We start from the raw sequence: 144,179 nt of genomic DNA, 5'->3' as shown, positions 1-144,179 counted from the left end.
ACTTGTTCGTGCACATGGGCAACTGAAAGGTGATGATGGTCTGCACAAGAGAGTTGACAGAGCCACTGAGCCAGGATGTGATGGCCAGCCTAGCACAGAGCCCTCCGTGCATGATGACCGGGTATCTCAGGGGGTCGCACACAGCCACATAGCGGTCATAGGCCATCACGGCCAGGAGAACAAACTCAGTCCCCCCCAGGCCCAGGGAGAAGAATAACTGAGCCGCACAGCTCACGTAGGGGATCCCTTTATGTTCCGCAAGGAAGTGCGCCAGCATCTGAGGAACGATGCTCGTGGCGTAGGAGACATCCACGAGGGAGAGGTTGCTGAGGAAGAAATACATGGGAGTGTGGAGTCGGCCGTCCAGTCTGATCAGAAGGACAATGAGGACGTTCCCCAGCAGGGTCAGCAGGTAAGTGACCGAGAATAGGACGAAGAGAGCCACCTGAGTGTCCCAGTCACTGGACAGGCCGAGGAGAATGAATTCTCTCGCCCAAGTCTGGTTATCTGCTCCCATGAAAAAAAAGGTATTAGTCTGCAGAGAGAGTCAGAAATAACAGATGCTGTTGAATTACAGAACCCTAAAAATCACCTTTATCAATACATACTGTATGAATTTGGACACTCCTGGTCAGATGTTTCAGATTGCCCATGGGCCAAGATGACAGGCTTCCTCCTGATGTACATGGTACCCATTCTGCACCAGAGAACAGGCCAGTGCCTTCATAAGGACTCACTGTGGTCCCCGGGAGACCCAGTTAAGGCCTGAAGATGGTGCAGTACGATTTTTGGAGCTCCACATCTTTGCCAGCTTACCTCAGATTCTAGGACATGGGAAGGACAGTAGGTGACAATAACAAGTGAATCTTTAAACAGTGAAGAAAGGCTGGTGGGAAAGTTACAAAACTTACCTTAAATATGTCAACTAGCCCCATCATGATAAAATAATAGATTTATACATTTCTATTATAAAAGGAAATGTTGGAAAGAAGCAGGTGCCTGTGAAAATATCTGAAATCAGAGAATCTAGGTTTGAAAACTGATTTTATTTACCATTTTATTTGTGATTTTTGGCTCAGTGGCAAATTTTGTATATGAGACGCACCAGTACATTTGCTACTTGTAGTAGTACCACAGTAGTGTATTAGTTGTAGCACGATCTCTGCCTTGGGGTAAATAAAGTAGCAAGTATGATTTTCTCATGAACCCACAGCAACCCCCCCCCCCCCAAAATTCAGACACAAATAATACTAGAGGCAACTTTTAATAGCACTGAGGGCTTAGGGCTTAGGAATAGTTTGTCCCTTTGAGAATCTGGGGACCACTTGTCTTCCTGACAGGTTTGTCTGTTTAGCCTCATTGAGATACAATGGGATAGATGATTGTAATTTCTTGTTCTTTTCATTTTTCTCCTTTCAACTTGCAGCGGTTAAAGATCTACCCTCAAAATTAAGGAAATGAGAATACGGATGATTGACTTTTTATTTACAAAAGAGAAAGGGAAGCAAATGCCTAGCAACTTTTCTTCATTGTCAAAGGCAGAGAAGGAGGTATAAATTCGGGTAAATGTACAGAGGAATGAGGTTGACTTTTTGCTTTCCTTCATCCAGAAAGTGCTTTTTTCAGTAGAATTATATGCTATAATATCAACTTTGAATATTAATAAGAAGGTATTAACATTTTTAAGAATATTTTTTATAGGACTGATTCATTCATATTATTTCTCCATGCCTGCCCAATTCACTAACTTTCCTTTTCTCTCAGTGCACAAAATAAAGCAGGAGGTAAGGCAGTAAGAGGGCTTGAGGGCAGAAACAGAGCTGCTTGTGTTATCGGCAAACCCTTAGGGGTTGGGGTAGAGTCTCTGAGCAGAAAACTGAATACTGTCTAAGCTTCAACTCTCTTACCTGTGTGAAAATTAATAAAGGAAAACCCTAACTAAGGAAGGTCAGATAGGAAGTCTCAAGCAGACCAGCAACATAATTTAGAGGATGAATCATCAATTACTAGGCCCCAGAGAAGAATTATCAATAGGAAAGAATCATCCATTGCAAACCTCAACAGGAAAAGATATACAATATACACATCGCATCTCCTATTAGAAACTGACTACCCCAGCAATTCAGCCAGGGAGACACCGTCATCACCCTGAGTTCTCAATTCTCTCCAAAAGACTTTGGTTCAAAACAACCCTTCCCAACACCCTCCTTTTTCTCTATACGCTTCCTCTCCTTTGTTTGTGGTACGTGACGATGGCTTTTGCTACAGCTTGTATGCCCTGAATTCCAATTCCTCTTGCCATTCCCAAATAAACCCATTTTGCTGGTAAAATAACTGATTTGTTTTGAGACTGAAAAGCTGTTAAAGGACAAAATAAAGCAAGTAAGTCTAGAAATGGCCGTATGTTTTACGATTCAGATACATACATTTTCCATAATGTCCACACACCTGATGTCCTCCACTGCTCTATCAAGATACTTCCCGCACCACCCCTCGCTTTGCTTCTCTCCAACATGGTCAGGCGGAAAAGAAACATCTACTTGCCTCAAAAAAGGCTGTCAAATATAATTCTGAAACTGCAAGAAAATACTTAACTTAAAAAAAATTGTTAACTGCTGTTGACTGTATAGCAGATCTTCAGTAGAAAGTAGACATTTCTTTTTCTACTAATTTGGCAAATATCTATAAAGTCTCATCTTGGCTAGATGCTGGTGTTTCAAGACAAATATTACACTTATCTGTGTTAAAGACCTAAGCCATCTCTAGAGAAATTTACACAAAACAGGTCACCCTCACGTCAATTTCCCCACTGGTGTCTGTGCAAGCCGCCTGGAGAACATGCCAGCCGGTGACTCCGTGTTCCTCTTACTCATCCAGCACATCTCTCTACTACAGCCTGTGGCTCCTTACAAACACAAATGAGGGACTGGATCGCCTCTCAGAGCAGGTGTGAGCTTCAGAGCCTAATAGTTTCTGCTTTGAATTCATTCTCTTCCACTTCCTGAAGCAAGCCACTTGCCCTCTCTGAGTCTCATAATTCTCATCTATGCAATGTGGGTAATATTGGCCTACTGAAAGGATCACTGGTGAAATTAAGGAGCCGAAGATCCAGCATTGCTATATTAATGACCAAATAGGACAAATACCCACTATTTGTTTATGATAACTGATATAAGCTTTGATTCCAGGCTTTCTCTCTCGCATGACCTTATTCCATCATTCAGCCTCTCTTTTGATCATTCTGGGGTCTCTCCTACTCCTGATAAACTCCTTTTCCTTCATTATAAAAAATAAACAAATCTCTCAACATGGAGAGAGGAATCTTCGCTATTTTCCATTTTAATTCTTTCTTTCACATCCAGCTTTCACACCGAGTTCTCAAATGATTGGTGTCCACTTGCCAGGTTCATTTCCTCAAAACATTCATCCTTTAAGACTTGGAAATGGAGTTTTCACCTTCATTAATTCATGGAAACACTCATGGCCTTCTAGGCATCAAACCCAGAGACTTTCATTTCTTTTTCATTGCTTACTTTGAAGGACGTTAACTAATTCCTCTTTCTGACTTTTAACTCTGTCATTCACTTCTGATCTGATTTTCCTCCAATCTATTATTTCTCATCTACATTCTTGGGTAAATTTCCTAAATTCTCCTGCCCCAGTACTAGTAAGATCATTTCAAGTTTCTTGCTTACAATTTATACTCTTCTTTCTAGTTTTCCTTTCTGGAAGAGTTCGTGATTTCTAGGGCTTCCCTGGTGACTCAGACATTAAAGAATTTGCCTACAATGCAGGAGACCCGGTCTGATCCCTGTGTTAAGGAGATCCTCTGGAAGAGGGCATGCAACCCACTCCAGTATTCTTGCCTAGAGAATCTCACAGACAGAGGAGCCTAGTGAGCTGCAGTCCATGGAGTTGCAAAGAGTCAGCTGAGTGACTAACACTTTCACTTTCACATGTAGCTCACCCTCAATTCTACATTTATCTCCTAGCCTGTGTGCTCAGTCACTTCAGTTGTGTCCAACTCTTTCTCATGAACTACCATGTCTATCTCATGGACTGTAGCCCACCAGGCTCCTTTGTCCATGGGATTTCCCATGGAATACTGGAGTAGGCTTCATGCCCTCCTCCAGAACATCTTCCTGACCCAGGGATCGAACCTAGGTCTCCTGTATTGCAGGTGGATTCTTCACCACTGAGCCACTGGGGAAGCCCCTTTATCTCCTAGACTTCCCTCCAAAGCTCCAGATGCTTTTCCCAACAGCTTAACAAGTGTTTCACAAATATCTCACCAATGTCTCAATTCATCTCCCCGCATGCTGTATTCACGTCCTTCCTGACTTCACGTCTGACAGTGGAACTAAAGTGCACCCACTCTTCCAACACATCATGATTGATTTTTTTTCTTCCTCCTTACCACTCCATAAAATAAATCCTCATTTATTTAATCCTCAAATGAATAAATCTTTGTTGTTTTTTTTTTTTGGTAAATCTTTGTTTTAATTACACATCTTCTAGCCTTCACTTAGTGCTCATTCACACTTGTTTGCCCTCATCAATCTCACTTTATGAAGTGTTAACAGCTTCTTTGTAAATTTCCCGGATGTAAGCTCTACCCACTCTACACATCCCTACACACTGCCTCCACATCAGTGATGCAAAATACAAATTTATTCGCATCATTTTCATGGACAAACACATCTAAGATGCCTAAATGTGCACAGAATTAAGTTCATCCTGAGTATAATTCCCACACAATCCACAATCTTATCCTGTCTTATTTCTAAATTTCATTATCTTTTGCTTATCATATTTTATTAAAATAGCTGAAATATCTTTCATTGAAATGTTACCTGATTATTTTTAACCCAAGACTACTATTCATTTTTAAACACCATGTCTTATTTCAAACTTATTAATATCAAAATGCACCTTTTATCCACACTCAATGTAGTCCCTTCTGGGACTCATTGTAGATAAAGAAAATAGAAGTAGCATCAGCATTTGGAAAGCCAAATGAAGGAGGAAATGTGTTCACTGGATGCTTTTAACACTCCCTGAAGTTAATACTGTCTTCATATTACTTTGTGGTCAGCTCCAATGGCCTACAGTGGAGAATGAACTAGTGCCTGAGAATGTCCTTCATCCCTCACCACTCCTATCAGGAAGCCAAAGCATGGTCTTCTTAGCCCAAACTAATTTGTGGAATATGTAGCTCTCTAAACACGGTTTTTCATTGAGATCAAATAACTAAGAGAACAATCTGGGAATATTTGTCCATTCGTCTGTGTAAACAGAACAACAAAACTCATAGTGCAGGGCTGGGCATACAGCTGATATTCAAAGCCAGAGTTAAACAATGACCACAGCTAAGAGCCTGATCTATCTGGCTCTTCCTCCTGTAAAAGTCATTTTCTTCTCAGTATTGTTTTAATTTTGGCTCATTCATATCTATTCCAGGTTCATAATGCCCCTTTAATAAAAAAAAAATCCTATTTTACATCTTTTGTGTCATATCATGCTCACACTCAACAAATCTCAAATCCTATCTCTTTGTTTTGAGCTTTGCCATACTTACTAGGGTGAAAAGATTTCTGCATTCATAGTTCATATCTCTGATCCTCTAATCAGATCAGTTCTATTTCTGACCCCGTGGAAGCCTCTGTCTACACGTGACCCACTGTGGATATGTTAGAACTCTCCCTCATTGATTAGTGCCAGACAAAACAGGCACGTCTCCTTCCATCTAGGTTTCCGTTGCTCTCTGAAGAGTACTTTCACCCCACAAGGTGACAGACCAGAGATTGGAGGGGTCCACACTCCTTGGCTCCTGTGCTAAGATCACCTGGGACAAGTTTACTTCATGGGCGAAGCTGCTGGCAAGTTCACAGATGCACCAGAATTGGCTCAGACACAAACCTAATGAGGTATAGCAGTGGCTAAATTAGCAATGTGGGCAGACAGATTCCCCTCAGGAGCCTTATGCTTTTGAGTGTTAATTGCTGCCTCCACTCCAAAACCTCAAGGGCAGGGCCTCGAGGCTGCGCTTCTTCTCCCTGTGCAATCCAGTCCTCCTCCGATTGCAGTCCACTGAAGCCTTAGGTCATCTAAAAACTCACTGAAGCCAGTGTTCTGATATTTTAGGATATTCTGCTACAGCCCAAACCGACTTTCTGCACTCAATCTCCCATCTTAGTGAGCAGTGACTAGGCCTGCGTCCACCTGGTGAAAGGCCATCTACTCCATGATGACCTAACTTCTCCTTCTGGAGATAGGAGAGCTGTTTTCATTCCCCTGAGATATGTGCTGAGGTGGCTAAGCTGTCATGAACACTACATTTTGAGTGGATCTGAGTACACTGCTCATGATAACTGCAAAGTATAGAAAGATTTAAAACTCCAAATAAAATACACAACAATAGTTTTATGGTCTCCACAGGAAAAAAAGGAAAAAGAGTATCCAAGTCCTTAAAACAGAGTTTACTTTAGAAACCTTTTCAAATTTTTGATAATTTATGAAAAGACTCAATGTAATTCTGATGGAATGCAGTCACATTATCATTCTCTGATATATTCTTTAGACATCATACATCTGTTAAGTGAATCATTTATCCATTTATTTATTCATCTATCAAATCATATACCCAGTAATTCTTAACACTACCATTAACATAGCCACTTATTTACTTAGCTGTCTATAACCTGCTCAATATTCACTTGTCCATTTGCTTAACTGCTAGTCCAACCATTTATGCATTCCCTCCCTCACATGCCAATTCATCTCTTTACCTAATATACATTGATTATTTGCCAGATCTTTTACTCACTCAATGTATTATCCTTCTGTTCATCCACATTCCATCATGTTCCCATGGCTTCTCTATTACAGCATCCAGTGACTCTGACAAAGATTATGTGATGTTCCAGGCAATAGAAAGGGATAGGAGAGAGGCTTCTCAGTCCTCACCTGATTGTCTACACTCCAACAGAATTGACAGACTGGTTGCATATTTTTTCTCAGGAAAGTTGGAAACATTCCTTTACAGTGAGGGTTCTGGGCACAGTATCCAGAACTTCACATCACTCCTGCTTTTCTCCCCTCGTACGCAGATAACAGCTTCACTTTCATTTTTCACTTTCATGCACTGGAGAAGGAAATGGCAACTCACTCCAGTGTTCCTGTCTGGAGAATCCCAGTGACAGGGGAGCCTCACGGACTGCCGTCTATGGGGTCACACAGAGTCGGACATGACTGAAGCGACTTAGCAGCAGCAGCATGCAGACAACAGAAGTGAACTCCCAAATGCCAAGCTTCTAACAAGGACTCTCAGCTCTCTCAGCTCATGGGGTCATACACAACTGAGTACAACAACGAAATTGTGATTTAAGGAGCCTCTCAGGTGTTTCTGATAGAGTGAAACACTTCTCAGGTGTTTCTCAGAGATTAAAATTTAAGAACTACTGGACCAGTTCACTCTGTAGACCACTGTCACATTAATCTTTGACTACAGCACTTTATTCTATAACTACTCACCTCACAATATTTGATCTAAAGTTTCCAATGAATTTAATCCCAGATCTCAGTCATCTGAGAGAAAAATTTTTTTAAGTCAAACACAGTCTAAGAGTTTTCATGCTTCTCTTCCATGTGAGCCCCCATGATTCTAAAATTCTTGCTCGTCCCCAAATGGGAAATGCTCTCTCTTCTAAGTAGAAAGTTTATTTCATAGGTCTCTACCTAGAAGTTGAAATAGTTCCTTCAAGAAGCATTTGTGACAGACACACTAATATATTATCAACGTTTAGGCTTGGGTTTGTAAGAAGGGCATGAACATAAATTATTTGCTCCAAACAATTTGGTTAAGGTGCTTTGAGAAAGCTGGTTTGTCTGATTTAAAATTCCTTATTTCAAAAATCATCACTTACCATTGTTATATATTCCTGAGTTGTAAATTATCATCCATCTCCCCCACTTTTTACTTTATCTGTTAAAAACCCTGTTAAAAATTGAAAATATTAATACTCTGTTGCAGGATGTTCATAATAGGAAGGCTGTGTCTGTTGCAGGGAAGAGGGGCAGATATAAAATATGAGAACTGTCAGTACTTTCTAGTCAACTTTGCTGTGCATTTAAAAATGCTCTAAAAAAAGAGTCTACTTAGATAAAGTAATTGAGCTTGTTCTAGCTTCCACTTAGGTTGTAGAAAGCTGGAAAGAACATTGACTGTTTCCTAAAACAAGAGAAGTTTTGATAATCTACAAAATCATATCTTTGAAATCATCAGTAAAATGAGATTGCAGGGCTAACAAATAGCATGAAATCTTGGGAGAGACAGGTCCATCCAGAAAGAGATAGGATGTGAGCTCTTACTTACCTGGATGAGACCATGGAAGGAAAACAGAGCACCGCCCACCCTACCCCCCACCCCCAACTAGCCAGTGAGAATTGCTTTAACAAACTGCTAAAGTTCGTGTGGGGTACTGTGAGTATAGAATGGCTGAGAATCATGGCAAAAAGAGAAGTTCCCACGAATTGTCAGTATTTTCTCCATAGACTTAGAACTGTCCTCACAAGAATAGTTGGGGAAAGTGGAAACCAGAGAAAACTTTCTTCCTGGGGCAGGTGGAGGAGAAGACAGCTGCAGCTTCTACAGCGAGCAGAAAGAACTCTCCAACCACCAAATCATCTCCATTATGGAACAAAAGCCTGAAGCCACCGGGGGAAGGACTACAACCCCTGTTTTCCTCAGAGACAGCTGAAGATTCATTAAAGAGGAAAACAGAAAAACAAATAAATAAATTCCCATGCGGGGGTCCGTGGGATAGGAAGCTGCTCTGTGTTCAGATCATGAGCCATCTACCTTCTTACTCTGTAGAAGTGGCAAGACCACTGATATCTTACAGTGAACGATGTTGGATTTCATGATCTCCAGAAAGAAGATGTAGCTTCGGGACCAGGGACCAGGCTTGATCACTCTAGAGCTTTTGTGTAGCAGAGTTTTATTAAAGTAACAAAATGGACAGAGAAAGCTTCTGACAAAGACATCAGAAGGGGAATGAAGAATGTCCCCCTCACTAGTGTTAGCAAGGGAGTTATATACTTTTTTAAATTGGTTATTACAATTAATCAAAAGAATGTCTCAAGATTGTAAAAATTTTACCAGACCCACTCCCACAATTTATAGTTTAGGATAACAGGATTAGAACTTAACAATAGAAAGATCCTAAAAGACCCACTCCCATAATATCTCTCTTGAATCTTGGAGTTGCTTTGTCTTGTCCAAGTCTTTGCAATTCCATGGACAGTAGCCTATGAGGCTCCTCCATCCGTGGAATTTTCCAGGCAAGAGTACTGGAGTGGGTTGCCATTTCCTTATCCAGAGGATCTTCCCAAACCAGAGACTGAACCCAGGTTTCTCACATTGCAGGCAGATGCTTTACTATCTGAGCCACCAGGGAAGCCTTCCCATAATATACATTCTAAAATAACAGGATTAGTCAGAAGGTTCTTATTAAGGAGAAGCAAGTCCTCGAGCAAGATACACTGTTACATTGACTAAGACAAAGCAATGTAGAAAAGAACGTTTGTCCTTTTCTCCTTGAGAGCCCCAGATCCCTTTCTCCCTCTCAAGGGCTCCGGACCCCTTTCTCCTCCTCCTCTGGAACCCTGGACTTCTTATCAACCTACCTAGGAATTGACTCTAACCACTAAGAAAGCCCCAACCCTGAGACACGGGGACAAAGCATGTGCCTAAGTCTGAGACCGACCCTGGAGAACAGAGAGCTGTCCCTCCATCACCAGACTAGCAAGAACTGAGGAACAAGTAGCAGTTTACCGTGGGTTAGACATGGGAAAGATGTTCTGGACATGCAGTCTCACAAGGTAGCTTAAGACAAAGGGAGGAACAGGGACACTGCGAAAAACCCTCCAATGACTGAATGTTCCACAAGCTTAAAACTCACCATTCAAAAAACTAAGATCATGGCATCTGGTCCATCACTTCACAGCAAATAGATGGAGAAACAATGGAAACAGTGACAGACTTTATCTTCTTGGGCTCCAAAATCACTGTGATGGTGACTGCAGCCATGAAATTAAAGACTCTCGCTCCTTGGAAGAAGAGCTATGACCAACCTAGACAGCATATTAAAAAGCAAAGACACTACTTTGCTGACAAAGTTCCTCTAGTCAAAGCTATGGTTTTTCCAGTAGTCATGTATGGCTGTGAGAATTGGATTATAAAGAAAGCTGAGTGCTGAAGAATTGATGCTTTTGAACTGTGGTGTTGGAGAAGACTCTTGAGAGTCCCTTGGACTGCAAGGAGATCCAAACAGTCCATCCTAAAGGAGATCAGTCCTGGGTATTCATTGGAAGGACTGATGCTGAAGCTTAAGCTGCAATATTTTGGCCACCTGATGTGAAGAACTGACTCACTGGAAAAGACCCTGATGCTGGGAAAGATTGAAGGCAGGAGGAGAAGGGGACAACAGAGGATGAGATGGCTGGATGGCATCACCAACTAGATGGACATGAGTTTTAGCAAGCTGTAGGAGTTGGTGATGGACAGGGAAGCCTGGCTGCAGTCCATGGGGTCACAAAGAGTTGGACATGACTGAGCGACTGAACTGAACTGAATAATAGAAAAAAAATGAATTTGTTGTTGTGCGGTGGATAACCCTAACACAAAACTCAAACTCAGCTCTACCCATGACTACATTGATTCCACAGTCTTCACAAAACAAGACTATAGGATAAACAGTAGAGATGTGTCCATTTCAAAGTATAATACTACCTATCTCATTGTACACACAAAATGTCTGGGTACCAATTAAAATTAAAGGTCAGAGAAAAAGGCAAGGAAAATTATACTGTACTGAACAAAGAAATTAAAAACCAGAATTAGATATACTTGGATTAAAGGAACTACCACACAGGGGGTTAAAGTAACTCTCATAAAGAAGTAAAGGGTCTAGTGGAAAAGATGGATGTTTTCATAAATTCTTGAGTAATTTCAATAGAGAATTGAAAACTATGTGGAGGAATTAAATGGAAATGCTAAACAGAAAGGACACAGTCACAGAAACAAAGATTTCTTATGAGTAGCCTCAATAAAGCCAAGAAACAGTAAGAATAAAGATAAACCAGAAAAATTAGCAAAACTGAAGCACAAAGAGAAAAAATACACAATGATAAAAAAGAGTTAAGAGCCTCCCAGGGCTGTGAGACAACAGAAAACACTCACATATGTGAAACTGGAAAATCCCAACAGAAAACAGACAGAAGTACAAGAAATACTGAAGAGATAATGGCTGGGGGAAAAAATGAATGAAATCAAAGCACAAATCCAAGAAATTCAGCCAAATAGGATAACTAAAAAAATAAAAACATAAACACATGATATTTTAGTTGTATACAAGCCAAAAATAGAGTGAAATCACTGAAGGTAGCCAGAGATAAAAGATACCCCACATAGAGAAGACAAAGATCTAAATTAAAGTGGAATTCTTCTCAGAAACTGTGCAAGGCAGAAGATAAGTGAATGACATCTTCAGAGCCCAGGAAGGGGTGGTGCGGACGATGTCAACAAAGAATCCTATATGCAGAACAAATACATTTTGAATGAAGGAAAAAATACAGGTACTTTAAGACAAACAAAATGAATGAGTACATTTCCAGCAGTCCTAGGTCACGAGGAATGTTGATGGAATTCTTCAGACTTTCTTGAAGAAATTACTCCCATTATAAACCAGGAAATATAAAAAATGGGTTTGTATATTGCATCATATCAGAAAGTGTGGGAGCTATTGAAGATTACTAGTCATGTGGAAAAATTGTGTCCAATCTTAATAGATTCTGTGATAGGCTGAATTATGACCAACCCCCTGAAGATGTCTTTGTCCTGATTCTCAGAATGTGTGAATATGCTGCCTTTTATGTTAAAATTTACACGTGTTTTAAATTAAGGATCTTAAAGTGGAGACTATCCCAGATAATCTTAGTGGTCCCATGTAGTAAGAAGGATCCTTAAGAGAGCACAGTGATGGGGGCAGAGACAGAAGAAAAGACGTAAAAATGGAGGCAGAGGATCAGACTCAGAGAGAGGTTTTCTGGGCTGCTGACCTTGAAGCTGGGAAAAGTGGTGACAAGCAAAGAAGTGGAGGCTGGTGAAGGCAGGGGTCATGGGATGAAGAGTGGAGAAGACTCACAAGTGTATCAATCAGGCACAGAAATGAGAACCAGCATCTTCAGAAATTCTCCTTCTTGGACTGTCATACATATATTTGACATGTGTACACTTGTATTTTTCACTAATTTTTTTCTTTCACCACGTCCCTCTACCATTTTATATAGTGTGTTTTCATGGTGGTAAATTTTGTACTTCACTCCACAATTTACAGAACATTCACACAGGATTATGACATGTTAGAGGAGGTGGTAGATCCACAGAAAACCCTAATCAAAGAAAACAGGAATATTCCTCTGAAATCTCTTTTATCACGTGATTTTACTTTCCTCCTTTTCCATTGCCACAACCTGAGTACAGATTCATTTTATGTCTCAAGAGGGTCACTAGAGCAGGCCCCTAGATGGTCTCCTGGTCTCTCATTTTTTCTCCTTTGACTCTTTTGCAAAAACGATGATTCAGAAATGTAAATTTTATCAGGCCATGCTCCTGCTTAAAAACCTCTACTAGCTGCCATTGCTCTCAGGTAAGGTTGAAAGACAATGTGGCATCAGTGCCCTCCATACTCTGGCCCCTCATGACCTGCCTGCTTCACCCTCACTACGGCTTCAATCTTCTCTGTGCTGCAAGCGAGGGTTTTTGGACACTTCTGAACTTCCATGCTTTCCCAGTTCTGAGATTCTCACCAGTTGTCTGCATCTTTGTATGGATTGTTGTCCTCTGAGTAACTTTTCCTCACTTATCTGGTCTCCACTTGGACCTTTTCTGGTTTTTCATACAGAAGACTCCTGAAATCACCCCTGGAGACTTGCTTTCTCTGTGACACTTACTATATTGTATTTTGTTTCATCATTTGTCATCTTTGCTCTAGGACCATGTTACTGCCAGAAATGCATCATGTTGGATTATTGTGTCTCAAAAACAGTTCATGGTCACACACACAGTATACACTCCATTAACATTCCTTAATTAACAGCAAGAGAACTTTAGCCCACTAATATTGACATGTTTGGGGATGCTTGCCTATAATACAAATTATAGGCCTAAATTACTTTAGGTAAAATTTGATATTAAAAGGGCCTTCAACTCTGCTCAAGCACTGAGATTTGTCCACAAGAGGAAGAACTGCATATCACCTGACTTAAAGAAGAGACAAGGGAAGAAAGCACTTTGAGATGTCTTCAAGCAGATGAGCTGCTACCATATTCTTTCTCCCCTTCCCCTTCTTTACCTCTTATACGGTTACTTCTTCCCCTCCTTTACTTTATTTAGGCTTTCTGTCAGAGGCGAGGTCTACTCCAGGCTATTCCAAAGCCAGCAGATTTATAACTAGGGCCCTGCAGTGTGTGAGGAGGAGGGATGGGAAAAAGAGTTTATATGGAGACTGGAAGCTGACATGGGCACAGTTGACTCAACTATCTTGATTCCCAAACTAAATGTGTCTTATTTTATATTAGTTGTGCTTGAGGAATCTGTCCTTTCATAGGTAACTACATCTTTGGTATCTTACACAATATTTCAAATATTACATGCTAATTTTGTATCTAAACCTAGAGAAAGAATTAGATTCTTTGTTCAGAGATTGGACAGTTTTAAATATATGAATGGCACCCCTTAGGTATGCATTAAAATTCCTCTCAAGGAGAGACTAAAACTTAGCATCTCCTTGGTCAGTAATAGCCATGTGTACAAACGCCTTTAGTTACATCCTTTCTGTGAAAAGACCTTTAGTTGATTCTTCCACTCAGTTACCTCCAGCACTCAGACAAGGCTTTATGTCCACATATCAGAGGCTTTGCATAAAACATTTTAATCAGCCTATCAACATTCACCTCAGAATAGCGATTTCTAGATGCGGACACATACTCCATGTGTTATTTTCAGTAAGTCTAAAATGTGAAAATGCTTTTGTTCCCAATGGAAACATAATAACCTTCTATAAAATTTAGATGAATAAGAACAAGTGGTCCAAAGTAAGATCTAATAATAGATCCATGATTGCAAAAATATATTTCACAATAACAAATTATTTTTTCCATTAATTTTGGGTTAAATGAGTGCAGATTAAGTGCGGGAAGTTCTATCACAGCAGGGCTTAAATTCTCTGAACATCCTGCTGTGACATAACCTCCTACCCAGCATCACCAGTACATGTTCTGTCATCACCTTCCTGGTTGCCAGGGCAATGCAGTTAATTCTTCATATCAGAATTAAGTGAGAGGCAAAGCTCTTTTCTCTAAGTGATGCTCTTATTTCAAGTTGCCAGTTTTGACATTAATCCAGATAATTGTCCTAGAAGCTTCTGCCAGGCCCCCTTCACCTCCTTATTCCTTAGACTGTAAATCATGGGGTTCAGTACAGGCATCAAAACGGCATAGAAGACAGAGATCAGCTTCTCCTGAAGCACAGAAGGGCTGGAACTGGGCTGGATGTAAGTGAAAATGGTCATGCCATAGCACGGGACAACCACTGTGAGGTGAGAGGCGCAGGTGTGGAAGGCTTTCTTTCTCCCCTCTGTGGACTGGATCTTTAGGATGGTGGAGATGATCCTGATGTAGGACAAGAGAACCAGGCAGAAAGGTGTCATCAGCAAGACAATACTAGAAACCATGATGGCCACCTCATTGGAGGAGGTGTCCACACAGGCCAGCCTGACCACAGCTAGGATTTCACAGGATATGTGATCAATATACTTGTTCGTGCACATGGGCAGCTGAAAGGTGATGGCAGTATGGATGAGAGAGTTGACAGAGCCACTGAGCCAGGATGTGACGGCCAGCCTAGCACAGAGCCCTCCGTGCATGATGACCGGGTATCTCAGGGGGTCGCACACAGCCACATAGCGGTCATAGGCCATCACGGCCAGGAGAACAAACTCAGTCCCCCCCAGGCCTAGGGAGAAGAATAACTGAGCCGCACAGCTCACGCAGGGGATCCCTTTATGTTCCGCAAGGAAGTGCGCCAGCATCTGAGGAACGATGCTCGTGGCGTAGGAGACATCCACGAGGGAGAGGTTGCTGAGGAAGAAATACATGGGAGTGTGGAGTCGGCCGTCCAGTCTGATCAGAAGGACAATGAGGACGTTCCCCAGCAGGGTCAGCAGGTAAGTGACCGAGAACAGGATGAAGAGAGCCACCTGAGTGTCCCAGTCACTGGACAGGCCGAGGAGAATGAATTCTCTCACCCAAGTCTGGTTATCTGTTCCCATTTAAAAAATGTGAGGTTATTAATCTGCAGAGAGAGACAAAAATTGTAGAAGCTGTTGAATTAACTGTAAGAATAACTTCTTAAAAGAATGCATACTGTATTCAACCTTCCAGCCTTAGCCAGATGTTTTAGAGTGTTTTCGACCAAGATGGCAGGCCTGATTCTGGTATGCATTCTGTCTATTCCACACAAGTAATGCAAGCCATTGCCTTCTAAAGTATAGAATGGTCTGAGGGAGTTCTTCATAGCCTGGCAATAATGCAGTGCAATTTTATATCCTTCCAATTTACACTAGCTTCCAGGACAAGAGAGGATGGTAGGTGACAATGAGAGGTAAGTTGACAATACTGATAAACATGTTTTGAAGTCAAGGATAACCCTACATAAATCTGCTACACCAAACATGAGGAAATGAATAAAGAACCTACCAAAAAAAAAAAGATTCAGAAGTGGCACATGGATAGTACAAACAAGGTTAGTGTCTCATGGAGAGATCTGAAGTTAGATCTTGTTTTCATGAACTTACCAATGTGTGATTGGGTTAGAGATTTAAACTTTTATGTAGAGAATGTGATCATATTTTATAATTAGTATGTGTATTTAAGGTCAAATGTAAACAATTTATGAGGAAGTTACTTTTTGAACTATTACTGGTGGCAGGACTTTAGCAGAATAGGTACTGGTTGTAACCTAAGCTCCTCCCTTGGAGAGAAACAAACGTATTTCCCTCACTGCATTTCACCTTACACTCATCATTAGCTGGTTGTCCTAAAATACAAATGTAATTATACCTCTTTCACGCACAAACAAATCTCGTGATGTATAAGTGCTTACAGAATTAAGAACATCATGGACAGGGAGTGTCTGAATACTCATTCATTAGGAGCTGCTATATTTTTTTATTAATTTTAGCATTCATTATCATGCATGCTTTTTAGGGCAAAGCATTTTACTAAAATAACCTGTTAATACTTAAATACCTTCCCTTTCATGGATATGTCAGCTAGTTATTTTTAACCCATCAGTGTGTGTATATATATATACATCTATCTATATAGGCAATTTCCTTCATTTTAAAATAATTTAAATTCAAAATAATTGATATCAAAACATTCCTATTTTCTACAGTCATGGAAACCCTTTTAAGACTCCTGGTAGACTAATATAGAAATAACATCTGTAAAAGTATAGCTGAATAAAGGAGGGAAATGGGCTTGTCTGATGGTTTTCACGTACCTGCAATGAACACTGTCTCCAACATTAGTGTTACCTTGGGTCAACTTTCAGCTGAATAGAGCTTGATTCCTAGTAGGTCTCAGGATGCACCATTAAATAACTGATAGATAGTGTGTATATATCTAAACGCTTGATGTCAGAAAGCTAAAGCTTGGTATTTTCAACTCTAGACAGATTCTAGGGATTTGATGCTATGCGTAAATATGTGTTGTTCCTTGATGTCAACAGGTAAAATGGACCTTTGTGGGTATTTATTCCACTTTTCTTAATAGAAACAACAGAGCAAAACCCTCCTCACAAGGAACTAGGAACACAGCTCTTGTTCAAAAGCCAGGTTTGAAGATAAACACAGTTAAGAGTTGGTCTTGTTAATGCTTCCTTCCCAACAAGACAGTCTGTGTTCTTTTTTCAGTACTTGTCCAACTCTAGTTGCTTTATCTTTCTGCAGGTACCTAATGGTCCTTTAGGGCCATTAGCATACACACACGCAATGCTTCTTTAATGACAAGGAGCTATTTTACATGCTTTAGGCCATATCTTCTCATACTCCACAAACTACACCTCTCAAAATGTTTTGAGTTTTCTTTGCCTAGTCAAAAATAAATAATCCAAGCCACTTGCTCAAGACATAGTATTGACAAATGCCGTATCCCTGTGGTTCATCTTCGACATGAGCAACATAAAGGAAGGGTTTTTTCATGCCTGTGCTTTATGATCTGTGGTGGATGTAGGGAAATTATTGCAACACATTAAGTGATATAATATGAAGGTGCCATTGAAATATTCTGTTACAAAGTATCTCCGTCTTGCCCAATCATGAATTCTCGAAACTAAAATATTAGTAATTTATTCCTTTTCTGTTGATATTATCCTGAATTTTTTAGATATAATTAGCATAAAATGGGGGTTTTAAGATGTGAATTACTTGATCTTGTGACTCTTTAAAATAGATGATGCAAGAAGGAAAACTGAGACATTTACAAATGGAGAAGGGATGAGGAATGATACAGAAACTAAAGGAAAATCAGCTATGAGGTTTGGAGAGCAAAGACCAATTATTCATTGTTAAAATATACCCTTTGGTGACCCTAAGTAAAAGTATCTCCATGTGCCTTGTCCCACTAGTCCGGTTATTAATACTGACAGCAAATACTACCAAAATGCCTTCTCTCTATGACAGAGAAATGGAAATAAAAAATTAGTTTTCAGATTCCCGGTGTAACTCATTTTACATGGCTTAACAACAAATTGAAAAGTTCAACTTTACTCAATTGTGATTCACTTAAGTAAAGAATTGTGTTTATTTAAGCTTAAAGCTATTTGGTCTTCAGTGCTGGCATTCTTGACAACCTTGGCTGGGACAAGTAAGAATCCTGAATACAAAAACACATTAAGGTAGCTCTCACAACCTGCAGATGTGTTTCTTTCATGTTGATCAAAATGACTCAGAACCCATACCTCTATAAAGCTGAAGTTTCCACAGACACTTTCATAGACACTGTCCGTACTTTCATTTAGAGAAATTTTCTCTGACTCATGACTGAAGAGTTGCTTGATGTAGACAGCGAGCATATCATACCTGAGAAGGAATATCTGCATCATCTTACTCTGTAGAAACAGAGAAGCCACGGTCTTCAGGGTGGCTGATATCTCAAAGATGGGTTTAACACACTGAAAGAACAATTAATTTACTCCTGTTCAGGTCCTGTGATCTCCTTCCAAGCCTGATTTGACGACCTGACTCCACACAATCTCAGACCAATTATGAGACTCCATTTCTCAAACATGTGCAAGCCTGACATTCACCTTTGGTGATATATTTCATTACAGCCTCAACGGATAAATTCTCACCTTATTTATATCTCTTATCTTTGTCCCTGTTGCTAACACTAAGATTTTCTTTTGCTGGGTAATTCCAGCTGTCTCCAAATCTCCACGGTGCAGTCTCTACAGACAATTCTTGAGGAACCAAGCCTGGGATGAGGTGGGAGACCTAGATCCTAACTCCAGTTCACTGTCTTGAGTTCCTAAGGTCTTTGCATAAGCCATTAATTGTCTTATATCTTAATTTATCTGTTATTAAAAAGGAAAATTATATCTTGGGTACAAAAGCCTTCAGAAAAATTGAAACATGAGGCTTTAAGCAATTGACAGATATTTTTTCTGGAAATATAATATTCCTACTATCTGTTAGTTAATATCAATGCCTAACTAAAAATTTTATACTTTTGGGCATCCCTGACTTCATCTTTATGTCAGTGCTAAACCTTAGAGTTGAGAAGCCTGCAGAAAAAAATTGTACATAAGCCTAAAACTTAAGCAAAGCTGTTATTTTAATACATTTGCAGCAATACTTAGGGTGAACAATTTCACCAGTCATGTTACATATCCTTGACCCAAAGTCTCTAACAAGTCACATCACTTCTGTTTCTATATCTTCTGAACCCACACTCCCACATGCTGCTGATGACTCTCAAACATTAATCAGTGTCTGACAAAATACACATTTATGCTACCATCTGTGTCTAAGTTGATGTGAAGAGTTTTCTCTTCCAACAGAGGGAAGGACCATATAGAATAGATAACACCCAAATTCCTTGGGCTCCAGTAAATCACCTGGGACTAATTGTGACTGTGAGGGACACTACTGGGAGGAAGTCAACAAGAGCTCCAAAAACAGCTCCAGCACAGACCTAACGAGCTTTGGCAGCAGCTCCACTGGCAACATAGGGCCAACGGTGTCCCCTCAGGGGGCCCCGTGCATTAGAGTGGAAATTGCTGCCCCCATTCCCAATTCACAAGGGCAGGGCCTCCATGCTGCCCTCCCCCTGTGGAAGGCTGTTCTCCATCCTTCTCCCACCAACATCTTCATTATAGCCCTGCTGCTGCTGCTGCTGCTAAGTCACTTCAGTCAGGTCCGACTCTATGTGACTCCATAGATGGCAGCCCACCAGGCTCCCCCATCCCTGGGATTCCCCAGGCAAGAACACTGGAGTGAGTCGCCATTTCCTTCTCCAATGCATGAAAGTGAAAAGTGAAAGTGAAGTTGCTCAGTCATGTCCGACTCTTAGCGATCCCATGGACTGCAGCCCACCAGGCTCCTCCATCCATGGGATTTTCCAGGCAAGAGTACTGGAGTGGGGTGCCATTGCCTTCTCCGTCATTATAGCCCTAGGTCATTCTAAAAAGTCAAAGAAGCCAGCTCACTGGGGTTTTAGGATGTTCTCCTGTAACCCAAAACAAACTTTAGCCTTCAGTGTCCCAATCCAGGAAGAACTGACTGGGGCTGCATCTAAATCTAGTGTAAATACCAATTCTCCTCCTTCGGACTCCAGATGCCCTTATTCCTTCTCCTAGAAATGGGAGAGGTGTGCTTCAGTCCCCTGATGTATGTGCAGTCTAATTGGTTCTGTGAGCATGGCCAGTATGATAGACATTCTAACACATGTCTCATGATACTACTTAAGCTCCAAAAGTGATAGCATCACATAGGCAGATTTAAAAATCCAAGATACGGAAGCAATGTGAGTGTCTAATCACAGACAAATGGATAAAGAAGATGTGGTGTATATGTATATATACACAATGGAGTACTACTAAGCCATAAAAAAAACAAAAATTTGCCATTGTGGCAACATGGATGGTCTTGAAGAGAATTATGCTAAGTCGTCAGACAGCAAAAGACAATATTGCATCATGTAACTCATATGTGAAATCTAAAAAATACAACAAACTAGTGAATGTACCAAAAAATAAGTAGACTCATGGATACAGAGAATAGCCCAGTGATTACCAATGGCGAGGGGCAATATAAGGGTGGAAGAAAAGGAGGTACAAATTATTGGGTGTAAGATACGCTTAAGGATATACTGTACAACATGAGGAATATAGCCAATATTTTGTAACAACTGTAAATGGAAAGTAACCTATAAATTGTACAGAAATTAAAATAATCACCTATAAGCCATTAAATTATATTAAATAAAATCTAAATCTACAATAAATTGACAAAGGGAGTTTTAGCAACTAATAAAAAAATGGAAAAACAATACTGTCATCCAAAATTCTTGACAAAGAAGGATGAAACTACTACACTTCTTCAAATTTTATTTTAATTAAAGTTTATATTTATAGATTGTAGATTAATGTGTCATAAGAAATAATACAGAAATACCTCTTATACTGATTTACCAGTTTCTCGCAATAGAAGCATCTTGCAAAGCTACAGTACAATATCATAAGATAGTATGATAAACAAGGTCATTATGTAATTATAGCCATGTGGTATGAATAATGATAATGTGGTAATACAATATCACAACATATTGGCATTGATACAGTCAAGATACAGAACATTTCCATCACCACAAGAATCCTTCATGTTGTCCTCTTATAGTCACATCTATTTCTGTCCAGCCTTTCAGTTCAGTTCAGTTCAGTTGCTCAGTCGTGTCTACCTCTTTCCGACCCCATGAACTGCAGCACACCAGGCCTCCCTGTCCATCACCAACTCCCGGAGTTTACTCAAACCCATGTCCATCGAGTCAGTGATGGCACCCAACCATCTCATCCTCTGTCGTTCCCCTTCTCTTCCTGCCTTCAATCTTTCCCAGCATCAGGGTCTTTTCATCATCTCATCTTTTCAAATGAGTCAACTCTTCACATGAGGTGGCCAAAGTATTGGAGTTTCAGCTTCAGCATCAGTCCTTCCAATGAACACTCAGGACGGATCTCCTTTAGGATGGACTGGTTGGATCTCCTTGCAGTCCAAGGGACTCTCAAGAGTCTTCTCCAACACCACAGTTCAAAAGCATCAATTCTTTGGTGCTCAGCTTTCTTTATAGTTCAGCTCTCACATCCATACATGACTCCTGGAAAAACCATAGCTTTGACCAGACAGACCTTTGTTGGCAAAGTAATGTCTCTGCTTTTTAATATGCTGTCTAGATTGGTCACAGCTTTTCTTCCAAGAAGCAAGAGTCTTTTAATTTCATGGCTGTAGTCACCATCTGCAGTGATTTTGGAGCCCCCCCAAAAATAAAGTCTGCCACTGTTCTGTTTCCATTGTTTCCCCATCTATTTGCCATGAAGTGATGTGACCAGATGCCATGATCTTAGTTTTCTGAATGTTGAGCTTTAGGCCAACTTTTTCACTCTCCTCTTTCACTTTCATCAAGAGGCTCTTTAGTTTCCTCTTCACTTTCTGCCATAAGGGTGGTGTCATCTGCATATCTGAGGTTACTGATATTTCTCCCGGCAATCTTGATTCCAGCTTGTGCTTCCTCCAGCCCAACGTTTCTCATGATGTACTCTGCATATAAGTTAAATAAGCAGGGCGACAATATACAGCCTTGACGTACTCCTTTTCCTATTTGGAACCAGTCTGTTGTTCAATGTCCAGTTCTAACTGTTGCTTCCTGACCTGCATACAGGTTTCTCAAGAGGCAGGTCAGGTGGTCTGGTATGCCCTTCTCTTTCAGAATTTTCCACAGTTTATTGTGATCCACACAGTCAAAGGCTTTGGCATAGTCAATAAAGCAGAAATAAGATGTTTTTCTGGAACTCTCTTGCTTTTTTGATGATCCAGTGGATGTTGGCAATTTGATCTCTGGTTCCTCTGCCTTTTCTAAAACCAGCTTGAACATCTGAGGTTCATGGTTCACATATTGCTGAAGCCTGGCTTGGAGAATTTTAAGCATTACTTTACTAGCATGTCTCCTTTTAACCTCTAGTTATTACCATCTGTTCTCTCGATCTATAATTTTAGCATTTCAAGAATTATATATATGTAAAATCATACAGTATATTCCTTTGGGACTGTCTTCTTCATCCGTAACTTGGTATCACACACTGCCACATAGTGATCACAGGCCATCACTGCCAGAGGAAAAATCCCAAACTTACCCAAACCTAGCAAGGAAAATAACTGGGCTGCACAGCTCCTATGTGGAATTACTTGATGTTCTGCAAGAAAATGTACCAGCATCTGAGGAACAACAATTGTGGCATAGAGACATCAGCAACAGAGAGGTTGCTGAGAAAGAAATACATGAGTATATTAAAAAGAGTCATGTACCATGATCATCTCAGGAATTCAAGGATAGTTTGATACCCATAACTCAATCAAGAAAAAAAATTTAGTAACTACCTATGGTGATGGATGGCAACTTCACTTATTGTGGTGATCATTTTACAATATATACACTAAATCACTACACTGTACAACTGAAATTAATATGATGTTGTATGTCAATTATGCCTCAGTTTTAAAGATACTTTAATCACCAAATTTTTTAGGTAATAAAGTAAAATAAAAATATACCAATCTGATGCAAATTGGTTATTAGTATAACCTTCCTAGTGGAAGGTTGTGTGTGTATTGAGGGGTGGAGGGCATATGTGGGAATTTTTTGTACTTTCTGCCTAACTTCGCTGTGAATTTAAAACTGCTGTAAAAGAAACAAGTTAATTAGTTGAGATTGTTCTAGCTTCCACTTAGGTTGCAGAAAGCTAGAAAGAGCATTGGTTCGATCTTAAAACAAGAAAAGTTTCAGTGAACTACAAAATCATAACTTCCCGTGAAATCATTGGTTAACTGAGATTGCAGGGCAGCCAAATAGCATAAATCTCAAGAAGGATAAGTGCATCCAGAAAAAGATAGGATGGGAGCTCTGACTTATATGCTTACTGTATGGGAAGAAAATAGGTCCCCAAACTAGGGAGTGAAAACTGATTCAACAAATTGCTCAACTTCAAGCGTGGGATGTGGTGAGTATAGAATGGCTGAGAGCTATGGCAAAAAGAGGAGTTCCCACCAATTCTCAATGTTTTCTCCACAGATTTAGGACAACCCTTGCAAGAACGTTTTCAGGAAAGTGAAAAACCAGAGAAAACCTTCTACCTGGTGCAGGTCTAAGAGAAGGCAACCACATCCACCGCAGTGAGCAGAAGGAACTCTCCAACCACCAACCACCACAGAAACACAAAACTCAAACCCAGTTCATCCCATGACTGTGTTGATTCTCATACTATCTACAAAACACGTGTCAAACTGAAGAAATGTGTCCATTTCAAGGCATTATACTGTTTATGTTAGTGTCTATTATACTATGTGAAAAACATAAACTGTAAATCTAAACTAAAGGTCAGAGGAAAAGGCCAAAAAAAGTAAATGTCACTGAATAAAAGGTTAACAGAAGAAAATCAGATATTTTTGGATTACAGGAATTATCACACAGGGGTTTTAAGACTCATAAATAAATTAAAAGGTCTAAAAGAAAAGATAAACATTGTCATAAATTCAATTCTTTCAATATCGAATTGAAAACTACACAGAGAAATTAAGTTGAAATGCTACGTGTGAAGGACATAGTCAAAGAACTAATGATTGCTTATGAGTAGACTCAAGAGAATCAAAAAATGATCAATAAGAAAAAAGATGAACCGATAGAAATTAGCAAAACTGAAGCACAAAGAGGAAGAAATTATAATGGTAAAAAGAGAAAAGACTCTTCCAAGACAATACCAAACAAGCTAACATATGAGAAACTGGAAAATCCCAACAGAAAAACAGAGATAGAAGGAATACAAAAAATACTTGAAGATATAGTGACCAAAAAATAGTGAAAGAAATTGAAAGCACAAAACCAAGAAATTCAGCAAAATAAGGAAAAAACAAAATGTGGACATATGATATTCTATCTAAAAGGTAAAAATAAAGTGAAGATCTAGAAGGGAGCCTGAAATAAAGTTACATCACATACAGAAGTAGAACTGAAAGTAGACTTCTTCTCAGAAACTACGCAAAACAGAAGACAAGGAGGGATAAGGTTAAAGTTTGAGGTAGTGGTGGTGAGTAGGGGAGGCTGTTGTCAAAGAATTCTTTGTGTAGAGAAAATATCTTTTGAGAATGAAGGAGAAACAAAGACATTTTCAAATAAACAAACCTGAATGAATATTTTCCAGCAGACCTAGATTTCAAGAAATGATAATGGCTTCTTGAAGAAATAATTCCCATTATAAAGCAGGAAATCTAAAAGATAGGATTGTATATTGTATCACATCAAAAAGTAAGACAGCTATTGAAGATTAGTGGGGTCAGGGGGAAAAACTAAGTGTCCAACCTGAATAGGTTATGTGATAAGCTAAGTAATGCACGACCTCCTGAAGATGTCTTTGCCCTGATTCTCAGAATGTGTGAATATGCTGCCTTTTATGTTAAAAGTTACTTGCACATGTTTTAAAATAAGGATCTTAACATGGAGGCTATTCTGGATAATCTTAGGGGTCCCATGTAGTAAGATGGATCTTTAAGAGAGCACAGTCATGGGAACAGAGACAGTAGAAAGAGATGTGAAATGGAGGCAGAACCTAGAGGGGTGGGATAGGGTGGGGGTGGGGGTCCATGGGGGAGGGGACATATGTATACCTATGGTTGATTCATGCTGATGTATGGCAGAAACCAACACAATATTGTAAAGCAATTATCCTCCAATTGAAAATAAATAATTAAAAAATAAAGTTTCTAAAATACGTACAAATAAAAATATGGTAAACTGTGTTCGAGCCCTGGGTTGGGAAAATCCCCTGGAAGAGGACATGGCAACCCAGTTCAGTATTCTTGCCTGGAGAATCCCCATGGACGGAGGAGCCTGGCAGGCTATAGCCCTTGCGGTTGCAAAGAGTTGGACATGACTAAGCGACTAAGCACAGCACACAAACTGTGCTTAAGGCATATTGGGGGAAAAAAAAGAAAATGGAGGCAGAGGATAAGACTCAGAGAGGGATTTACTGTGCTGCTGACCTTGAAGCTGGGAGAAGGGGTGACAAGCAAAGTGGAGGCTGGTAAAGGCAAAGGAGTCGTGAGATGAAGACTGCAGAAGAGACAACCAGGCATAGAAATTCCCCTTCTTAAAGCATCGTGTGTATAATTGACATGCGTATACTTGTATTTTTCACTAATTTTCTTCTGCTAGCTCCCCACTGGTCTCAGATGAAGTTGAAAGATAATTTTGCATCAATGCTCTCTGTACCCTGACACTTCCTACCTGCCTGCTTCACCCTCACTACTGCCTCCATCTTCTATCTTCTCTGCGCTGCAAGTGAGGCTTTGGGACATTTCTGAACTTCCATGCTCTCCCAGCTCTGCACCTTTCCCAGGCTGTCTGCACCTTTATTTGGATGGTTGTCATCTGGATAACTTTCCCTTACTATTCTGGTCTCCACTTGGACCCTTTCTCTTTTTAAGGTACAATTAAATATCAACTCTGTTTGAACACTGAGATTGTGTGTTCACAAGTAGAACTACACATCAGCTGACTCAAAGAAGAGACAATGGAAGAAAGAACTTTGAGAAGTCTTCAAGGAAGTATGAAGATGAGCTGCTATCATATTCTTTCTCCCCCTTTCCCTCTATTTCTTGTACAATTACTACTTTCCCCTCTTTTATTTAGGCTTTCTCTCAGAGGTGAGGTCTACTCTAAACTAATTCAGCTCAGCAGATTTACAAAGATGATCTAGGGCCCTGTTGTGTGGAGGAGGAAGGATGGAAGAAGGTGTTTTTATGGAGACTGGAAGCTGACATCTGCACAGCTGACTCAACCATCTTGGTTCATCAAATTAAGTCTGTCTTATTTTACATCAGTATTCGATGAGGAATCTTTCTTAATTAGATTAAATACATCTTAGAAATTTTATACATAGTTTCAAATTTTAAGTGCCTATTTTGTGTCTAAAGTCTAGGAAAAGAGCTAATATATTTTTCAGAGGTTGGAGAGTTTTAACATTTAAATGGTACCCTGTCAAATTCTTCATAAACTGTGAGGTTAAATTACTCTCAGTTCATATTACTATCAGAAAGAGTTTGAAATGTAGCTGTTCCTGGGCCAATCCTAGCCATCTGTATAATCACCTTTAGTCATATTCTATCCAGGTAAAACAAGACCTTTACTTGACTGTTCTTCTAAGTCACCTCTGAGACCCAAAGGTTATCTCCAGATCTCAAAGGTCAAGCTCAAAAACATTTTTAATCAGCACTCTCCTCAGAACAGTAATTCATATAATTACTGGAGATGGATATATATCCCACACATTAGTTTTAGTGAGTCTAAAGGTAAAAATGCTTTTGTTCCCAATGAAAACACAATAAAGCTGTAAAAAAATTTTGGATTAATAAGGACCAGTGATATTATGAGCAAAAATACTATGAACATTTATACACAACTCATTTTGTAGACAATTTTCATTTCTCTTGGGAAGATTCCTAAGAGGAAAATTGCTGGGCCATGTGGTAATCATATGGTTAATTTTATAAAGAATTGCCACTTGATACCCTTAACAGAAATTGCCACTTTATACTCTTAACAGCAATGAGTTCACGCTGCTCCATATCTGTACCAGAACTCAGCACTACCTGTATTCTTAATTTTAGTCATTTGAGTGGGTCACCTAGTTTTTAAAAAAGAGTTATGCATTTGGAAGTCAAAGCACATATTTCTAAATTTTAAAAAAAGAGCAAATAGTCCAAAGTAAGATCCATAAATAGGCTTATAATTACAAACAAAATGATAAAGCAAAACATGGTATTTTTTTCATTATTCTAGGGTCATATGAATTGAGACTGAGCAGTTCTATCACAGTAGTGCTTTATTTCTCTAAACATGCTGCCATGACATAGAGATATGTCCATGTCCCACACTCTAACCCAACTAATTAGTCTCCTACCCAGCATCACCAATTCCTGGTTGCCAGGGCAATGAAGTTGAAGCTTCATATCAGAGTTAAGTGGGAGAACACACAGGCAAAGCTCTTTTGTCTAAGTGATGCTCATGATTTATCAAGTCGCCACTTTTGACGTTAATCCAGATAATTGTCCTAGAAGCTTCTGCCAGGCCCCCTTCACCTCCTTATTCCTTACACTGTAAATCATGGGGTTCAGTACAGGCATCAAAATGGCATAGAAGACAGAGATCAGCTTCTCCTGAAGCACAGAAGGGCTGGAATTGGGCTGGATGTAAGTGAAAATGGTCATGCCATAGCACAGGACAACCACTGTGAGGTGAGAGGCGCAGGTGTGGAAGGCTTTCTTTCTCCCCTCCGTGGACTGGATTTTTAGGATGGTGGAGACGATCCTGATGTAGGACAAGAGAACCAGGCAGAAAGGTGTCATCAGCAAGACAATACTAGAAACCATGATGGCCACCTCATTGGAGGAGGTGTCCACACAGGCCAGCCTGACCACAGCTAGGATTTCACAGGATATGTGATCAATATACTTGTTCGTGCACATGGGCAACTGAAAGGTGATGGTGGTCTGCACAAGAGAGTTGACAGAGCCGCTGAGCCAAGATGTGATGGCCAGCCTAGCACAGAGCCCTCCGTGCATGATGACCGGGTATCTCAGGGGGTCGCACACAGCCACATAGCGGTCATAGGCCATCACGGCCAGGAGAACAAACTCAGTCCCCCCCAGGCCTAGGGAGAAGAATAACTGAGCCGCACAGCTCACGCAGGGGATCCCTTTATGTTCCGCAAGGAAGTGCGCCAGCATCTGAGGAACGATGCTCGTGGCGTAGGAGACATCCACGAGGGAGAGGTTGCTGAGGAAGAAATACATGGGAGTGTGGAGTCGGCCGTCCAGTCTGATCAGAAGGACAATGAGGACGTTCCCCAGCAGGGTCAGCAGGTAAGTGACCGAGAACAGGATGAAGAGAGCCACCTGAGTGTCCCAGTCACTGGACAGGCCGAGGAGAATGAATTCTCTCACCCAAGTCTGGTTATCTGCTCCCATATAAAACAGAGGATTATTAATCTGCAGAGAGAGTCAGAAATAACAGATGCGGTTGAATTAAAGAATCATAAGAATAACTTCTTAGAAGAATACTTAACATAATGATTGGCCAACCTTGACCCGATATTCTAGATCATTTATGGATCAAGAAGACAAGCCTGATTCTACTATGTATTATATCTACTCTACATAAGAGACAGGTTAGCACTTTCCTCTGGACATGATGTGATCTTATAGAGTCAGTTAAAGCCTTGGAATTAATGCCGAGCAATTTTTGGAAGCTCTATATCTTTCTAAGTTATTGCAATTTCCAGAGAGGGGAGAAGTGCAGACGACAACGGGAAGTAAAATGATTAACAATGAAGGTAAACATGGTCTGAAGTTCACAGACTTCCCTCTATGTACCTACTACACAAAATATGGTAAAATGTATAAATAAAATGTTTTTAAAGGATTTGTAAGAGGCAGATATATAACAAGCAAGACTGGCAAATGATAGAAAAATCTGGAATTTGAGAACCTGAATGTAAATCTTTCTTTATGACTTACTAGATGTTTGATTGCGTTAGAAATTTTAACTTTTGCATACAAAATTTGATAATGCTGCAAAACTTAGAAGTGTATGTATGCTCAAGTGTAGACAACATGGGGAAAATATTTTACAAACTGACTTGTCATCATACTTCAGTAGTAGCATACTACCACGTATTACATGAGTGTACCCTGTGAGAGACAGAGAACAAATGTGCTTTCCTCATATTCCCTCCACAGTTCCAGACATTACAATACACGAAGCAACACCTTGAACAGATTTGAAGTCTAAGAAGTTGGCTTGAATGCTCTGAAGCTCCAGGAAATTATGAGTCTCTTTGAGATTTGGTGTCTTCCATCTTTAGAAGGAGAAGAGCGCAATTTTATTTTGTTCTTTTTATTTTTCTGCCCTATTTTTTTTACTCATTCTGACTAGCTCTTTTTATTTTCCTATACACATGCATAGGAACATACATAGCCTGTATATATGATCCAGCGTGTATATATGATCTCAGTAAAACTGATAGTATGAAAATAATCGCTTAAGCTTTCTAGTATTAAAATAGGAAAACAAATCTTAACTTTTGTTGAGTATTTAGCACATCTGCATAATAAGTAGATATTTTGTTTTTGAATGATTTCACAAACATGGATGAAGTGACATCTTCCCTGGATGTTGGAATTTCAATTGTGAATATTACCCTTCCCCTCTGCTCAAATTGTAATGCTAGCGAAGACTCCTGAGCAAGGAAATCAACCCTGAATATTCATTGGAAGAACTGATGTTGAAGCTGAAGCTCCAATACTTTGGTCACCTGATGTGAAGCGCTGATTCACTAAAAAAGACCCTGATGCTGGGAAGGATTTAAGGCAATAGGGGAAGGGGCTGGCAGAGGATGAGATGGTTAGATAGCATCACCGACTCAATGACATGAGTTTGAACAAACTCTGGGAGGTAGCAGACAACAGCGGAGTACATTATCTGTTCCCATTTGCGCTGTACAAGCTGCCTGGAGAGCACGCAGCCCGTCTCCCTGTGCTCCCCTTACTCACCGGCACATCTCTCTACTACAGCCCTCACATGATTACAAATGAAGGGCAGCATCACATCTGAGGGAAAGTGTGACTTTTAAAGCCTAACAGTCCCTGCTTTGAAGCTACAATTGACCCTTGAAGAATGAGGAGGTTAGGGGTGACCAGCCTTGGTGCAGTTCACTATCCAAGTGTAATTTACAGACAGCCCTCTGCATTCCCATTTCCTCCACATCAGCAGACTCAACCAGACTCTCATGGTGCAGTACTGTACCATTTACTGTACTGTAGTATTTATCTGAAAAAGTCTGCATAAAAGGAGACCCACGCAATGCAAAGTTGTGTTGCTCAAGGGTCAACAAACTCCTTTTGAACCTCTCTAATTCAGCCTGTGCCTACTGGAAAGCAGCCAATACTCTTTCACCAGATTGATCATTCTAAATTGCAAATTTAATCATAGCCTTAAATGGCTAACAGATCTTCTGATATGTAATTGCTTACAGAATTAAAACATCCTGAGTAGGAGAATCATCATATTTTACACTAACTGTAGCATTCAATATCCTGTGCATGTTTTAGAGCAAAGCATTCTATTATTAAAACTCTACTAATACTTAAACGATTCATGGGGTCGCAAAGAGTCAGACACGACTGAGCGACTGAACTGAACTGAACTGAACTAAATACTTAAACACTTATGGATAAGTTGGCAAATTACATTTAACCCATCAAAGAGTGTGTTTATTTCTGAAATCCACTGTCCTGTTTTTAAGATTACTTAAATTTTAATACAATGATAACCAAATGTTCCTGGTTCCTATAGTCATAGAGTCCTTCCTAAGACACCCAGTAGATTAAGAAAATAGATAACAGCATCTGTATTTATTCCTTTTATATTGAATGTCTTCTTTGTGAAAAGTTTAGACATAATTATTCTAAATGAGATTTTAAAATATGAATTAATTGAATTTATTGTACTCCTTTAAAAGAGGTCATGAAAGAAAACTGAGACCCTTAGAAGTTGGGGGAGGGATGAGGAATGACACAGAAATTACAGGAAAAATCAGATATGAGGTTTGGAGAGCAAAGACCAATTATTCATTGTTAAAATATAACCTTTGGTGACCATAATTAAAAGTATCTCCATGTACCTTCTCCCATTAGTCCAGTTATTAACACAACAAATAGAACCAAAATGCCTTCACTCTATGACAAAAAATGGAAACAGAAAATGAGTTTTAAGATTCCTAACACAACCTATTTTATGTAACTTAATACAACTAACTAGTTTAATTTAGTCAGTTATGATTTTTTGCTTAAATAAGGAAAAAGTGCCCATTTAAGCTTAAACCTATTTGATTCTAAACAGAATCTATGGGATTCTAAACAATCCTGGACAGGACAGGGAAAGTCCTGAGGATAGAAGCAGAACTCTCAACTGTGGGTCCCACATACTTATATATCTGCAGATGTGTTCCTTTCATGCTGACCAAAAGAAGTCATACCTTTATAAAGCTGAGCTGTCCATAGAAATGGCACCTTCATTTACAGAAAGAGTTTTCTGACTTGTGACTCAAGAGTTGGTTGATGTAGACATTGAGTGTATCCATCTTGAGAAGAAATGTCTGCACCATCTTGACGTATGGAAACAGAGATTCCAGGGCCCTTGGGGTGGTTGATATCTCAAGAATGAGTCTGACACTCTACAAGATCACTTAATTGTTTTTTTCTCTTTAGGCTAACCTCTTAAGCCTGATATAGTTACCCGAGCTTCCACTTAATCAAGTCCAATGTTTTAAATTCAGCTTCTCAAACATGTGCAACCTAACACTGACTTTTGGTGAAATATTTTCTTTATGGTTTCATCACGGGAATTCTCACCTTCTTTATATGTCTTGTCCCCTGTTGCTAAAGACTAGAGTTCTTTTTCAGTAAAGTTCCCTCTGTCAGGCAAGTCACCACACTGCAGTCTCTGCAGTCAATTCTAGAGGAATCAACCCTAGGATGAGGGTTAGGAGACCTAGACCCTAACTCCAATTCACTTCCTAAGTACTGAAGGTCTTTGCATAAACCATTAATTGCCTTACATTTTAATTTATCTGTTTTCAAGAGGAAAAGCATAGTATCATGAGCATCAAACCCTTTGTAAATAATCGAGACAGGAGACTTTAAAGCAATTTATCTTTTCCTATCTAAAAATGTAATGTGCTAACACGCCCACCATCTGTTTGTCAACACTAATACCTAAATAAAGGCTTCATAATTCTGAGTTTCTTCCTTAAGTGTCTTCATCTCTTTGTGTCAGTTCCAAACCTGGGAGAAGTCTGTTGAAAAAATATCATATCTAAGCCTCTTGCTTCTGCAAAGCAGAATTATTTTACTATATACTTTTGCTATGATACTTAGAATAAGAAAAGTTCACCAGTCATGTTTCATATCCCTCGCATCCCTAATCCAAAATCTTTAACAGATCACATAATTCTGTTTCTATATCTTCTAAACCCACACATCCACATGACGTTGATGCCTATCAAATATTAGTCAGTGTCTGACAAAATAGACATCTCTGCTACTGTTTATGTCTAAGTTGATCTAAAGAGTTTTCTTTTCCAGTAAAAGGATGGACCATATAGAATAGATAATACTCAAATTCCTTGGGCTCCAGTAAGTCACCTGGGACTAATTGTGACTGTGAGGGACACTACTGGGAGGAAGTTGACAAGAGCTCCAAAAACAGCTCCAGCACAGACCTAATGAGCCTTGGCAGCAGCTACACTGGCAATGCAGGACCAACGGATTCCCCTCAGGGGCCCCATACATCAGAATGGTAATTGCTATTCCCACTCTCAATTTAAAAGGGCAGGGCCATTTTTAATGGCCATTCTCCCTGTGGAAGGCTGTTCTCCATCCTTCTCCCATCAACATCTACATTGTAGCCCTAGGTCATTCTAAAAAGTCACAGAAGCCAGCTCACCAAGATTTTAGGATGTTCTCCTGTTACCCAAACCAAACTTTAACCTTCAGTGTCCCAATCTAGGAAGAACTGACAGGGGCTGCATCTAAATCTAATGTAAATACCAATTCTCCCCCATTGAGCGCCAGATGCCCTTATTTCTTCTCCTAGAGACAGGAGAGATGTGCTTCAGTCCCCTGATGTATGCACACATGGTCTCGTGGGTTCTGTGAGCATGGCCAGTATGACAGAGATTCTCGTACATGTCTCATGATACTACTTAAGCTCCAAAAGCAACAGCATCACATAGGGAGATTTAAAAATCCAAGACACAGAAGGAATCTAAGTGTCCATCCACAGACGAATGGATAAAGAAGATGTGGTGTATATGTATATATACACAATAGAATACTACTCAGCCACAAAAAAATTTTTTTTGCCATTTGCAGCAACATGGATGGTCTTGAAGAGCACTATGCTAAGTCAAGTCAGACAACAAAGGACAAATATTGCATCATGTCACTTACATGTGAAATCTAAAAACTACAACAAACTAGTGAATATACCAAAAAATATGCAGACTCACAGATATAGAAAACGACCAGTGGTTACCAGTGGGGAGAAGTGGGGAGGGGCAGTATAGGGATATAAGAAAAGGAGGTACAAAATTAGAAAAGGAGGCTTTTCCAATGAGTCGGTTCTTTGCATCAGGTGACCAAAGTATTGGAGTTTCAGCTTCAGCATCAGTCCTTCCAATGAATATTCAGGACTGATTTCCTTTAGGATGGATTGGTTGGATCTCCTTGCAGTCCAAGGGACTCTCAAGAGTCTTCTCCAACACCACAGTTCAAAAGTATCAATTCTTCAGCACTCAGCTTTCTTTATAGTCCAACTCTCACATCCATACATGACTACTGGATAAACCATAGCTTTGACCAGACAGACCTTTGTTGGCAAAGTAATGTCTCTGCTTTTTAATGTGCTGTCTAGGTTGGTCATAGCTTTTTTTCCAAGGAGCAAGAGTCTTTTAATTTCATGGCTGTAGTCACCATCTGCAGTGATTTTGGAGCCCCCTAAAAATAAAGTCTGCCACTGTTCTGTTTCCATTGTTTCCCCCATCTAGTTGCCATGAAGTGATGGGACTGGATGCCATGATCTTAGTTTTCTGAATGTTGAGTTTTAAGCCAACTTTTTCACTCTTCTCTTTCACTTTCATCAAGAGGCTCTTTAGTTTCCTCTTCACTTTCTACCATAAGGGTGGTGTCATCTGCATATCTGAGGTTATTGATATTTCTTCCGGCAATCTTGATTCCAGCTTGTGCTTCCTCCAGCCCAATGTTTCTCATGATGTACTCTGCATATAAGTTAAATAAGCAAGGTGACAATATGTAGCCTTTCCCAATTTGGAACCAGTCTGTTGTTCCATGTCCAGTTTTAACTGCTGCTTCTTGACCTGCATTCAGCAGGCAGGTCAGGAGGTCTGGTATTTCCATTTCTTGAAGAATTTTCCTCAGTTTGTGATCCACACAGTCAAAGGCTTTGGCATAAACAATAAAGCAAAAGTAGATGCTTTTCTGGAACTCTCTTACTTTTTTGATGATCCAGCAGATGTTGGCAATTTGATCTCTGGTTCCTCTGCCTTTTCCAAATCCAGCTTGAACATCTGGAAGTTCTTGGTTCACTTACTATTGAAGCCTGGCTTGGAGAATTTTGGGCATTATTTTGCTAGTGTGTAAGATGAGTGCAATTGTGCAGTAGTTTCAACATTCTTTGGCATTGCCTTTCTTTGGGATTGGAATGAAAACAGTCCTGTGGCCACTGCTGAGTCTTCCAGATTTGCTGGCATTTCACTGATACTGAAGCTGAAACTCCAAAACTTTTGGCCACCTGATGTGAAGAACTGACTCACTGGAAAAGACCCTGATGCTGGGAAAGATTGAAGTGGGAGGAGAAGGGGACAACAGAGGATGAGATGGTTGGATGGCATCACTGATGCGATGGACATGAATTTGAGTAGGCTCCGGGAGTTGGTGATGAACAGGGAAGCCTGACGTGCTGCAGTCCATGAGGTTGCAAAGAGTCGTCTTTGCAAGGACATGACTGAGCGACTGAACTGAACTGAAGATAGGCTTAAGGATATACTGCACAACATGAGGGATATAGCCAATATTTTGTAACAACTGTAAATGGAAAGTAAACTTTAAATTGTATAAAAATTAAGATAATCATCTATTTAAGCCATTAAATTATATTTATATTAAAACCTAAATCTACAAAAAGCTGATAGAGTATCAGCAATTAATTAAAAAAAATGGAAACACAGTAAGGTCACCCAAAATTCTTGACTGAGAGGAATGAAACTTCTATGCCTCTTCAAACTTTATTTTAATTAAAGCTTGTACTTAAGAGTGAATCAATGCATCATATGAAATAATACAGAAGTATCTCTTATACCCTTTGACCAGTTTCCTCCAATGGTAACATCTTGCAGTACAGTACAATATCATAAGATAGTATGATACATAATGTAATTATGTAGTTATAGTCAGGTGACATGATTAATATGATAATGTAATAATACAGTATCACAACATATTGGCACTTATATAGTCAAGATACAGAGCATTTCCATCACCACAGAATCCTTCATGTTGTCCTTTTATAGGCACATCTATTTCTGTCCAGCCTCTACCCTCTACTTAACATCTGGTTATTACCATCTGTTCTATCTATAATTTTAGCATTTCAAGAATTATATATAAATAAAATCATAGAGTATATTCAATGAAGAAAGCTAGTGGAGGTGGTGGAATTCCAGCTGAGCTATTTCAAACCCTAAAAGACGATGTTGTGAAAGTGCTGCACTCAATATGTCAGCAAATTTGGAAAACGCGGCAATGGCCACAGGACTGGAAAAAGTCAGTTTTCATTTCAATCCCAAAGAAGATCAATGCCAAAGAATGTTCAAACTACTGTACAATTGCACTCATTTCAAATGTTAGCAAGATAATGTTCAAAATCCTTCAAGCTAGACTTCAACAGTACGTGAACCAACAACTTCTAGATATGCAAACTGGATTTAGAAAAGTCAGAAGAACTAGAGATCAAACTGGCAACATCCAATGGACCATAGAAAAAGCAAAAGAATTCCAGGAAAATATCTACCTCTGCTTCACTGACTAGGTTAAAGCCTTTGATTGTAGTGGATCATCACAAATTGTGGAAAATTCTTAAAGAGATGGGAATACCAGACCACCTTACCCACCTCCTGAGAAATCTGTATGCAGGTCAAGAAGCAACAGAACCAGATATGGAACAATGGACTGGTTCCAAATTGGAAAAGAAGTATGTCAAGACTAGATATCGTCACCCTGATTGTTTAACTTACATACAGTGTACATCATACAAAATGTCAGGCTGGATGAGTCACAAGCTGAAATTAAGATTGCCAGGAGAAATATTAACAACCTTAGATATGCAGATGACACCACCCTAATGGTAGAAAGTGAAGAGGAACTAAAGAGCCTCTTGATGAAGGTGTAAGAGGAGAGTGAAAAAGCTGGCTTAAAACTCAACTTTCAAAAAACTAAGATCGTGGCATCTGATCCCATCACTTCATGGCAAATAAATGGGAAGGAAAATGAAAATGACAGACATTATTTTCCAGGCTCTAAAATCACTGCGGATGGTGACTGCAGCCATAGAATTAAAAGATGCTCGCTCTGTTGAAGAAAAGCTACGATAAACCTAGACAGCATGTTAAAAAAGCAGAGACATCATTTGCTGATAAAGATCCATCTAGTCAAAGGTATGGTCCAAAACTTCTCTATGGACCATAAAAAAGGCTAAGTGCCGAAGAATTGATGCTTTCAAACTGTGATGTTGGAGAAGACGCTTGAGGGCTCCTTGGACTGCAAGATCAAACCAATTGATCTTAAAGGAAATCAACCCTCAATATTCATTGGAAGGACAAATGCTGAAGCTGAAGCTCCAATACTTTTGGCCACCTGATGGGAAGAGTTGATTTAATGGAAAAGACCCTGACGCTGAAAGATTGAGGGCAGGAGGAGCAGGGGGTGACAGAGAATGAGATGGTTGGATGGCATCACTGACTCAGTGGAAATGAATTTGAGCAAGCTCCAAGAGACAGTGAAGAACAAGGAAACCTGGAGTGCTGTAGTCCATGGGGGTCACAAAGAGTTGGACACACCTTAGGGACTGAACAACAACAAAGGCTGGCACTAGAAGCCGTAGCAAGTCCAGTTTCTAGAATCAGTAGTGATGACACTGCCCTAGGGGTATCTGCAACACACAATACACCGTCAAGGCTCAGGGAAGACTTTGGTGTGGTGTCCTCACCAGACCAGTTCTGCAGAATGAGTTTTGACCCTTCTGCATGACATGGCTCAACTCCAAGCCTGATTCTTAGAGAGTCTATGAGCTATTTTGTATCCCTTAATAGATGCATTTTCAGCTTTAATTAGCTGAAGTTTCCATCTATTGCTTGGCCTCCCCTATGGCTCAGCAGGAAATCATCTGCCTGCAATGCAGGAGGCATGGGAGACGCAAATCAGATCCCTGGGTCAAGAAGATTTCCCTGGAGGAGGAAATGGCACCCCGCTCCCGTATTCTTGCCCAAAAAATCCCATGAACAGAGGAGCCTGGTGGGCTACAGTCCATGGGGTTGCAAAGAGTCAAACACGATTGAGTGACTAAGCACGCACACAATTTCAACTATCAACATTGGATGAGTATGATATATGGAAACTTGGTAAATAACAGGGGTGCTATAATGACTGGTTTTTTTCTTCTTTCCAGTTTTCTGTTAAAATGCTATAAGAGAAGAAAGGAAAAAAAAAAAAAGAATTTCCTTTTCTATTTGATTTTTTCTTTAAAAAGCCTGTGCCCAGGCTATAACCACAGGGAAGAGACCCTCAAAGAATGTCAAAAAGATTAACCCATGGAACTTCAAAGCTTCAGTCTCAGGTCACTGTCCTGCCCTGACCTGAATGCACCAACATGAGCATAACTTTGACCTATAAAAGGATGACTCACACAGATAATCAGGAAAAGTACTTCAAGCTATCTGTCAGCAGTTGCCTCTCTGATGTTTTCAACACCTGCCTTCTGTCCCTACCAGAGTCAATTTCCTAGCTTAAGCACCAACAGCTAAGTGGAACTGGTTTGCTATTTGGTTTGCTTTTCTATCTGCCTTCATTATCTGAAAAAATCTTTAGTATTTCTCACTCTCAATCTCCTTAGTCTTTTTGTCCCATCTGCCTGAAACCCAGAAGATAGCGTCTTAGATTTGTAGAGACATGCCTTTCCTAAAATCACAAAACACCCGTGAGTAGTTCTTTCCAGCTGTTGTTCACTCAGTCATGTCTGACTCTTTGCAATCCCATGAACTGCAGCACACCAGGCTTCCCTGTCCTCTTATTTTTTTTTCTACAGGAATATTTCATTTTACTGAGCCTCCAAGATATGCATTTTTAAAATAAATTTAAGTTCTGTGGCAACCTTGCATCAAGCAAATCTATTGGCACCATTTTTCCAACAGCAGTTGCTCATGTTGTGTCTCTGTGTCACATTTCGCTAGTCTTTGCAATATTTCAAAATTTTCATTATTATTATGTTTATTATGGGAATCTGGGATCAGTGCTCTTTGATGTTACTACTGCAAAAAGATTGAGTCCCTGAAAACTCAGATGGTGGTTAACATCTTTTAAGCAATAAAATATTTTAATCAAGGGCGGGAAAGCCTTTCTTCTTGGTCTTCCCAAGTGATTCAGTGGTAAAGAATCCTCCTGCCAGTACAGGAGACGCAGGTTCAATCCTGGAGTTGGGAAGATCCCCTGGAGTAGGAAATGGAAACCCACTCCAGTATTCCTGCCTGAAAAATTCCATGGACAGAGGAGCCTGGTGGGCTATAGTCTATGGTGTCTCAAAGAATTGGATACAATTGAGCACATGTGCGTGCACACACACACACACACTTTTTTAAGACATAATGCTATTGCACACTTAATAGACCACAGTATAAGGTAAACATAACTTTTATGTGTACTGGGAAACCAAAAAATTCACGTGTTGCTTATTTTTTATTTCAAGATTCACTTTATTGTGGTGGTCTGAAACTGAACATGCAGTATCCCCAAGATACACCTGTATTCATTGTGAAAATTTTTGTATTTTCTCAACAGAGCAGGGATTTTTGCTTGTTCAGTAATATTTTCCTAGGGCCATAACAGTGAAAGGATGCAAAAATTAAAATTGTATGTTGCTAGGGTGTATGTAAAGGGGTAGCATGTGGAAGCTTTGTGGTGATGGAGCAGTTCTGTATCTTGATTGTGGTGGTTACATGAATAAACACCTGTGATAAAAACAGCACAGAATTATATATACATACACACAAATGAGTGAATACAGAACTGGTGAAGTTGGAATAAGCTCTGTGGATTGTACCAATGTCTGTTTCCTGGCTGTGATATTGTACTATAGCTACATAAGATGTTACCATTAGGGAAAACTAGGTGAAGAATACACAGAAACTCTCTGTAAATTTTTTTACAACTTCCTGTGAATCTACAATTATTTCCAAAACTTATTTTTAATAATTGATTAACTAGGTGTGATTTGCAAATATGTTTTTAAAAAGAGGAGAAGAAATAAAAATTTTAATGTTAAGACTAGTTTTCTTTGGATTTCATAATGAGGGAAGATTTCTTTTTATCTTTCTACCTATCTGGTTAAACTCTTAATGGAAATATTTCACTTTGGGCTCTAATTTTGGGTTCATACTGTATTTTTCCTTTAGATAGACTTTGAGTTTCCTGCCACAGAAGGAAGCCTTTAATAATCTTTGAAATTTAAAGATATCAACCCTCCCTCACCCCCAGCCCTAAGCTGAGCCCCAAACTGCACTAACCTGAGAGCCCATCCATGGAACATGGTGAACCATGTGGATAATTAGGGAAACTGCTAATTACAGTCTCTTTAGACAGCCTTTTTCCAACAGCTTTCCTGCCTTCTGCCACTGCAGTCATCAAATTATCTTACTGGCATTTGAAGCTCATTGCAAGAACAGGTTTGATTTTGTGTTAGTATGCCTAAAGGAAATATTTTCTCCTTGCCCCACCCGCTGAAACAGAGTTCTGTGGGCAGGTAGGTGCATGGTGTTCCTAATGCCATTGGGAAGCCCATACCCATGACTAAGTCTTTCCATTCTTAGAAGGCAGCTCAGTTTTTTAATTGTACTTATTTATGTATTTTAGTGCAAAACAACCTCTTCCTTCTCCTGTATGCTCCTCTACCTGAAAGCCCCTTGTGATAATTTTCAAAAGCCTGTTGAAACTCATCACCACAGGTTCAGTAGTTGTGGTGTGTAGGCTTAGTTACTCTGGCATGTGGGATCTTAGTTCCCTGACCAGGGATCGAACCTGCATTCCCTGCAGATTCTTAACCAGTGGACCACCAGGGAAGTCCCTAAAGCCAAGTCCATTTTTCTAAGCACCTGTATCTTGTACCTCTGGGAAAAATCACACTTGAGAATAAAGTTTGTTTCACAGAAAAAAAAAAAAAAAACTCATCACCTCCAACTGTGCAGACTGTCTCTTATAGTACCTCAGTGAGAAAGCTATGTTAGACTTGATACTTTAAAAGAAAAAAAACACATTTTAACAAGACTAAAATGTTTTTTAATAGTTCTGTAATTTCTTTTTACCCAGCTCTGAGTTTTTAAAGCATAAGGGCCTCATGAGCTGCGTCTATAAATCTTCTTGAATCAGAAGTGTCTCCACAGCAAAGTGCCAGCTCCTCAGGCCTCAGTGAAGCCAGGCAGGAATGAAAGAGGTTTCTATGGCAATAATTCTCCTTTTTAACTGTCTTTTCCTACTTCTTAAACCCCATACTTATTATCTGTCTCCTCATTGCTTCTCTGACAATGAATCTCCTTCTAAGCACATTCTGAGCAGGAACAGAGGCATAGACTGAAACCTTTCCTCTAAGAGTTTCAGGAACATAGCAAGTTTAACAGATGTCAAGAATGAGAGGACAGACGGACAGCTCTTTGGTTTGAGGGCAGGAAGGAAGGCAGACAAAGCACTGCTATGGTTGGAATCTCAGATCTTTGTGAAGGCGTGGGACGCAGGAATGTGTGTCCATGGCTTAAAGACTCTGAGCCCAAAGCAGGCAAAAGTTTTCTTGATTATCTGTTTCTGTTTTACTCCCTCTGTGTTACTCTTGTGCCTTATTTCCCATCTCAGAATTTCCCAGTCCTGAAATAGTCCCTTTTTTCTCCACAGCATGAAAACTGAGGTCAAGAAAAGAAAACAGACAGCACCACATAGGTATTAAGAATAGAGCACAGGCAGGAGTTCCCAAGTTCGCTGCCTTCTATCTGCTCTTTCTACTTCACAACCTCTGGATCTGAGTGCTCTCACCCCCTGGTTATACCTGTTGGAGGGACTGGAGATGGTGGTCACCACCCAGCACTCATACCCGTGGCATCCAGACCCAGGCTCAGCCTCCACTCATGATGGCAGATGTGGACACAGCTTGCCCCCCTTGTCTACTTTGGCCATCCCACTTTCTTCCTGCTCTCCCATCAACTTCTTCATCTCTTCTGAGAATTAAAATTGCACTTTATATATGATTTCCCAGCAACCTATTTTAGACAAATAGTTCTAATACATAAATTCTATTTTGCTTTTATAAAGACTAAAAGGATTTTTCTAATTAGTCTTCCCTATAATGGGTTGTGTAAACTTGAAGAAATATACTTTCTGTTCATTAATGTGTATGTTCAAAGTGAGATATTGGAAACCAATGTACAATGTTCCTACATATAAGTTAAAGAGAAGTGATACTGTATACCAAGAAAAAAAGGAGAGAAAAGTGTTCTAAATAATAAAATAAAGAAAGCTAACAGGACCTCAAAACTGTGTAAATACAATTAGAGCTAGGTCAGCAACCTTAGATATGTCATTGCCACCATATAAGGTGCAGTGCACTAAACTAAAATAGCACTGGAAGATGGTATTGTAAGAAAACCAAATGGATTTTTGCTAAAGAAACAACCTCTCAACTGCTTAGCAGACATCACCTTAACAAGTAATGAACATAAACATCATTAGTAAAAGGAAAAATTGAAATCATGGAACATCCAATAGAAGGAAGAATTTTATATATCTTCAGTTTGCTTTTCTCTGCTCTTTCTTTGTGATAGTTTCAGGTGATGCAAGCCAAAATGCATCACCTGAAACTATCACAAAGAAAGAGCAGAGAAAAGCAAACTGAAGATATATAAAATTCTTGGTAAAGTATTCAAAAGTTTCAAGGTCATAATGTGAGAGACTGAAGAATTCTTCTAGACTGAAGAAGACTAAAGGGATAATGACAATTAAAAGCAATGCCTGTTACCATTTTACATATTCCTTTATATTTCTAATAAAATGAGGTGTTTTTTTTTCACAATTTAAAGGATCCAATATCAAAAGAAACTACCATCTTCTAAGCAGAGGAGTGTAAATTTACCCATCTGAAATATAGGCCTTAATCACCTTGACATCTTTGTTGAGTTTTTCACATATATAGTAACATGAGAAGTTGAATTTTAAATTTAATTTAGAAGTCTAATTGTAGTCACATTTTTCTTCAGAGATATTGCCCTGAAATTTAACTTTCAGTAAAAATTGTAATTGAAATTAAGTTTTTGTTTATATAGAATAAAATTTAAGTGACGGTGTGGAAAATAAATTGATCATAAATGAAGCAAGTGTTCATAACAAGAAAAACTCAGAAATCCCATATTTTCTTGTAAAGCAACAACCAAGTGCTTTATAGGACCTAATACAGGTAGATTTACACAGAGAGACAGAGATGCATTTCATTTTGTCATCAAGATGCATGCAAAACCATTTCTAGCCACATATTCCAGGTAATCTCACTTTAAAAAGTAAGTACTGCCAGATCCTTCAGAGGAGATAATGGAATCCCCAAGGGTCAGGAAGGTTGGTTGATCAATAATGAATTGGGCAGGACTCTCATTCAAATGCCCAACCTCTATTTGGGCTTCCCTGGTGGCTCAGACAACAAAGAATCTGCCTGCAATGCAGGAGACTCAGGTTCAATCCCTGAGTTGGGAAGATTCCCTGGAGAAGAGAATGGCTCTTGAGAGTCCCTTGGACAGTAAGGAGATCAAACCAGTAAATCCTAAAGGAAATTAACCCTGAATATTCATTGAAAGGACTGATGCTGAAGCTGAAGCTCCAACACTCTGGCTAACTGAGGCAAAGAGCTGACTCAGTGGAAAAGACCCTGATGCTGGGAAAGATTGAAGGCAGGAGGAGAAGGGAGCAACAGAGGATGAGGTGGTTGGATGGTATCACCGACCCAACAGACATGAGTTTGAGCTAACTCCGGGAGACAGTGAAGGACAGGTACACCTGGTGTGCTACAGTCCAGGGGCTCATAAAGAGTTGGAGAAAACTTAGCAACTGAACAACAACAAACTTTATTTAGCAAAATCATCCAATGGACTATTAAGACCCTTTGTTTAACTTCCTGTGAATTCTGCCCAGGAGAGTAAAGTCTATGATTTCATGCCCATCCAGCCTTCATGAATAATAAAAGTTGAGATGTCCTCTCTACCTGCATCCTCTCCTGGCCCAAGTGGTATGTCTTGCTCTCTCAGTCCTCTCTGCCTTTAGAAGCAAAGAGCCACCATCAGTTCAAGCTGTCAGTCTGTCAGCTTCAGACAGACTGACATCAAACTCTGAAACTTCACCTTGGGTCCAAGATGCAGCCTCAGCCATTCTATCCTGAGTCTCATATTTCTCCCTGGCTTTGGCTTCCTCCTCTTTCACTTCAATTATACATTAGCAAAAAGAACCCCAAATGGCTTCCAGGCTGGTTATGCCAGTAAGTCATTCAGTTGTGTTTGACTCTAAATGCCTCCTGTCTGTGCCTTGGCTGAATCAGGTTACATTTTTATGGCCTTTATGATTGCCTTACAGAAGATTCGGTATAATTTCATTTCATAGTTAGAATTTTTTGCCCATTCACTGATAGTCAGAAGTCTGCATATACATTTTCTCAGTCCTTCTTATTTTAGAGATCTGTATTCTGACTTACATACCATCTCATTTCTTTAGCCTTTCTTATCTCAGAACACTTCGGTGGAGAGTGGGAATGCTGAAATTCTGTTGGATTGTGACTTTGTTTCTGGGAATTCAAAGAGTATTCATAGAATTGTAGATCTTAGTACTGAGGGGCCTTCAGAGACCATGGTCCTGCCCCTGACTTCAGGTAAGATGTCATTATCCCCACGAGAAGCCAAGAGAGCTCAAGAGACCTACCTAGAGTCTCAGAATAAAGTTTCGGGGCAGGGGGGATCAAGGGCAGAAGGAAGTTAGAATTAATTCAATAAAATTAGGACATTGGTCACTTTCATTGCATGTGAGTATCCATGGTTCTTGTCAAACCCTCAACTCCCTGAGAACCAAGGGTATTTCTGTACAGATTAATGCCATTTTCTGATTTTCCTACTCGTTTGCTTTCTAGTTCTGAGATTAGCAAAATGACAGTGAGGGAGGGGATGTATCCTAAACTGGAAAGGTGACAATGGAAGAGGGAGCCAAAAAAACCCTCACCAGGAAAGAAAAGACAAGTAAAGGACTTAGTGTGTTCCCCAGGTAGGGCTAGTGGTCGAGAATCCACATCCCAATGCAGGAGACACAGGAGACATGGTGGGTTCAATCCCTAGGTAGGGACGATCCCCTGGAGGAGGAAATGGCACCCCACTCCAGTATTCTTACCTGAAAAATTCCATGGACAGAGGAGCCTAGAGGGCTATAGTCCATGGGGTGGCAGAATCTGACAGGACTGAGTGACCACACACACACACACACACACACACACACACACACACACACACACACGGCTGAGTAAACTTTGATGCCTCTCTGGACAAATCCCTGCTTTAGGCAGAAGACCAGGCCCACAGGGAGACTGCAGAGAACCCATCCCAAAGGGGCAAGCTGGAGGGCAAGGGAACGAGGAAGAGTGACCTTCATTTTCAACCCAGCTGGAGGGCTGGGAGACACAAAGCCAAGATCTCATGGCAGAACAGAGCAGAAGCAGGAACAGGACACATTAGACACACAAAATATTAATACCAGTGTGTGGTTGCAATCTCCATTCACTTCATTCTCCCACCAGGATCCTGGCAGCAGAGCAAACAAGAGGCAGATCCGCTCCCGGGGACCTGCCCTCGCCACCCTCTCCTCTGAGAAAACTGAGGTCCGAATCCAAAGCCCCGTAAGACGACTTTGCTTCCACAGAGCGTCTCCGGGGAGACAGAGGCGGCGCTGCAGCCCTCCCCACAGCTCACTGCACGGCCTCACAAACACCCCCTTGAAGTATCTGGGCCATTTTTAACCAGGGTTCTGCCCCACAAGGGTCACTGGTGCAGCCCATTAACAATTTTCAGGCAGAAAAACAGAATCTGGTTAATAAGATAGAGCCTAACCTTTTTTTCCCTTTTGTGCTCAGTCCAGTTTCACATGCTCACAGGGGGCCACATGCTAGAGGTCTTATACTCGGTTCTTCAGACCAGAGTTGCTAGTGCGGAATGGCTGCCGCCATTAGCTCAGCTCTGTGGCAGCGTGCAGAAGCACTTCACACGGCACGCAATCCAAGATGGCAGCTGGGGACCGTGTGCAAAGAGGCCGCTCACAGCACTGCAGCCCAAGATGGCGCCGGGGGCCGTGTGCAGGGGCTGCCTTCCCTGGCACTGCCATCTGGAGCCTTGTGCAGCAGGCATTGGGTTGGCCAAAAAGTTCGTTCAGTTAAGGAATACTTGTTCAATAATGGTCTTGGATAAAATGAAAAATGTGTCTTTTATTTCTACTTAAAACCCAGCGAAATTTTTGGCTAACCTAATATATGAAGTGCAAATCTGATTTTAAGCTAGTAAATCTTCATAACCGCCCTGTAACCTGGTTTATGCTAGAAAAATGTGCTTTTCTCTCATTTTAGGCTCTATGTGTGTTGGACTCAGAAGAAAGGAAAGGAAAGCCCATTAGGCCACACATGTTTCTATCTGTACCAAAAGGGGTCTCAGGTAATATGTGGAAAGCTTATATAAGGTTTAGAAAATAAGATAGTGCACTGGAAATCCAGAAGAATACATTTACGCTAGGCTGTTGAGAGTATATTTCTAGAGGATAAATTGGCACTATGTATCAAAAATCTTATAAATGCTATGTCTTTTGGCTCCTTACTTCTACTTCAAGGAATCCATCCTATAATCAGAAATGCAGATCAAGATGTAAGTAAAACAGATGCTTTTAACAAGATTATTTTGACTAGCAAATTTCTGGAGTAACCTAATTTCAAAATGGAAAATAAGTATAATTTCAGTGAGCGGAACTGTTATACAGTTATCAAAAATATATTTAAAGAACATTTAATGTCATGGGGAAATGTCATGGGGAAATCGTGGTGAAAAGAATACAACATAGAACTGCATACAACACACATAATAATTTGTTTCATAAGTATCTGAACATATATAAATCCAAGAAAGATACCAATACAGATATAGATAAATTAAAAGTGATTAGAATGTTAACCACAGTTATCTTTAGTACTGGGAATATATTTAGGTGACTTAAATATTTTTGTTCTCTGATTTTTTATATTTTCCCAATTTTATGTAATGAACAGGATAGTTTTATAATCATGAAACATATGTTAATATAATAAACCAAAATATTGACAAAGTTTTATTCATGTCCAGATTCTAGAAAGTTAACACAGCTCTCGTACTAAACCAGGCAAACTTAAAACAAGAAAAGCAATCCATAGACCAGTTTGTCCTCAATTATTATTCCACAGAACTCTGTCCCACACATTTTAATAGGTATACCAGAAATAAAAGTTTCATTTTTAAATAAATATAAACAGCTTAACAAATGTATAACAGCTTATTGAAAATAGAATTTACTATAACAAAGGACATATATTCCACAAACGTAAGAAGTTAAAATCTGGAAATCTACTGGATCAATTAGAAAAAACAGAAGAAATTGAATAACATGCCTCTCTCATTCCGGATTTTACGTATTTTAGTATTTGTTGTTTCTGTTCAGTCACTAAGTCGTATCTGACTCTGCAACCCCATGAGCTGCAGCACGCTAGGCTCCTCTGTCCTTCACTGTCTCCTGGAGTTTGCTCAAACTCATGTCCGTTGAATCAGTGACGGTATCTAACCATCTCATCCCCTTGCCGCCCCCTCTCCTTTGCTTCAATCTTTCCCAGCATCAGGGTCTTTTCCCAAGAGTCGGCTCTTCGCATCCAGTGGCCAAAGTACTGGAGCTTTAGCTTTAGCATTAGTCCTTGCCAAGGGTTACTTGCCTGAAATCTAGGCCTTGAATCTGAGGGAATCGGTACCTGGCAGAAAGCTAGCTACAAGAGACTGAGTGGATCTGGAGGTTCCCACACTCCCAGCCTCTGGTAGTACCATCATCAATAACTTCTATAAGCCAGGAAATGTCCGAGAGTGGCTCCCCAGGAGTGTCCCAGCCTGAACTTTGATCAAAAGAGTGTCAACTTTTTTTTTTATCCTGCTTTAAAATGGGTCACTTTTCTTCCCTTAGAAGGATGCTAGGTCATTTTTTCTTTCTCCAAACCACTTTACTTGAATTTCCAAATGGGATTTAGAGAGAGAGAGAGACAGCAAGAGAAAAGAGACTGCAGACTATATATTTGAGTGACTAGGAGAAAAATGACTCATAAGACTTTTTAAAGTTAAAGTAAAAAGTGTGATCACTTGAGAATTTTATAAAAGAAAACAGATGTTTTCCAGAAATGTGCTGGTTCACATAAATGCTCACTTCTGTTAGATGGTAACTGGAGGAATTTCCAAGTAAAAATAGTAGAAGCAGGCCAGGTCCCAAAATTCCCTTCCATCAATATCTAATGAAATTAACTTAAGAAAAAGTGTAAGAGCACAAAAGAAATATTTCTTAACATACAGCAAAGAAGGAAAGGAGCACAACCTCATTTCACAAACTTCTGAAAGTGAACATAATTTAATAATAAATGCATGGCCCTTGTTATATACCAGGCTCTCTTCAAGTCACGTCTTACATAAAAATGGGTATTTGAAGCCAGGTTCTAGATCCTGCCTCTACAAAAAATTATATTCTGATTCATTCTGGAATGATGCTTAAACACTGCTTTCACTCACATTCCAACAACCCCATCACTGAGAAATTGTACTAAGGAAAGAAGGTGAGTGTACCAAATGCTAAGTATTCTCACTGATATTATCTAGTTCTGAGTCTGTGGGATGACATGAGAGTAGCCTGGGGAAAAGTCAGAGTACACTCTGAGAGGTGGAAACTTCTCTCTACCTCCACCATGGTCTTGGCAAAGAACAAGGAAACTTGTAGCACTCAAGGCCTTCCAGGGTTCAAACGTGTCATGCTCTGAGGAGAGGACACGCTGAACCCAGGGGAGGAAACCCTGGGCCAGAACACTTAGCGATATTCAGATGTTCTTGTTGTGGTGAAACGTTTACCTGAGCAGTTCTTCAGCTTCTTTGTTGAATTCAGTTTAGCTTAAAAGTAACACCGTTAGGGAATGAATGTTTCTGTCCCCCAGAATTCATATGTTGAAACCTTAAACCCTAATGTGTAGGTATTAGGAGGTGGGGCCTTTGGGAGGGCATTAGGTCATGAGGGTGGAGCCCTCAAGAATGGGATTATTGCCCTAGGAAGGGGATGAAGAAATCTGAGCTTTCTCTGCCATGTGAGGCCATCAAGAAGACACTGTCTATGAACCAGGATGAGGGTTATCACCAGACACCAAACCTACGGGCACCTTGATCTCAGATTGCCCAGCCTCTGGAACTATGAGACATTGTCATTCTGTTGGCAAATCCTGTCCGACTCTTTGCAACCCGGGCTGCAGCACTTCAGGCTTCCCTGTCCTTCAGTGTCTCCCAGACTTTCCTCAGATTCATGTCCATTGCGTTGGTGATGCTATCTAACCACCTCGTCCTCTGCTACCCTCTTCTCCTTTTGCCTTCGGTCTTTCCCAGAAATAAATATCTTGCTTGATTTCACCCAGTCGATCTTTGTTATAGCAGCCCAATCTAAGACCAATACCTTTTATATTAAAAATACAGTGTACAATATGATCCTCTTTATTTTTCCTTTATGCCCATCTCTTTATGCAATGCATTGCTTTCATAAAAATAAGGAAGTCATTATCCTAAAAAAGAGATGGTACTTAATATTTCTTTTTTAAAAAATAATTCTCCAGTTTAATCAGTCATCCTCCAGTTTTCTCCCATCCTCCCACTGTTCCTAATTTAATTACATTTATTTCTCAGTGAAGTTCTTACTTAAGACTGAGAAAACCTGATTTCAAACCACAAAATATCCCGAGCATAAACTTTAACTTTTTTCTTCACTGGTGTTTGTAATAATTCCATTTTAAACATCTATTTCAGTCCCTATGAAAGTTCATAGGGAAGGTCACATGAGCAGATAAGGAAGAAAATGGGGAGAGAAGGAAGCAACCATAAAGACTCTGCAGGAGTCGACTTATTTATGAGTTTTATCCCCGACTAGAGTGAAGAGTTACAATCAGGGTACTGAAATCTCCCCTTTTGCTATACAACACAGATCTCTAAGGGTGGTGAAAGGGAAAACAGCACAAGGAAACACAGCGAGTAAGACCTGTCTTGAGTTCACTCTTACTTATATAAAGAGAAGCCCCTGTGAGGGGCTGCATTCAGGAGTTCCAGCAACAGAGCCATGTGGAGGCTGGAAGCAGCTGAGGAGGGTACATAGTACTGGACAGCAAGTTCCAGATGAGTAACTCAGGGGAGGGTGGGGTCTCCAGAGAAACAGAACCAACAGGATACACAGATGAACGGATGGATAGATGGATAGATAGACACATAGATACATAGATGAAGATTTATTTAACGTTAGGAATTGCTCCCACAATTATGGAGGCTGGCAAGCCTAAAAATCTGCCGGGTGAGTCTGGACGCTGGAGGCCAGGAGAGTTAATGGTTAATTCCAGTTTGAAAGTCAACAGGCACAACACTCAGGAAGAGCCCACGTTTCAACTGGCGTTTACAGGCAGGACAAAAAGCCACACGTCCCAGTTTGAAGGCAGGAAGAATTCCCCTGACTCAGGGCAAGGTCAACCTTTGTGTTTGCATTCACAACCTCTGCTCCCTTCCCCTTTGCTTCTTTTACTGAAAACAGGCAAGACTTTGGCACTTCCCTGCCGAAGTCTGCTCTGGCACTGAAAGGCAGACAAGGGGGGATGACTTCTCAGAGGTTTCCAGAAGTGAGCAACCTGCCACCCAGACCCAAAGAGGTAGTTTCTGACTACAGAGTCCTTTGAGGGTAAAAGGAAAAGCGAATGTCTGGGCAGGTATGTGCAGCTGAGAGGCGGGGCTGCTGGGGGACCTGGTGGATGCAGATGGGTGTTGAGAGATTGCAGACTTGGCCTTGAGTTTTCGCTCTCCTTCTCTGCCAAGACAGCTGCATTTCTCTCTTGCCATATCCCTCCTCCTCTCAAAAATGGACAGCACACAGGCAACATGTCTGCTCACCCGGACTCTCCCCAGACACACCTACAGAGTCCACCACTTTCAGTTGAGGTTGTGTTTGCTGTGCAATTGGTCACAGAGTTTCAGAGCTAAAATATATCATCCAATTTCCACCTTTATTTAAAAAAAAAAAAAAAGGAATACTGAGACATAGGCAGCAGAAAGGGTGAGCACGGGTGGGGACGACGGAGTATGACCACAGGGTTTCAGTACAAAATCCCTGAGGCCAGGATCACTGGCCCTCCAGGCTTTAGGGTGCGTGCGTGCGTGCATGCTTGCCTGCGTGTGTGTGTGTGTGTTTTGGGGGCTAGCAGGAAACAAGGCCAGGGCAGCCTGGGAACCTCCTCCAGCCTGCACTGGCCCTCCAGGCTTCTTTAGGATGTGTGTGTGTGTGTGTGTGTGTGTTTGGGAGGCTGGCAGGAAACCAGGATGTGTGTGTGTGTGTGTGTGTGTGTGTGTGTGTGTGTGTTTGGGGGGCTGGCAGGAAACAAGGCCAGGGCAGCCTGGGAACCTCCTCCAGCCTGCAAACACAAGCAGACTGCACAGACTTCAGCCAGCAAATTCCTGGCCAATGGGGACCCGGCTATTCTGCTCCGCTCCTTTCCTCCCCCTGAGGCTGCCCCTCACCCCGGGCCCCTCACCCCTCCTCCTCTGACGGCACCAGCATGCTCTTTGCTGACTGGCTCTGGGCCTGGGGAGGAAAGGAGGGCAGGGGAGCTCAGGCAGACTGGGATCTTATACTCACTGCCCCTAGGAGTTTAGGACGTCCTTTCTTACAAATGTCACATGTATGTCAACAACTCTGAGCTCCGAGTAGCAGCAGACTTTTGAGTGGAAGCAAGAGAACAAGGCAAGTGTTTTGATAATGTGTTCTAACAACACCACTTCCTACATTAAAAAAAAAAAATTATCTGGAGGACAAAGATGAACAATGCAAAAAGGAGGAGATGAACAGAAAGACCGAAGGGAAATGAGCATAAAAAAGGCAGTAGAATTTAGAACTGAGGGAGGCCTATTGGATCCAGGGCACAAAGGAACTAACAGGTCAAACTTGCTCAGAAATAAATAGAAGAGGAGAAGCAGAGAAGGGGATGTGACGATAGAAACAGAGATCCAAGGGATGAGATTGTTGGCTGATGGAGCAAGGGGCCCCAAGCCAAAGAATTTGGGCAGCCTCTCAAAGCTGGAAAAGGCAAGGAAATGGATAGTCCGCTAGAGGCTCCGGAAGGAACAATGAGCCCTGCCTACAGCTTGATGTACCTAGCGAGACGCTCGCTCACTCTCTGGGCTTCTGACCTACAGAGGTGCAAGATAACAAACGTGTTGTTTCAAGGCACTGAGTTTGTGGTCACTTTTTAAGGCATCCACAGGAATGGAATGCGTGCCCGGCTAGTAGAAGATGAGGCAGGCATTTCAGAGTCCAGGTTTTCAACAACCATGTCTTTCTTTCTCTCCCTCACGCCCAGCATCTGTCAGCTATCCGTTGGTTAGCAAAAATGTTTCATACCTTCCCTTTTATTTGCTTTATAAGACAACACGTGATATTTTAAAACAATTCAGTGGTTATGAAGATAAGTATCAATAGCCAACTTCCTCATTCTTATCCCTTCTCTCCATGAAAACAACGTGAGATTTGATTTCTATTTATGGAACAGTGTAACTATACCCTCCATTTTAATGCAACTTTATTCTTTTAATTAAAAATATGCCTAGGACTCATAGACTTAACTTGTCCTTGGAAATAATTGTGCATTATACTCTATGAAAATACATTATCATTTTCAACCGCTCACTAGTTTATAGTCTAACGGATTTACAGCAAATTGCCCTGCTGCACTCCCAGGGCGGGGCTGGGATCTCCATCCTGGATGTGAGGCTGCGCCTTCCTGCAGAAACTGACACAAAGCCGGACCTCTGCGATTTCAGGCGGCAAGCCAGGCTCCGCCCCCACCACCGCGGCCGCCAATCAGCTCCCGGGACGGCCTCCTTCTCGTCCCGCCCTGTCCGTTCCACGTCCCTGAACTCGGCCAGCCGCCCAGTCCCTTTTCGCCTGAAGCGCTGTTTTCCCCTGGGAAGTGCGGCCGCCCGCTCCTAGCCGGGCCCTCTGCCCCCAACCCGCGCTGCAGGGAGTAGCGGGGCTAAGGGTGAGTGTGGGCCCGCGATGGGTTCTGGACGAGAGAGGCCTGGCGGTGACACGGGCCACAGCGCGGGTGGCCGCGCGGGGAGACGGGGCGACGTGAGGGGATGCCCGGGACGTGCGTTTGTGTGGGGTCCGGGAGGCGTGGGGACCGTCACGGGGCCCCTGCGGTCCCCGAGGGGAGGGCAGCGGACAAGTCCACCGGGGGCTGCTTGCTGTTTACTTCTCGGCCCCTTCCATGGTGAATCCTAAAGGCTCCATCTCAGTTCCCTTCTTGCTGCATTGTTGTTCACCCTTGCTTGTCTGGAGATGAGGGACCCCTGTTTTTCTTGTGCATTTTTGAGCTCCCGCAGGGAGCCATGGAGATCTGAACCGAAAGGAACCTTGGAGGCGATGCATTTCACCTCCTGGGGACTTGCTCTTGAATTTTTTGGGCGTGGGGTGGGGGGAAGCGGGGGGGGGGGTAGCTGGCTTCTGCAGAAACCCAAGGTGAAAGTCCTCTCCTCCCCCAAGTGCTCTAGGCGCCATCCGGCGCTGCGTGTGTCTGCTGCAGAGGAAAGGGCGAGGTGCGAGAGAGTGGGTGCGGGGCACCGGGTGGACAGCTTAGCCTGCAATGCGTTGGGCCTGAGGCAGTCAGTGCTGAATTCAACAGTTCCCAGGTAAACATCCCCCAGCTGGCCACTGAGTTGGCTCATCCTGCAATGGAGAGGCCTTTCGTATGGGAGAAAAAGATTCATGAATCAGATGATATTGGAAACTTCTTGGAAGATGTCCCAGTCCAACTAGACATAAAAGAGCAGAATGAATCTGTCTAGCTGACCATCCACCCATCCATCCTTCCATTCCTCAAAATATTTCTTTGTGAATTGACTTAAATTCCATACTTTGCTTTCTTTTTTTCTTCGGCTTGGTTTTTTTAAACATTAATAAAAGGTGTGCTTGCTTGCTAAGTCTCGCTTCAGTCATGCCCAACTCTTTGCGACCCCATGGACTGTAGACCTTCAAGTTCCTCTGTCCCTGGGATTCTCCAGGCAAGAATACTGGAGTGGGTTGCCATTTCCTTCTCCAAATAAAAAGTATATAAAACATACAAAGTGAATGCCTGACCTTCTCCTAGGTCAAGAAATAGAACTCCTGTATCCTCGGTCATGCCCATCCTTCTCTCCTCCCTGAGATATAATATCTACCCTGACTTTTGTATTAATCATGTCCTTGCTTTCCTTTATTGTTTTTTAGTTGCTTAAGTTGTGTCCGACTCTTTTTCTCATGGACTGTACCCCACCAGGCTCTTTTGTTCATGGGATTTCCCAGGCAAGAAGACTAGAATGGGTTGCCATTTCCTTCTCCATGGGATCTTCCCAACTCAAGGATCAAACCCACATCTCCTGCATTGACAGGCAGATCTTTGCTGCTGAGCCACAAGGGAAGTGTCTAATATATTCCAAAACCATATATATATGTGTGTGTTGGCTTTCCCTATTTTTTACTTTCATATTAATGGCATTATACTATATGTATTCTTGGGTTTTTGAGGTTCACCCCTGGGGATAATTTCTTCATTTTCACTGCTTATAGTTTGAGTAGCATCACCAGCTCAATGGACATGAATTTGAGCAAACTCTGGGAGATAGTGAAGGATAGGGAAGCCTGGCATGCTACAGTCCACGGGGTTGCAAAGACTTGGACACAACTTGGCAAATGAACAACAACATACTTTAATTTATCCATTCTACGTTTATTGGTTGTTGCTCATTTGGGATTTGTATTATTAATACTATCTATTGCTATGTAACAAATTACACCAACACTTAGCAGCTTAAAACAGCAAAACAAATAAATAGATTATGTCTCACAGTTTCAATGGGTCAAGAATTCAGGAGGAGCTTTTCTAGGAGTCTGACTCACTGTCTCTCACTGGCTATAAGCAAGGTATTGGCTGGAGCTATAGTCATCTCAAAGCTGGCTGAAGGAAATCCCTTTCAAGCTCACCTAATATGAGTGTTGGCAGAACTCTTGGCCTCATGGCTTTGGTTAGACACATCAGTCCTTTGCCACATGGGTTTCTGCATAAGACCTAGTCATACCATGGCAGCTTGCTTCCACGAGTGTGAAGGCTTCCAGAGACAAAGACAAAAGACAGAGTCTTTTTGTAATCTAAATTCAAAAGTGACATCTCATCATTTTTGTCAGCTTCTTTTCATTAGAAGTGAGTCACTAGTTCCAGCCCAAACTCAAAATGAGAGGATTACACAAGACCATGAATATCTGGAGCCAGGGATTGTTGGGGCCCATTTTCCATGGTGGCTCAGAGAATAAAGCATCTACTTTCAGTGCAGGAGATTGGGGCTCAATCCCTGGGTCGAGAAGATCCCTAGAGAAGGAAATGGCAACCCATTCTCGTATTCTTACCTGGGAAACCGTGTGGACAGAAGAGCCTGGTGGGCTACTGTCCATGGGGTCGCAAAGAGTTGGGCACAACTGAGCAACTAGCATATACACACTGGAGAAGGCAATGGCACCCCACTCCAGTACTCTTGCCTGGAAAATTCTATGGATGGAGGATTCTGGTAGGCTACAGTCCATGGGGTCGCTAAGAGTCGGACACGACTGAGCGACTTCACTTTCACTTTTCACTTTCATGCATTGGAGAAGGAAATGGCAACCCACTCCAGTGTTCTTGCCTGGAGAATCCCAGGGATGGGAGAGCCTGGTGGGCTGCCGTCTATGGGGTCGCACAGAGTTGGACACGACTGAAGTGACTTAGCAGCAGCAGCAACTATCATGTACGTGCCTTCTGGTTCACTCTCGTTCCCTAGGGTGTACACCTAGGTTATACTACTGGGTTATAAGATTTCTTTATATTCAACTTTATTAGGTGATTGATAAACTGTTTCCAAAGTGTTAGGCCAGCTTGCACTCTCCAGCAACAGATGAGAGTTCCTCTGTTTACGCATACTTGTCACAATTTGGCATTATCAAATTTCATTTTAAGCCAGTCTAGTAGGCATGAAATAGCGTTCTATTTTTATTTTAATGAGCATTTCTCTGATAACTAATGAAACTGACCATATTTTCTTATAATGATGAGCTATTGTGCTTTCTCTCTGGGAAATTCTGCCTCCTGCCTTTTATTCATTTTTATATAGGGTTGCTTGTCTTTTTCTTATTGTCTTATTGGAACGCTTTCTTTATACAATCTGGATGCTAATCAATACCTAGTTAACTGTATATGCTGCAAATATCTGCTTTTAATTGGTGCTTAGCTTTTCTTTCTTTGTGTGTCTTTCTATCTCTGCCAGTGAATTAAGTTTGAATTTTAATTTCAATTTTACTTTGTTTTCCTCTAAAAACTTTTAAAGTTTTGAATTTGGTAATGTTGTAATCCACCTGGAAGTTTCTTGTATTACTATTTACTCCATATGAACAGTCAACTGTCCCAGCAACAGTTATTTATATGAATCACATTTTTCATATATGCATGAGTTTCTTTTAAACTGCCTACTTTCTTTCTTTATCTATTTGTCTAACTCTACCAATACAAAATTGCTTTTAACTGCAGTAGTTTTATAATAAATCTTTAAATCTGGTAGGAAATATTCTCCTACATCTTTCTTCTGGTTCAAGGATTTTTTAAAAATCAGTTATTGGAGCTTTGACCTTCCATATAAAATTTAAACAAGCTTGTCATGTTCTTCAAAACAGGAAACAAGCAAGGAAACAAACTTGTTGGAATTTTTATTCATATTGCATTAATTCTATGTATCAATTTGGGGAGAAATGGCCTCTTCAAGGTAAAGTTTTCCATCTATGAACTTGGTATATAATGCCATTACATACATATATATATAAAATGCCAAACTAGCTTACCACTAGTTTTTTTAGTGTTTTGTAATGTTTTGTAATATTTTTCATTGTTCCCTTTTGCTCACTTCTGTTAACTTTATTTCTAAGTACATTATATTCTCAGTGCTATTATAAATGTTTTGTTTTATAAAGATTATATTTTGTAGCTCATTGTTTGTTACTGGTTTATAGAAATCCAATTGCCTTTTATATAGTGTTTATGTATCAAACATGATAACCTGCATTAATAACTCTAAATTTACCTATAGCATCACATTTGCTACAAAGGCAGTCATATCTTCTGAAAATAACAGTTTTGTTTCTTCTTTTCTAATACTTATATTTTCAGTTTCTTTTTCCTGTCCTATTACATTGGCTAGGACCTCCAGTGTAATGTTAAATAAAAGTAGGGAGGGGCATCTTGTTTTATCCTTAAGATAATAAAGTAAAAGATGTCACTATATCAGCTTTAAATATTGCATTCAGGATGGTTATTTCATAAATGCTTTGTCCAATGATAGGAAAGTTCAATTCTTCTTTTGGTAAGCACTTTTATTGTGAGTAAATGTTTTGTTGAATGCTTCTACTATGGCAATTGATTTTCTCTTATGACTTTTTCTTTAAGTATGTTATTTTAGTGAGGTTCAGTATTCAATTTTTAATATTAAATCAACTTTACATTCCTGCAATAAACTATGATAAGTATGTGATAACTTTTATATACAGATATAATGATAAACATTAGATATTTGCGTCTAAATGTGTGAATTGAGATTAGCCTGTAAATATTCTTTATGGTACTAACCTTACCTGTTGTCAATATCTTTTCATAAAATAAGATGAGTAGTATTCTCACGGTTGCTGTTCTCTGGGAGAATTTGTGCAAGATTGGAATTATCTGGCTAAATATTGCTTCAAATCACCAGCGAAACACTCAAGGTTTGGAATTTAGTTTGTCAGAGGACATTAAACTTGTTGGTCCAATTACTTGAAGGATTTATAAGACTATTTAGGTTTTCTTATGAAGTCAGTTTTCATGAGTTGTATTTTCCAAAATATTTAACCAAAACTAATGCAACAGATTTGTTCACATTTTCTCTCATTATCTACTTAAATATTTTCTCTTTTTATGACTGCCTTTTCATGACTAGTGTTTATATATTTCCTTTCTCTTTTTGGTTTGATTAATTTTGCCAGAACTTGGAGTACTTTGTTCACATACACATACATACACATACATTTGATCACATACACATACAAAAAAAACCCCTGTCTGTTCTCTTCATTATTATTTATTTTATTACTTCTTCCTGCTTTCTTTGAATTTCTCTGTTATTTCTTTTCTGAACTTTTAAGGTGTATGCTTAGCTCATTAATTTTGAGCTGTTGCTCTTACATAAGCTCTTCAGGCTATAAATTTGTGTCACTGCTCTTCAGCTATATCTCACAAGATTTGATATGAATATTTTGCTATCATGCTTTAAATATTTATCATTTCCATTATGGTTTCTTGTTTGACCCATGAATTTTTTAAAATGTGTATTTTAATTTACAGTCTTTTCATAAGGAATATTTTATCATCTTCTAGTAATGTTGTCTAGCTAATTTATAATTAATTCAGAGAATTATGATACCAATTCCTTTGGACTATTGAAGTTAGCTTTATAACCTAGCAAATTGTCAGTTTTATTTGCTTGAAAATAATATGTGATCTCTAATTATATAATGTCCTACATATTCCTTTAAAACAAGTGTGTTAATTATGCAATCCATATGTGCCATACCTTCATCAATTTTTTATCTGCCTGAATTATCAATTACAAAAATAGATACATTAAAATCTTTCACTGCTATGGTGGATTTTAAAATTTCTCATTGTAGATCTGTTTATCAAAAGTTCTTGCATAGCATAGGAAACTATAAATAGAATGAAAAACAAACCCACAGAATGAGAGAAAATATTTGCAAAACATGCTACCAACAAGGGATTACTTTCCGAAATATACAAACAGCTCATTCGGCTTAATACAAAAAAACAATCTAATAAAAAAATGGATAGAAGAGCTAAATAGATGTTTCTCCAAAGAAGATATACAGGTGACCAACAGGCACATGAAAAGAAGCTCAACATCACTAATTATTAGAGAAATGCAAATCAAAGATACAATGATATACCACCTAACACCAGTCAGAATGGCCATAATCAGAAAGTCCACGAACAATAAATGATGGAGAAGGTGTGGAGAAAATGGAACCCTTCTACACTGTTGGTGGGAATGTAAATTGGTATATCCACTATTGAGAACAGTATGGTGGTTCCTTAAAAAAGCTAAAAATAGAGGTACCATAGAATCCAGCAATCACACTCCTGGGCATATATCCAGAGAAAACCATGGTTTGAGACGATAAAGGCACCCCAGTGTTCATTGCAGTGCTTTTTACAATCAAGGAATAGAACCAACCTAAATGTCTATTGACAGATGAATGTATAAAGATGTGATACACATGTACAATGGAATATTACTCAGCCATTAAAAAGAATGAAACGCCACTGGCAGCATCAAGAAGATCTGGTGATTATCATACTAAGTAAGTCAGACAGAAATACTAATATCATATGATATCACTTATATGTGGAATCTAAGAAAAATGATACAAATGAACTTATTTACAAAACAGAAATAGACTCACAGACTTAGAAAACAAACATGGTTACCAAAGGGGAAATGTAAAGAGGAGAGATAAATTGGGAGTTTGGGATTGACATATACACACTACTATATTTAAAATAGATAACCAACAAGGATCTACTGTATAGTACAGGAAACTGTACTCAGTATTTTGTAATATTTCCCAATGGGAAAAGAATTTGAAAAATAATAGATATGTGTATATGTATAACTGAATCACTTTGCTGTAGACCTGAAACTAACATGCCATTGTACACCAACTATAGTCAAATATAAAGTAAAATTTAAACAAGTAGGTAAAAATAAAAAAATAAAAACCATAATGAGATACCAATACATTAAAAAGTATATATATCATAAACATATGTGTATTTTTTAAGCCTAGGTTTTTAAAATGCTTGACAATTTATAATTTAACATTGAATAATTTAACCCAATTATATTTATTGTAATTAGTAATAGCATTAGACTTATTTTTACCATCTTATTATTTTCTCTTAATTTTTTCTGGTTTATCTCTTTCATTTCTTACCATTCTTTCTTTATCCTCCTTTATTTCCCACTATTTTACTCCTTCTCTTATTTTTAAGTTACATGTTCTAAAGTTTTAGGTCAAATGTTTTAGTAGTAACTCTAATTGTATAGCATACTTAACTCATAACGTTTATTGAAGTATAGTTGACAAATAAAGCTTGCATATGTTAAGGTTTTGGGAGGGCTTCCCAGGTAGCACTAGTGGTAAAGAAACTGCCTGCCAATGCAGCAGACACAAGAGACATGGGTTTGATTCGTGGGTTAGGAAGATCTCCTGGGGGAGGACACTGCAGCCCACGCCGGTATTCTAGCCTGGAAAATCCCATGGGCAGAGAAGTCTGAAGGGTTACAGTCCATGCAGTCGCAAAGAGTCAGACACAACTGGAGCGAATTAGCACACACTCATACACACACACATATTAAGGTGTACAGTGTGATGTTTACATGTGAGTATGCATTGTGAAATGATTGCCCCAATCAAGCTAATTAACATATCGACCACCTTGTATAGTTTACCATTTTCTTTTGGTGAGAACAATTAAGATCTACCATCTTAGCAAATTTCAAGTATGTAATACAATATTGTTAACTAATAGTCATTGTGCTATACATTTGATCTCCAGAACTTACTCAACCTGAATATCTGAAATTTTGCAATCTTTAATCAATATTGCCTCATTTCCAACCTCTCTCCAGCTCCTAGTAACCACCATGCTACTCTCTGCTTCTGTAAGTTCAACTGTTTTATATTCCACATATAAATGAAGTTGGTACTGTATTTGTCTTTCTGTGTCTGCATTATTTCAAAATTTAGCATAATGCCTTCAAGGTTCATCCATGTTGTCACAGATAGAAAGATTTCCTTTTTTAAAATAGCTAAATAAATTCCATTGTGTATATATACCACAGTTTCTCTATTCATTAATCCATTTGATAGACACTTATCAGATGGATTAATGAATAAAGTTGTTTCCATATCTTGGCTACTGTGAATAAAGCTGCAATGAATGTGGCAGTGCAGATATTATTTCCAGATACTGGTTTTATTTTCCTTTGAATATACACCCAGAACTAGGATTGTTAGATAATATGGTAGTTCTATTTTTCATTTTTTGACAAGTCTCTATACTGTTTTCCACAATTACTGAACCAATTACATTCACATCAACAATGCACAAGCTTTCCCTTTCCTCCTCATCCACACCGACCCTTGTCATCTCTTGTCTTGTTGATAGTAATGCTTCTAACAGGTGTGAAGTGATATCCTGTGGTTTAGATTTATACCTCCATGATGATTAGTGGATTGAAGTACTTTTCCATTTATCTGCTGGCCATTTGTATATCTTCTTTTGAGAAATGTCTATGCAGGTCCTTCATTTATTTTTAATTGAACTACTTGTTTGCCTGCCATTTAACTGTTTGAATTCCTTATGTGTTTTGGATATTATTAACTCCTTATTGGATATGTGGTTTGTAAATATTTTCTCCTGTTCTGTTGGTTTTCCCTCTACACTGTTGCGTCCTACCCTGTACAGACACTTTTTGGCTTGACATAGTCCCACTTGTTTATTTTTGCTTTTATTGCCTGTGCTTTTGGAGTCATATCCAAAAATTTATTGTGCAGCCCATTGTTAAGCTTTTTCCTATGTTTTTTCCTAGTAACTTTACAGTTTGGGATCCTGTGTTTGAGTCTGTAATGTATTTTGAGTTGCTTTTTGTATTTGGTGTGAGGGAAGCATTCAACTTTGTTTTTCTGCATGTGAATATCCAATTATTCCAACACCATTTATTGCAGAGACTATCTTTTCCACATCATGTGTGCTTTGCACATTTGTTGAAGGTCAGTTGACTGTATGGTTACAGGATACAAAACCAACTTACAAAAATCAGTTGTAACTAACAGCGATTGAGCTCTGTTAGTGCAGAGCTGTCTCTGCACTAACAGCGATTGAGCAATTTCCTAAAAGGGAAATTTTAAAAAGAACCCCATTTATAATAGTATCAAATCAGTAAATATTTGGGAACCAGTTTAACCAAAGGCAAGTAGGTGGCTCAGTGATAAAGAATCTGCCTGCCAATGCAGGCGATGCAGGAGACACAGGTTTGATCCCTGGGTAGGGAAGATCCCCTGGAGTAGGAAATGACAACCCACTTCAGTACTCTTGCTTGGAAAATTCCATGGATAGAGGAGCCTGGTAGGCTACAGTCCATGGGGGTCTCACAGTCAGACATGGTTGAGCACACACCCAGCAACAACAATTTAACCAAGAAGGTGAAAGATCGATACACTGAAAACTATAAAATGCTGATGAAAGTAATTGAAGACACAGATAAAAAGATATTCTGTTTATGGATTGGAAGAATTAATAATGCTGAATTGTCTCTGATTGCAAATTTATATATAGAAAAGCTTAATAAATGAATTTAGTCATCTGCAAACAGGCATATCTATAGACAAAAATAATTTCTTTCCATTTTGGATGGCGTATGTTTTTCTTACCTTGTTGCTCTGGCTAGAACTTTGAGTGCTATATTGGGGAAAAAATGAGGGAGGGACCTCTTATCTTGTCCCTGATCCTGGTGGAGAAACTTTCAATCTTTTACTCTTGAGTATGATAACTATAGGCTTGTTATATATGGCCTTTATTATGTCGATGTATATTCCCTCTATATCCAATTTTTTCACAATTTTTGTCAAGGAGGGCTGTCGCCCTCTGCCTGGGTGACAGAGTCAAGTGCTCTTTCTTCATCTGCTGAGATGATTTTATACTTCATTTTGTTAGCTGAAATGAAGTTGATTTCCAGATGTTGAAACATCTTTGCATCACTGTACTAAATCCCAACTTTTTATGGTGTATGATTTTTTTTAATGTACTGTTGGATTCACTATGGTAATGTTTTATTGAGGATTTTTGCATCTATATTCATCAAGGATGTTGGCCTATAATATTGCTTTCTTGTAGTCTTGTCTGACTTTGGTATCAGGGTATGTGTAAGGCTCAATGCAATAACTTCCAAACAGTTTATCTTGCAGTTGTGCTATTGTTATTATATATTTTTATGCTTTTATATCCCATAAAGTGCTTTTGTCTATTTAAATAGTTAATATTGACTTATATTTGCCCATGTATTTACTCTTTCCAGGATTCTTGATTCCTTCCTATTGTTATGTATTTCCATCTGGGGTCATTTTTCTTAATCTTGCAGAACTACTTTTTATATTGTATTGCTAGCAAATTCTCTCAGCTTTTGTTTATGTAAAATTATCTTTATTTTGCCTTCACTTTTTGAGGGATATTCTTGCTATGCATAGAGTTTTAGGTTGGCAGATCACCTTCTTCTTTTTTTTTTTTTTAAGCAATACCACTGTGTTCTGGTTTCTATCATTTCATTTGAGAAACCATATGCATTATTGTTGCTCTAAATGGAAAACATCCTTTATTTCTCACTAACTTACAGATCTCCTCTCTAAGATTGGTTTTTAGTATTTGATTATAATCTGCCTAGGTGTACTTTTCTTTTTATTTATTCTGCTTATGGAATGAGGAGTTTTTTTAATCTGAGTTTTGATGTTTTTCAGCCCTTTGGGGAACTTTCTGCCATTAATTATCAGTATATTGCTTCTCATTCTTTCTCCTTTTCTTCTGGGAGCCTAATTACACATCATTACCTTTTACTTTGTCTCATAATTCTTATTATATTCTTTCTATATCTTTTCATCTCCTTATGCATCATCTTTTCTTTCTGTGTGTTATTTTTGAATAGTTTCTACTGATTCCTGTTGCAGTCCACCAATTCTTTGGTGTATTTAATATGCCATTACAGCTAACTATTGAATTCCTGATTTCAATGATTATTTTTATTTCTAAATTTTCTATTTTAACATTTTATGAGTTTTAATTCTATACTGGAATTCTCCAGCCTGTTTCTCTTATTTTTGAAGACATTACATTAATCACAGTTATTTTAAAGTCAGTTCCTGTTTAAGAACTCAATGTCTGAACCACTTGTAACTATGTTTCTATGTTTTGTTGTTTCTCTTGAATTCTTCACAATTCATCCTTATTTTTAGCCTGCTTCTAAATTTTGGATTAGACAGAGACATCATGAATGAAAAATCAGGAAGTTGTAGTTGATGTTATTTTTTTCCAAAGAGGATTTTTTTTTTGAGGTGGGAGACAGATAAAGTAACAGAAGATGACTTTGATAGTATCAAAGGTTAGCTTTATGATTTCTTAGAACAGATCCATTTCAGACTTTTCTTCTACCCAAGAGCATAGACCATGGTTTTTCTCATGTCTCAACTGAAAGCAGAGTGTTGGTAAGAATCACTTAACTTTGGTGGGGCTTGACCTACATATTTCCATAAGTCTAGAACTACTGAAATGAACTGCTCAGTTGACTGGCATTTTAGCCTCTATTTTCCGCAAGTTTTTTGGGTCTCTTCCTATGCATGCACAGCTTAGAAATCAGTCAGTGACTTGAGGGAAATTTGTACATAGATTTTTAGATTCACTTCTCTGAGGTTTCTTCTTGTCTGAAATTTCACCCTTTGAGTTCCAGTTCATTTGGTAATCTTGAACCAGTAAGACTGACATTTCCTGCTTGGCCTCAATTATCTTGCATTGTAAACTGGAAAATGCTCTAAAAGAAAAAGCCACAGCGAATGTACAGTTCACATCCTGTGTTTTCCTTCCTTCAGGATTGTAGCTTCTCAAGCTCTGTTTATATTGTTTGCTCTTCAAAGTCTTCCCTTGTTTCCTGTATTTTACCCAACTTTTATTGCTGTTTTTCATGGAAAGGTTGTTCCAAACAAGGAATTTTCTCAATGATAGAACTGAAAGTCTCTCACCATTTTGTCTTACATCTCAGATTATTTATCTAAGATTATTTTATTACTTCTTGAGATATATCCTTTAGAATTTCTTTTAAAGCAGACCTTTTGATGATAAATTCTCAATATTTGTTGGTCTGAAAACATGTTTAAGGCTCTTACAATAGAAGATAGTGACAGAGTTGCGATAGGGATGAGAAAGCAGTGAGGGTAGGTTTTGGGTAGCTTCCTGACTATTAAGGATGGTGCTACTTTGAACATTCTAGTGCATGTCTTTTGGTGACATACGAATGCATTTCTGCTGGGTATATAGGTTAAGGGTGATTTTACTAAACAGTCTTATTTTTTTTACTTCAAAGTATTTTTTTAACGTTTAAAAAATACAAAATTTCTAGAGAAAAGAAACTACCTGTCACTTCCTAAGGTAGCCAAATATATCCTTATTTTTCCTGTTAGAAAAACAGAAACATACAAAAGTAGAATCATTAATGTTTCACTGAAACAGCTGTATTATTTAATATAAAGATCTATCATTATTTATTAGCCAACTCGCTGGCTGGTAAACAGTCTCATGGGTTTCTTTTTTGACAAACTGCCCTGCTTCCCTGCCAGGGCTGGGGCAAGGGTCTCCATCCTGGACCTGCGCGGGCACCTTCGCTCAGACGCTGACACAAAGCGGGGGCCTCTGCGGTTCGGGCGGGGAGGTCGGCCAGGCTCCGCCCCCACCGTTGCGTCCGCCAATCAGCTACCGGGACGGCCTCCTCCTCCCTCCCCATCCCCACCGCGGCCCACCTTCACCCGCAGGTTCCACCACCGTCTCCCCCAGTTATCAAATCCAGACTGGGTGCCGCTTCTCCGTGTCACACCTCTGCAGAGGAGCCCCTTCCCCCTCTGAAGTAGCGGGTGTGGATATTGCTGGACAACGGGTGAGTCTTGTACAGATAAGGCTTCTGGGCACGGAGCACAGACGGAGGTCCCTGCGGCTGGGCTGGGCCGGGGTCGCGGGGGAAGTGAGTCCAGCGGGGCTGAGAAAGCGTTCGGGTTTTCGGCCTGAGACCACTTGGGCCTAAAAAGCCAGACATCTTTCAAAGAGGATTCCCTGAGGTTTCTCCATGTCTGTTTCTGGCTCTGCTTTTTTTTTTTTTTTCCTACCGCTCTGGCTCTTATTTCTTTAGTGCTGTATTTCTCGTCCAGAAAGGTAGCCATCAAGAGTCTAATGCATTCTTGCCCTTTCCAAACATTTTTCATAATAGAATCTTTCAAAATGACAGATAAGCACAGAAAACTACACAACAGATTTATCAGATCACCTTTCCTTCATCTCCCTCTTTCCCTCCCAACGTCACTCCCTCGCTCCCTCCCTGTATCTCTTCTTAAGAAACAATCTGACGTTTAAGCCTTTTCCCCACCAACTGTCACACTGCCATCCTCAGAGGTAAGTTAGGTTGTATCTCTCCCATGTATAGTTTTGTCCTTCTATTATTTATTTGTATGTAAGCAATATATGCATTCTTGTTTTGAATTTTAAATTTTTCATGAAACTCGGTGTTTTGGGGTTTTATCTTGGTGCTGCTAATCTTGGTATTTCAGACCCAAAAGGGTCTTAGCAAACAAGTCAGCCAAACAGCCCTCCCTGTTTAGCTAAGAACCCTGGCCCCTGGAGAAGATAAAAGACTTCCTTGCCATCACTCCTCCACTGAGCAGGAAGGATCCTGAATTTGGGATCCCTTGACTTCTGTCCCTTGTGTTACCGCTATGTAAATCCTGCCAGTGAGCTCACCTACACACATACTCCTATTGAATATTGTTCATACAATTCAAATTAGGGAAAGGGGGTTGAAGGGAGAAGGGGAGAGAAAAAATGACTTGGATTTGGACCAAAATCTTACTCAAGGTTAAAAGGTATGCATTTTCCTGAAACATTGTATGCTATTAAATGTTAGGATGACCAGAATATTTATTTTATTTAACAAGCATACATAGTCTTACTGTTTGCCAGACATTGATCTAAGAATTTTGTAGGTATTCACTCAGAGATTTAAGCCTTGGATTGTGACATAGGTACCAATTTTATCATCCCCATTTTGTAGGTCATGACACTGAGGCACAGAGAATTAAGTAACTTGTGCAAAGTCACCTAGCCCGTAAACTATAGCACTAAGATGGATTCCAGATCATCTGGTGACAGTCTTGAGTTCCTAACCATTGTATAGTAACACCTGAGCTCAGCGAACTCACCACACAAAGTAGGAACTTGCAATTCTGAGAAGGGAAAAGCAACTGTCAGCTGGTCATAGAAAGGACTTCAAGAAAGAAAGAGGATTTAAGAAGTACACAGAATAAATTTCAGCCAATTTTGGTAGCTTGACATATATTCTTATTTTTAATTTACAAAAGTAACACATAACCGTGCATATGATGTAGAAGTATGTAAAAGTTGCCCTTCAATATTCCTCAGATTAAACAATATTAGCAGGGAGAGATGAATCTGTCCTTTCATGCACCATAATACAAATATACGCGATTGCTTTTTATTATAAAAACGAGAGCCTATTCAACAATGTCTACCATTTTTATTTTTCCCTAGGCAATATGTCCAGTACATTCCTCCTATGAACTGGAGATCTAAGCTCTTCATAAGGATTGAATAATAATTCTGTAGACTGTATCCTATGGTTTGTTCAGCCTCTTCCTTTACTAATGAATAGTCAGAGAATTATATGTCTTTATTAAAACCGCCACCCCCACTGTCCGGATGGGGGCCACCGCAATGCCCAGCCCACTGGGCCGGCGACACAAAGAAATGCTGTCCCCTGCCAAGCGTCGCCCCTCGGCTCGCGGCCCCGCCCAGAAGGAAGCGGGGGGCGGGAGGAGACTGGTCGGAAGCCCCTCCCCTCCTCCCCCGCGGGCTCCGCCCAGCTCGCTAGCCTAGAGCTGTTTGCGAGGACGCCCCTTCCCCGCAGAACCCAGGGCCCCTCTGTGCACGCAGCCCTGCTTCCTCCAGCTGCCTCCGTGGAAGCTGCAGGGGCGACCTGGTGAGTGGCCCTCTCCTAACGTCCCGCAGGCCGGACCAGGGGCGAGTGGCCGTGCGCCGAGATCGGGTAGGAGGAGGCAGGCGCCGGAGGCCGAGGGGCGCGGGCAGGGCAGGGGAAGAGGTTGCGGGTGCCTAAAAAGAGGGGCGGAACCCCTCGCTGTTGCGTCCGCCTTCCTGTGAGTGAGTGTTCTCGGCTCTCCGGCTCTGCGTCCCTCCTGCCGCATTGCTTCTCTCCGGGTTCTGACATCTGATGTTTGTTTAATTGCTTTGTGTGGTCGAGTTACGCGCAGGCCTGGCCTTGGAGAAACGGCCTCCTCCGCAGCTTTATCGCTGAGCCTGCCGTAGCCCCTGGGTGGCGGCAGGGCTTGCTCTGGAACACACCGGGAGCTGGGGATGGAACATCACTTCTGTCCTTCTGCCCTTTGATCTTTGCAAACACCGTCTCTGGGTCTGAGATCCCTCGCCCACTCCCATTGCCCCCTCCCCCCCGAGACTGGTTGGGGTGTGTGTCTGTCTGTCTGTTTATCTAACAGGGGCGGATGATCTGTGTCCCTCCCACCCACCCTGAGCTCCCTGCCAGCAGGCCAGGAGAATTCCATGGCAATGCACGCGAGCTTTTCCGCGGTCTCCCCTCCCTTCACCCCTCCGCCTCCTGCTTCCCCCATCTCAGCCCCCTCTCCACTCCTCTGACGTCACCGACATACTCTTTGCAGATTGGCTCCGGGTCTGGGGAAGAAAATCTGGCTGACCTAGAGCCTGGAAGGGGAAGGTGGGAGGGGGATCCCACACTAGAACTTAGCGCCGACAGCCGCAGAGCTGACTGCCCTCTCCCACACTGTCCATGTGATAGACACCCTGGAAAGCAGGCTGGTCAACAGTAGGAAGCGGCTGGTAGATTTAAAAAACAAAAAACTCAGGTCTCATTCCTGGGCCCATACTCCTCCATTACTCGATTTTCCTGGGAATGACCGAGTGAGAAAAGTGAGCAAATATGAATGAGAGAAAGACAGAGAGCCGCCGGAGGGAACTTGGGAATTTAGAAGAGAGTGCATTAAGGTTGAACTGGGGGAACAGAAAAAGTAAAGTCTTTAATGCCCACATCTATGGAGATGGGGAAGGAACTGATTCTGGAAGGCCACAAGAGTGCTTGAAAGATTAGTAATGGTCTGTCTTTTAGGCTAGGTGATTGGTATATGGAAGTTTGTGTATTGTTTTATGTGTATTTTAACATCCATATTCTTCCATGTGCATTAGTGTGTGTGTGTTCAGTGGTGTCAGACTCTTTGCAACCCTTCTAATGGTAGCCCACCAGGCTTCTCTGTCCGTGGGGTTTTCAGGCAAGAATATTGGAATGGGTTGCTATTTCCTTCTCCAGCGGATCTTCCTGACTCAGTGATCAAACCCATGTCTCCTGCATATCCTGCCCTGGCAAGCAGATTCTGTACCACTAATGCCATCTGGGAAGCCCTCTATGTGCATTACATATTCCTTTAAATGTATGGATTAAACCATTTTAAGTGAAAATCAAATCAATAGATTGAGCTGGTAATATCTAAAACAGAATGTGAAAGGTGTTGAACCCACCCTGATTACGGCTACTATTAGCAGAAGATGGTGGACACTGGGAAAGATATTAGACATATAAAGAAAAAGAAACAAGAGTTTGATGGTAAAAATGGACCAAGACCTGTAGAGTTGGTGTCTGTGATATGAATCATTTTTCAAGGCCAGAGTACCTATATGCTGTAGAAGTGATCCCAGGTTTGCCCTTAATAGCCACATCCATCATCAGTCATTCATCCGTGGAGTGCCTGTTCATTCCTGGGGGGAATCCAAATATATAAAATATGTCCCCTGACCTCACATAGTTACTCTGCTTTGGGGATTTGAAATCAAGCTACAATGCAGGTGTGGTACAGTATCCAAAGCAAGCCTTCTACCTTCTCTCCCTTACAGAAACAGCTCTTAAAAGGAGACCCTGTGCAGGTACCCTGGGGCCTCTTTGTGGTAGGGGCAAGGGACTTATAAAGCTCTTTCCGCTGAGTTGCAAGTTGTGCCTGAGGTGCCTTCTGCTTTAGAAGTGCCTTGGGTTTCATTAGCTAGTGGGCCTAGAGAAAGCAGGATCCATAAGGAGAACCAAAGATGAAGAACTTAAGGGGAGAAATAAGGATTCCCCCAGGCTGTGTCCATCTGTGCTCAGCAAGCTAGGAGGGCAAACAGGGATTCAAACACAAGGAAGAAACATTTGGTTTAAAAATTAAGTGTTGGGGTCACTGTTAGCTGGTTAAAGTGGGGATAGAATCAGCTGCAGAGTTCAAGGAACCTCCACAGAGGAGGAAATCAGATTTATTGGTGGACAAATGCATAACTTGTTGGGAGATGAAGAAAGATGTTTTAGGATAAATGAAATAGAATCAGTTGATGAATCTAATCATTTATATATTCAATTGTTTAGTGGGTTTACTTGATTGAATTTATATTATCTGTGCTATTTTGGGGCTTTCCAGCTGGCACTAGTGGTAAAGAACCTGCCTGCCAATGCAGGAAACATAATGAGACTCAGATTTTATCCCTGAGTTTGAAGATCCCCTGGAGGAGCGCATGGCAACCCGCTCCAGTAGTCTTGCCTGGAGAATGCCATGGACGGAGGAGCCTGGTGGGCTGTGGTCCATAGTGTTGCAAAGAGCTGGGCACGACTGAACTGACTTAGCATGCATGTACATTCTATTTTTAATTATATAGTAATATATACAAAAATTCAAAGGAGGTAGATGCTTGCTTCTTGGAAGAAAAGCTATGACAAACCTAGACAGCGTATTAAAAAAGCAGAGACATCACTTTGTTGACAAAGGTCCATATAGTCAAAGCTATCATTTTTCCAGTAATCATGTATGGATGTAAGAACTGGACCGTAAAGAAGGCTGAGTGGTAAAGAATTGATGCTTTCAAATTGTGCTGGAGAGGACTCTTGATAGTTCCTTGCACAGCAAGGAGATCAAACCAGTCAATTCTAAAGGAAATCACTATTCATTGGAAGGACTGATGCTGAAGCTCCAATACTTTGGCCACCTGATGTAAAGAACTGACTCACTGGAAAAGACCCTGATGCTGGGAAAGATTGAAGGCAAAAGAAGGGGGCGGCAGAGGATGAAATGGTTATATGGCATCACTGACTCAATGGACATGAGTCTGAGTAAACTCCAGGAGATACAAAGCTGGTGCTCTAGGACAACCCAGAGGGATGGGGTAGGGAGGGATGTGGGAGAGGGGTTCAGGATTGGGGAAGGACAAGTGTACAGTTAATTAAGAAAAACTCCAGGAGATAGTGGAGGACAGAGGAGCCTGGTGTGCTACAGTCCATGGAGTCGAAAAGAGTCAAGCACAACTTAGTGACTGAACAACAACAGACTTGTATAAGTTGGATGGCATCATTGACTCAATGGACACAAGTTAAGCAACTCAGAATACAGTGAAGGACAGGGAAGCCTGGTGAGCTGCAGTCCATGGGGTCTCAAAGAGTCAGACATGACTGAGCAACTGTGCAACCACAATAAAATCCTAGTAACAGACTTGTGTGTTTCTGGTACTTAAGAACATAGACTGCAGTACTAGACTTCCTGGGTTTCAATGAAAAATCGATCTCTTATCACCTTTGTGACTTAAGCAAGTAACAAATCCTCTGGCCATCAAGTTTTTTGTTTTCTTTGTTGTTTGGTTTTGGCTATTTTAAAAATTAGAATAGTGATAGCACATACCTCAGTGGTTTATTGTCAGAATTAAGTAATGTATATAAAGCATTTATAATGCTGGACCCTGGTAAGCACTATATCGTTACTACTACTAAAATTACTAGTATTACTATTATTAGTATCTTTATCCATTCAAAACTGGGTTTGTGTCCTACATATTGCAGTGATTTGAAATTTTCACTTCATATGTATCTAGGACATTCTTCTAGGTAGATGAAAACTAGATTTAACTCTATTCTTTGTAATAGCTTTGTTTTTTTTTTTTTTTTGTAATAGCTTTGTAATACAGATTATCATACTTTTCTCGAACATTTCTCCCTCTCAAAACTTGTCTTGCCACATTCACAGCATTGCTATCAGATCAGGTCTGATACGATAGCCTCACAAACAGTGCAGGAAAGGGGAAAACTGACAGAGAGGGGGTGCTCCGGTGTTCCTACCCAAACCCCACTCCCCTCAGGCCACCACCCCTCTAGCCCAGAAACCAACTCAGCAGGAAATCACCCCTCTTCTCCCTTGCTCCCTCCTTTTCAAATCTCCAGGCCACCTGTCCATCCCCTTTGTCACTTCTCCACAGATACTTCTTCTCCCATGAGCCAGCTCAGTGAAAGTGAAAGTCGCTCAGTCGTGTCTGGCTCTTTGCGACCCCATGGACTATTGCATGGAATTCTCCAGGCCAGAATACTGGAGTGGGTAGCCTTTCCCTTCTCCAGGGGATCTTCCTAAACAGGGACAGAACCCAGGTCTCCCGCATCGCAGGCGGATTCTTTACCAGCTGAGCCACAAGGGAAGCCAGCTAGAGAGAGAAAAGCCAGCTAGAGTCCCCTGCTCTAGGTGAGTTCGGAGTATCCTCACTACCGACAGTATGGCAGCTGTCGCAGAGTGTGTATGGGGGGGGTGGGGGGCTACACCCCAGGGCCTCACGGTGGGTACCATGGCCTATCTGGGGGATACGGGAAAGTTGGATCAGCGATCCTGCACCCTTGGGAGTCAAAAATGGTTCTGGGAAACCTTCCTTGTCATCTGTCTCCCCGTCTAAGATTTTTATGTATCCATCTCCATTTGTAGTTTTGTGTAGTGGTGAGCAGCCTTGTGCATACGTCTTCAATACTGCTGCTCTCATTTTTGTAAGAAAGGCTATTAGGTTTGCTGGTCTCAGGATGGGCTCACCTTTGAAACTGAGTTGCCCCTATCAGACTGCTTTCAGATTCTCAGGCCTTTCAGAGACAGTGCTAGTGTTTCCAAAGCCTCTGGGACATGGGATGTCAATTATCTTCATCTTCTCCTCCTCCTCTTCCTCCTTCTTCTTTGCCCCCTACCCCACTTCTTTTCATATAAGCTTGTGGAAAACATATATGTTATTTTAATTTCCTGTGGATTGAGCATATTTCCATAGATTAATTGGCTCTTTAAGATTCCTCTTCTGTGACCAGCTTCTCTTAGAAGGGGAGGATTTTGGTGGCTTGAAAGATGTGGGAGCAGGAACAGGAAGAAAGAGAATGGAAAGAGAATCTCAAGTTAAAGCAGGGCAGGCCCAGGAAGGCCAAGTATCCCGGAAGCTGCTGGAGACACGCTGGAAAGTAAGGAGCAACCAGCCCTGGAGGCCTTAAACCCCAGGAGGAAGCTCAGATTTCCCCCTGTGGGCAGAGATGAAGCTCTGGGTCTTCTTTTCTGGGAAATAATACAATCCGTGACTGTAGAAGGATAAAGGTGAGAACAGATACTGATGACATAGAAGCCGGATCCGTTTTGTCCAGGAATGAATTACTGAGGACCTAAACTAGGTTAGTGGCAGTGTGTGTTGGAAACTGCGACGGACAACGTTGTGGCCAGCTGGATGTGGAGCAGGAGGGAGAGGAGACACAACCGTGACTCTTGCTGTTTGCTGTCCCAGCTATTTGTGGACCCCAGGAGGAGCAGGGGCAGGACAAGCCCTTATTAACCAACTGTCTGCTGATTGTATCTTCTCTGTGGGGTGCAGATTATTCTTTAACAACTAGGGACCTTGAGCTTATGGAATTTACCCAAGAGGAGCTAATTTGGAGGGGAAAAAGTTAAGACTTTGTAGTTTTAGAGAAGTTACAAATGGCAGAATGTGCTTTCAGTAGAGGTCTTGCATTTATTAGTTATGTCAGGACCAGGGCCTTTGAATCCGTGGCTTGGGGAAGGCACAGACAAGGGCTATGCCAAGGATTTTTTCAAGAACCCATCGAAATACTTCACTAAATATAATTGTTAGTGTTAGTATTGGCTCTAAAATATGAAACCTGTAAAAATCAGAGTCAATAAACACTTAATCCAGTGTTGGTAAAAATCTGACATTAGATATTTTTCACTTTATAAGAATTCCTTATTATATGCATACTTAAATAGCTTATTCTTAAGTAATTTTAAGCAAAGAATGTATACACACACATATATATGGACTTCCCTGGTGGCTCAGACCGTAAAGAATCTGCCTGCAGTGCAGGAGACGCAGGTTTGATCCCTGGGTTGGGAAGATCCCCTGGAGAAGGGAATGGCTACCCACTCCAGTATTCTGGCCTGGAGAATCTCGTGGACAGAGGAGCTGGGGGAGCTACCATCCATGGGGTCGCAAAGAGTCTGGGTGACTAAGCACACACGTGTGCATTTATATGCATTATATATATATTTATTTATATATATATATATATATATACACACATACATATATATAGTAGTTTGTTATTTAGTTGCTAAGTTACGTCTAACTGTTTTGCAACCCCATGGACTGGAGCCCACACAGTGTGTGTGTGTGTGTGTAAAATTATTCTTAATCTAGTAATTTTAAGCAAAGATATATATACACATATATCTGTATATATATATATATATATACACACACATATATATATATAAAATATACTCTAGATCAACTAATTTTAGGCAATGTATATATATATATAAAATAAATAATGGAAGGGCACTTAACCAATGCTATTCCTTTCATCTTCAAAACAATCCTGTGTGGTAGATGCTATTTTTCCTACTTAATGAATGAGGAACCCAAGTCTGAGAAAGGTTGCCAGATCCCGGTAAACAGCAGAGCTGAGACTCAAACCCAGACAGCCTAACTCAGAGCCTAAGCTTGTATTAATAATTGCTTTGCCATAATACCTTGAGTGAGCATAGTCTCTCACAAGGAAAAAGTGGTAAGGGCCAAAGATAAACACTTAAGGAATCTCTGCATTTTCAGAAGAGGAAGGGGAAGGCCAGGAAGGAAGTGGTTCGAGGTTGCAGACAGTGAGGTTGGCTATAAGGTTAGAGGTGGTCAGAGCCTCGGGGACCAGGGAACGGCATTGTCCAGAGCCACTGAGTGGTCAGTGAGGATGGTGAGGGCTGATTGTCCTGACTGTTAAACACGTCTGCCCATGAGGGAAGTGCTTCAGTAAAGAACACATAGAGGAGGTCAGACTGCAGAGTGACTTTAAGCAGGGGGCTCAAGGTGAAGAAGCAGAGGGTTTTTGTGATTGCACATCCATCGACATATACATCTTTTTCTGCTATGTCCGGGTGCGAGTAATAATCTGCTATAAATTCATAATGTGTTACTTTCTGCTTTTGGTTTTCCGGCCCCACGCTGAGGTTAGTATGATCAGTGCGAGTGCCGAGTGGGATGGAGCAGGGGTGGGGAGACAGCGTGCTGCACCACTGTGTTGGTTTCGTGTGGTTGCTACAATAAAGTACCACAAACTGAGTAGCTTAAAACAACAGGAATGTACTCTGTAGCAGTTCTGGAGGCTCAGATGTTTGACACCCAAGTGTTGACAGGTGTGGTTCTTTCTGGAAGTTCTGAAGGAGAGTCTGTTTTACGTGTCTCGCTTACCTCTGGTGTTCGCCAGAAATCTTTGGCATTCCTTGGCTCATAGAGACACCACAGAGACCCTGATGCCTGCCTTCATGTTCTCATAGCCTGTGTGTCTCTCCCCTGGGCACCTGTGTCCCAATTTCATCTTCTTTTTTTTTTCCAATTTCCTCTTCTTTTAAAGGCTCCAGTCATTAAATTCTCTGCCTAGTCACTCAGTCGTGTCTGACTCTTTGCGACCCTTTGGACTGTAGCCCACCACGGATTTCTCATGAGACTTTTCAGGCACGAATACCAGAGTGGGTCACCATTTCCTTCTCCAGGGTATTTTCATGACTCAGGGATCGAACCAGCATCTCCTATCTCCTGCATTGCATGTGAATTCTTTGCCTGCTGAGACATCAGGGAAGCCCAGTCATTAGATTAGAACCCACTCCAACCCACTGTGGCCACACCGTAACATGGTTACATGTGCAAAGACTCTATTTCCAAATAAGGTCATACAGGTACTGGGAGTTAGTTCTTGAACGTATGTCTTTGGAGACACAGTTCTGCTTTTGTTCTTCACTTCTGTTTGTTTCCTTCTGTGATGGAAAAGCGTGGAGCTTGTTTAGTTTGACAGTAAGAGTGTTAACGGACAGAGCCCAACAAGGTCTCCTGGGTTGGAGACACCGACAACCCCGGCGAGTGCTTGAGTCTGTTCACAGCGTGGGTCTCATCTGCTCAGTGGGAAGCGCTGCCCCAGCTAGGGATGAGTGAGCCGCTTGGCTCGTTTGTCTGTTCACCCATTCTTCAGCAGGCTGAGTCTTTGCTTTCCTCTCTGCAGAAGCCGGTCCAGCCATGGCGACTCCATCCGCTGCCTTCGAGGCCCTTATGAATGGAGTGACGAGCTGGGATGTCCCCGAAGACGCCGTCCCGTGTGAACTGCTCCTTATCGGAGAAGCCTCCTTCCCGGTGATGGTGAATGACATGGGCCAGGTCCTCATCGCGGCCTCCTCCTATGGCCGAGGCCGCCTGGTGGTGGCGTCCCACGAGGACTACTTGGTGGAGGCCCAGCTCACCCCCTTTCTCCTCAACGCAGTGGGTTGGCTTTGCTCTTCCCCCGGGGCGCCCGTGGGTGTACACCCATCCCTGGCACCTCTGGCCAAAATCCTGGAGGGCTCTGGAGTGGAGGCAAAGGTTGAGCCGGAAGTGAAAGACTCCCTGGGGGTTTACTGCATTGATGCCTACAATGAAACCATGACTGAGAAGCTGGTCAAGTTCATGAAACGTGGAGGAGGCTTGCTCATTGGAGGCCAGGCCTGGGATTGGGCCAACCAGGGCGATGATGAGAGGGTTCTGTTCACGTTCCCGGGGAACCTCGTGACCAGCGTGGCCGGTGTGTACTTCACCGACAACAAAGGGGACACGAGTTTCTTTAAAGTCTCTAAGAAGATGCCCAAGATCCCAGTCTTGGTGAGGTGAGTGCATTAGCCCAGTGGGATGCTGGTCCCAGGTTAAAAAGCAGACAATGGCTCCTGTCTTTAGGCTACTCCCAGGCTAACAGAAGAGAATTTGGCATTCAAGCATAGAGTCATCATAAGTCAACCAGAGTGTTACAATACCCTGAGACACAGGAAGGGCAGGGTCCCTTGTTGCTGCTACCTTTTCAGACCAGGTGACTTAGCGCTTGGATGGGAGAAACTTCTTAGTAACCATTCTGTCCCCCGGCATCTAGCTTAGTAAAATGTATAGTGTAGTGTAGTAGTGTTAGTCGCTTAGTTGTGTCTGACTCTCTGCGATCCCACAGGCTGTAGTCTGCCAGGCTCCTCTGTCCATGGGATTCTCCAGGCAAGAATACTGGAGTGGATTGCCATTCCCTTCTCCAGAGGATCTTCCTGACCCTGGGATCGAACCCGGGTCCCCTGTGTTGCAGGCAGATTCTTTACCGTTTGAGCCACCAGGGAAGACCTAATAAAATGTATATATTGCTGAATCTCAGGGTTGGCATGACTGATCCAGGAAGGTCATAGGTCAAGGTTGCTTGCAAATGAAATGTAGGGAAAAGGAAAACAGACAAAGTCTAGAGAGCTGTGGGAAAGGTTTTGAAACATCCAGCCAGATGGGATTAGGATGGAAGTAAGAGCTAGAGAATTCGAAAGCTGAGATACCAGAAAGGTGGCACAAGTCTTAAATCTTGTGATTTAAGATCTTAAATCTTAGAGATGATTTTATCTCTGGGAGTAAAACACATGATGATGGAGAATGAAGGAGGCAGGTGATGGATGCAGGGACAGGCTCCATGAAAAGTTCTTTGAGGGCATCACCCAACCTGTCCCATTCACACTGTCCTCCAGCACCTCATACAGTGTTGAACATGGTTAGCAGGTGCTCAGTAAACATGTGGATGGATGAAGAAAGAGATGAGAAGCTGGAATAATCCTAGCAGTAGAAAAATCACACCAGGCCATGCCCTATATTGTACATGAAAACTCTCAGCATGCTTGGAGCAAAAAGCATAGGTATTTCTGACTGACGGGAGCCGAGCGAGCTGAGGTTGGACTGGGTAAGGCGGGCACACCAGGGTTAGTATAGAGACTTTGGGGAAGAGCTGTGGCCTGTCCTTGGCATGGCACTCCTGGAACACCCCACAGCTCCATACGCACATGTGCAGTGAAGAAAGAGTTGTTCAGAGACACAGGGTTGATCAAACTTCCACTTACAAAGATCTCCATTCTAAGGAACCACAAGGTAAAACCTGAGCCGAATTCTATTAACAGCATAATCCCCTTTAGTTGAGTTCATTTCCTTAAGAGATGTTTTTCTCTATCAAAATCATACCTGTTTTTTCTTTGGTTATGCCTATATCTCTCTGAATCTGAATTTTTTTTCTTTATGGTTAAATCATGCATGTGTGTGCATAGAAGTGGATCCGCACATTTCAAACCTATGTTGTTCAAAGGCCAGCTATATTTTTGAATTATGATTATTCTTCATGGCATACTCTTTTAAACCACTTTTTCAATACTGCTGGATCCCTTGCTTTCTAATTTTTATTTTAAGATTATTAAATCATAACCCCACAATGTAACTCTTTTCATCTCTGTACACTATCTTTCCTATTCATTCATAATTTTACACCCTTGTCGTCTTATTATACAGGCTGTTTTGAATTCTGTTCATATACATTTTTCATTCTGTGTGATCTTTAAAATTATTAAAATTATAAAATAGAAAGATTACATTTTATGTAATCTTTAAAAAATATAAAAATAATTATATATTATTACATTCTGTGTAATCTTTAAAATTGGCATTTATGTGAATGCTAATATATACCTCATTTATTTAATCATTTGCTTTCTATTGAAGATTTGGATCTTTCTTCAGCCATCTTGTAATTATATAATACTGTATTACATATCGTCAGTTCATTTTAGAAGTATCAGACAACACTAGACACCAACATGCTTCTATTAGAATTGAAGAACAGAGGTTATTTCCATCACTGGCAAGTTCAAGTTCACATTGAAAGTCCCTGTGGGTTTAGTTACTCTGCCCAAATGTCCTGTTTTTGTTTTTACACCCACATTTGAACATGCAAGTGTGAATTAAGATAGCTTTGACTTTGTTACTTGCACATTTCTTACTAAATTACATTCTAAATAAGATCTTGGGATAAACTTTCTAAGAGTAAACTGTCCACAGGTCTTATCAAAATGAATCAAATTTTCATCAGAAGAAATGACTACTTTTATGATCATAAAAATAAAACCCTAAGTGACAAAACCAGATGATCCACTTTTAGCCTGGTAAGAACACCCACAGATGTCAGGGCACAAGCCTCAGAGTCACTGCCCTTATTTCCTGCCTGGAAAGCACCGTGGTCTCCTTGTAGAGCACTACCCACCACATGGCAGGAAAAGAAAGGGACAACAGAGGATGAGATGGTTGGATGGCATCACCAGCTCGATGGACATGAGTTTGAGCAAGTTCTGGGAGTTGGTGATGGACAGGGAAGCCTGGGTGCTGCAGTCCGTGGGGTTGCAAAGAGTCGGACACGACTGAGTGACTGAGCTGAGCTGAAGCCACCATGTTGTCTGTGTGACCACACCAGCGGTGCTCTGTTCCCCAAACAATGTCTACTCTTCCTTCCGCTTATCCTCACTGGCCTCCGCTGTACCTCCCGCTCCGAGGGCAATGGCTGTTGTATTTGTGTGCAGAACCACCTTCTTTCTATTAAGTATTCATTTGAACAAATACTGGATCCACTGTCATAAACACAGCCTCATTTCAAGACTCAGGATACTGGGAAAAGCACCATTTTAGTGGAGGCCAACCTTAATAAGTTCCTAAATAATGTCTGTTGCTTGCTCTAAAACCCAGAGCCACAGATAAGCCTCATCTTTAAAGTAGGATTAATAATGACTACCTTTAAGGGTGGTTGTAAGAATTCAGTGAATGAAGAAACAAGTTCAAAGTACCTAAAACACTTTAATTGTTTTGACATCAGCCTTCATGTTATAGCATATAAGCATATGAGGTCATGAATATCATTTCCAACCATTGAGATGTACCTGGCATCCATCGTTACGCTGCTTTGCCCCAAGTCTTGTGTTCTGCTCCAGTTGTATAGCTATTGATATTTTAAGTGATACTTTTCCTATTTCTTCCATCAAACTGAGGCAGCAGCAGCAGGACCAGCTATCTTGTTTTATCCTCTTTATGCATTTAACCAAGCAAGGACTAGACACGGGATTGGCTTTACCAATAACGGGACTTGACACTGATTAAACATATCATTAGGTAATCAGTCTAAGGGAGGTTTCAGGAGACTCAACCACAGTAGTTTGCTCTTTTTTTTTTTTTTAATAAGAAGGTCCTTGTCCCATTTTAACACAAATCTCAGGCTTCTGTTAGAGTTCTTGTTCTGTGTTTGTTCATTCATCCATTCATTTAAGGCAGTGTTTTTGTTGAGTATATGCTATAATCTCAGGCATTATTTCTTATTTCAAGAATATGATTTCCAAAGATCTGAGAATCAGCAGTGCAGAAACATCTCCAATAACCAGGCTTGGAGGAGATACAAAAAAAACAAGTACCTGTTGTAGGAAGAGGGCTGTGATATCTAGGCTCAGTAGAACTCAGAAACCTGAGGTTGCTGCTAGCAACTGCACACCGTGACAGCGTGTGCTTTCCACTCTCTTTCTACCTTTAAATGGAAAGTGCTTGAGTATAGTAGAAGGTCCTTGCCCTCATTTCAGCTGTTACTCCACTGAGGCTGGTTTTCAGTCTTCAGTGATCTGTGTATATTCACAATCATCAGAGATGCAGAGAAAAGAATGTAGAACAACAGTCATGCTTTGAAATGTCCACATGCTCCAGATTCCTTGGCTTAAAAACACTCCTGTGAAACCTGAATTGGCAGACATTAGAAATTGATGTCATACATAGACAGATAGATAATCTCTACTTCATTTTGAAAGATAGTCAAGGGATATTATATATAAAACAGTCTTTTGAATTCTAGATTATGAAGCTTTCAGAATTTTGAAAATGGACTCTCTATGTGAAATAAATAGTACAAATGAAACAAGAAACCTGCCAAATTACTGAAGATAACATGAATATGACTTCCCAGGTAGTTCTGAAAACAACTGAACTCAGGTCTCCTGCATTGCAGGCAGATAAAATATCTGAACAGATAGTAATAAACTTATTTGTAACAAGGATCCACAAGTCCTTGGAAGTCATTGCTAGGATAGATAGAATGCTAACTGCCGATGTTAAGTCAGGGTCATGACCCAGTGAGGTGGGGTGAATGTACATACCTACCAAACCCTGCACTTCTTACTACATTCCTAGCCATATATAATAAAATGGTATTAACTGGTTCTCACAAAATAAACTAGAAGTTTTTAGAGAGTGAATTCAAGCGGGAAGATGTGCCACTTTAGAAGAGAAATTGCTAAATCACAATTCAGTTTTCTTTTCCTTTTTATAAACATTTTCCCTTCTTCAATTTCAAAATATATGCTTACTGGGGAAAAGGGAACTAGTCCCAAAGGATGAGGAGTAAAAAGTGAATGACCTTCGTCCCCCACCTCTGCCTCTTACGAATTCTTCTGCCCAGAGGTAATCACTACCTACAGTTTGCACTGTGTCTTTTTTGATACTAACTCTATATGAATTCTTTCAGAAATAAGAGGATAGGAAAGTTTTTGTAACTTGATTTATTAAACCAGTATTTCTCTGATACTAAAACCAAAGAAAGACATTGCAAGATAAGAAAACTCAAAACAATGTCCCTCATGAACACAGATGCAAAAATTCTTAATAAAATATTGTAAATATGATATGTAAAAAGGACAATATATCATGACAAATAAGGCTTATTCTAGGAATGCTTAGCTGGTTTAACATTCAGATATCAAATTAAGTAACAGTTTAATTATTTTCTTAATACAAAATAAATGAGAAACATATAATTCAATAGATGCACACAGAAAAAAAAACTGACAAAATTCAATATCAGATCATAATAAAATTTCCACAAACCAGAAATAAAAAAGGAACTTCTCAGTGTGATGAGTTCTCTTTGAAAATCCAATAGCCAAGAATATATTTTCTGGTGAAATACCCTAAGATTGAGAACAAGGCCAGGAAGGATATTTTTATTTAACATTGTACTTAAGTTTTTAGCCAGTGCAGTAAGGCAAGTAAGAAGGCATAGAGATTAAAATTAAGAAACACACCTATGTTTGTTTGCAGAAAACATGATTATCTATATAAAATATTCTTAAAACTGCAAAAAAAGTTACTGTAACAATTGGTTTAGCAAGATTTCAGGATACAAAGTCAATATACAAAAATAAATTATATTTTTATATACTAGTAATTGGTCATTGAAATTAAAAATACAGTATCTGTTAAGACAGGGCCCCAAATCATGAAATACTGGCAAATAAATTTAATAAAATGTGTCACACAACATATATGCTGAAAACCACAAAATATCACTGTGAGAAATTAAATAAAACCTAAAGAAATAGTGAAATACACTATGTTGATGGATCAGGACACTCAATATTTTTAAGATGTCAGTTTTTCCCCAGATTATCTATACATTCAGTGCAATCCCAACCAAAGTTCAAACTGGTTTAAATTTAGATGCAAATGAAACTAACGAAATTTCCAAACTTACAAGAAAGCTAAAGTGATCAAGACACTGTATAAGAGTTGTCAGTCTTTTCTATTATCACCTCTGATTCGACGTCATAATTAGAATGTTTTCATCACACCTAGATAGTAAAAGGACAGGGAAGCCCGGTGTGCTGTAGTCCATGGGGTTGCAAAGAGTTGGACACGACTGAGCGACTGAACAACGAACAGCAAAAATAATGAAAGAGTCCACTCTTAGTTTCTTCCAGTGCATGTGTGGTTTCATTTTATTTATATCTCTGATACAGTTGAAAATTTTTCTGTGTATTTGTGTGACGTATGGGTCCAGTTCATCTTTTCCCAGTAACATAAAATGCCACCTTTTATTATACACTAATACCCGTGTTCACCGTGTTGCCTTTAATTTTTTAACAAATGTACATTTTTCCATCTGAGTTGAGAATTAACTTGTTTTTATAATCTACCTTTTCACTCAAAACAAGAATTCCATTTCTTCCATCCTTGCAGTTTTCTGTGCTCACTCCTTACTGTCCAAGTTGTTTTGAAATCCTCTGGTTTTCTGGTTGTAATTTGGTTTTACCTTAGCTTTGTTTCTTTGTTCACTTTGTTTTTAACACTGTGGCTCATATTAATTCAGAATGATTTCTTGCCAATCACATCAAATGTCACAAGAACTTTATCAGCAGTTTTTCAGCATTAGTTATACAACACATTGGCACTTTTGCCCACCACTGCTTCGTGTAGACAATCTGTTCCTATATTGTATTTATTTTTGTTTTTCTTGACCTACAGCGTAACCTCAAGTAACCTCTGAAAAACTTTAGTGAGTGGTGAATTTCATAAGTCCTTTTGACACTTTCAGTATTCTCTGTGCAGTGAAGAGTCTTACTGAAGCTATGTGTCATACAGAAATATTTTCATTGCACTGAAATACTATTTTTAGGGCACTGATTTCACTTTTTTCGTTGTAAGTAATTTGGTTTTTGCTTTTCTTTGTACTCTGAAGCTCATAAACTTGCTATGAATTGACCAGACCTTCTCTGTTTCACTAATACTGGTTTGCATTCAGATAGTCAGTTCAGTTCAGTTGCTCAGTCGTGTCCAACTCTTTGCAACCCCATGGACTGCAGCACGCCAGGCTTCCCTGTCCATCACCAACTCCTAGAGCCTTCTCAAACTCATGTCCATCGAGTCAGTAATGTCATTTCATTCTAAAAACTCAGATCTTTTTTTTCAGCACAAAGAAATTTTCATCAAATTAAATGTTTATTTCTTCGTTCTTTGCTTTTAGAACTTCTTGATAGCCATTAGTCTTCTTATCTATCCTTCATTTTCTCTTAATGAATCACTTCACTCGACCTGTCTGTTGATTTATTCATAGTCTTCAGCTACATCAATACTTATTTTTCTGCTCTTGTATTAAATAGGATTATCTATTTGGCAGTTATATTTTTATTCTGATTATTAACTTTTTATAGTAGCCTGTCTCTTTTTTTTTCCTGCTGAGAGATAATATATCTAAAAACTCTCCAATGATATACAATATTTATTTAGGACCTTCTCCAGGTATCACTTATTTTGGAGGGAGTTAGTTTTCCCTTTTTTAGTTTGTTGCTTATATTTAGTTTAGTTGCTTATATTTCATGCTATTAATTTTCATCAATTATTTTTTATTTCTGTTCAAGTGTTAAATGGCACTGAATTTCTAGATTGGTCATTATTGGTTACTGAAGTACATTTTCTCAGGACAAATGATAACCCCTGTTGTTTTTGTTTTCTTGATCTTCTCTTTCACTTATGTGCAGTTACAGATTCTTCTTTTCTCATGGGTTTCTGATCGATTTGGTTTATATTTCCTATTAATTCCTCCTGTCCCTGTTTGCTGACTGCACTCTTCTTGAAATCTAGTACTATCATGGTTTTATTCTTTTTTATGTAACTTTTTGTTTCATTTCAGAACAGAGAGGGACAGGAAAAGTAAAAATCCACTTCAGGTTTTTTAATGAAACAATCATTTATCTTCCCCTGCACATAAGTCGTGGCTGTTGGAAATAACAGACAAAACTCTGAAGATGTCCCAGCCTCATCGGTGAGCAGGACCTCACCTAGGGTCCTGCTGATGAAGCCCTACTATTGACACAGTGCCTGGGTCTCGACTTGACACATTCAGTGTTTCTCACTTTGTTGTAACAGGCTAGTGTACAAACCTTAATGCCAGTGTAGATCACCTCTTTACTGACTGCACTTGTAGGACAATTGCATAAAATTTATGAACAGAACTCATTATAAGAACTAAAACATTTTTATTTAATATTGTATACATAATCTTTGTGTATGTTTAATTTGCTGATTTTATTATATATATTATTAATATATATATTAATATTGATTGGGCTTCCCTGGTGGCTCAGATGGTAAAGAATCCGCCTACAATGTGGGAGACCTGGCTCAACTCAATCCCTGGGTTGGGAAGATCCCCTGGAGGAGGGCATGGCAACCCACTCCAGTATCCTTGCCTGGAGAATCCGCGTGGACAGAGGAGCCTGGCGGGCTACAGTCCATGGAGTCACAAAGAGTAAGACACAACTGGGAAACTAAGCACACATTATTATTAATTATATATAATAATAGTTTTATTTATTAATATACAATATTATATATAATATAATACAATTATACATTGTATTGTATATGATATATTGTATTTTGTATATTGTATTATATATACAAATATATATTATATATAATACAATTATTTATATACAGTAATGATATCATTATTAATATATATATAATAAAATCAGCAAATTAAAGATATACTAAGATGTTGCTGGAGAAATATAAATGTCACAAAAAATAGAACACTCCGGCTGCTCTATAGAGAAAGAATGACTTCTTTCTTTAGACAAATGATCAGTGGGAACAATATTGTAATCACAAGGTTGTCTGGTGATTTGGGAATCACAGCAAAAACAGCTGGATGAGTGGTTTTAATGCTAGTGCTTCTAGGAGCTGGAGAGCCATCTTACAGGGTGATGCCTTTATCTTCAGGAAAGGTTTGGGCCTGCTAAGAGGACTGAAGTTTCCCCATCAGTTAATTACAGCTCTGCCAACCACAGAGGGTGCAACACAAATACTACAAACATGCTGCTACCTGACCCCCATTTTTCAGTGTTTCCTTACAGCTCCCTCTGACCATACAGTCACTCATAGTTAATGAGAAGGGCTTAACCAGCTCTGGGATCTCAAGCTTAGAGAGAGAGATCACTCTGCCTCATTCCCTTCATAATCCCACTGTCTGGGGCTGAATCCCCATTTTGGGGTTATAGGTGTCCTGAAGCCTTATAGGAGTTTGTTACCCTTAGAAGGACCACTTGAGTTTCCCTGATGGCTCAGCAGGTAAAGAATCTGCCTGCAGTGCAGGAGATGCAGGTTCCATCCCTGGGTCAGAAACATCCCCTGGAGGAGGAAGCGGCAACCCACTCCAGTATTCTTGCCTGGAGAATCCCATGGACAGAGGAGCCTGCTGGGCTCCATCCAAAGGGTTGCAAAGAGTCAAACACGACTGCGCATGCACACACACAGAGACAGAAATTGTTGGTGATGAGAAAAGCCTTATAGCATGGATATATATCACTCCTGTTGGGCCGGAAGTGAATGTATGGAATTCTGGGTGTAGATACTCAGTCCTCTTGGGTTCAAGTAACAGGAGGGTCTCACAAGAGTTGAGGCCAGTCAGCTCCCTGCTCCACCTTTTGAGATAATAGTGGTTCTTCACTCGATCCACTCACTCACTCAGCTCTGTGTTGGCTTTATTTGCAGAAAGTTAGTGGCATGAAATTACAAACAAGCCCCCTTAGCAGAATGAAACCATGATTTCTCCTTCAATTCTTTATATAGGGCTTCAAAGGCTGAACAGACACTTAAATCCAGACTATTTAAGATACAGTATTGAGTAAACCCAGTAGGACTTCTTTGAAGATTTCCTTTGAAGGGTTAATACACAGAGAATGATAGAGCAGAATCAGTGTCAGGGCGCTCTGTCTTCCCTCCAACGAGTCTCCACACCCAGTGAGCTCAGGTCTGTCCTCCTAGTTCTCTCCTAAGAGCTAAAGATGAGATTCGTAAGTCAAACGCTTGCTATGTGCTGGGTGTTGTGCTGAGCGCTTTGTAACAGAGAACATGTGTGTCTTTTGCAGTTGTGAGGATGATCTCTCTGAGGACAGAGATGAGCTCCTGCACGGGATTTCCGAGCTGGACATCACCAATTCGGACTGTTTCCCATCCCAGCTGCTAGTGCACGGGGCCTTAGCCTTTCCCCTGGGGCTAGATTCCTACCACGGCTGTGTCATAGCGGCTGCCCGCTACGGCCGGGGCCGGGTGGTCGTGACCGGCCACAAGGTCCTATTCACCGTGAGTAAACTGGGCCCCTTCTTGCTCAACGCCGTCCGCTGGCTGGACGCGGGCCGCAGAGGCAAGATTGTGGTGCAGACAGAACTGAGGACTCTGAGTGGGCTGCTCGCCGTGGGGGGCATAGACACCAGCATTGAGCCCAATCTGACCAGCGATGCCAGCGTCTATTGCTTTGAGCCCGTGAGCGATGTCGGAGTCAAGGAGCTGCAGGAGTTTGTCGCCGAGGGCGGGGGCCTGTTTGTCGGAGCCCAGGCCTGGTGGTGGGCCTTCAAGAACCCAGGCGTGTCCCCTTTGGCGCGGTTCCCAGGAAACCTCCTCCTCAACCCCTTTGGCATTAGCATCACCAGCCAAAGCCTCAACCCGGGGCCCTTTCGTACCCCCAAGGCGGGGATAAGGACCTACCACTTCCGTTCCACCCTGGCTGAGTTCCAGGTTATCATGGGCAGGAAGAGAGGGAACGTGGAGAAGGGCTGGTTGGCCAAGCTGGGCCCCGACGGCGCGGCTTTTCTGCAAATCCCCGCCGAGGAGATCCCCGCCTACATGTCGGTGCACCGGCTCCTAAGGAAGCTGCTGAGTCGCTATCGGCTCCCAGTGGCGACCCGTGAGAACCCCGTCATCAACGACTGCTGCCGGGGTGCCATGCTGTCCCTGGCCACGGGGCTCGCTCACTCCGGAAGCGACCTCTCTCTGTTGGTCCCCGAAATTGAAGACATCTACAGCAGCCCATATCTGCGCCCTTTGGAATCGCCCATCACCGTGGAGGTCAACTGCAACAATCCGGGTGAGGAAGGATGGGCGGATGGGAGCCCGGCGGGTAGGAACGTGGGGGGATGACTTCCGCAGCTCAGCTGAGGTCTGGTCACCTCCGGGGCCATCTCCAACCTCTGCCGTGCAATCTCAATGAGGTGGAGGTTGGGGTTTTAGGGAATGCTTGGAAGATGAGAGCCAGGGCGGCAGGGAGGCAGAGCTCCTGTCGGGTCTTTGGAAGCTGGGTGCAGATGGAATTGTGGGGGAGGATAACGCCTGCTCTTCCCTGACTCTTGGCAGGCACCAGGTACTGCTGGATGAGTACCGGGCTCTACATACCCGGAAGGCAAATTATTGAGGTCTCCCTGCCTGAAGCCGCCGCCTCTGCTGACCTGAAGGTAAGGCATGCCCCACCTCCCCGCATAACACAGAAGCCAGATGCTCCTGCTTTCATAGTCGGCATCTCATTCAATCCTCCTACACACCCTACTGGCAATGTTGTTGTTGTTAAGTCTCTCAGTTGTGTCCGACTCTTTGCGGCCCCATGGACTGTAGCCCACCAGGTGCCTCTGTCCATGGAATTTTCCAGGAAAGATGACTGGAGTGGGTTGCATTTTCCTCTCCAGTTGGCAACACAGGGCATGTATTTCTGCCCTTTAGTTGCTTAGGATGAAACAGCTACGGGGCAGAACATCTAACTGATTGACTTAAATGTATGGATTTGATACATTTCAGAGCCCCAGGGCTCAACCCTGACCAACTTCTGGCTGAAGTGTTGTGCTTTTAGCTTAAATGTCACAGGTGGGGAGAAGAAAGACACCAGATGGTTGGTGCCCTAGAATACAGTAGTATCCAGTAAATCTCAGTTCACGTTTCATCCCATGTATATCTCACACAGAAGCATGAGGTGCTACACATTCAGGCTTCTTCCCTATGACGTCACACACTTGCCCAGTCCACTCCGGCTCTGTCACTTACACACACACACACACACACACACACACACACACACACACACGACACCGCTGAGGACAGGGGTCACTCCACTGGCCCAGGAACAGGGGCCTTGGAGAACAGGAAGGACTGAATCAGTCCTTCCCTGCATCAGCCAGTTACACTGCTTCCTCCTGGGCCTTCTCTCTGGTCAGAAGGCAGGATGCCCTCTGCCCGGAACTTCCCAAAGCCAGATTCACCACCATGGAACGGGCAGCCTGGGATTCTCTGTTACAGAGACGCTCAGGGACTCCGGGTGGGAGTGGCTCTGCCCGGAATTAGCGTCTGCGTCACACCTGGTGCCCCTCCGGCCTGCGTCTCAGCAGGATCCTTCGTAGAGCTGTTTGACCCCGTGAGAGTAGATTTACAGGGTCTGTTCCATACAACCTTGAGGGAGGGTACACTTTCATGGGTTTCGAACACAGGGCTTACAAGTGGTGGGATGCCTGGACTTACCTGGGGTTCCTGGACCCATGACCCTTCCTGTCCCCCTGTCCCGGGCACTGTCCCCCTTCTGCCCACACGTGCCCCAGGGTCACACTGCTCGGGGATCTCTCTGCTCCAGATACAGATTGGCTGCCACACCGATGACCTGACCAGGGCCAGCAAGCTGTTCCGAGGCCCCCTGGTGATTAACCGCTGCTGCCTGGACAAGCCCACCAAGTCCATCACGTGCCTCTGGGGGGGCCTCCTGTACATCATCGTGCCTCAGAGCAGCAAGCTGGGCACCGTGCCTGTCACGGTGAAGGGAGCTGTGCATGCTCCTTACTACAAGCTCGGTGAGTGGACGCCTTGGAGCGAACCCCGAGGCACATGGAGAGCAGCGGGTGAGGAGGCCCTGTGGGGCTGCCTGGTGTAGGAAGAGAGAGAGGTTCGGACTGGCAGAGGGAAGGGAGGTCTGCTTCTTTAGATTTGAGGACAAGGAGATAAAGACCAAACCGCATCACATCCCTGGGACCTTTGTAGAAGAAGGTTAGAGGGGTATGTGGTTATTGACGGCCTTGGTGTTCTCCTACTGGGGGGGTTCAGGTGGTATGTATTAATGGGAGGGACTTGGGAAAGTGAGTTTCAAGCCCTGTGGCCTGTCTTCCAGGGGAGACAACCCAGGAGGAGTGGAAGCGGCAGATCCAGGAGAACCCAGGTCCCTGGGGAGAGCTGGCCACGGACAACATCATCCTGACGGTGCCGACCGCGAACCTCCGCACCCTGGAGAACCCCGAGCCGCTGCTTCGCCTCTGGGACGAGGTGATGCAGGCTGTGGCCCGGCTGGGGGCCGAGCCCTTCCCGCTGCGTCTGACTCAGAGGATCGTTGCCGACGTGCAGATCTCAGTCGGTGGGTGCCCAGGGCAAACCTCTGTGCATGCTGCCCGCCTCAGGGTCTTGCTTTATCAGATGGCACTAGTGGGAAAGAACCAGCCTGCCAATTCAGGAGACGCAAGAGACGCGGGTTTGATCCCTGGGTTGGGAAGATTCCCCTGGAGGAGGAAAAGGCAATCTGCTCCAGTATTCTTGCCTAGAAAATTCTATAGACAGAAGACCCTGGTGGGCTAACGGTCTATGGGGTCGCAGAGTCGGACACAATGGAAGTGACTTAGCACATGTGATGTAATCCTTGCCATTTAAGTGGAAAGGGAAAAATTACATTAAAAAGGAGACTTGGCTGTCTCCCCCAGCAAAACATCAGATACTACCTAAGTGTCCAACAGTTACAGGATGGTTAATTAATGTACTTTCAATGGATGTTAGGAAGACATTTAAAGAGATATTTTGATGGCATAGAAAAATATGATGAGATTAATTAGTGAAAGTTGCTCAGTTGTATTCAACTCTTTGTGACTCTGTGGTCTGTAGCCTACCAGGCTCCTGTGTCCATGGGATTCTCCAGGCAAGAATACTAGAGTGGGTAATCTTTCCGTTCTCCAGGGGATCTTCCCAACCCAGGGATCGAACCCAGGTCTCCCTTGTTGCAGGCGGATCCTTTAGCATCTAAGCCACCAGGGAAGCGTTATGTGACACATAAAAAGCAGGCCCTAGAACCATACGTACATGAGTTTGAGCAAACTCCGGGAGATGGTGAAGGACAGGGAAGCCTGGTGTGCTGCACTCCATGAGGTTGCAAAGAGTCAGACATGACTGAATGACTGAACAGCAAAAAACTATATGTACGCAGTATGTTAAAATATGTAACAGTTTTAGTCAGCGTGTCAGGAGATGTTATCCAACAGTGGAAATGGTGCAGACAGTAAGGGCTGGGCTTTCACAGACATTTGTCAGGGGACTTTAGGGAATGGAGGATGATAGCAGAGGGCCTCTTCCTGGGTCACAGGGGTTGGGAGAAAGCACTGAATAAAGGGCTAGTTGCCAGTGGGTCAAGAAGCCTGAAAAATGAAGAGTGTGTGAAAATTAAAGAACCATGGAAATCTCCCCTGGACCCTGTTGTCCTTGGCGTACTCAGATGATCACCGTAAGGAAGTGCCCGCGTGGACAGCTCCATAATGAGGAGGGGAACCACAGGTTCTCAATTTTGAGGAAAAGAGTATAATGACGGGTCCACGTGGATAGAGCACTCCCAGAGAAACAGAAAAAAAATTGAATAGTGATGTAGACAGTGATCCAAAACCTGCCTCAGTACCTATAGCCGGTCAGAGTGAGGATGAAGGCATTCTTACAGAATGAGAAGATAAGGAGAAAAGCCTGGAAGGGCCTGGGTTTGCCTTTCTGAACATTCTGGGTGTTTGGGGAGATACAGTAGACAGAAGAATTAGGCGGGTGGGGAGCGCCCTAACCCTCTCTCCTGCTCCTGCCTTTCCCAGGCTGGATGCACGCAGGCTACCCCATCATGTGCCACCTGGAGTCGGTGCAGGAGCTCATCAGTGAGAAACTCATCAGAACCAAGGGCCTCTGGGGCCCCGTGCACGAGCTGGGCCGCAACCAGCAGCGGCAGGAGTGGGAGTTCCCCCCGCACACCACCGAGGCCACCTGCAACCTGTGGTGTGTCTACGTGCACGAGACGGTCCTGGGCATCCCTCGAGGACGAGCCAACATTGCTCTGTGGCCCCCGGTTCGGGAGAAGAGAGTCCGTATTTACCTGGGCAAGGGTCCCAATGTGAAAAATTGGAATGCGTGGACGGCCCTGGAGACGTACTTACAGGTAATGGGCCAGCGTGGAGGGGGGTTTCGGCGGGAGCCCCACTGCGGGGGACCCTGGACAGACAGTATCATGGTGACTGGGGGTCACCTCTCACTAATCTGCAGCTCACCCCGGGCTGTGGGAGGCTCTGGCAAAGTCCAGGGGTGAAGGTCCTAGTGGATGATAACCCTCAGGGCATCCCTTTTCAGCACCCGAAAGCGGATGTAATTGTATCAGCCCCACCATTCACCCTGGGATTTTGAAGAGATTTATGAGAGTAGATAGAAAGCTCTGGGAGATAGTGAAGGGCAGGGAAGCCTGGCGTGCTGCAGTCCGTGGGGTCGCAAAGAGTCGGACTGAACAAAATCAGAAAGCAGTAAGAAAGGTTAAAAGTGGTAGAGGCAAAGGTAATACTACAAATATAGCTACTGTCACGGCTTTAAACCCAGGCATACCTGAGACTGAAACCAAACTGCTGTCTAAGTAGCTCCCTAAAGCCAGTCACACACACACACCTGGGCACACACACAGACACAGTGTGTGGGATAGGAGCTGTTTTTTTCCCCTAGGTGAGTAAACTGTCTTCTCATTATGACTTGTCTGTGCCTCAGTTTCTATGTTATAAGCAAGCCATGATTCCTCACTGGACTGGACGTGGGGGCGGCCCCTGCCTTTCAGTTATCACCCAGCACCCAGTTCCAGCCCCCCAGCCCCTGGATCCGTTCCCAGCTCACTGTATAGGGTTTTATCACCTGGAACTCAGCCTCAGGCCAACCGCACCCTCTTCTGGTCCCTCCACCTGCTCAAGTTCTCACTGTTGATTCTCTCCACCACGAAAACGACAGGGAGACTGCCAAGAGACTGCTGTAACCCTGTGTTGGGACAGAACTTCCTCCTCGGTGAAGTTGAGTTGAGGTTGGAACTGCTAATGTCCCTCTGAGTTCCCGAGCTCTATAACCCAACCTACTGTGGGCTGTTTCCAATGGCACCAAGATGGCTGTCTTTTCCTAAAATTCTGCCTTACTGTTAACTCTGGCCACCTAGACGATAGATGGCCCAGCAGGTAAAGGATCCACCTGCAGGGCAGGAGACACAGGAGATGTGGGTTTGCTCCTTGAATGGGGAAGACCCCCTGGAGGAGGAAATGGAAACCCACTCCAAGTATTCTTGCCTGGGAAATCCCATGGACAGAGGAGCGTGGCGGGCTCCAGTCCCTGGGGTCACCAAGAGTCGGACACAACTGATCACAGGGCACACACAGACTATATATTGTCCTTGCTTTTACGGGACTCCCTTTTTTTCCTAAAGACCATTTTGGTCACCTTGCAAATTGATAGAGACCTCCTGCTAGTACAGATTATGTCAGGGTCGAGGTGGCAGTTCCCAGGTTGTGGGGGTTTAACTTTACAACTGTGAGAGACAATGGATTTTTGCACTTCAGCCAATTTTAAATCTTCATGTAATATCCTATTAGTACTGTCACAGTCTAATGAGACAGCTGAACAATGATATTGGTAGTAAATCCTGATATTAATCAGTGCAGTTTTGACCACTGGACCGTCATTCATTGAGGGTCTGCTTTGTGTTGAGCCCTGTACTGGCTCAGAGGCCCTTCTCATCTTCAGAATATGAAAGTAGCCCACGAGGCGAGCAGGTAAGAGAGGAGAGGGCCAGTGATAGGTATGAAGCTGAGATTTAAGGGGTTAAACGCATTCATTCATTCATTGAGTGTTCGATGGGTCTTTTGCCCATCAGGTGTCTCAACCTGCTTGTTCCTTGTCTTTCCAGCTCCAGGAGGCCTTTGGGTGGGAGCCGTTCATCCGTCTCTTCTCCGAGTACAGGAACCAGACCAACTTGCCCACAGACAACGTCGACAAGATGAATCTGTGGGTGAAAATGTTCTCCCACCAAGTGCAGAAGAATCTGGCTCCGTTCTTTGAGGCCTGGGCCTGGCCGATCCAGAAGGAAGTGGCAACCAGCCTGGCCTATCTGCCTGAATGGAAGGAAAATATAATGAAATTGTACCTCCTCACACAGATGTAAGGAGTGCCCAGCGAGGTGGCAGGTAGAGAGGTTTGGGGAGGTAGGCAGAGATGGGGATTCACTCCTCAACCTCTGTCTCTTAGTTCTAGACTTGCCCTCTCAGCTCATTGCCCCTGGACCCTAGTAGCATCTCCGGGGTGGGTTAAGAACATAAAGTGGAATCAGAAATCCTCAGGAGCATGGCCTTCCATTTATGAGCTCGTTCCTCTGCTCTTGGCTATCAGAGTCCCTCCTGACGCTGTGCTTGGCCGGTGCTGAGAGATTTGGCCTCTGCTCCTACGGGTCACTATCACTGGCTATAGGTATTCACCCTGAGGACTCCCTGGGGCTTGATTTTTTTTTATCATTTTCCCCCAGACCTGACCATAGAACTCAATGGAAACACTAATTGATCATGATATTCAGACAGCTCCCTGAGAACTTATATTTTGTGTCTTGGGTAGTTTTCCAAAAGCTTTGAAAAGCCATCTAGTACCATTTGAAGAGCCCATCTAACAAGGCTTAGCTCTTGGGAAAGTCATTTTGTCTCTGAACTCCCATTTCGTTGTGTGTGGGCTGAGGGTAAAGATCCCTGCCTCACGGGGTTGCAGTGAAGACCTAGACTGGTAATTCTGAGGAGCGTGGACACCAGGCATGCCCTGAGGGGTGCTTTTCTTTCGTGCTGGCCCACTCTCTGCCCGCAGCCCAGGAGTTAAGGTCATCGTCTCTCCTAGTTGACCCCCTGCACCCAAGTCCTGGGACTTTGACCAGTCAGTTATGTGACTTTGGGCAAGCTCCTCAACTTCTCTATGACTCAATTTCCTTTTCTACAAAGTGGGATCTATTTCATAGGACTATTGTGAGGATTAAATTTTAGTACCTCTGAAAGTGACAGTACCTGGCAGTTAGTAGGTGCTGAGACAATGCGAGCGGCCACTGTTCGTATCGAATTAACTCCCATCAGTTTAGACCAGGGCTGCACTTTGCGATGGCATGTTTACAATGCAGTGAATTAATCCTGTCCCACCCTGCCCTCTATGCAGACTCCGAAAGGATTCTGGTACACTGCCCTGTGCTCTAAAGGCAGGCCTCTGTATTCACGGTGGGGTTTTTCGAAGTTGCTTGGGGTTCGGTCTCCTTTAATTCCATCTGTCCGGTACAATCCCTTCTTTGATTAAGCGTGGAAATCACTTGAAAAGCCAGAACGAGACCATGAGGATGTTTGTGCTTAGCAAACAAGGAGCAGCCGGCTGAGGGGTGGTGTTTGAGTTTCTGTAGTGACACAGATTCCTATCGCTGTTTGGCAGACAAAGTCTGTGCACAAATAGAAATCTTTACTCTGGAACAAGATAACTGGATGTGGCTGACCCAGATTTTATTTAGTTAAGTGCATTCAGAGATTGTCTTAACTTTTCTTCCAATCTTTATGGAGAACCTCCAAATTCTTTGTAGTTTCAGGTAGAGCTGGGGCTCCAGGATAAAAGCTGTGTGCTTCCAGCCAGTTTTCCTTCCTACGTCTTTTGATTTAGTTGCTTTAAGACACTGTTTTATTTGCTTTATTAGGATTTGGGTGGAGGCATAGACAATAGGATTTGACGTAGACAGTGTTTTTCTATGGATTCTTTCATTGTGTCATTTCTCAATGCCAGAATTGTTTTCCCTTACTTCTCAAATATCTATCATGTAGGTTCTTCAAACATAGATGCTGACTCTTCATTCAGCAGTTAAAATAACTGCTATTAAATAATGGGCTGTTGTGTATGTGCCAAGGACAGGTGGCTTCATTTAATCCTCACAGTAATCTTATGGAATGGAAACTCACAGCTCCCATTTTACAAATGAGTGAACTGAACTTCATGGAGATTGAGTAAATTGCTTAAGCCTTTATTGTGAGTTAAGTGATAGATTTGGGATTTGAACCCAGGCATTCTGATTACAGAATGAGGGTTAGTAACTACAGTGCTTTGAACAAGCAAATGAATGAGTAAATGAAGAAATGAAGCAGCAAATAGAAGGACCTTTATGTCCTTACTTGCCAGCACTTTGAGTGCCTGTACTTACCCCCCATCTAATTTTATCAGAACAGAGTCCTTTTTTTTTTTTCTCCAAACCCCAAATGCCAGTCCAAGGGAAGACTGAGGTCGGCTCCCAATGGAGTGCTTCCCAGTGGACAGTGCTGGGACGATCCCTTTAGTATCAGCCCAGTCATCTGGGTTCTGGGATCGTCGGGTTTCGGTCCTCCCTAGGGCACCATGAAAGTGTTCTGCTAGCTTATTGGATTTTCATTGACAGGCTATTGTGGGAAAGCATCTTGACTCCCAAGTGTCCCAGACCTGGCTATGTTCTCAGAAAGAAAATTAGATGCTCAGTCATTTAGAATTATTTTTATGTTGATTCTTACCCTCTTTAATCCAGTCTCAGTGGTATAAGCCCCGGGGACCTTTCACAAATGTCACATTGTCCATGTCACTGCCCCGACTAAAAGCTTCCGGCGGGATTTTGAATTTAAGATGATGAACTGAACATGTAAGTTTACTTCCCTCCCTCCCCAGGCCCCACTGAAACTGAAGTCAAGAAACATAAAAGAGAATTGAGTCATCTCAGCAAAGAAAACTGAAGGAGTTTGGTTGTAAGTGAAGGAGATCTCAACACATTCCTGAAAGAGAGAAAGTGGAAGACACAATAATGAAAGAGTACAGCTCCTTGCAGGCAGAATATAAGCTGATCTGGACACAAAACCCCAAGAGACTTGGGTACCTGAAAAGTCTATTTACTAAAGAATTATGTCAGTTGTGAAATTGATTCCCCTCCCATTCTACCCCAACGTCTGTGCACAGAACACAGGCAACCTACCATTGGTTTCAAGTCTGTTGTTATTGTGGTTGTTCTGTTGGTGGTGTTTGTGTAAAGGAATCAGATAAACTGCTTGAGGAGAGGTAGGAGTTGGTGCTCCAAAGTAAGTTTCTCTTTTATGGAAATAAATGAGCCCCTAGCCTATTAGCTAATTCTCTGCTGACAGCCAAGATCCCTACTCAAGTAACCAAGTGCTTTCAGTCACAGAAAGACGTCCTGCAGAAGCAGACAGACCACAGGGAGCCCAAGCAACTATATAAAAAACTCATATTGATTCTTCAGTGAAAATCGTCGGCTCGGAATTCCCAAGACATTGAGCCTTAGGGGGAGTGGTTGGGGAAGGGACCAGGAAAGCAGCATGGATTCAAGAGATTTGAAAAATATAACAAATTCTAGGAGAAACAGAGTTAGCATGGGAAAAATGACTTAAAATATCTGTATCTTTGGAGAGATGTGAGGTGCATCTGTAAGATTAAAAACAGGATGCTACAAAGAAAGGGAAAACATTGAAAATAAGAACCCTTAAACTGAAATAAGGCTGCCAAAAATATTTAGTAGACAGACTCTAAGACAAGATTGAGGGAATCTTCCCAGATGTAGAGCAAAAAGAAATAGGAAATATAAAGGGCAGGGGGAGAGATAGACAATCAGTATCTGTTAGGAGTTTCTAGAAGAGAGAACATAGAAAATGTTGTGAAGAAAAAGAAAAACAATTGAACAGAAATAACTTAAATCGCCAAATTGAGAAGACCCCCATACAACCTACGTCTGGACACAGTCTTCTGAAATTTTGGAATATTAAGGATGAAGCAAAGATATTAGAAGTGCCAAGAGAAAAGATAAAGTTAGATCATCATGATTAGCTCAACTAAAAAGGGATGAGAAATAGATTGGGAGATTTTTCACCAGCAACACAATGACATAGGCCAATAGAGGAATGTCTTCACACATGGAAAATCTCTGTACCCAAAATTCCACAGCAAGCCAAACGAAGGAAGTTTTCTGACATGCAAGTTTTCAGAACATCTACCTTCTTTGCACTTGGAAAGGAAATTCTCTCTCACCTGCTAAGGAAATTTTGCAGCAAAATGAAGATGAAAATCAGGAAAGAGGAAGAAATTGGAACCAGAAGACAGTGAACCTCACCCAAGATGTCTCACTCCAGAGTGACCATTATCCAACAGGAAGGCTCACTCCAGAGTGACCATTATCCAGGAGACCCATTTCAGATGAGAGTACATGGTCTCAGACTCTCTGATTCTGTGCCATAGACATTATCCTTGAGAAGCTAGAATGTTTGAGAGGAGATGCATTCTTTAATAAACACAAAGGAAAACAAAACAAAAATATGTCAAATTCAAGTCCAGTTATGAGATAATGATAGCAAAAATTACTCACGGAATATAAGAAGAGACTGGATTTGTCATTGGCGGTAGGTATATTTCTTTTCAAGTGACATAGGAATCGTGACATTGAATATGTTTGGAAGAAAATATCGTAGCTTCTACTTTGTTGTTTAGTCCATAAGTCATGGCCAACTCTTTGTGACCCCATGGACTGTAGCCCACCAGGCCCCTCTGCCCATGGGATTTCCCAGGCAAGAATATTGGAGAGGGTTTCCATTTCCTTCTCCAGGGGCTCTTCCCAACCCTGGGATCAAACCCAGGTCTCCTCCATTGGCAGGCGGATTCTTTACTGCTGAGCCGCCAACTCAGTAAACAGTATTTACAAAGCCAAAATAATGTGAATACTATTTATTGGTATTCAGTGGTCTGATCAGCCTATAAACAAAACATGAAAGGCCTAATCTTTTATCCAGAAATAAAACTGAAAGTAACCTATCTTATAAAAGGAAAAAGAAAGCAGAAGTTGAGAATTCATTGAGGGAAGAGCGGTGGAGAGAAGAGTAGAATTACTTGTCTATTCAAAACGGGGATGAAAAGTCTACAGTTAATGGGACAAGGACTGAAGGATTAGTTACTGTTCAAAATTATAAATTAAACCAATAGAAGCATTAAAAGTGATATCTATCAAAAAATTGGGAAAGGATAGGCAGATGAAAGGTGGGAATAGTGTAAGTTAAATCCTTATCTTTTGTAATGGGGAATTATTAAAGATTGTCTAAAGTTAATAAGTCAAGAAATTATTGTTCAAACATATTATTTAATGTTAGGAAGTTAGTTAACAGAATATCTAAAAATAGAAATTGTTAAATGCATCACCTCTAGGGTATGGGACTAGTATTAAAAGGGTGGAGTGGGAAACTGTGTTTTTCATTTTAAGTCCTTCTGTACTATTTAATTTTTTACCTTGTGCATGTATTACTCTGAGAAATTTTTAATAAACTCAAATAAAAATCCTTCCATGGCTACATATTGACTAAGATACAATCCAATCAAAACCCTTAAAATGGCTTATAAGGCCCTCAAGTACCTGGATCCAACCAAGGTGTCCAGGCTCATCATATCTGCCCATCACTCTCTAGTTCTGACCACACTAAATACCCTCCAACTATTCAGACACACTTCCCCTTCCCTGTTTCTACAGGTGTTCCACAGAAAACAAAGTTTGTCTCTGACTCACCATGTGTCTGCTGATTAAGTATCTGTTAAGTGAATGAATGTTCAACAGGGTGTTCATGAGAATCGCCAACAAGTGTTCTTTCCCAAGAAGGTACATGATGTTTGTCTCTTCATCTAGGAGCATTTCAAGACCACGATGTAAGCTTTCCTGAGCTATTGTTTGATAGTTTTGATAAGTTTTAGTTGTATATGAGACCAGATGATATCAGAAGATTTCTATGCATCTGTCAGTCTCTTTGGCATATTCTTTGTCTTGTTGCCTCAACATTACAATTGACTTTCAGCTGTTTTTTCCCTGTTCAGTTCAGTTCAGTCACTCCCATGGACTGCAGCACACCAGGCTTCCCTGTCCATCACCAACTCCGAGTTTACTCAAACTCAGTTCCATTGAGTCGGTGATACCATCCAACCATTTCATCCTCTTTCATCCCCTTGTCCTCCTGCCTTCAGTCTTTCCCAGCATCAGGGTCTTTTCAAATGAGTCAGCTCTTTGCATCAGGTGGCCAAAGTATTGGAGCTTTTAGCATCAGCATTAGTCCTTCCAATGAACACCCAGGACTGATCTCCTTTAGGATGGACTGGTTGGATCTCCTTGCAGTCCAAGGGACTCTCAAGAGTCTTCTCCAACACCACAGTTCAAAAGCATTCAGCTTTCTTTATGGTCCAACTCATATCCATACATGACGACTGGATCCCTGCGTTGAGAGAAACAGTCAACCATCCGGTGGACATCTCCGGGCTCCCAGGTCTCTGTCTACTGCTATGCCTAGTCTCTTCCTTCTACATCATTTACTTTCTTCTACCATCCACCTTCCGAGGCCAACTGGAGCACTCTAATGAGTACTGACCTTACTGCCAGTCTTCAGCAGCTGCATGTATTGGAAATCCTTCTTCTTCATATTTCCTCTTAATACTATCACTCTCTGATCTACCTAGTCCCTAAACCAACGTCCCCACTCAAGGTCACAACCTCCCTAATGTACATACTTAACAGGCCAGTAAGTAATCAAACACTGCCGTGAGAGCGTGCTGTCCCTTCAGCCGTGTCTGACTCTTTGCGACCCTGTGGACTATATAGCCCGCCAGGCTCCTCTGTCCACGGGATTCTCCAGGAAAGAATACCGGAGTGTGTTGCCATGCCTCCTCCAGGGAATCTCCTAGACCCAGGGATCAAATCTTATGTCTCCTGCCTTGGCAGATGGGTTCTTTACCAGTAGCGCTACCTTGCTGACAAAAGTAACACCTTCAGGACTCGTTCATGCCTGTTCTTTACTCCTCCAAAGGTTTTGGACCCCTGCTTGGCTTCCATTTTGAAACAGATTTCTTTCACTAACCCACATGATTGGAGTCGGTCTTCCAAGTGCTGTTGAGAAGGGGTGGGCTGATCCTCAGCTTCTCAGACATCTAGCTACACAAACACAATTCCACTTCTAATTCCAGAGAATTATAGAAATGTCACTTATTTGGATTCTTGTGATTTAAATGCCATAAAGAGAAGAATTTCTTTGAAAGGAAAGCTTAGGCAGTATAAGTTATTTCCAATGTTCAAGTGTCATGTTAGGTGGTTGGCTTCATAGGTCCCATTATATCAGAAATAAATAAATGAGTGAAATACAAATAAGGTATGCATTGACCAGTGATGACAGTGTCAGCAGCTAAGGATTGTGTTAATACAAGTATATACACCTAAGGGCCATCAGAAAGTTAAGTCCATTCATCTGCACTATATAGGAACTCATATAATTATGTAAGAAATATGTTCTTGAAGGTATTAAACATTTCCTTGCATGAACTGCCTAAATTTGGACATAAGATGCACTTTCACAGATTGCCAAAATCATTTAGAATAATTCGAGAACTGAGACAGTGCTGACAGGGTGGGAAGGAAGGCAAAATGATCAAGGTTGCCATATAAAAACATTCAAGTTAAGAAGAGGACCCACTTTACCCGATCCCTCTGGGTCTGTGGGAGGGGGGATTGGGATGGGGAATACATGTAACTCCACGGCTGATTCATGTCAATGTATGACAAAACCCACTACAATATTGTAAAGTAAGTAGCCTCCAACTAATAAATGGAAAAAAAAAAAAAAGAAGAGGACCCAAAGAAATATAGAGAAGACCCTCCTCTCCTCATCAACAATATAGCAGCCTGTACATATGCCCACTCCTGTTATCTGTGAAGTCTCTGTGATTTAAACAGGAGCCAATATAAGCCCATATTAATTTCACAAGTAGACCAAAAGAGAATATGAAAACCTTTATAACTCTGAGTTCAGGCTGGCCACCTGTCAAGATGGCCAGCAAACTCCAGTTTCATTGCTTTAAATAAATATGCAGGAAGAAACTTGCCCTTGGAAATAGACCATGCTATAATTTGAATGCGTGCATACTTAAGTCACTCAGTCTGAGCAACCCTATGGACTGTACTCCTGTGGACTATAACCCACCAGGCTCCTCTGTCCATGGGATTTTCCAAGCAAGAATATCAGAGTGGGTAGCCATTTCCTCCTCTAAGAGATCTTCTTGACCCAGGGATCGAATGTGAGTCTCCTGCATTGACAGGCAGATTCTTTACCTTTGAGCCACCAGGGAAGCCCCATAATTTGAATACAAGTTATCCTACATGTACTAAAGAAAGAAAAATGTAGTGGATGAGTCTTTCATAAATACTCTCAAGCTGATGACTTTGCCCTTTACTCAGAATACAACACAATTTTAATAAATACATTTGAGCATTTTAATGTTAGGAGATACAACCACTTCTATTAGCCTGGGTCCTCCAAGAGGCAGAAGCCAGATGAGGTCAGGTATGCTGGAGGTTTATTAAGGTTTATTCATGGAAACACTTGTGAGAGAAAATAGAGAGGGAGCCAGAGGAGACTGGAAGGGCCATCAGACTGTGATGTCATTGCAACCTCAGTGAAGGAATGACTTACATTGCAGTGCAGGTCTCAGAAAGTTTTGTCAAGGCCTCTGGAGAGTCCTTGAGCAAAAGTCACCCACCAAATACATCCCATGTCCCCTTAGTGTGCACGCTCAGGTGCTAAGTTGTATCAGGCAGATTTTTTACCCCTGAGCCACCTGGGAAGCCCCCCTCCTTAGTATCCCCACCATAATTAAATCACTGGCCAGCAGAAGCTCCTGGGTAGTGTGACCTTGGCGCTGAGGATTCTGGAACACATCAGCTGGGGCCGTCTGTCAACTGCATACCCGCTCCCTGCAGTTGGAGAGCTGAGCCATGCGTTTTCATGGCCATCAAAGCACTTGTTCTTAAAACAGCCATAGACACCTGTTCTGGATCATTTCATTGACTTAATTAACCTCCCCAGTGACTCATACCAGTAAATGCACATAGGTGGATTCATCCATCTTTCTTCCTAAATTAGAGTATGCCTAATCCTTTCCAAATCCTTGAGGCCCTTTAGGGAAAGAATACATGGGACCACATTAAGTTTAACTCATAACCGAAAATAATCAAAGCAGGAGGCCAGTGACTATTAATGCTAGCCCATAGTTGGAAAGTACATGTTCAGTTCAGTTCAGTCACTCAGTCGTGTCTGACTCTCTGTGACCCCATGAACTGCAGCACTCCAGGCCTCCCTGTCCATCACCAACTCCTAGAGTTTACCCAAACCCATGTCCATTGAGTTGGTGATGCCATCCAACCATCTCATCCTCTGTCTTCCCCTTCTCCTCCTGCCCTCAATCTTTCCCAGCATCAGGGTCTTTTCAAATGAGTCAGCTATTCACATCAGGTAGCCAAAGTATTGGAGTTTCAGCTTCAGCATTAGTCCTTCCAATGAAAACCCAGGACTGATTTCCTTTAGGATGGACTGGTTGGATCTCCTTGCAGTCCAAGGGACTCTCAAGAGTCTTCTCCAACACCACAGTTCAAAAGCATCAATTCTTTGGCGCTCAGCTTTCTTTATAATCCAACTCTCACATCCACACATGACTACTGGAAAAACCATAGCCTTGACTAGATGGACCTCTGTTGACAAAGTAATGTCTCTGCTTTTTAATATGCTATCTAGGTTGGTCATAACTTTCTTTCCAAGGAGTAAGTATCTTTTAATTTCATGGCTGCAATCACCATCTGCAGTGATTTTGGAGCCCAGAAAAATAAAGTCAGCCACTGTTTCCACTGTTTCCCCATTCATTTCCCATGAAGTGATGGGACCAGATGCCATGATCTTAGTTTTCTGAATGTTGAGCATTAAGCCAACTTTTTTACTCTCCTCTTTCACTTTCATCAAGAGGCTCTTTAGTTCTTCTTCACTTTCTGCCATAAGGGTGGTGTCATCTACATATCTGAGGTTATTGATATTTCTCCCAGCATCTTGACTCCAGCCTGTGCTTCTTCCAGCCCAGCGTTTCTCATGATGTACTCTGCATATAAGTTAAATAAGCAGGGTGACAATATACAGCCTTGATGTACTCCTTTTCCTATTTGGAACCAGTCTGTTGTTCCATGTCCAGTTCTAACTGTTGCTTCCTCACCTGCATACAGGTTCATGTGGGAAACTGGAATTACTGCAGAGATTTTTTCCTCCATTTGACAGAAATGGACTGACATGCCACTAGTAATAATGACAATGCTGACTTGTGTATGATTATTGCATATGCTAGACAATGAAGTATTATATTATTTATAACCCATAAATGACACAAATGACAAAAAAGTCATTGCGGTGCAAAGGGTATGTATTAGCATGCTTAGCTTGAGTTAATTCATATCTAACCTTGGAACTGGAACTAGCTTCATATCCCCCTGAATCTCGTAGGGCAGAGGTGGATTATCTGAATAAAATTGGAATTGGGTTAGAAAGGACAAGGGAGGTGGGGCAGCAAATAGACGTTGAGGAGGAAACCTCAGTGTTTCCTACATGACATTTCTTAAAAACCTTTTCCTACAAACTGGAGACTACAATCCAAACTCATTGTCATACCAGCCAAAAGCACTTAAAACCTGGCCCTGCTCTGTAGAGCTACCACTATGGATATGTCTTGTTAACAAGCTTCCCTCACAATGAACATTTTCTCTTTCTCAGACTAAGCCTTCCACACTCATGCCTTCATGCTGTGGATTACGACAGCTTCACATTGCAGTGCACATTTTTCCAAAGCTAAGTTTTAGTGTTACCTCTGCAAGTTCTTCTCTGATACCCGGATTAGAAATAAGCTTCTTCCGTTCTGTTCCCTTGCACTTAATTTGCAGCCAACTCAGCACCTAGATAAATCCATCTGATACTATAGTTTCCTGTCTTCTCCTCTCCCTAGACTTACTGACCACAGTATCATCTCCATCTCCTAGAGTGTGTCACAAACTATGTGCCCAGTGAGAATATTCTGACTTTCATAGGCCAGTTTCTGTGTTCTCCTGGGAGGGAGGAAAGGCCTGAGGGTCCTCACCTTCACATGACGTAGTTGGACCCATGCTGGTCACCATCTTTCATTTCCCAGTTTTTTAAATGGACCCTTATGTTCTTCTTCGTTTCCATTCTTCAGGCAACCTTGCTCCCGAATGATAGATACACTGGTGATGGTGGGGCTGCTTCTGCTTTCTGACCCTGGAAAACCACCTTTGTTTGAAACCCTTCTGTTAGATCAACACCAAAATATTCTCATTAGTCCTTAAGAACAATATGGTAAAAATATTAATAAATATAGTACTTCACCAGTACTCAGTACAATAGACTGAGATTGCTATAAGTAGAAATTAGTTAAAATTTAAGAGAACAAACTCACAAGAGAGACCTTGAACTCAGCACTTGAGATGAAACTTGCCTGACCACCCTCAGCGTCCATTTCCCACTTGGCTTCCCAAAGCTCAGTTGCTTCCTGGTATGAGATCAAGAACTCAACTAACCCCACTTTATATCTGGTTTCTGCTCTGAAGTATTCAGAAATTCCCATGTGTCTTATCTCATTGTCTTCCTGGTATAGGCTTCTGCATGTTCTTTCTTTCTGAAACCCGACTGCATTTGGTTCTTTGCCAAATAGGTTTATACTAGTGACAAAAGACTTATTTACTCACTAATTCAACAGACATTTCTTGAACATTCACTATATACGTGTTTATTCAACATACACTTATGTATTCATTAAGATACTATATGCCAGAAATGAAACAGACTCAATGGTGGGCAAAAAGGAGACAGACTTTACACTCAGAGCATACAAACCTATGAGAAAGAATAATGCTAATCAAATGATTATACAAATGAATGTAAAATTACAACCCGGATAAGATCTAAGAAGCACAGGTATTTAGTATAGGTGTATCAGGAGTAGGATTTAGTATAGTCTGGAGATTAGGAAAGTCTTTTCTAAGGAAGTGATGACCGAATTAAGACAAGAAAATAAGAGTCATTTTCTACGAGGAGATTGCCCTTTGGTAGGGGGGAATTTTGCACACTCAGTCAGTTCAATCGCTCAGTAGTGTCTAACTTTTTGTGACCCCTGGACTGTAGCCTGCCAGGCTCCTCTGGTCCATGGAATTCTCCAGGCAAGAATACTGGAGTGCGTTGCCATTCCCTTACTCAGCCATAAAATAGAATGAAATCTTGTCACTTTCAACAACATGGATGGACCTAGAGGGTATTATACTAACTAAAATAAATTAGATAAGAAAGGGAAATATTGTATGAGGAATTTAAAAAACAAAACAAATAAACAAACATAACCAAGAAAGAGTCATAGATACAGAGAACAAACAGGTGGTTGCCAGAGGGGAGAGGGGGTATGTGGGGGAATAGGTGAGGGATATTGAGAGATACAAACTTTTAGTTACAAAATAAATGAGTCGCAGGTATGAAATGCACAGCATGAGGAATATAGTCAGTAATTATGTAATATCTTTGTACAGTAACAGATGACAACTAGATTTATCAAGGTGATTATTTTGAATGTAGGCATGTGTGTGTGATAAGTGGCTTCAGTCCTGTCCAACTCTTTGCAGCCCTGTGGACTGTATCCCACCCAGCTCCTCTGTCCATGGAATTCTCCACACAAGGGTACTGGAGTGGGTTACCATGCCCTCCTCCAGATGATCTTCCTGACCCAGGGATCAAACCCACATCTCTTAAGTCTCCTGCATTGGCAGGTGGGTTCTTTACCGCTAGCACCACCTGGGAAGCTAGGTGGCAAGCTCCCCCCCTAAATACTGTAGCTTTTCTTCAAACCACTATGTTATATAACAGAAAACTACCATAAGGTTATAGATCACTTATACTTCAAAAACAAACTCATAGAAAAAGAGATCAGATTTGTGGTTACCAGAGGCCAGGTATGAGAAGAGGGCAAATTGGATGAAGGCAGTCACAAGGTACAAACTTCTAGTTATAACACCAGTAAGTTCTAGAGATATAATGTACAATATGATAAAGATAATAAACATGCTATACCTTATACATGAAGGTTGTTCATAGAGTAAATCCTAACCGTTCTCATCACACAGAAAAAATTTTTTTCTATTTCTTTAATTTTGCATCTATATGAGATGATGGGTGTTCACTAAATTTACTGTGATAATCATTTGATGACATATATAAATCAAATCATTATGCTGCACCCTAAACTTACATACCGCTGTATGTCACTTATATCTCAATAAAAGCAAAAGAAAATAAAAACTATATTTAAAAAAAGAACCACAGTAGATAAAGGATATGCTCCATTCCCAAACACCCTAGAGGTAATCACGGTTATCAAGTTCTTCACACACTCACACACACACCCCGCAGAAGCAACAGCTGCGTTATCTATATAAAATCTTTTTCTAATAACATATGAACAAGATAATATTACACACACTAACCAACACATTTTATTTTTTTAAGATTCTTTTATGAGGACCATTTTTAAAGTCTTTTATTGAATTTGTTACTTCTGTCATATGTGAATCATGAGAGGTCTTAGTTCCCCAACCAGGGATGGAACTCCCACCCCCTATATTGGAAAGTGGAGTCTGAACCACTGGATCGCCGGGCAAGTCCCATAACCAAAACATTTTAAACATTCAGCTTTTCTGCTGGGGTCCAGCCTCAACAGGATCCAGGGGTACCCACAGCATGAACGGCGTCAGCGAGAAAAAGAGAGAGAGAGGGAGGGAGAGAGACCAGACTGGGGGTGTGTAGTAGAGTCTGGCCAATCTTTATTTTTTTTACTGTAGCTTTTATATTCTAAGTTAGTACATTTTTAAAGGGAAGATAGTTTAGTATTACATCGGCTTATCCTTCAGGAAACCAGGGTGTTTTCTGCAACTTCTTAGTGAGAGTCTTATACATTATCTTCTGGCCTTGGGGCCTGTTGACATTTTATGACCGAGGTGAATGCAAAGCTGTTTTCTGTAATCTATTCCTTAATGAACACAAAGGTCAGTCCTTTTGCAGAAGTTTTCAGTTAAATTTATTTAAAAGGTTTACCGCACAAAGACTCTGCAGCTCCGGTGAGGCAGCCCCTGTTTAGCATTCCTGGTTAAGATGAACAATTCTAAACTCTTATTTTTCTAAATCTTTAACTCTAACCACTTTTAGAATAATATTTTTGTGTTCTCTAATAGGGCTTCCTCACCCCCCGAAGGGCTCTGTGCCTATTGGGGCCTTTGTATGATTAGGTTCTTTATGCTGTTTATGATTAAAGTGTTGTGAGTGGTCATGCGCATTAGTACTCATTTGCCAAGCAGGCTAGAATGCCAGCAAAGGGGTCTAAATTGAAACACTCCTTTCATCCTGGATAATCTTATAGGATACCACCGTCCTTTGGGGACATATTGATTAAAGTTCTAAGTTGATTCTGTTTGGAGAGAGATCGGGGAAGGCCTTCTACCTGTGTCACAGAAATTAGGGAGTAGCCTAATATAGCAAGCATCAGAAAGACAGAGATCATCTTTAAGGTGAGCGCCGGGCAGCTTTTCGAAATTCCTGAAGTCCTGATCTGCCTTGCTTGTCAGGTCTTCTCCTCATGACCTTGTCATGGGTGGGATCTCATGTGCTGACTCCCAGCATCTCCTCCTTTTTTATTTTTTAAGACAGCCAGATGGATCTCAGTCGCGAGCTTCTGAGTGTTCTGCCGGAGAATTCTGACAATACAAGGAAGGATTATAATGAAAAGTAGGATTTGGGCTGCCACAGTAGCATAACTGAAGATAGTTGATAGGATATTTTTTCCAGTAATAAAGTTAGAAAAGGTATGAAAAAAATCATTAGCAGCCCCTGCAGCAGTAAAGTCCAGTCGGGATTGTTCTAAGGTTTTTATCTGACCGTGAAGCTTTCCAAGATCTAAACTAATGCTGGAGCTATTCCATAAACTTGAAATATTATTTTTAATCTTTTCCCAATTATAATCTGTATCATTTGCTTTTAGGGGTGTTACACAAATCCACGATAGTCGGCGTGACAGGATAATGCTAACTTTACTTTTTTTTTTTTTTGCTAACTTTACTTTTAAGGCTTGTAATTCAGTTCCAATATGCATGACCACTTCTTCTAGGGCATCTACTTTAAATTCTAATTTCCTATCTATAATCTCTTGCGTAGCTAGAGCTAAAGAAACATTTTTTGACATATCACTGACATATTGAGCAGTATGTACCTGTTGAGTCAATGATATCGCTGCCACAGTGACAGGTAATTGCGGTTATTAAAGCTGAAATCCCTAAGATAAGTAGTCCTACAAACCATCGGGATCGCATTAAATCTTGGAGTTGTTGCAGAACGGCTAGACCGTAATTGTCATACCAAGAGGTACTCACTGCGACGGGCACCATAAGGTAAGGTGGGCGTCGCAGCACCACAAAGGAACAAATATTATATTGAGAGGTTAGGCAGGACGAGAGCATGCATTGTTCACAGTAGACTATGCTAGGTCCACCTGAATAGTTCATCTGTATTTGAAGCTTTTTAGAGTTATTAGGGAACAAAAAAAAAAAACGTAAGGGGAGGGTAAACAAGCCAGCACAGTATAGGTGGAATCGTTCTCTGGCCGAGATAAAGTAACAAGGGAGGTGGCAGCAAGGGCTCTCCAAGTTTCTGGTTGCCAAAAGGTTTTGCCCTTAATTGTATAGGACAACATGGGGGGAACAAATTGATTATATGCCATCTGCTGGCTACCAACAGCTGAGGCTATTGACATAGTCAGGAACAGATCCTGGATCCTGACTTGGGTTTGGATTGCTCCAGTCTTGTACCGAATAGTTTCCGCCTCCCGGCATTCTATAATCTATGTTTGAATTATAAGTACAGGATTTCCATACCGGGTATCCAAGGCGGTTGTCTGTAGTTTTCCATATGACATCTGAAGGAGCAACATCAACACAATTTGGATATTTTGGGGGAGCATTGAGGAACAAGGATTTATAGGGGTCAAGGACCCTGGGCATACAGGCCTGTAATATCCAAACCAGCCAATCTCCTGTTTTATCTGAAAATTTTGATGCTGGAGAATCTGTCAAAATTGCTTTCTTGGAGGCTCCGACACACCCCTCCTTAGAGGGAGTGATAAGATTTCTTGGGAAGTTAAAGCAAAGGGGAAGGTCATCTGTTAATCCCCTAAAAGTATAGTTAAGATTAATGGAATAGGGATCTTTATCATAGGAAGTATAGGATCCTCCCAAGAGACTGAGGCTGGTTTGTGTTGACCCGTATAGGGTCATTGTTCCAAGTAACTACTTGGAAGGTGAGGGGTCAGGGAAATATGCCCAGTATTTTTCTGATGTAGAAAAGGTAGCATTTACCCGGCAAGAAAGTGAAGCAGGCATAGCTATAAAAACCTTTTAGGGGAGGCTGAAGATCCCTGTAGAGAAGCTATTTGCTTGATGGCAAAGCGACTTAATTTGTCCCCATGTGGGTATGGAGGCTTGTTGAGTTGCCCACGCAGGATGCCTTGGTTGCAGGTCATGAGGCATCTGATCTTCATCCAAAGACAGATTACTGAGATAAGCTTTAGAAACAAACTTAGAGTGTCTTTTTTAATAACTTAATTAAATCTGTTAGCAATATAACATAACAAGGAACTATCTCAGAAGTGAGTCTTAGTAAACACTAAACCTTAATTAACAAAACTAGAAACTTAGTGTAACAATTTACAAAACTTACTATTTAGTGATTTTTTTATTATGGACACATTAACCCTGTAGCCAGGGAAGGCTTTAACCCATCAAATAAAAATGAGGTTTGTCAGGGAGCTGGGAAAAGCCAAGTGGCTGTCTTTGATTTTCCATAGCCCTGACTCTTTGATTTTCAGCTATTGTTCACCCATTTTTAATTTTTCCATTTAGGGGTAGACGGTTGCCATGTTTTAAGGACATTAGGATAGCACAAGTCTAACAGTGAGAGGTTATTTTTTGTAGAAGCAAAATGAGCTTTTACACGTACCATGATCTTAAATAGCACTTATTTACTTTACTAAAGTAACAAAAGATTTTAAAAACAAATATAAATCACTTAAAGGCAAAGAAATTTATAATCTGTTATTGAAAGATTTATTTTAAGAAAACCTTGTTTTCTTAACACAGAGAGTAGACTAAATTCTAGTCTGTTACCAATTTACCAGATAGCAAACAAACAAAATTTATCAGTTAATCTTAGAAAAGTCTTTTAAAAAAGTCTTAGAAAAATCTTGATTGACTAGCAGTATTTTTTTAAAGGCATGGGTGTGAAACCATACAAGGCATGTTTAAAATCTAATTAAATTGTACTTAACAAAGTAGCCTGGTCATTGCTGCGACTTGTAACACTTTAACATGATAACTAAAAATTATAACTGACAACATTTTACCAGGACATATCAGATTTTTATGAATTTCACATATTTTCTAGGGTATCTATATAAGTAACATCAACCATACAATATAACCTGAGAAGATTTATCACTCCTCCAACAATATTTCCCATGCAGTTTAACATGTCAAATGAACTCAGGTAGTTTAATAGCTCTTTGGGATGTCTCAGGGGCCCTCTGAAGCATCCCAAAGTCAGCTAGAAGTCAAGCTATTTAGGCAGTTTTGTCAACAAATATCGAAAGGGTTTATAGTACTCTGTCAGGTAGAATCATATAGATCACTGTGAAATAATATATTTACTTAGCCAAAGTGAAAAAGAATATTTTAAAGGTAAACATAGAACAGATCACTTCAGAGGTAAAGAAACTTAAAATCCATTATCAAAGGCAGTTCAACATCTCAAGAAAACTTTTATTTATACACAAAACTCTTTCCTTGGGGTCTAGTTTCTATCACTTTCTGTACCCATTACTTTGTTCTCCCATCCTTAAACAGCCAACTGTAAGTCAGACCTACTTCCTTTTTCCTTCATAAAATGTAACTTCATTCCTCATACCTTCTTTACTGAACACACACATCTTACTTTCCTTAAGCAACCAAGAATTGACCTTTATATTATCATTCTACAGATTGGTGAACATAAATACCAGTGACAATTTCTAAAAAACATTTTAGTGAACATCTCAGGACGACATCAAACATTATTCATTAATAGTCCAAAATCTCTAGTTTCTCTGTAAGAGGAAATTAGTGTTCAGTAATGAATGTTTCAGAATCTTCTTATTATTTTTTTTAATGATCTAGCTATTCAATAAATCAGTCACTTAATTTAGCACAACCCTAGAAATTCAGGTTGCCAAAATCTAAAGGGACTGTTTTAGAGAGACATTTCTAAAGTATGATTTTTAATAGTTTATCTAAAAGCTCCTATCTCATTTACATTTTTTTTTTGAAGTTTCTATATTTGAGGTACTTTCCTTGTTGACAAGCTTGTAACAGACATTACAATATAACAATATTTAATTTATAATAAACCTAGGCAGAATGAAAATATTTTACTTGATGTTAATTACTCTAAGACATGTCTATATTATATAGGTCAACAAACAAACATTAATATCAGGTATTTAATACTGAATATTTTCCAGTTTACCTGAACCTGGAATTTATTGTTTAATTTAGAATTATTTGATTTGTAAGCGCTTACCTTTTTTTTTTTAAAGCCAATTAATTAGACCTCTTTTTCAAATTAACCTAAAAAATATTACCCAGAGACAAAGACATACCAAGACATATTTAGACAGACACAGTCCAAGATTTAGCTTCATTTTTTAAGTTTGGTCATGAATTAGATATTACAATATAAAATTTACTAGTTTATTAAAAAGTTGAAATAAATAAAGATTTTTAAAGGCTTTTTCCCTTTTCCCTCAGTCGCAGGAGTTAGAGATGGTCTAGATAAGTGTTCCTGAGAGCCCTGGCTGGTCTCAAAGGCACAGGAAAAGAAAATCAAGTTCTAACAAAAAGCAAAATGGCCATCAAAAATCACAACACAGAACACAGAGTTAAAACACACACATATAAACCTGGCAGCCCTCATCAGACACTCCCTTAAATACAAGAATAGAGTCTCTCAGAAAACCTTCTATAGAAACACAGAACTTCAGATGTCTTCAAAGATTTTAAGAGGAGGAAAGGAAAAGAAGAAGGAGGAGGAGGCGGGAAAGCGGGGCAAAAGGGGTGGCCTTACAGATGTCCCCTGCCACCTGCAGACACCCAGGCGTTACGGGACTTTCCCCTGGGCTTCCAGAGAAGGGAGGACTGGAACTCGGCCATACCGGAATTTGAGTTCTCTGCCAAGAGGAGGTGATCAGTCTCCAATCCTCAGCTCAAGCTAAGGCCCTTTGACCAAATTCCTGCGTCCAGGACCAGGGGACTAGAAAAACAGGAAGGATAGGAAGGGCTAAGGAGAGGACAGAGAGAGGGAAGGGGAGAGAGGTCAAAAAAGTCTCTTGTTCCTTACTAGTCGGGGCACTCTGGCCAGTTGTCTGCGTCAGGAGGAGATCAGGGACAAAAGGGTCCCAGTTGCGGCCGCTGGGTCTGGTCCATTGGCAGGCAAGCTCGCCTCTGAGTACCCCGAGTGGTCAGGATGTCAGTCTCAGCGAAGAAGAGTCCCCACCAGTTGCAGGAAGGGGGACCCCTTCCAGGGCCCGTAACTGAGCTCTTATAAATGAATTGTCAGAGGAGACGCATGTGCTGACAAAGCAAGAGATCTCATTGGAAAGAGCACCGGGGTGGAGGGCAGGAGGGTAAGGGAACCCAGGAGAACCGCTCTCTTCTGGAAAATAAGGATATTGCTCCTGTTCAAATGCGAAAAAAGATTGAACACTAGCTTTTTTTAATACTTCTTTTATTTAATAGCTGCAATATAACCCCAATAAAAAGCTGTCTTTCCTTTAACTCACTGTTACCCATTTTTGTTACTAATTAGAAGAAGAAAAAGGAGAGGATCTTAATCTTAGAAAAGAAGAAACCTTAAACCTACCCACCTTCCTTCCCCTACCTTTCTTATGCAGGGGGCCTGTAGCGCCCTAGTGGGGTCCTAAAGAAGAAACCTGAAGCCTACCCACTTTCCTCACCCTACCTATCTCATGAAGGGGGGCCCACGGCGCCCTAGTGGGGTCCTAGCTGTCCTGAAGACTGAACAAATGGGGGGGGGGGGGAATTACCTTCAGGTTCCCTGTTCGTGGTGCCACTTGCTGGGGTCCAGCCTCAGCAGGATCCAGGGGTACCCTCAGGATGAACGGCGTCGGCGAGAAAGAGAGAGAGAGAGGGGGAGAGAGAGACCAGACTGGGGGTGTGTAGTAGAGTCTGGCCAATCTTTATTTTTTTTACCGTAGCTTTTATATTCTAAGTTAGTACATTTTTTTAAGGGGAAGATAGTTTAGTATTACATCAGCTTATCCTTCAGGAAACCAGGGTGTTTTCTGCAACTTCTTTGTGAGAGTCTTATACATTATCTTCGGGCCTTGGGGCCTGTTGACATTTTATGACCTAGGTGAATGCAAAGCTGTTTTCTGTAATCTATTCCTTAATGAAAACAAAGGTCAGTCCTTTTGCAGAAGTTATCAGTTAAATTTATCTAAAAGGTTTACCACACAAAGACTCTGCAGCTCCGGTGAGGCAGCCCCTGTTTAGCATTCCTGGTTAAGATGAACAATTCTAAACTCTTATTTTTCTAAATCTTTAACTCTAACCACTTTAGAATAATATTTTGTGTTCTCTAATAGGGCTTCCTCACCCCCGAAGAGCTCTGTGCCTATTAGGGCCTTCATGTGATCAGGTTCTTTATGCTGTTTATGATTAAGGTGTTGTGAGCGGTCACATGCATTAGTACTCATTTGCCAAGCAGGCTAGAATGCCAGCAAAGGGGTCTAAATTGAAACACTCCTTTCATCCTGGATAATCTTATAGGATACCACCGTCCTTTGGGGACATATTGATTAAAGTTCTAAGTTGATTCTGTTTGGAGAGAGATCGGGGAAGGCCTTCTACCTGTGTCACAGAAATTAGGGAGTAGTCTAATATAGCAAGCATCAGAAAGACAGAGATCATCTTTAAGGTGAGCGCCGGGCAGCTTTTCGAAATTCCTGAAGTCCTGATCTGCCTTGCTTATCAGGTCTTCTCCTCATGACCTTGTCATGGGTGGGATCTCATGTGCTGGCTCCTGGCACTTTTCAACATTTTCATACTAGTACTTGCAGATTTACTCCATTTCTTTTAACAGTAGGAAAGGGTTCCACTTGTCAATTACAGATTGGCACTTGCCATGAGCTCTTGCCATCTTCAAGGACCTCTTCAAGAATTAAATCATGTGCTGCTACAGCTGCTGATTTTCACCACCCCCTCAAGGAGTTCAGAGTGGAGAGCAGAAATGAGGCACTCTGTGCTCCTGGAAAACTGGCAGGACAGGTCTTCAGATAGTGAGATATTTTCAGGATCCGATTTTATGAGCCCAATTCTTGTACCTCCTCATCTCTAGAAAAGCACTAAAATCCTTTGTGATGATGCTTGTTTCTCGTGACTAGCAGAAGCTTCACAAGACCAGCTTTCTACAAAAATTATGTGCTTGACTGCATGTACTTGCCCTTTACCAGAATCGCATATTCTGTCCTTCCCCTCTACCTCTTTGGAACAGTTTCTCAGAGCTATCTGAGGTGCCCTCTCCCGGGCTGCAGTTCTCATATTGCTCCAAATAAAAACTAACCAAAAATTCTCGTGGTGTGCATCTTTTTTAAGTCAACACGTTGTATGATGTAGACTAATTTAACCACTAACTTACTGACAGTTAGAACTTACTGATTAGGTAATTCTGAGTTGCCTTTTGCTTAAAGAACAGGAATTTACTTCTCGTGGTTCTGGAGAGGAGAAGTCCAAGACCAAGGTCCTGGCAGGGTTCGGCTTCCCTGATGGCTCTATCTGCAGCTTAGGGCACTCACTTTCTCGCCATGAGCTCACACGGTTGTCCTCCCTGTGAGAGCATTCCTAATGTCTCATCCTCTTCTCATGGGGACTCACAGCATTATGCTGTTGTAGCCATGCATTCCGGGAAACAAACTCATTCAGAAGGACAATCAGGTCGTGGAGTGCAGTTTATTACACCAGCAGGCCCAAGGCAGTCTCCTCTTAATCAAGGACCCCGACCAGTTTTTCTGAAAACCCTAAGTGTAGGTGCCCAAACCCACCTCCCCAAATTCCCTGTAACTAGTCTGAACAAAGGAAAAGAAAGATACAATCAAAGTTAACCCGTGATTCATATGCCGTAAGCCTAGGTAGTTAACAGTGGACACTTATCAATAAGCCTGTGGTCATACCCCAATAAGCATAACAGAATGTATGATTCTATTCGGTTACGCAGATAATTAGGGTATTCTTTTAGGCAACAGAGAGTCTAGGCACGAGCCCGGGGGCTCTTCCTTCCAGGGGCCTGGTTTTCCAGCTGGTGTGTCGTTTCCATAGATACTGGGCATAGAGCTCAAAGTCCATGGTGCGACCCAAGATGGAGACCTGCTTTCAAATGGAGCCTGTTCTGTCTGTTTCCTCCTTCATTCCCCACTCTTGATGCTCTTAACTCATAGTATGAGCATCATTCATAGGGATATATTGCACCCTGACTCTCCGACCTCCAATTTGGGAGAACGACATCAACCTTTGGGTTACAAAGTTCATAATACGTTGTAAAATAGAGGGTCCACAAAGCAGATCAAAGCAACTATAACAATGGTAAATATAGTTTTCCACCAATCACCCTTCACCCAAGATAAGACTGAAGTCCAAAAAGGAAGACTATCATCAGACATAGCTTTTATCTGACCTTTCATGTCATCTAGGGTGGCTGATTTATTGGCAGATAAATCAGGAATATATCCACAACATTCAACTTTAATTATAGCACAGGTCCCTCTTTGTACTGAAACTATGGTTAGCCTCAAGATGATACCAGCAAGTCCTTGTAGCAGCAGTGTATTGCAGAGCTTCATCTCTTTTCCTTCTTCAAGATGATCTTGGTTTCGCGGGGATCAGTGGGGTCCTTTGTGTAGTCCACTCGGCGTCCTCCAGGTCTGCATGGTATGCTGTCTTCACCCCCCTGTGGTGGATCCAGGGGTGACACCTGCAGCTTTAACCTCAGTAGGGCTGGTTAGAACAACAGTATATGGACCCTTCCAATGTGGGGCCAAGGAGTCATGTTTCCAGTCCTTGACCATACCTGATCCCCGGGCACAAATTCGTGAATCTGTTCCCCCAGGGGGTATGGCACCCTTTCTTGTACTAACCTAGTCACCTGATTTATTACCTGACCCAGTTGTTCCATCTGCTGTGAAATCTCATCTCCCCTTCCCTGAGGCACATTTGTTGACATCGGTTTTATTACAGGAGGGGGCCTCCCATACACAGTTTCGTTCGGAGAAGAGCCGTGGAACCATGGGGTCATCCTGAATCTGAGCAGAGCCATCGGAAGCAAGTCCACCCGGGAGCAGTCAGTCTCTACGATCCACTTGGAAAGCGTCTCTTTTAAGGGTCCGGTTGGTTCGTTCCACTGTCCCAGAACTCTGGGGCCTAAATGCTGAATGCAATTTCCACTCGATATTTAGAGCTTTACATACCTGTAGAATTAAGTCGACTACAAAGGCAGGGCCGTTGTCTGATCCTATTCTGGTTGGGAACCCGAATCTGGGGATTATTTCTCGAAGCAGACAGTGAGCCACTTCATTTGCTTTTTCAGTTCAGGTGGGGAAGGCCTCCACCCATCCTGAGAAGGTACAAACCATGAGTGTTGGCAGGGTTTAAAGTCCACATAGAGTGCCTTTTAACTGTATTCCTCGAGGTTTTTATTTATGTCCAGGGGCAGCATAGCCTTTTTTTCATTTTTGGTGGCCCTTTCTGCTTCAGCCAGCTGGTCTTGGGCCGGGGTATACTGTGCGAGAGTCAAAGTTAACTCAGGCATTTTTCAGAGTACAAAGGTTCTGATAGATCCCCCACACCAGCAGGCCCAGATTTCTCAGCTGCATGTTTTGCAGCTTTATCTGCTAGTCGGTTTCCCCATGTTTGTGACCCCAACAGTGGGGTCACATTGTTTTGGTGACTCCTTCCTTTTGGTGACCCCAACAATGCATCACTGCCACCTTTTCAGGTTCCCACACAGCATCTAATAGAGTCAAGATTTCTTCTTTGTTTTTAATGTCTTTTCTGTTGGCTGTCAGAAGACCTCTCTCTTTATGTAAAGCCCTATGTACATGTAAAGTAGCAAAAGCACACCTGGAGTCTGTGTAAATGTTTGTCCTCTTACCTTTTGAGAGCTGGAGGGCCCGGATTAGAGCATATAGTTCGGCCCGCTGAGCGGACCAGTGTGATGGCAGAGAGCTAGCCTCAACGATGGTTTCTTCCGTGACTGCTGCGTATCCCGACAGTCCTCGTCCTTGTTTCACCAGGCCTTTGGTGTACAGGACCCACTCTGGGTCTGGGATTGGCTGGTCTCTCCAGTCAGGTCTGCTGGCATAAACTTCTTCTAGGATTTCCTTGCAATCATGTGAGGGCCCACCTTCTCCCACAGGAAGGAGAGTGGCTGGATTCAGGGCCTGAGAAGGCACAATAGTAACATGCGGGTTCTCACATAACAGTCCCTGGTACTGAGTAATCCGGGATGTCAACAGCCATTTATGGGGGTCCCCTCACAGGAGAGTGTTGACCTCATGCGGGACTTTTACGGCCTGAAGTCAGCTTGGTGTAAGGCAACAGTAGCAGCTGCCCGTAAGCATCCCGGCCACCCAGTGGCAACATTGTCCAGCAGCTTCAAGAGATAAGCCACAGGTCTGTCCCGCATCCCCATAGTCTGGGACAACACTCCCATAGCCACCTTATCCTTTTCAGTCATGTAAAGAGTAAACGGCTTAGCAAGGTCTGGCAGGCCCAAGGTGGGTGCTGATGTAATTGTACCAGGTTTGGGTTCTATTACCACTGGGACTTGTTTTGCAAGCCTGAGGGGGTTGTCTTCCTTCTAGACCTCAGGGAATTGTTGAGTCAACTCTCTCTCTCTCTCCACTGTTTAGCCCATCCAGTTTCCCTTCTGGAAGATCGTGCAACCTCCATTCATCTTGAGGGGTTACCAAGAGGAAGAGTAAATAGGTGGTTGAGCCCACTCAAAGAGTGGGTCTTTCATGGGGAGAAAAGGTCACTTGTGGCCCCAATTTAGACAGCAAGTCTCTCCCCAGCAAAGGTACTGGGCATTCAGGGATGTATAAAAATTCTTAAGTCCCTTGGTGTCCTCCCATCTGACATTTTCAGGGTAGGCTTGAGACACAAAGGCTGCATTTATCACCATCTGAGGCCCGGCAGCCTCTGGATCTCTTGGTGTATAAAGTCTATAGGTCTCGCACAGTCTTTTGTAGAACTCAGAGGGTGGTTTTCTTTCCCTTTGAAGCACCTCGTTGGGTTTTACCATACTCATAGGTTTTCGGCCCCGCTCTTCAGACCTTGTAAAATAGCTGCCCGATATCTCTCCAGATGGTCCCTCGCTTCCTCTGTGTTACAGTTCCAATCGGGCCTCTCATCAGGGGTGGCTGGTTCTGCCCACCGCTGCAGCGTTGCAGTACCCTCAGGTGCCATTTCTCTTAACCATTTTCTGGCCTCAGTTAGGATCCTGTGTCCTTTCCTCAGAGCCGAAAAGGGAGACTGGTAGTTGAATTATGTCACCTCGTGTAGGGCGGTGGGTTCGAATAGTCTCCATTAGCCTGATCATGGCTTGTGGCTCCCCCGAGTACCGTGGAGCGTGTCTCTGCCAGTTTAATATATCCATAGAGGAAAACGGCTGGTAATAATAGGCTACAGGGGGCTGATGGTAATGCCGCATACGTCCTCAACTGGAGGCTGTTGTAGCTCTCTGAGGGGCATCTGTAGTGGGGTTCTTTCCCCCTGTTCCTTGGCAGAGCGCAGCCTCTGTCTAATTGCTGTGTTTTCTTCCCCCTTCCCATCAGTACTCACGAGGAGAGGTGGATAAAATCTAGGAGATCTGGCTGAGGTGGAATCCTGGGGGCATTGATCAGAAGTCTCCATCGCTGGGACTGGGGCCTGCGGAAACGATGGCTCTATGATCTCCGGGAGAGCTGGCGGAGGAGCAGCGGCTGCTGCAGGAACTTCACCTGGCCCTGGATCAGGCATTAAGGCGGACTCCGGTCCTCGTGGAGCACTCACTGGGAGGCGGGTGTGTCATCATCCAGTATGGGGAAGGGGACAGCTCATCCTTGTCCAAATCCTGTAGAATTTCTTTTTTTATCATCAGTCAATTTCTGTGCCATTAATATTTTTCCCTTTCCCTTCTGGATACAAAACCTCGTCCAAGGAGGAGGGTCTTGAGCTAGCCTTAGCCATGAACCAATATATGGATATTGATCCGGGTGTCCCAGCTCTCCTGTGACTACTGTAGACTGCTTCCACTATTTTTAAGTTCATGGTGTCCTCTGGTGGCCATCCTACTCCCATAGGGGGCCATTCGACCTCACAGAGTATGTGGAGGTGGTTAGGCGTCTTAACCCCATAGTCTCCTCCAAATCCCTTCTTTAAATTTTTAATCATGCACTGCAATACAGTTGCCTTAGATTCATTTCCCCCCATCTTGCTTACCTTCTCAAACCGTCTTCTACTTTTCCTTTTCATTCTGTCTATGAAGTTCTCGGTACCCTATGTACTTCTGATATTTCCACTCAATGAAACATTTATATTGCCATTCCGCTTCCTTCCTAAATGGGGTGAGAAGAGCCTTACCTGCCAGACCCCAGAGGGAGAAGGGGAATCAGCATGTCTTCACCTGCCAGTCGGCATGGCCAAACCAGAACACCACGTGGTCCATGACTGTTTCTCCCGTAACTTCTAAAATCCATTCTGACTTGGTGGGCTTCATCAGGTGTGAATGAAAACACAGATGGGTTAAACATCCCACGTCCCAGGTCGTCTCCAGAAAAGCCAATTCATACTCACTGATGTGTTCCACTCCTTCTAGCCTGACAGTTCTGAGGGGGTCAAGAATTTCACAGCAGATGGGACACCTCCTCAGGGAGGGCAGAATACAAGCACACAAAGACCAAGTTTCTTCTAACGACCCCCTGGCGATGGCTTGGTAATAATTTTCCCCAAGACAGCGTGGACACCACCACCTAAGTGACATTCACAAATTTCCTTCCTAAGCTCTAACACATTCATCAACCTGTGTACCAAGCAATCACTGCCACCTGCCAATTCCAGTCTCCTGTGGGTCCATGCCTCTTCTAGTCCTTCCCAAGGGGGTGATCAGGCCCCCTCTTCCACTCTGATGGGTGGGTTCCTCCTCACCTGAGCGCTCAGTTCCCCTGCTGCCGTCCACTACCTGCTAACATGAAAGGTCCAGGCATTGAGAAGCAGAATCCTTCCAGAAGGGCAAGGTACCTTCCCCCCTCTAGATTTGAGCCGCAAGGCCTCGGAGTAGTCCCAAATGGGACTTGTCTCCTCAAAGTGAGGAGTTTCCCGGCCAATGCACCAAATGTTGTAGCCACACGTTCCGGGAAACAAACTCACTCAGAAGGACAATGCAGATAGTGGAGTGCAGTTTATTACACCGGGGGGCCCAAGGTAGAGTCTCCTCTTAGCCAAGGACCCTGACCAGTTTTTCTGAGAACCTTATATACCCTAAGTGTACGTGTCCAAACCCACCTCCCCAAATTCCCTGTAACTAGCCTGAACAAAGGAAAAGAAAGACACAATCAAAGTTAACCCATGGTAGTTAACAGTGGACACTTATCAATAGGCCTGTGGTCAAACCCCAATAAGCATAATAAAATTTATGATTCTATTCGGTTACACAGATCATCAGGGTATTCTTTTAGGCAACAGAGAGTCTAGGTGCGAGCCCTGGGGCTCTTCCATCCAGGGGGTCTGGTTTTCCAGCTGGTGTGTCGTTTCCATAGATACTGGGCATAGAGTTCAAAGTCCACAGTCGGCCCAAGATGGAGTCCTGCTTTCAATGGAGCCTGTTCTGTTTCCCCCCTCAATGTTAAAGAGCAAAGAGTGAAAATGAAGTCAGTCAGCACTTACTTACCCGGTGTGTACTGAAGGCCAGGAGGCAGGGATGGAGACTAGATTTGGAAAGGGGTCCACTGGTGACCTTGGGAAAGAAACAAAGTGGTAGAATCATAAGCTGGATTTCAAAGTTTGAACCTCATTTTTGGCAAAGGAGAGCGTGACCTGCAGTGAAGAAAGGACATGTTCTATACAGAGAGGCGAGAAACAAAGTTTAAGAGGAATGGATACAGAAGATGTGGTGCACATACACCATAGAATATTACTCAGCCATTACAAGGAATGAAACAATGCCATTTGTAACAACATGATTGGACCTAGAGAGTGTCATGAGTGAAGTAAGACAGAGAAGGAGAAATATCTTATGACATCTCTTACATGTTGAATCTAAAAAGAATGATACAAATGAACTTGCTTACAAGACAGAAAGAGACTCACAGACTCAAAGAACAAATTTATGGGTACAGGGGAGGGAAAGGATGGGGGTAGGATGGTGGGGGAATAGTTAGGGAGTTTGGGATGGACATGTACACACTGCTATGTTTAAAATGGATAACGAACAAGGACCTACTGTATAGCACATGGAACTCTGCTCACTGTTATGTGGCAGCCTGGATGGGAGTGGAGTTTGGGGGAGAATGGATACATCATACATATGGCTGAGTCCCTTGCCTGTTCACCTTAAACTATCACAACATTGTCTGTTAATAGGCTATACCCTAAAAGAAAACTCAAAAAAAATTTTTTTAAAGAAATGGAGTTTACCCAAGTGTATCTTTATCAAAGAAGAAGTTAGAAATAAATTTTTTAAAATGAAATACAAAAAATTGAACTGGATAGGAAGATACTGGAGGAGGTACCACCTGTTTTACAAAGACTTGAGATCTAGTGAAGACCATGGCCCTGAGACAGAAGAGAATATGAGTAAAGTGTCAAGTACATGTGAAAATTCAATGAGGATGTGACATTAACGGATGCTTTTAAGTAATTTTTGTAAACAGTCAGTCATGATCCTTTAAGAAAAACAGACACATCTAGTAACTCCATAAGCAGAGCAATGATTTACATGTATAACCAGTGTTAGCTCCGAAGGAGAGACAGGTTATAAAATAGGGATCTAAGGTCCACATCTTTACAATCACCCTCAACTACGCCCGCGTTGCCCCATCCCTACCGTCACTCTCTCCTTCTACAAACAAGACAAAACAAACAAACAGCAAAAAAATCCTTAAAAGTAAAAATAGTGTATCGACTGCGCAAAACTGCAAAATCAGATTCCCAGCAAATCTGGGCCTCTTTAACCTTGATTTTGACCTTCTCACTCCTCTTGGGTAGAAATTCAAGCCGCAGCCCCTCTATCACTTCAGCTGGAGTGGACGTGTCTGGTGTTGTTAACAGGCACGTTTCCTTGCCAGCAAGCACATCCCTGGGCAACATTCCTGTCTACAGTCCCAGACGGTTCTGATGGAGCTCCCTGGATCCCCGCGAATCCCTCGGCGCGCGGTGCGCCGCCGGAGACTGACCACCAGGGGACAGGCCCTCAACGCAGGAGCAACCCGGTGGTGGCAACGCGGAAGCCTCTGTTCTCGGGCGCCGCACACGGGACTGGAGGGGAAGGGACCCTGATCCACGCGGGGCCAGCGCCGATCCCGGGTCGTGGGTCACGGTGTTGTTGGCTTGTCCGCCCCGAGTCTGGCTTATTGGAGACTTGGCGTATGCTTTCCTCATCAAACGTGACAGCAACTTTGCGCAGCTCCCTCGCACACAGCAGGATCCTTCGTAGGGTCTGGGGAAGCGGGGGTTCTGACCCCCAGGGGTGTCCAGGATCAGGGCTGCCCATCCCCGAGGACACCTCCCGGGTGCGGCGGGCAGGGCGGGGCCGCGGGGCGGAGGCTCCGGGAGGGACCCGCCTCCTCCCCAGCCTACAAGTCGGCGCGCAGGAAGCGCCTCCGCATCCGTATCTGCGCTGCGGTCCGCTCCCCGCACCCCGCGCCGCCGTAGCGTGAGTTCGCGGGTTGAAGCGCGTCAGTTGGGTGGGGTGGGTGGCTTCGGGGGGTGGGGAGGGCGAGGACCTGGGGAGACCGGTGCGCCCCCAGGTGCCAGATGCAGGCCGGAGATCGTTCCAGGTGGTGGGCAGTCGCGGTGTCTCTGGTCTCCTTAGGTTCACGTTCAGGTTTCCTCTCGCCGTTCCTTTCCATATTTTCATTCGTCTCGAAACGCTTTCCTCTCGCGCCTTTGCATTTCTGGGTCAAGAATTTGACAGAAGTTGTGTGGTTGTATGGGGGTGTGTTTGTGGATGCGTGTGCATGCATGCGAACGTAGTGACAGTTGTATGTAGTCAGGGTTCTGAGAACCTCTTTTTTCCTCATCTCCAGTTTTTTTTGTTTTTTCTTTCCCTTTTTGGTGCTTTTCCTGTAAAACTAGGGAGGCTCGGATTCATGAGCGAGCTCGCTTGTCTTGTCAGAGGCTTGACCTCAGACTTCCTGACCTCTTGCTGCGCTTTTCCACCCCAAACCCACATACTGAAATCATTCACCCTCTGGCTTCACACTCCAGCTGGGGACTGGTACTTTTTTTGTGAAATCACTCTTCTGCGGGCAGTATTCAGAACAAGGCAATAGATGAGTTGTTGTTTCGTCACTCAGTCGTGTCCGACCTTTTGCAACCCCATGGACTGTAGCCCGTCAGGCTTCTCTGTCCATGAGATTTCCCAGGCAAGAATACTGGAGTGAGTTGCCATACCCTTCTCCAGGGGATCTCCCTGATCCAGGGCTCCAACCCAGGTCTCCCACATTGCAGGCAGACGCTTTACAATCTGCGCCACCAGGGAAGCCCCTCAGATGGGAAGGATAGTTAAAAAAGAAAGAAAGAAAGAAAAGGAGCTGGAGTTTTATGGGGAATACTGGGCATGCTTAAGGAGCAAGCCTTTTAGAGAATTGGTGGAGAAAGTGAAAGGAAAAAAAGTCTAGTAAACTGTGGAAAGCCCAGACTCTGCAGGCTTAAAATCCAGGGGGAGGCACTCAGCTTTACCTGGGGGAGTGGATGAAACTGATGAGGAAGAGATGTGAGTAGGCCTGGGGAAAATTGTGGATGAGACTGCAGAATGCATCTTGAGGACAGAAACCAGCTTGGTATCCTCTGGATAGGAATGTAAATTAAAGGGAGTGGTAATTTGATAAGTGGGAAAAACAAGGGCAAATGGAGGTGGCTGACAGTATATGGAAACAGGAGGGAGGAGATGCCTTGGAAGGGAAGGGTTTGGTGTTGGTCAGTTTTGGTGGTTCCCCAAAGCCAAGCCTAATAAAAGGACCTGAGCACAGGCAGTTTACTTGGGAAGTGAGCCCAGAACTGCATAGTGAGGACGTGGAGAGGAGGAAACCCGGAAGGACCCTGTTCCAGCAAGGAAGGGCCTCTTGCTGAGCTGTTTACCACTGTGGGCAGCTGGAGCCCGATTCCTGGGGTAACTCCGTGAGGGGCTCCAGAATGCACCTAGGATGGCTCTACCCCAGGGGAAGCTTGCCCCGTATCAGCTCACCGCCACTTCAGGGCTGGCCCTGGACACTTGCTCAGGTGAGAAGGTCTCCCAGTGCCCAGGAGAGTCCTCCAGGGCAGTTGCTGGATGGAGGTGGTCTGGGGCACACAGCGCACCTGCTACCTGGCTCTTGTCACTTGGAGAGGCCAGAAAGCACAGCAGAGGGACAGACACTCATGATTTCTGTTCTCCTTGCATACCTGAGACTGGACATTTTTATCTGCATTCTCTTCATCTTCCAAAACAATCCTCCAAGGGATGTACTATTCTCTTTATACAAATGGGAAGACTGGTGTATAAATAATTTATCCAAGAGGAGCTGCTCTGAAGGGAAAAATGAACTCAGTTTTAGGCACACCAAATTTTCAAAGTCCTGGTAAACCTCAGAATGCTCCCCTAGTAGTGGTGAAGAACTCCCTAGTGAGGGCAGACCTAATAAACTGGGAGGTGTTTCCCAATTCATTTAGTCAAAGCTACCAGAACAAATTTAGTTTCTGAAAGGTCAACTGACCATTTTGTCCAGAGAAATAATGTACTGAGTCATCTCAGGTTAACTCTCACTTTGATCTTCTTGCTCCTGTGGAATCCAGCCCCACCCTCACACCACTCAGGTTCTGCTCCTCCAGCCCCCATGGGCCTTCTCTCTGTTAAAATGCTCCCAGAGGGAAGGATGCGGGGAAGGGATAGTTTGGAAGTTTCGAATGGATGTGTCCACACTGCATATTTAAAATGGATAAACAGCTATTGTATGTCACAGAACTCTGCTCAATGTTATGTGGCAGCCTGGAGGGGCGGGGAGTTTGGCAGAGAATAGATACGTGTTTGCGGATACTTGAGTTATGTTCCCATCACTGCTCACCTGAAACTTAGCACAACACTGTTAATGGACTCTACCACAATACAATGCAAAATAAAAAGTTAAAAAAAAAAAATGCTCACTTGCAGCATTTCAGGTCTCAACTTAAATCTCAGGTCTCAGCTTCAATGTCACTCTCTCCTGTGGGCCTTTACTGTGACCCCATCTAAAGTAATTTTCTGGTTGCTGGATATCACATCACTGTGTTTTATTCATCTAACAATATTATTAATGGCTGCGTTTTATCTGCTTGTCTACCTAACTATTTTCCTTCCCCTACTCAAGTATTAGATTCGTGAAAGCAGGGACCTTGTCTGTCGTGTTCCCTGCTGAATCCCCAAGCCTTCTACTACTCGGGGAACCTAACAAGTGGTTTTTATCTGAATGCATTATTTATGTATTTATTTATGGCTGCATAAGGTCTTAGTTGTGGCATGTAGGATCCACTCTACCAGCTCACTATTGGGGCTCAAGGGTGGCTTGTGGCCCTGCTGCATGTGGGATCTTAGTTCCCCGACCAGGGATCAAACCTGTGTTCCTTGTCTTGCAAGGCAGATTCTTAACCACTGGAATACCAAGGAAGTGCCTGAATGCATTTAGTTTTCTTTCTTTTTTTTCCCCCACACGTTTCTTCATTTGTTCTGACCAAGCTGAGTCTTTGCTTTCTTCTCCTACAGCTCATTGAACCATGGCGACAACTCCTGCAGCTGCCTTTGAGGCCCTCATGGATGGAGTGACAAGCTGGGAGGTACCCAAAGACCCTGTCCCCAGTGAACTCCTTCTCACTGGAGAGGCCGCCTTCCCGGTGATGGTGAACGACAAAGGCCAGGTCCTCATCGCGGCCTCCTTCTATGGCCGAGGCCGCCTGGTGGTGGTGTCCCACGAGGGCTATCTGCTGGATGCCGGCCTGGCCCCGTTTCTTCTCAATGCGGTGCGCTGGCTTTCGCCCTCTGCTGGGGCGCCTGTTGGTGTGCACCCGTCCCTGGCACCCCTGGCAGACATCCTGGAGGGCTCCGGGGTGGAGGCACAGGTTCACCCAGAACCAGCAGAACCCCTGGAGGTTTACTGCATCAGTGCCTACAATGACACCATGGCTGCAGAGCTGATCCAGTTTGTGAAACGTGGCGGGGGCTTGCTCATCGGGGGCCAGGCCTGGTTCTGGGCCAGTCAGCACGGTAGTGACAAGGTGCTGTCCAGGTTCCCAGGGAACCAGGTGACCAGTGTGGCCGGAGTGTACTTCACTGACACCTATGGGGACAAAGACTGCTTCAAGGTCTCCAAGAAGGTGCCCAAGATCCCTCTCCTAGTCAGGTGAGTGGTGTTTCCCTACCAGGAGTCTGATGCATGTTCACAGTAAATCTGATCCTCCTCTTCATTCAGCTTCCACTTTAATACACGTGATTTTCTACTGCTTTTCAGAACCATGACAAAGAAAGGAAGAGACAGCTGCAATGCAGTGAGGCCCAGGAAGGGCTGAGTTCTCACTTTTCCTGCTGTCTGTGGCCAGAGCAATAATCAGTCTGTTAGCAGTGCTTGTCTTATTCTTCAGTCCGTCTGGTGCCTGGGTTGGTGGCGGGGGATTCCCGGGTGTCTCAGACTGGAGCTATGCTAGGCCTGTTCAGTAGGAGAGCCGGGAGTCCAGACGGAGGGATGTCTGATGGGAACTGGAGCCTCAGAGAAGACACAGCGATGGCCAGAGGCGCAGCTTGAGGAAGACAGGTACCTTGGCTCCTTCCTGCCTCCAGGCTTGGCTGGTGGGCTGAACTGGAGTGGGGAGAGAAGACAGGAGTCAAGATTTCCATGATCAGATACTTTTAAGGACAGGTGTTTCCACTTAGGGAGCTGTACAGGACTAGGAAAGGAAAGATTAGAGGAGGTCAGAAGCTTTGGATATTTGTGGTTTTTTATAACTCTTTAAATCAGTGACTCACTGTGCGTGGCCACAGGTAGCAGAAGCCTTGCTATAGTGGATTGTTCTTGTAGTTTATTTCTCTCATGTGACGACGTCCAGGCAGATAATCAGGACTGTGGCATTAACTCCCTGCTTCACGATAACCCAGGTTCATTCATGCATATTCATTCATTCCCTCTCTTGCTCTCTGTTTCTCTCTCCCTCCCAATCTCCCTCTATCTCTGTCTCTCTTCCCCTTTACCACTTCCATGACCCATACCCCTCCCTATGATGATGCTTCACTTTCATCGTTATGACTACAAGATTGCTACTGTTATTTTTGGCAATATAATTACACCTTGGCGAAGAATAAGCTAGAATGAATATACCTGCTGCATATGTCTCTTTTAATGCAGATAGTAATATGTTTTCTGGGAGCTCTGACCATCAGACCTCTGTAATGTTTCAGTGGCCAAAGTTAGCTCACCTGGCCAACTCTAGCTGCTAGAGGGTTGGAAGGGCTGAATATTTTTAAGTGGGTACTGGCACCTCTGAAGAAGTCAAGATGCTGCTGTAAGGAAGGGCATGTTGTTCAGTTGCTAAGTTGTGTCTGACTCTTTGCGACCCCATGGACTGCAACACACATGGCTCCTCTGTCCTTCACAGTCTCCTGGAGTTTGCTCAGATTCATGTCTATTGAGTCGATGATGCTATCTAACCATCTCATCTTCTGCCACCCCCCTTGTCCTTTTGCCTTCAATCTTTCCCAGCATCAGGGTCTTTTCCAATGAGTTGACTCTTCGCATCAGGTGGCCAAAGTATTGAAGCTCAGCATCAGTCCTTCCAAGAAATATTCAGGGTTGACTTGTTTAGGAATGACTTGTTTGATCTTGACTGGAGATCAGGCCAGTCAAGGAAGGGCAGACATATATTTAGAAAGCAGCTAGCAGTGTCCTCAGCCCCAAGGCCTGGCACACTTAGACTTGGTTCCCTCTGGAAGGGTTGGGAGGTGAGGAGTTATTCAGAGAAGCAGGGTGGATCTGATTCATTCCAACTTCTCTTTAAGTCTTAGGGACAAACAGGTAAATCTCACCAACTAATTCCTCTTAATACTTCCAAAGGATTCCTATCCAGCAAACTAAACCTGTTTTCTTGTTTTTCTTCATCTACACCTACATTTTTCATCTCTGCCACGGAATCTGAAGTGTCTTTTGTTTTGTTTATGTTTTGAAAACATAAGCATAAGGTACCATTATCACATCTAAAAGAAGTAATAATTTCTTAATGTCATTTTCCGTTTCCATAATTGTCTTATTTTTTCAGTTTTTTGAATTGATCTTTTATTAAAACCCAAATATTTTGATAGCCTTATATGACTTCTATGTCTCATATAATACTGAGTTTCCTTTCCAATTCTGTTTCTCTCTTGCTGTTTTATGTTTTTAAGGAAACTAGGTACTTTGTCCTGAATAGTTTCCCCATAGTATAGAATGTGTTTCCTTCAAAACAGTCTGTGTTTTGCTGACTGAATCCCTGTGGTGAAGTTGAATAAATTACTTTGTTCCCTATATTTCTTATAAATTAGAAGTTTGACCTAGATTCTACGTCAGAGATTGGCAAACTATGGCATGTGAGTCAGCCCCCTGTGTGTATGTAGTTCAGTTCAGTCACTCAATTGGTGTCCAACCCCATGGACTGCAGCCACGCTAGGCTTCCCTGTCCATCACCAACTCCTGGAGCTTGCTCAGACTCATGTCCATAGAGTCGGTGATGCCATCCAACCATCTCATCCTCTGTCATCCCCTTCTCCTCCTGCCCTCAATCTTTCCCAACATCAGGGTCTTTTCCAATGAGTCAGTTCTTCACATCAGGTAGCCAAAGTATTGGAGTTTCAGCTTCAACATCAGTCCTTCTAATGAATATTCAGGACTGATTTTCTTTAGGATTGACTGGTTGGATCTCCATGCAGTTCAAGGGACTCTCAAGAGTCTTCTTCAACACCACAGTTCAAAAGCAGCAATTTTTTGGCAGTCAGCTTTCTTTTTCTCAGTACCAAGTAGTAAATGCAGTCATCACATTTAAGTGACACTTTTTAAAACGAGTGCGTGCTAAGTCACATCAGTCATGTCTGGCTCTTTGTGATCCTATGAACTGTAGCCCGCCAGGCTCCTCTGTCCATGGGATTCTTCAGGTAAGAATACTGGAGTGGGTCGCCATGCCCTCCTGCAGGCATGGCAGGATCTTGACCCAAGGATTGAACCCCTATCTCCTATGTCTCCTGCATTGGCAGGTGGGTTCTTTACCACTAGCACCACCTGGGAAGCCCTTTAAAAAGAGTGTATAAATCTTCAAGTGTAGTATGAAGAGTTTACTTGTAACACATTCCTAGATCAGAGCTAGCATGTGGAGAGGGGAATCTGATGTTCTATACTGCCTTCTTTACAGAAATGTTACTCTGAAGAATAGATCTATTTTTTAACTTCATTCATTTCTATGTTCAGTAATAGGTATACCTCGGAGATACTGTGAGTTCAGTTCCAGACCACTGCAATAAAGCGAGTCACACAAGTGACTCAAATCTCCAGTGTTACTAGTGAGAGTGAGAAAATTGGCGTGAAGTGTGTAACCTCTGTACCCAGATTTCTGGATTCAGTGAGCTGGTCACAGTGGTTCCCCATCTGACTGCAGCCCCTCTGCTCCTTTTCTAGGTGTGGGGAGGACCTCAGACAGGATCAGCAGCAGCTCCTGGAAGGGATCTCAGAGCTCGACATCGGGACCAAGAGACTCCCCTCGCAGCTGCTGGTGCACGGGGCCCTGGCCTTCCCCCTGGGCTTGGATGCCTCTCTGCGCTGCTTCCTGGCAGCTGCCCGCTATGGCCAGGGCCGGGTGGTCCTGGCTGCCCATGAGGGCATACTCTCTGCTCCCAGTATGGGAACCTTTTTACTCAATGCTGTGCGCTGGCTGGCCAAAGGCCAGACGGGCAAAGTTGGGGTGAATACCAGTCTAGAAAAACTGCACGCCCTGCTGTCGGAGCACGCACTGGAGTGCAGTCTTGAGCCCCATCTGACGAGTGACGTGTGCGTCTACTGCTGTACCGCTTACAGCGACAGGGAGGCTAAGCAGCTGCAGGAGTTTGTGGCCGAGGGTGGGGGCTTGCTGATCGGGGGCCATGCCTGGTGGTGGGCCTCCCAGAACCCCAGCCGCTCCGCGTTGGCTGATTTCCCCGGTAACGTCATACTCAACAGCTTTGGCCTCAGCATCCTAGCTTGGACCATGGACCCGGGCTGTTTCCCAGTCCCTTCCGCCGACAGCCTGAACTACCACTTCCGCAGGGCGCTGTCTGAATTCCAGGCTACCTTGAACCTCAAGGGTGGCAACTTGGAGAAGAACTGGCTGGCGAAACTGAAAGTGGATGGAGCCGGCTTCTTCCAGATTCCCGCGGAGGGGGTCCCTGCCTATGCCTCCCTGCACCGGCTCCTGAGGGGGTGGCTGCGTTGTTCAGGGTTCCCAGCTGTGAGCCGGGAGAACCCGGTGGCCGGCGACTCCTGTGAGGCGGTGGTGCTCTGCCTGGCCACGGAGCTGGCGCGCTCTGGCACTGACTGCTCCAAGCTGGCACAGGCGCTTGGAGCCTGGTCCTGCGGCTCCGACCTGTACCTATCAGAACACACAGTGGAGATCGATGCACGCAACCCAGGTAGGCCACCAGGGACCGGGGCGGGGCAGGCAGGGGGATCGTGGGCTCCGTGGGGTCTTGCAGGGGCTGAAGGTTCGGTGGGCCAGTTCCTTCCTCCATCAGACACTTTCAGGGAGATGGGACTGGGGTTCTGCTCAGGGCCTAGATGGGTTTCAGACAGGAAGCATGGATGAGCTGAGGTGTGCAGGGCAGGGCTGCACGTCTAGGAGGCGCTGGGAGACACCAAGTGGGAGAAGAGCTCAGCCTCTGCTGTGCCTTTTGTCAGGCGGCGGTGATGCCTGGGTGAGTATGGGGCTGCACCTCCCAAGTGGACAGTTTACAGAAGTCTCCGTGTGTGAAGCTGCAGCTTGCGCCGGCCTGAAGGTAAGGCTTGGACCCCCTCCACTGCCTCACGCGTTCATTCTCATCCAGCTCACCGCTTTTCTACCAGAATGCAGGAAGGCATCGTCCTACCCACATTACAGATGAAGCAGCTAAGTTTCTGGGTGCCTAAGGGAGTGATTCCCTGGGGAAGGGAATGGCTACCCACTCCCAGTAGCCTGGCCTGGAAAAATCCCATGGACACAGAGGAGCCTGGCGGGCTGCAGTCCATGGGGTCGCAGAGAGGGGGACACAACTGAGCGCTTATGTAGAGCTCCTCACATCAGACCCAGTCCTCTAAGACAAGCCCTCAGCGCTCCACCTTCTGATGGGAATGTGGGGGAAAGGACACCTGACATATTCTGAGCCTCAGGCATTTCCCCGCACGGCCTTTCTGGGTTTTACATCTTTATCTTCATCCCTAAAGGGTGTGCATAACCCCGTCGCTCACAAAAATAGACCATGATGCCAAATTAAAATCGCTCCTGCCTCAATTCTGAGGGTCACTTCCTACCATGTTAGGGTCTCTTGGGGGTCAGTCTCCCCTCTCGCACTCACTTGCAGTAACCCTGAGAAAAGTGGTCCCAAGGCCTCCAGACGAGATGCTCTCAATCTGTCTGAGCAGGAGGGGAGGCTGGGATGAGCCCACATCCCGCATCCCACTGTGTCTGAATGGGCCTCCTGTCTGTGCACGAAGGGCAGCCAAGGATTCCCTTCTTATTCCCGGCATCAGAACCACCTCAGGGGCTTGATCCCTGGTGTAGGAGTCCAGGTTCTGTCTAGTACAGAGGCACCATGAGACACTAGTCAGTATCTGCCTCAGGGTTATGTCTGGTCTGCCTGATGGTGGTCCACTGTGCTGGTGGTGGTGGTGGTTTAGTTGCTAAGTTGTGTCTGACTTTTGCAATCCCATAGACTGTAGCCCGCTAGGCTCCTCTGTCCATGGGATTTTCCAGGCAACAATACTAGAGTGGTTTGCCATTTCCTTCTCCAGGGGATCTTCCCAACCCAGGGATCGAACCCGGGTCTCCTGCCCTGCAGGCAGTTTCTTTACCAACTGAACTACCAGGGAAGTCAGTCCACTGTGGAGCTGTTTAAATCCCTAGAAATATGATTCTACGTACCGTTCAGTGCATATGACTTTTAGAGTGCTACCATCTCATGGTCTGCATGCACCACTTACAGAAAGGGGAGGCTGGAGTTTGCTCAGTACTTTCCATCACACAGCCCCACACACAACCCCACACCCACGGCCCAGGGAACCAGCTCCGCCCACGCACGGTGCAATTGCCTTTCCAGTTACAGATTGGCTGCCACACCGACAACTTGATGAGTGCCAGCAAGTTGTGTCGAGCCCCTGTGGTGACTCACCAGTGCTATATGGACAGGACCAAGCAGTCGGTCTCCAGCCTCTGGGGCGGCCTTCTCTATGTCATCGTGCCCACGGGCTGTAACCTGGGGCCTGTGTCCATCACCATCAAGAGGGCTGTGCCTGCCCCGTATTACAAGCTGGGTGAGTGGACTGCACGTGGCGGGGAGCAGGAGAGCGGGGGATGCTGTGTAGTTAGGGGCTGGTTGCCAAGGAGCGGAGGCGAAAGGATTGGTGGACAGAAGGAGAAGGGACTGCTGGAGATGGCAGTGGGGGCAGGAATGAGAACTCCCTGTGTCCATGGAGACTTCAGGGCAGAACAGAGGGGAGCGTCTGGGGGCCCAACCTTCTCTGAGCAGCATGTAGACATGCATAATAATCGTTCCATATTTCGGTGTCCTCCTCCTGGGGTTGCAGTTGTGTTTTTCAGCTCAAGGGAGGTGGAGGAAGTGGGTGACAGGTTCCATGATGTTTATTCCCAGGTGAGACATCCCTGGAGGCGTGGAGGAGCTGTGTTCAGGAGAGCCCGGCTCCCTGGGGGGAGCTGGCGACAGACAACATCATCTTGACGGTGCCGACTGCGGACCTCCGGGCCCTGGAGGACCCAGAGCCCTTGCTCCGCCTCTGGGACAAGATGATGGAGGCTATAGCCAGGCTGGCGGCCCAGCCCTTCCCTTTCCGCCGTCCAGAGAGGATTGTTGCTGATGTGCAGATCTCAGCCGGTAGGTGCTCCAGAGGGATGCTCCTAGGGGGTGGACACCATTTCTTCACTATTGTGCATTTCTTTGAGCCTGTCATTTTCTTTCTTTCATTCTTTCTTCCTTCCTTTCTGTAGTGTCCTTGTCTGGTTTTGATATCAGAGGGATGACAGCTTCCTAGAATGGCTTTGGGTGGATTCTGTCCGCTTCGGTCTTTTCGGAGAGTTTGAGGAGGATCGGTATAAATTCTACTGTGTTTGTTGTTGGGTAGAATTCCTCAGTGAAGCCATCCAGTCCTGGACTTTTTGTTTGTACAGAGGTATTTTTCTATATATCGATTCTGTTTCACTTCTAGTGAGTGGTCTGTTCAAATTATGTTTCTTTTTGATGCAGTTTGCACAGGCTGTGTGTTTCTAGAAACTCGTCCAAGATACTCATCCATTTCTTCTTGTCCAGTTTGTTGGCATCTAACTGTTCATAGTATTCTCTTAGGATTTTTTATATCTCTGTGGTATTTCTCCTCTTTCATTTGTTACTTTGTTGACTTGGGTCCACTTGCTTTTCTTGTGAGCCTGGCCAGAGTTTGTTTGACTGTCCTTTCAAAAAAACCAGCTCTTGGCTTTATTGATCTTTTCCATTGTGTTTTGACTCTCTATTTTAGTTATTTTCTGCCTGGTCCTTGTTATTTCTTCCCTTCTGCTGACTTTTATTTTGCCTTTTCCAAATATCCAATATGTGTAAGGCAGAATTTTACCGGTAAAGTGAGAGGAGAAAAATACATTGAAGACATGGAGATGAAATGATGTTTACATGCAAAAAAGGTAAATACTGTTCACCTACAGGGTGAGAGTTCATAGAAGGGTGGAACAGTCTCAGAAAAACTGGTACTAGGACTTCAAGACGCTGGTGAGGGTTGTTTCAAGGAGAGGTTAAAACCTCTGAGATATCTCCTTCAACCATAATTCAGATTGGCAATGAGAAGAGGGGGTAAAAAGATTTATACTAAGTATTTAGGTTTACAGAAAAGAGGAACACCTCTTGTTTAAAAAAAAGAGGGGGGGGGAATGCAAAAAATTCCTTTGGCCCTATTTTGTAATCTTTGAACAAAGGGCAAGATTTTCATTGTTAAAAATCATGAATTTGGACAACAGTGGTTTCTACAAGAGAAGGAATAACACTGCCTGGCCTCAAGGATCTCAGATTTGGACACAAGACCTAATGTTGCAGACTGGCACGCAAAGGGAAACTCGCATGAAAGGAACCACTGATTTGTAATGAGAATGGCTATGTAAAGAATTAATATTCTTTGGGGCCAGAGAAAGCGGGAGGCGTAACTCCGGAGTGGAAGTCTGGGAAGGAGGCTGGGCACTCTTTAGACCAAGCTTTCTAAGTCAGCAGGGAGATTCTGGAATTATCGGGTGCAGGCAGGATGGTGAGGAAATGTTACCCAGTGGAGAGGAACGGAGGGAGATGGGTTTGGGTGGACCCTCCCCCATGCCTCATTCTCCCTTTGTGTTCCCAGGCTGGATGCACTCGGGCTACCCCATCATGTGCCACCTGGAGTCCGTGCCGGAGCTCATCAATGAGATGGCCATGAGAAGCCAAGGGCTCTGGGGCCCCGTGCACGAGCTGGGGCACAACCAGCAGCGGAAGGAGTGGGAGTTCCCCCCGCACACCACCGAGGCCACCTGCAACCTGTGGTCAGTCTATGTGCACGAGACGGTCCTGGGCATCCCCAGGGCTCAGGCCCACCCAGCTCTGAGCCCTCCAAAACGGGAGAATAGGATCAAAACACACCTGGAAAATGGAGCCCCTCTGCGCAGCTGGGAAGTGTGGACAGCTCTGGAAACATATCTGCAGGTACTGAGCAGAAATTCAGGGAGATTGGGGCCCCCAGTCCCTCCATCATAGGGCATCCCAGATCCCAGGAGCTTGCCAAGTCCTTTCCACCCCCACCAACCTGCCCACCACCTCCCCTGGCTGCATGGTGGTGCCTCTCAGGTCAAATATCTCTAAAATGCAGATAATGACACCTCCCCTACTCACCTCCTGTGCTTTTGTATATGTAAGAGAAAATGACAGCTATTATGAGAAAAAAAATAACTAGAGAGACACACAATCTGTGGGTATATTGGTCAAGAGCAGACGCTCTGAGTAAGACACCCCTGAGACTGAGTCATGTCTCTCCCACTCACTGGCTTGTCCTTTGTTCCCTAATGAGTGCCTCGGAAATGGTGATTGTCTTGCTTTGCTTTCCCTCAGCGAGTGAGTGTTGCATCCCTTCATAGTGTTAGGGGCAACTGCATCACAAGAAGACCTCTCAGGAGGTAACTCTGTCCCCGAAATTGTCAGGTTTCCACCACCCACTTGAAGCCAAAGTGTCTTCAAAATGAATAAGTAAATAACCAACCCGACAGAAGAACACCAAAGTCTCAAAGTGAGTTGATTTCCTGTGAAATAAGCAGAAATCCCTTTCCCCTCTCCCATACTGCTTTGAAGTTCACTATTTTCAAGCTGTGAAAGCCACTCCCCAGGCAGATCTCCTGTTCTGTCTACCATGACCCTCTAAATAATGGTCATGGCTCACATTTCACAGCCACACTGAGTTAGAGTCTAAGCATCCTGACCAACATCACACATTTAAATGATAGGCCCAGAACCTGCGGTCAGGAGTCAGTGACAAGCCCAGGCTTTTGCACTTCCAAACTCTCGCTTTGATTTTTCTTTTTTCATTCATTTTCTGAAGATCTGAGTGAGAGACAGCCCCAGTCAATGAGATAACTGCGTTGCATCAGATCTGGAGTCTTCCAGAGCCAATCTGAGGGTTGCAGGGAAGCAGAACCCACATGGTAGTTGCTGCTGAAGTGTCAGGCAAAGTCCTTATTCCGCTCTACCTGCTGACCCACTCACCATGAGTCTCATTCTGCAAAATCTACCTGCTGACCCACTCACCATGAGTCTCATTCTGCAAAATCTACCTGCTGACCCACTCACCATGAGTCTCATTCTGCAAAATCTACCTGCTGACCCACTCACCATGAGTCTCATTCTGCAAAAGCTCTGGGGAGACCTCTCGTCCTGAAGTCCAAGACTTGGTCTCAGGACAAATGGGCACCTTCTGTTTTCCTGACCTGCGGGAGGTCTTCTCCCCGTCTTTCCTCCTGCTGCTGCCTTAGCACAGATCCTCAGCATCCTCCTCTCTGCTCCGAAAGCCTCTTAAGTTTTTCCCCCATCTTGCTTCAACCACCTTCAATCCACCTTCCACACCAACTCCAAAATAATCTGAATATTCCATGTTTAAGTCCCTCAAGTGTGCTCCTTCACATTCAGAAGAAAGGGGGAACGCTTAGATGGGTGTCGCAGGCCCTTCATCATCAGACTTTCACCAACACCTCCAGCTCTCAGTTTCCCACCTCCTTGATTATCCTGCAGTTTACCGAGCTGCTCCCCGCTGGGAACGCATCTGCCAATTCCGCTTCTGTGTCTCCCCATGCTTCCCCTCCTGCGACTGAACATCTTGTCTGTTTCCTGTCACGTCACCTGTCTGAGCTCGACTCTCCTGTCCTCTTCTCCTGACATCATCTGGACAAGCCCACTTCTTTTGTGATTCGTTCGCTTACACGTCTGTCTCTCCGGTTGACCAGTGACCTCCGGAAGGACAAGAGCCCTTAATCATTTTTGCCTAGCGCAGTACCTGACACACTGCAGATGTTTCATAATGTTATATGTGTAATAATATGTTCAATGTGGTGATATGTTAACAGAGATGAGCAGGAGGACTCACAAGGCCATGTCAGTGAGGACACAGCCATGAGATCACAGGGAAGCTGATCAAAGTGCACCTGTCCTTGCGGTTTCATACCCCAGACTCAGAGGATTCTCCTCCACAAAAAGGGGAGATCTTGGAAACGCCAAGATTGCTGCTAGCTCTAAATTTCTATGAAAAGTGAAAGTGAAGTCGTTCAGTCATGTCTGACTCTTTGCGATCCCATGGACTGTAGTCCACCAGGCTCCTCCATCCATGGGATTTCCCAGACAAGAATACTGAAGTGGGTTGCCATTTCCTTCTCCAGGGGATCTTCCCAACCCAGGGATCGAACTCGGGTCTCCCACATTGAGGGCAGACTCTTTACCATCTGAGCCACCAGGGAATCAAAAATTTCTATAATGTTAGCAAATAAGAGTTTCCCACCCATGGCATTCAGGTAGGTTCTTCCCTATGAATTACGAATCACTTGCGTGTCGAACCACTTGTGACATACCTGCTTCTTTCTTGTTTTGCTCCATAGGCAGTGTCCTATAGAGAAAAACAGTAGCCTTGAAAATAGTCACAGGTCTGAGGTGGCTGAAAAAAAAATAAAACACAAAGATTTTATTATGTCTGAAAAATATTGTAAGTTCCCAAATTTGGGGACCGATTTCCATCTCAGTCAAGCTCAAACCTGTCTGATGCCTAAATTGAAAACACTTAGGAACTGAGAATACTGTGTTTTTTTTTAATTAAAGAAATTACAGATAATGGAGATAACTCTCATTTGTTAAGGATTTACCTCTTTTTAGCAATCAGGTTCCTTGTGTGGCCCCCTACTAGATTCAAAGAGTACAGGGTTTGTGACCAAGAAGTGGAATGAGCCAACATGGTCACATGATCATGTTTATGATCAGAAGTAAGATCGGGAGACAGGGTGGCGCTGGTGCTAAAGAACCCATTGCCAATGCGGGAGATGTAAGAGATGCGAGTCTGATCCCTGGGTTCAGGAAGATCCCCTGGAGAAGGAAATGGCAACCCACTCCAGTACTCTTGCCTGGAAAATCCCACGGACAGGGGAGGCTGGTGGGCTACAGTCCATGGGATGGCAAGGAGTTGGACACAACTGAAGTGACTTAACACACACACAGAAATCATAGGAAATGAGATACACTCGTGAACATGTATGCTGCAGTCTTTCACAGACTTATACCTCATTCTGCCCCTTCCTCCTTTTCCAGCTCCAGGAGGCCTTTGGGTGGGAGCCATTCACCCAGCTCTTTGCTGAGTACCAGACCCTCTCTGACATCCCCAGTGACAACCCTGGCAAGATGAACCTGTGGGTGAGGAAGTTCTCTGAGAAGGTGCAGAAGAATCTGGCTCCGTTCTTCAAGGCCTGGGGCTGGCCTGTCGAGAAGGAGGTGGCTTCCAGCCTGGCCTGTCTGCCTGAGTGGGAAGGAAACCCCATGAGGGCGTACCTCTAGACTGAGATGTAAACAGTGGGCACCCAGCAGTGTGTGTTTGGAACGGGGGTGACCACGAAGGGCGGGGGTGATCACTCGCCCACTCCACCTCCCTGTGTTTCTTGCCTAGTGTGCCCTGAGCCTGAATCCTCCTTTGCTGCCTGTGCTCGGGAAGTCCTTTAAGGTGCTAAGACAAAACAAAACCAGCTTTCTCAGGAAAACACCGCTGTGCTTCTTCTCTGCCGCTACGCTCGCTGCCACCCAGAGACTTGCTTCACCATCCTCGCCCTCCTGCAGAGGATGTTTCCTTGAGTTTCCGCAAGCTCTTGGCTTCTATTTATGACCAATAATTTTAAAGACTCTGGATTGCATTATAATCTGATATCACTCCCTCACCCCAGCTGGCCCTGAAGAAACCTCTTATCTCCAGCTCTCAGAAGCTTTCTGGTTGTAAGAGAGACAGGCTGCTCTGATGGAGATGGCTGTGAACCAGCTTTGGTTCTATGGAAAGTCACTCAACAATCTGTGCGTGTGGATTCTTATTCGCGACATGGGGATAAAAATCTATTGTTTGATGATGGTTAACTGCAGGAGTTGGTGATGGACAGGGAGGCCTGGCGTGCTGCAGTTCATGGGGTCACAAAGAGTCGGACACGACTGAGTGGCTGAACTGAACTGACTGAACATGTTTGAACACCACCTGTGTGTACATAAGGCAGCTCTTCAGCTATCACCAGGCCTGACAGTGACCTGTCTGCCCAGTTTGGAGTGGACAGCCTGCAAACTGAATCTCCCTTCAGAGTCTACCTCACTGAGGTTTGCATTCCGTCCTTGAGTGAGAGTATTTAGTGAACAAGAGTGCTGTGCCCAGACGTGGTATCAGTGATAGTCTTCAAGATCCTAGCCCATCCTATGTGTCCTTTCTCCTGCCTCTGGAAGGATGCTGGGGTGTGACTTCATCCCAGGAATGGTGTAAACTCAAATGAGATGGTGTGAACTCAAGCTGGAGGTTACAACACTATTGGGGTTTGGTTTTCTTGGTTAGTTTCATCTTCGAGTCCTTTTGCTCCAGCCAAAGGTAAAAAATCAGCCCTACCAAGTCCATCAGCCTGTTGGTTCTTGGCACAGAACAGGCAGCTGGGTCCTCTGGTCACCATGGAATCAAGGCAGAATCCTCAGCAGCAGTGCTGAGAGGGTCCAGTGGAACAGGATCCCGAGTGTGCAGACCGAGTTAACCACACTCACTGACCGCCCCGCAGGCCAGCGTCCCCCGAACCTTCTCATCATCTCATTCCAGTCCCTCCCGGCTCTCTGGCTGGGTGGAGTTCCAGTTAGAGATCCACCTCCAGGATTAGCGGCATGTACACTGAGCCATTTTCCTCAAGCTTGGTTTTTAAACCATAGTTTTGTTCTCGGTATCACTCCCTGAGTTTTGTTGAGGACACAGTGGCCCCTCAGGCAAACAGACCTGGGGAATGTCTTTCTCTGAAGCCCCTCAGCACATCCTTCTCCCAATTTGAGGATAATTTCCTTTTGTTTCACTCAAATTTCGTCAGGTGCATTTCTGATAGAAAAAAAGCTCAATAAATATTTGTTCTATTATACAGACTGAAGTCAGAAAGAGAATAAAACCAATATTGTATACTAACACATATTTGTGGGATCTAGAAAATTGTATTAGTGAACTTATTGCAGGGAGGCAATGTAGACACAGACTAGAGAATGGATTTGTGGGCACAGTGGGGGAAGGAAGGAGGCAAACGAATGGAGAAAGTAGCACCCACGTATGTACACTATCAAGTGTAAAATAGATAGCTGGGGAGAAGTTCCTATAGAACGCAAGGAGCTGAGTTCAGCGCCCTGTGATGACCTAGAGGGGCAGGATGGAGGGAGACGGGGGAGGTGATGCATGCATAATTATGGCTGATTTGCATTGTTGTATGGCCGAAACCAGCACAACCCTATAAAGCAATTTTCCTCCAATTAAAAAATGAAATGGGAGAATAAATCAATAAATATTTGTTCATTGATGGAACAGTAACGGCATCTAATACATAATGAATAGTCTTTATGCCCCAGGCTTGGTGAGAGGCATTTCCTATGAGTTATCTTGTATAATCTTCACCACAGACCTCTTTAGGTTGGTAATATCATTACCCCACTTCATAGACAAGAAAGGGAACAGTTAGGGATGTTAAATAACTTCTGAAGTCACAAAGCCAGTAAGAGGAAGGGTCAGGGCTTGACTGAAGCCCATAGCAATGACAAACTCGTGGAGCTTTTTTCCATGGATAATTTTCCATTTAGAAGAAAGTTCACCTAGAAAAATGGAAGTTCAACAAGGTTTGGACTTATCCATGCACTTATCCATGAATTTTTATTAAATATCAAATTTAGCCTCCAAAAATGTGTCGCTACCTAATCTTCCAGTTGTCCCAGAATGTGCTTAGCCTCCCTATAGAGCGAGAGAAAGGATTTGAACCCAGGCAATTCAACTCCAGAATGGGTGTTCTTAGCCGTGACGTTAAGGATGAGTAAAGGAATGGATAAAGCTGGGTTGAAGAGGCTGCCATAGAGACAAAGACAAAACCTGAATTTTCTCCAGCTTCTCTGGAGTGGAATCTAGCACCCTTCTCCTTCCTACAGGAAGACTGTGTCTCTGCCGCTGTTTGTAAGTTCAGAATTCATTGTGTGTAACTGCGACACTCCGAGTATTCTGTACTCCAGAGCACACTTGCTCTCAAGGATGTCAATGCAGTTCTGGTGAATTGCTGATAAATGCCACTTGCTGGGAACTGTTCTAAGTACTTTTTGTTTGTGTATGCTCACAACAGTCCAACAGAATAAGTACCATGGCTGTCTCCATTTTTCAGGGAAGGAAGCAGAGATACAGAAACCACACTTCCCCCCTGAAAGTTGCACTCAGGACCCATGTTTTTAGCAAGCATACTGAACGATATTACTGGGTCTGCCACAACCTGCAGTTCTGCTTGCATGGAACTGTGTGTATGGCTACTGAATCACCACATGACCAGATGAAAACTACCAAAACTCCCTGTTTGCTGGGCAGGAATTAAACTCAGACAATAGAGAACAGACAAATGGCCACAGCAGGGGCAGGAGAGGGTGGGACGAACTGAGAGAGTAGCATTGAAATAAAATGCATCACCACGTGTGAAATAGATAGCTAAGGTGAAGTTACTCTACAACGCGGGAGCTCAGCCTGGTGCTCTGTGACAATCTCAGAGGGCAGGATGGGGTGGGAGGGAGGTTCAAGAGGGAGGGCACATATGTATGCCCATGGGTGATTCATGCTGATGAATGGCAGAAACCAACACAATATTATAAAGCAATTATCTTCCAATGAAAAATAAATAATTTAAAAAAAAACACTACCAAAATCCAAACAGATTAGTTACTGAAATAGGAATTGTTTACCCATAAGGGTCATTCAGGGGCTTCCCAAGTGGCACTAGTGGTAAAGAATCTGCTTGCCAATGCAGGGGATATAAGAGAGAGTTTCGATCCCTGGATCGGGAAGATCCCCTGGAGGTAGGCATGGCAACCCATTCCAGTATTCTTGCCTGGAGAATCCCATGGACAGAGGAGCCTGGCAGGCTACATCCCATAGGGTTGCACAGAGTTGGACTTGACTGAAGCAACTTAGCACACACGCACACAAGGGTCATTCATCCAAGCCACACAGCCCTCAATATCAAGACCCTGCCCTACCTAGCCTGGAGGGTTCTAAAGAGCCATGCTTCATGTAACAACTTGGTGGTGTCCTAAGAGGAGGCTCGTCTTAAACTCAGAGCTTTTATCTAAGTGACCTTTGCTCACTCTTAAGGATACCCGAACTTCCATCCTCATTTCTGAGAGTCCTTGGACAAAGCACAAAGCCCAAAATCCTATAGGTTATTAGATCCAATATCTGAAATATCCAAACTTATAGAAAATTGGATAACTTACAAAGGAAACAGATCACTGTAGGATTATTAAAGAAAGTAGGATAAAAAGGACCATACCTCTATCTTACCCCACAAGCATAATATGGCCAACAGATTAGAAGGATGGGTGGCTAATTTCCAAAAAAATTTAAAGAATTAGTGATTGGTCACACTAAATGGAACCATAAAACCTCATCCTGTGGTGAATATTGTTGAAATGAAATAATGAGCAATGCTAACAGGAATGAAAGTGATTCCTATCTTGAATAAATGATTCTCTGCTCACTCTTTGTCTCCCCCTTGTGGTCACCTAGAAAACCTTGCACCTCCTGTGAAAGTGAAAGCCGCTCAGTCCTGTCCGACTATTTGCGAACCCATGGACTATGCAGCCCCTGGAATTCTTCAGGCCAGAATACTGGAGTGGGTAGCCTTTCCCTTCTCCAAGGGAATCTTCCCAACCCAGGGATCAAACCCAGGTCTCCCACATTGCAGGCGGATTCTTTACCAGTTGAGCCACAAGGGAAGCCCAAGAATACTGGAGTGGGTAGCCTATCTCTTTTCCAGGGGATCTTCCCAACCAGGAATTGAACCAGGGTTTCCTGCATTGCAGGTGGATTCCTTACCAACTGAGCTATGCACCTCCTGACTATCAACTATAACAGTGAAATTATTCCGATGGAGGCAAACTCAGTTTCTGTCTTAGTTTTAATTTAGAACACATATTTATGTGACTTTTCCCATGTAGGGACAGATTGGTCAATATGGTCTTCACTTTTAATATCCATAAAAAAAATCAGCCAAGTCAATTTGCTTGAATGGAAGCAAATTCATCTACTGTTTAGCTCACAATGTTGTTAAAATGGATTTAGATTCTTGGCATACAGAAGAGTTATTACCTTTATCAATTACACATATGAAGTTTTAGTTAACACATTACATTTGTGACTTTCATAAAATAAATGATTATTAGAGCAACACAAGGTCCTTCTCAAAATATACATTTGGGCCCTCAGTTCAATTCATTCGCTCAGTTCAATTCCGTCGCTCAGTCATGTCTGACTCTTTGCAACCCCATGGACTGCAGCATGCCAGGCTTCCCTGTCCATCACCA

The 144,179-nt window shown here is 42.8% G+C and overlaps 5 protein-coding genes and 2 long non-coding RNA genes across 11 annotated transcripts in view; 2 read left to right on the top strand and 5 right to left on the bottom strand.

Annotated features, from left to right (window-relative positions):
- Positions 1-517, bottom strand: part of LOC122437977 (olfactory receptor-like protein OLF3) — a 954-nt gene extending 437 nt beyond the window's left edge. The window contains exon 1 of the mRNA XM_043462441.1: positions 1-517. This exon is cut by the window's left edge and continues 437 nt beyond it. Within this exon, the coding sequence (XP_043318376.1) occupies positions 1-517 (517 nt within the window).
- Positions 518-14,358: 13,841 nt separating this feature from the next.
- LOC122437976 (olfactory receptor-like protein OLF3) lies at positions 14,359-15,392 on the bottom strand. The gene has a single exon (XM_043462440.1). The coding sequence runs from the start codon at positions 15,390-15,392 to the stop codon at positions 14,439-14,441; it is 954 nt and encodes a 317-aa protein (XP_043318375.1). The 3' UTR covers positions 14,359-14,438.
- An 11,895-nt stretch (positions 15,393-27,287) lies between these two features.
- On the bottom strand, positions 27,288-45,599 carry LOC122437975 (olfactory receptor-like protein OLF3). Its single transcript, XM_043462438.1, has 2 exons — positions 45,461-45,599; positions 27,288-28,436 (listed from the first exon to the last, which is right to left on the bottom strand). The coding sequence occupies exon 2, from the start codon at positions 28,413-28,415 to the stop codon at positions 27,462-27,464; it is 954 nt and encodes a 317-aa protein (XP_043318373.1). The 5' UTR covers positions 28,416-28,436; positions 45,461-45,599; the 3' UTR covers positions 27,288-27,461.
- Positions 45,600-52,572: 6,973 nt separating this feature from the next.
- Positions 52,573-98,898, top strand: TCAF1 (TRPM8 channel associated factor 1). 3 transcript variants are annotated; one of them, XM_043463945.1, is made up of 9 exons: positions 52,573-52,716; positions 76,046-76,679; positions 86,580-87,574; positions 87,841-87,938; positions 89,099-89,312; positions 89,627-89,866; positions 91,347-91,684; positions 93,452-93,702; positions 96,238-98,898. In XM_043463945.1, exons 2-9 carry the CDS (start codon positions 76,060-76,062, stop codon positions 96,245-96,247), a joined length of 2,766 nt encoding a protein of 921 aa, XP_043319880.1. In that variant the 5' UTR covers positions 52,573-52,716; positions 76,046-76,059; the 3' UTR covers positions 96,248-98,898. The 3 variants fall into 3 exon arrangements, with proteins under 3 accessions (XP_043319880.1, XP_043319882.1, XP_043319881.1); XM_043463947.1 differs by lacking the exon at positions 52,573-52,716 and adding an exon at positions 65,409-65,536; XM_043463946.1 differs by lacking the exon at positions 52,573-52,716 and adding an exon at positions 67,502-67,645.
- Positions 98,899-108,037: 9,139 nt separating this feature from the next.
- On the bottom strand, positions 108,038-113,724 carry LOC122438780. Its single transcript, XR_006268630.1, has 3 exons — positions 113,635-113,724; positions 109,859-110,034; positions 108,038-108,205 (listed from the first exon to the last, which is right to left on the bottom strand). It is a non-coding gene; the product is annotated as an uncharacterized LOC122438780 (long non-coding RNA).
- A 2,102-nt stretch (positions 113,725-115,826) lies between these two features.
- LOC122438779 lies at positions 115,827-123,078 on the bottom strand. 2 transcript variants are annotated; one of them, XR_006268629.1, is made up of 4 exons: positions 122,813-123,078; positions 121,530-121,595; positions 120,224-120,468; positions 115,827-119,714 (listed from the first exon to the last, which is right to left on the bottom strand). It is a non-coding gene; the product is annotated as an uncharacterized LOC122438779 (long non-coding RNA). The 2 variants fall into 2 exon arrangements; XR_006268628.1 differs by having other exon boundaries at positions 120,224-120,353.
- A 286-nt stretch (positions 123,079-123,364) lies between these two features.
- On the top strand, positions 123,365-142,214 carry TCAF2 (TRPM8 channel associated factor 2). 2 transcript variants are annotated; one of them, XM_043463939.1, is made up of 8 exons: positions 123,372-123,512; positions 126,576-127,209; positions 130,498-131,483; positions 131,749-131,846; positions 133,143-133,356; positions 133,695-133,934; positions 135,433-135,770; positions 138,900-142,214. In XM_043463939.1, exons 2-8 carry the CDS (start codon positions 126,587-126,589, stop codon positions 139,140-139,142), a joined length of 2,742 nt encoding a protein of 913 aa, XP_043319874.1. In that variant the 5' UTR covers positions 123,372-123,512; positions 126,576-126,586; the 3' UTR covers positions 139,143-142,214. The 2 variants fall into 2 exon arrangements, with proteins under 2 accessions (XP_043319875.1, XP_043319874.1); XM_043463940.1 differs by lacking the exon at positions 138,900-142,214 and having other exon boundaries at positions 123,365-123,512; positions 134,048-135,572.
- The last annotated feature ends 1,965 nt before the right edge of the window (positions 142,215-144,179 follow it).

The sequence above is a fragment of the Cervus canadensis genome, chromosome 3 (genome assembly GCF_019320065.1).
Source record: "Cervus canadensis isolate Bull #8, Minnesota chromosome 3, ASM1932006v1, whole genome shotgun sequence".
In the NCBI taxonomy this organism is placed as follows: Eukaryota; Metazoa; Chordata; class Mammalia; order Artiodactyla; family Cervidae; genus Cervus; species Cervus canadensis.
Note: the sequence above shows the minus strand (reverse complement) of the source record. Positions and strands in the feature narration are given on the sequence as shown.

What these genes read in the sequence shown, in the direction of transcription:
- LOC122437976 (XM_043462440.1), bottom strand. Translation starts at nt 15,392, where the DNA reads ATGGGAACAGATAACCAGACTTGGGTGAGAGAATTCATTCTCCTCGGC.
- LOC122437975 (XM_043462438.1), bottom strand. Translation starts at nt 28,415, where the DNA reads ATGGGAGCAGATAACCAGACTTGGGTGAGAGAATTCATTCTCCTCGGC.
- TCAF1 (XM_043463945.1), top strand. Translation starts at nt 76,060, where the DNA reads ATGGCGACTCCATCCGCTGCCTTCGAGGCCCTTATGAATGGAGTGACG. An exon ending in GGTCAACTGCAACAATCCGG is followed by an intron (nt 87,575 to 87,840) that starts GTGAGGAAGGAT and finishes GACTCTTGGCAG; the next exon opens with GCACCAGGTACTGCTGGATG. An exon ending in CCGCCTCTGCTGACCTGAAG is followed by an intron (nt 87,939 to 89,098) that starts GTAAGGCATGCC and finishes TCTCTGCTCCAG; the next exon opens with ATACAGATTGGCTGCCACAC.
- TCAF2 (XM_043463939.1), top strand. Translation starts at nt 126,587, where the DNA reads ATGGCGACAACTCCTGCAGCTGCCTTTGAGGCCCTCATGGATGGAGTG. An exon ending in AAGATCCCTCTCCTAGTCAG is followed by an intron (nt 127,210 to 130,497) that starts GTGAGTGGTGTT and finishes CTCCTTTTCTAG; the next exon opens with GTGTGGGGAGGACCTCAGAC. An exon ending in CTCTGGAAACATATCTGCAG is followed by an intron (nt 135,771 to 138,899) that starts GTACTGAGCAGA and finishes CTCCTTTTCCAG; the next exon opens with CTCCAGGAGGCCTTTGGGTG.